The sequence below is a fragment of the Apteryx rowi genome, unplaced genomic scaffold (assembly GCF_003343035.1).
Source record: "Apteryx rowi isolate R43461 unplaced genomic scaffold, aptRow1 scaffold_197, whole genome shotgun sequence".
Taxonomy (NCBI): Eukaryota; Metazoa; Chordata; class Aves; order Apterygiformes; family Apterygidae; genus Apteryx; species Apteryx rowi.
Genome location: NW_020448274.1, coordinates 996,667 through 1,140,845, shown reverse-complemented (window position 1 = coordinate 1,140,845; position 144,179 = coordinate 996,667). Strand labels below are relative to the sequence as shown.

At 38.0% G+C, this 144,179-nt stretch overlaps 1 protein-coding gene across 1 annotated transcript; it reads right to left on the bottom strand.

Moving 5' to 3' along the window:
* Positions 1–22,584: 22,584 nt before the first annotated feature.
* Positions 22,585–84,205, bottom strand: FGF10 (fibroblast growth factor 10). The gene is made up of 3 exons (XM_026062985.1): positions 83,630–84,205; positions 26,779–26,882; positions 22,585–22,852 (listed from the first exon to the last, which is right to left on the bottom strand). The coding sequence occupies exons 1-3, from the start codon at positions 83,964–83,966 to the stop codon at positions 22,655–22,657; spliced, it is 639 nt and encodes a 212-aa protein (XP_025918770.1). The 5' UTR covers positions 83,967–84,205; the 3' UTR covers positions 22,585–22,654.
* Between the last annotated feature and the right edge of the window lie 59,974 nt (positions 84,206–144,179).

Here is a 144,179-nt window from a genome sequence, read left to right as displayed (position 1 = left end):
GCCTGCCCTTTAATATTGACCCACTTTTTAAGAAAACAGGCATATTATTTCATAGTTTATATAGATCAGAATAAACCCAAAGTATTACTGTCTAGACAGCGCTTCATTTAAAACATTTAGCCATGGTTAACAGCTATATATTCTTCAGATAAGAGACTTTGTTATTCATATACTTCTTTGTTTATATTTTTAGGCAAATTAAAAGCAACATTTGACTATAAATACTTTCTATACTAATTTAATGCTACAATGCTGTTTTATTGCACTAAAATCGACTACAGTGTTTGGGATTTGTTCTTCCATTCCTTTATGGACTGGCCAAATCCTTCAGAAGGGTGGATCATCCAATGTAAACTGATTTCAGTGGTACTCTTTTTTAGTTTTTATGGATTGAAGAATAGCCATAAGAATATGGACTCCAGTCTTCTATCATCTGTGTCTCTTGTGGGTCAGTTGACACTTTTACAGGGAGCGGGTATGAAGGCCATACCTAAGTAGGTAGAAAGAAAGAGGAAACTCCATTTTTAAAGCAAAGAGTAGCCAGGGAATGGAGTGTCCTTTGGTGCATCTGTTTTTTTGGTGCTAAACGACTGTATGATCTGATTTGGTCTTGATCCACTACAGTTCAGCAATGTTCTCCTCAGTTTGTACGACACACTGCAGCTTCATTGGGATTGCTGTGAGGCATTTGCACGTGACAGCCCATCAATGACTGCTTTGTGAGCAAATCTGTAAAGGGGAGTAGGTAGAGAAGTAAGCAGTCAGAATTAATTTGGTTGCAGTAAGGACTAAGATAAGATCAAAAGGGAGGAGATGGGGATCTTTGAATAAAAGTTTTTTGAATAAAAGTAAAGAAAATCTTGAAAAATGAGAATAAGAACTGGATGTACTTAAACAGCCTAAAGTGATGTGGCAGGAGGGGAGAAGTAGGAAAACCATGGAAGTGGGAAATAGATACAAGGAAACATTTTATAGAGGTCATTATTGTCTGCCAAACAATCCTGCTGATTTCTACTGGAAAGTGAGCCTTTGGATAGGAACACCCAAAATGGTGAAGAAAACTGGGACAAACTGGGAAGAGTGAGAAAAGAAGAGAAATATGAAGGCAAGCAAACAAATCAAATAGCCCATTCTCAAAGTGCAGAATAAAACGGGCTGTAAAACCTGATAGGAATGTAAAAAAAATCAGCCAAGAGTCAGAGACTCTTTTCCATTCAGATAACTGAGACAAGTCCCACAAGCTTTAATGGGATTCTAATATATTTGCCTTTGGAAGCACTGAAACAGTGTGGAAGTTCTGGGCATGAACACACCAATGCAAAGCGAAGTAGTGCCTCTTTATAACCTGAGTTATTCCCCACTTGGTAAAGACACTCAGTTTTTGTTTCCTACTTCCTTTGCACTCACCTCTATTGAATTGTGTCTTACTGATTTCAAATAATTTCTCCAGTTATCACGTTCAAATTGAATTTTAATCCTGTCCTCTGYATCATTGCCTGTATCCCTGTCCCTCAAGAACTGGGGTGTGTGGAGAAGTCTCTGAGATTTGAAGTGTATTTTGTAATGCAGTTTTCAGGTCATTAATAAAAAAATACATAGTAACAAGCTCAGGACATACCCCTTGTGTGACCTCACTAGAAATATCCTTTCTGCTTGACAGTGAAAGAGTGGTAAATACTCTTGAGCAATATTTTTGAGTGAGTATAATGTATCTGTAGTGTACAATGTCAATATAGCTATTTCACCCTGACTGTATTTCTTTAGTTTGCAACTGAGAATGTCATGTAGGAGTATGTCAAAAAACTCAGAAAGCCAAGGTTTATCAAATCTACTGTGCTTCCACTATCCAAYAGGTCACTTGTCAAGCATGAAATTTGTCACTTGTGGAGTCTGGTAATACTTTCACTGTTTCCCCTATAAATCCTTACTTTCAGGGAATTATAATGTGATTGTAAAAATATTTTTCCAGTCTGACACTTAGGTATTCAATTCCACAGCTCATTTGTTTTCCTAATATTTGAGAAACCCATTTGGTTCTTTGTCAAATTACAGTAGTGCAAGTGCAAAAAACAAATAAAACTAAAAAAAGGAAGTTACTGCTTTCAGATGTTCTTCCACACTTCTCTAACTCAAACATTGCTTTGTTTTTTAAAATGAAATTTTGCAAGCCCTTCCAATCCACCCTTTAGTGGTTGCGGACCAGTAGTTTTGGCTACTCAGGGAAATAAACATTTTAAAATAACTTAACGCATCATTTTGGAAAAACTGCTCCTGCACATGTTTAGCCACAACTTACTCAACCAAAAATGTCAGACAGTTTTAAAATTGGAACATGTGGAAGTTGCACTGACACATATAAAAATAAGCCACAACAAGGGTGCACTTCAGCAGATTGGTGGTGTAGTTCTTGGATTTGCTGTGAGCCTGGAGACCAAAGGCTGAGAGACTTCAGTATCTTCAGAAGTGGTTTAATAGCACACTGCTGTACATCTTGACATGATTAATTGGTCTTAAGTGCAGCTTGCTGCTAACATATTTCATTCAACTCTTCTGGAGTTTCATTTACTGCATTTTTTCACTGTGAAAAATAATGACCAGTAGAATAATGAGAGAAAAATTACCTGTGTTTTTGAATACATTCTCTCATTTTTAACCATTCTTCTTCTCAGCCTTCTTGGACTATTCAGACCCGTTTTGATTAATTCCATTCACCCCAAAAAGTTGGGCTGTTCTCCCAGTAGTAATTTGAGATGCAGCAACTATTATCAGTAAAAAAATCAACAACCAGTTTGGGATATTGAGGAGATTTACTTTAGCTTTTGCTTGTGTAGATTTAACTATCTATTAATGCTCACTCTTATGATGGTTTTTATATATTTCAGTGTAATTTCCACATGTTACAGATTTGAAACTGCTTTATATTTAAGGCTCTGCAAATGCTTCAGGTAGATTTAACTTGCTGCAAATTCACATGTCATATGACTCTTCCCAGGCAGAACAGAACTGCTCTTGCCTGTCTGTTTTTGAGGCTACACATATGAAGTAGTAGGATCAAGATCTTAGTTTTCACAATAGCTATATGGTTAAAAATGCCTTGAGTAAGAATATCCAAAGTATGGACATATCAGAGGCTTCTCATTCTCTTTATACTCAGTTAAAGAATTGTAAATTTTACTGAGAGGCCGTATAAATTGTTCCTATAAAATGTTTCACACAGAAACTGTAAAGTGATTGAATTATACCTCAGGCTTGGTTTTAATGATTTGTTGTTTGATTTTGTACAGTAACACAGACATGGCCTGTGTCCAAAGAATATCTATCACTATTACTTATCTGTGATTTTGCTAGAAAACTAAGGGTGAGATTTTTCTCACCTACTCACTTAGTCTTAGTGACTCCCTCTGATGGTCAATAAAAAGAGATTGTTGCCCTTGGAGGGGGACTCTTACTGTCCTAAAATAGAAATACCTAAATTTGTACATTGACTAAAGAGTCACCTTTTAGATGGCTGAAGATAAGTCAAATGAACCTTGGCCAATTTTTATAAATATATGTATATAATCTGAACTAGCAGGTTAAAAAATATACTTCAGGAAAGAATTTCCTAACTAGCATACTTTTTATTTAATTAACATGTAGAAAAAAAAAAGCTATATTGTTTCTGAAGAGGAAGTGGAAACCACAAATATATCTACTTAATGAGATAGAACCATGTTAAAGGATCAAAGTAAAGTATAACTATTTACATCTTTGCGGTTTGACAGACTGTCCATTTTAATTAAAGTAAGATAAAACCACAGCATTACAGTATCATTCCAACAAAGGAGGATACCATTCTTCCAGATGTCATAAACAAATGTCAGACTGGCTAATATCATTTCATATGGGAAGGATCAATATTTGCATCCTTTAGATGACTTTTTGTAGGTGGGAACATCTTTAATAGACTAGAATAATCGGGTAATTTACAGCCTTCCCTTTTTACCATTTTCATATTTAGCTGAAAATGATAGAAAAATTTCCAGAAGTTCTTTTAACTTCTCCAAAGGCCTTTGAATCAGACCCTAGACTAGCCTGTTTCAGACTGTCAGGGAGTACAAAGTACATTGGCATGCTACAATGTAGGCAGTATTTACAAATTTTGGAAGGTGTTTGCTGTCCTAAAACTTCTCCTTTATGTTGATATGTACAATTACTCCTGCACAAGCTCCTGTCACTTGTGCTAAAGCAGCAGATTACTGTTTAGTTAGTTAGTTAGTTTAGACCATGTTAAGCTAGTTTTTCATTTCTTGTTAGAACATTTTTTCAGGATGTGAAATAAATGGAATATGGTTTCTGCATATAAGTTTGATCAATATTGGGTTGGTAGGGGTAAATTAGAGTAGAAGAGGTGTGCCACTGAGTAGAAAATAAGAAGGTTTGACCATCAGATCATTTATTTTTCCAAAGAACATTCAGCACAGCATTTATAGCAGTTTCATGTTAGGAGGTAGTATCAATGGGCCACCAACACAGACATCATACTGTTAGGATCTCTTTACCCTGTCTCTCTTTTTATAGGGCTTCTTTCCATCACTGGTCTTRTTTCCAGATTGAGATATTCTGCAGTCCAGCAGAAAATCCTCTAACTTTAGTGTTGTTTAAAACTTACAAACCCAAAGCCAACATGGTAAATAAATTGGAATTACATCTGTCTGGAGTTATTTTTTAGATGTCTCAAATGAAACCATTTTCCATATAGTTATTAATTGGAAATGATTTAAAACTAAACAAAGAGCATGAACAAGGAAGAATAATTGTATTAGCAAAATTAGAAACAACATCTTGAAATCGTATTCTACGATGTAACGTCTGTGTCCCTGAAAACTATTCCCTAAAAGTAACTACAGTAAATAAGTGCTTTGTGCCTTTGTGTTCTTTGTGATATGTTTAAGAATTCAGGGGTACCATAATTAAGTGCCACTTGCCAATATTTTCCAGCATTGTGTAGAGTTAACTGCACATATAAAGCATATTGTCTCCTGCTGCTGACTTTTTATTGTCCTATGTCTGTAGTAAATGCTGGACTGGTGTGCTTAAGGATATAATTTTGTGCAGGAAACCACAATAAGGTCTGGGAATAATTGCAACAAAACATCAATATTAAAAGATAGAATTTTGCAAAAATCATTTGGCATTTTTATCAAAAGGATTTCTCTAAATACAGTAATTCTAATGATCACCTCATGTATAAAGATAAATTCTAGTAAGAGTAATTGACATTTAATGTTGCCACACACCAAAACAGTTATATAAGGCTTAATCAAGGCATGACGTTACCTTGTCATCTGGTTCAACACTCAGCTAGAAAACCATTTTGTTACAGTATTTTATAATCCTTCTAGCCACAAACAGTTCAGCTTTAAAGAATATGTGTTAGATATGGAATTCAGCTCAGTCTTCCACTGATGGAAATCTTTTCTTGAGAACAGTTGTCAGCCCTGGACATCTAATCAAGGCATGAGTGAATGGAAATGCCTTCCATTTTAGATTGTTCCAGTGGAGAAAGTTGCTTTATTCAGAAGACTTCTTCTTGATATGAAGTGGAAGGCTGCCCTAACCTCCCTGACCCTTGCCATTTTGCACAAAGTTCTCTTTGATTTTTTTTTCTTTTCTTTGAGAGGGAGAAGAATTGATTTATGGTTCCAGCATTTCACAGACAATTCAAACCAAGTCCACAGCAACAGAACAAGCAGTGCTGTAATCCATACAGCATGTGCCATCTGTAGAGGATGTAATTGCAATAGTATTATAACCTCTTCTCTGTGGGCCAAACATGTGGAACATTCTCTAGAAGTTATGTTTGGCTGAAAATGTTTAATGTTGTGGTATTTTGAGTTGGGATGCACACCCAGTAACAATGTACTGTTCCTAAGCATTGAACAACTATCAAACACAGCTTTAAAGAGGGGCTTGTAAAACACAAGGGCTTATAAAACCCATACAGACCCACTTGAGGTCAGATTGGAGGAGCTGTATTTTAAAGCTTTGGTATCAGATTCATGAATTATGCTTAACTGTATAGTTTTACTAATCTGGTCTTGACCTGAGCACTTAAATCATACCAGTTGGTCCAGCTGGACCAAAGAAATAAAAAATGAGCAGCTACTTGCTTTCTGATGTGTAAAGTATCTAACTATTTTGGTGGTAATGGAGTAGAAGATGCCCATGAGTGCTTTTTGCTATCAAAATGCAGGGATAAACTTAGAGAAGTCATACTTTTTAATAACAACACCTTAATTGCTACTTCCACGGGAGCTTCTACCAGGATTATGGACATTTTGTGGAAGAAAGTGGCACATGCTAAAGACAGTCCTTTTCCTAAAGAGCTTAAAGTCTTAAGATGGCCTACCTTTAGCCATATGAAAGTTAGCATCTAGTCTAAGCTGGGGACCTAGGCTTCTTTTATAGCCAATGAGGAGACAACTAACTTCTCATGACACCCATTTCAGGCTGAGAGAATTTTCTGAAGAACTTAGTGTTAACCCATGTAGTGTTAACCTCCTGCTACTCTTGGGAGCCCTATCAACATCACTGTAGTACATGATTCTGTCTGAGGCAGGAGGAAAAGTCTGCAATATGGGAAGAACAGATTACAACAAGAAATACTTACATTTCTTATGTAGACCTGCTTTCCAGTCTGCACTTTCAAGAGAAATCCTGACAATTTGGCATTTGATTCTCTAAGAAGTGTCAGATTGTTTGATGTGTATGAGAATAAATCAGAACAGAACTGAACATGTATTTTTCTACTTCCTTGGCAGATGGTCTGACCTCCACTTTAGTCTAAGCAGTAAGTCAATCAACAAATGGGCCATAGGTGAATCTAAAGGTGTTGTAGAGTTTTTATACTATCCAAGGGCAGCTAAATAGTACTAAGTACCAGAAGCAAATATTTACAGCCAGTTGTCCTTCTCCTTTCTAGTGGGACTAAGCTTCTGCCAGATAAATTAGAAGTACTTAGTGCTTGATGTGATGGACAGTGAGAAGGGGTTTTGTCACACAACGGTGGATGAACCTCTAAAAGGGACGCATCACCCTTTGACAAGGGACTTGCCAAGGGTCTGAGAAATAAACACTGTTCTGACAAACAGAGAAAGTAAACCGTTAGCTCTGCCAGTTGTATATTGTGAAAGAAAGTGCTGGAAGCATCCATGTCTTTTTGTAGATCTGGTTTTGTTGATGTCACATCAGTTGGCTGGATCCTCAGCCCCTCTGAGCACCTCACCCAGAAGAACACCATACTTAGGAGGAAGCTCAAACCTGAGGTGGGGAGTCCTGATAAGAGATACAACACATACAGTTTAGGGAAGCTTGACATAAAAAAAGAAAGTGCCTAAGAATTTCAGCAGCAGCCAAATGAAGGTTGTCAGATTGCAAATTTTGATTTTTGATTCATCTATCATCTGCCACAGACCTACTTTGGAATCTATATTTAGGCATTTTTATTTATATCTGGCCCTACATGTCTTGCCAAGGTCACATATTACCCCTCTGACAGCTGAGATTTGAGGTCAGAATTCCAGTCCACTGCCTTACCCACAAGATTATCTTTACTCTTAAACACTAGAGACATCTTTTGAAAAGTTTGGTCTGTGGTTAAGATTGCAAACAGATCTTCTGTCTTCTCCAGTAAACATTCCAAAGAGAGATAGCTTTTGGTTTGAGGTGACACGAGGATCTAGCACTCAGCAACTGGCCTTCAAAAGTGAAGCACAAGGCTGTAATAACAGATTTAGGATGGGTTTTCTCCTGTTCTCCCCAGATTAGGCTGTAGAGAGAATTTCATTCTGTCAGAGCCAAATGAAATAGAAGCTGCATATTATTTAACCTCCTTTCCTCATTTTAGATTCTTTAGCTGCTCAGTGCTCTGGCTAAAGCAACTTTAAACAGTTTGACTCTAAGAACATACTGAAAAACAGTTGAAAAAGAGACTTGTTTGAGGTCCTCAAGTTCAGCAATAAGTAACTGCGAAATGACTAGTTAATCTGCAAAGTCAGGTCCTGTTTGGTCACATCAGGGCACCTACCTCAGGATCTGTTTCAGCATCAAGCAGGTTTCAGTGAGGCACTGTTTATATTCAGCAGCCTGCTCTTAGAATGCACTGTAGTGTTTCTGGTCTCAAAGATCAGCTAATCTACATGCTGCTCCTTTACCATCAAGCACTATCCAATGTATTTTAAAGATCTAGCTGACTTCCAATCCCTACTGGTCCCTGTACCATGAGTATCACAGAAGGCTATACTATTACTGGTTACAAGGAGAGGGGGGTTCCCATTGTTAAAGGTAGGAATAAATGCCAGTTTCCACTGAGACCTGTGCTGGGGTCTAGCTGACATCTTCTTAAATGATCTGGAAAAGATGGAAGAGAAACAGTATCAGGATAGAAAATCATGAATGACTTTGAGAAGAGTAATTAAACTATTTCTTATCATACAATAACTAGGTAGCACACAGAGGACAATATTAGGCTTATGATTTAAAATATGAAAAGATTACTTTTCACTACACTTAATGAAATTGTGGAAATCAATGTCATGCAGTGCTTGGATGCCAAGCATACAGGTGGATGCAAAAAGTTATTAAACGAATTCAAGAAAGGTAGATTTGTCAAGAGCTGTTAAACATGATGATACAGCTACCCCCCACCCCTATTTCCCCAGGTCAGGAAGTTCCTAAACTGCAGTTCTAAAAAACTGCATATCAAGGAGGTCTGATTAGCTGGAGAAGGGGCAGAGGGGCAAGGTGACACAGATTGAATCATCACTTTATACTTGAAATTACTGTTCTTTGATGAGATTGATATGGAGTTACTTGCTGGAGTTTTGAGTCCTGTGATCTGCATTTCCTTATTAAAGATAAGAGCAACCAGGGGTGCACTGTTGAGCTTTACAGGGTACATTTCATTCATGGGCTGCATCCTGACCACTCCTGTCCTAAGGCAGGGAGGAGAAGCAAAAAACTATAGGCCTTTATGGTGCTGAACTGAATTAACTAGCTGCTGCTGAACTGAATTAACTAGCTGCTCATAACTTTAACAGATGTTCCTGGGTTTTTTTTTGTGTTACATAATGTTGGGGGTAATTGTCAGAAAATGGCATGTTACTGAAGACAGGATAACGAATTATTTTCAGACACTAAAAACATGATGCCAGGGATGTGAAGGATTGCTTTAGATAATTATAGATGCAGTTAGCTGTTGGTTAGACCCTCAGGATGATGAGCTAATCCTAGTCCGCACATGTTTGAGTAAACTAACTAAACTAAACTCTTGCCTCTTGCCTCTATGGGGTTTATGAGAAAACCCAGGCAATTTATATTGACTCCCACTTTCTGGATCTCAAGAAACAAACCTGTTACTAAATTCTTAGAGCAGGAGTAGGAGCTGGTAGATAGTGGTAGATAGTAAGGGTGAAAGGCAGAGAAATGAGATTCTGTTTATGAGTTCTGGAACTCGACTAGAATTATCAGAGTCCGGGTTAGTATTTATCTGCAGTGACTGGATGCTTTCCATGCAGTCCTCTCTGCCATTCTCAAGCAAACTAGGGTCTCAGTGAAATTGCTATAAAGTGAGGTCACAGCTGGTAGAAAACTGTCATTCACTGTCAAGATTACATGAATGCATGTATGGGCTGAGCAAGAACTGGCTTGGCAAACACAGGAAAAAAGTTGGGGACACAGATACAAGTGGATGTTCATTTATAAAAAAGGCAAAAGTCATTCCAGAAAGTTATTAAAAGTAGCATCACCTGTAAGAGTTTGGATGTGATTACTTCATGCCACCTGGTATTTGTGAGGACTTTGGAGGAAAGGACACATTTTCTGAAAGATATAGAAACAGGAGATAACTTATCATGAATGATAAGTGTGATAAGCAGTTTAGAAAATATGACCTCCAAAGGAAGTATGAAAGAATTTAGTTTGTTTAGTCTGGAAAAGAGAAGAATGAAGAAGGGGTATGATAACAACCTTCAAATGCATAAAAAGTTATTACAAAGAAGATGATGACCAGTTGTTTTCCTCCCTGCAGAAGGTAGAACAAGAATTAATCAGCTTAATTTGTAGCAAGGGTACATTAGATATTAGAACAAACTTTCTCATCAAAAGGATAGTTCAATACCAAAGTAGACTACTTAGGGAAGCAATAGAATTTCCATAATTAGAGGTGTTAAAACTGTCAGATAAACTTCTGTCAGGGATGGTCTTGGTAATTTATTCTCCCTTAGACAATAGAGCTGGAATAGAAAACTCCTTGATCTTTTTTAGATCTCCATCTCTCTGATAAAGAAAAGTAATAGGAACTAGGCAAACAGAAAATGAACTGCAACTTTTCATAGAGATTGAGAAATTCATCACTTGGTAGTTTTTCTGAAAGCTGCAAAATTTTGTACATGACATTATTAAAGATTATAAACAATAAGAACAGCATGGAGTTTCTTATTTATTATGAGTTAATACAGCAAATCATGGGCTTAATGATTAGATGAATGGTTTTCAGCCCATTTGCAGATTCAGTGGAAATGGAGATGCAAACCTATGTTCAGCACGTTAGGCATATTGATGATAGTTTTGTTTTCTTAATGCTTTAGACTCTTTGGCAGCCATCCACACACAGCACATTCAAAATTATTGGATTAAATTATATTCCTTACACATACAAAATTGTAATTCTATGCATACAAAATTGTAATTCTTATCAAAAAGGCATGTGGGATATCTTGAGGATATATAAGCATTATATAATTCCAGCTGCAGGATTTGCGAACTAGAGAATTAAAGCTTAGTAATAGCTAATAGGCCTCAAAGAGAATTTAGATTTTCTGAAGTAAATTAGATTTTTTTTTAATAAGATAAGTTTGAAAGGTAAAAGTAACTGTCTAGATATACTAAGTTTTATAAACATTCCATTTAGCATCATATCATACCATACCATACCATACCATACCATACTGCAGTTATCAAAATCAACACTGTGAAATAGCAATAAAACATGTTACATGATTTACCAATTGGCAAAAAGTAGCAATCAGCAGACAAAAACAACTGAATAGAGGGCTTAGACAGGTATTCCAGAAATATTCATGTTAGGGCTGATGCTGTACAGAATTTTAATCAATGATCTGGAAATAAACATAAGTGTCTTGCATATCCATATAAACTAAGTTCATAAAAAGCATTTTGTGGCAAAAAATGGACTAATCTCATCCTCAGACTTATAAATAAGAATGATAAAACTAGAAAGTCTTGTTTTGCTTGTGCATAGTAGGATACTGTAAACAGTACAGATGCTGATAAGCAAAAAGAGTCTTGAAAGTAATCAGAGGAGAAGGGCTGTACATTATGCTGAACAACCTAAAAATTTCTGTCTTTTTAGCTATTCAGAAAGGTTGAGAGTGACTTGATTCCAGTCATTTACAGAAAGTAAAACACTGGCTATGACTGCCTTTTAACTGGAAAAAGGTATAATTGAAACTGAAGATTAGCATTAAAGCTAGACATATAGAATGTAAATAAAGTACATAACTGAAACAAAATTGGACTCTCTATCTCTCTGAGGACTCCTGTCAAGACAAGATCTGTTTCAAGAAGGTATGCTTTAGTGAAAAACAAATTACGCTGTAATCAGCTACAAACTTATTGAGCTAAATATAGCTATGATTGAGGATTCTTCCAAAGAATGAACTCTGATGTTGAGTTACATGAGAAAAGCTGCAAAAGTGAAAAGCTTCTTTCCTAATGGATTTTTGAAAGTGTGTTCAATGACAGAGATCTGGTTTACCACGCAGGCTAACCTGGCTTGCTGTTCCCATCGGTAGTGCCTGGCTTGGCACGTGCTCCATATCGTGTGCCTGGGGAGACACAACGTGCTGCACGGGCCCAGCCAATGCTGTGGCTACGTACAGTACTGGCTATGTGCCTCTGCAGGGAAGAATAAGAGTGAGAGTATCTTGTTCAGTTCTACCAAGGTGGCAAGAAATCTGTTGTGGATTTCATGCTCAATAGAAAAAAGGCAGGAAATGGCACAAGATTTCTATGTATTGCAATAGTACTGCCAGCTGTCCCCTGTTTAATTAGGGCCGTCCTAGTTATATGGTGCTGTTTTAAGTGTAATCTGGCTCAAGTTAAGAAAATATTCCATATTTACTTAAAACACAATAATGTTACCAGCAAAATGTTTACAACACAGAGTATCTGGGAGGGACTGAAACAAACAAAAATCACATTTAATTTAATAATTAGAACCAAATAGCAGCTTGCTTCTAGGACTGGGTTTGAAGAAAATTTGAACTTCTCCCCCAGGCTCAGGCAGTGCCCAAAATTTAAAATGAACCTTTTCTGTGAGGTTCTGCAAAGTTAATTTAACTCCTTCTTCCCAATACTCTTTATTTCCTCTCCTGTGCTTCCTGGTTTAGCCAAGTTTAAGTTCTTCTGTTGCTTTTGTGATATGATGTCTGTACTTGCCCAGTGGTTTCTTGCAGTGATCCCCTATGCATGAAACCCCACTTATATCACCTTGCTGGATTTAGGGTGTGCCTTCCAAGTAAAGTTTAAGGCTCTATTTTTACTCTACAAGGTTGACATGAGACCTTTCACTCTCATRTGATATCATAGCTCTGAGCTAGCATTTTGTTTAAAAAAGAAGTGACTAGAGGTAAATCATTTTCAACCAAAGATCTGTGTCTCCAGATCTATCACCCTCCCTTTCCTCCAGCTCTTAGTCTGACACAGTCGATCATTACTGTTATGAACAACATTGATCCCAGTGGCAGGGGTCATCTTTTCCTCCTCTGAAATATATGTAGTATTTTCTTCTAAAGCCCAGCTGTATTTTCATGATTGCTATGGTTTTCTCAGTGATTTTATTTTCTAAGTTAAAATAATCAAGTTCTATATAGAAACAGTATTTGAAGATGGTAAATATCAGTTTATTTCTAATACCTTCCTGACCTTATTAAATGAGAAAGATGTATCGTGTTCTGAGAAGAGCATCATGATTATGCACTTTGAACACTATGTCGTTTTGCTGTTTGCCCCGGATGCCAGTTGTGTTGTGTCCTTCATTAAGAATATTAAGGACACTGTTGCTAGGATCATTCTACTCTCATAGGGCTTTGCATCCTTTCAATCTCATTCTGTCTCTGACCACCCTTGAAGAAGAGGGGCCCACTGAGGCTTTCCCTGATATGCCTTATATGTTTTACCGGTCTCGTGATACTAGCAGTGGTAGTTGCCTCTCCCTTCAGTAAGTCTGTGTTTTCTTTCATGTTCCTTCCATTGGACTGTGGAAAAAATTCCTCCACAGCTGCTACTTTATTTTCTTAAAGTCCACCTCTTCAGTAAGGACCGCAGCCCCATCCTTTCCCTTATAGGTTAGAGGTATGCATAGCAATATTTAGATTTCCATGATAACAGACTTTGATCTGTTTCTCTTTCTTTGTCATATTCTACCCCATCAGAAAAGTGGGTTGTAATCATATTGGAGTAGAAACATGTCTTCTCTCTTACCTTTCTATTTGGCACCCAGAACAATAGAGTTCTGATAACAGCAGCAGCTAAAGCTAACAACTGTACTTTTGCTATGAATAGTATGACTTTGAGATGCAAGGCTCTGTAGTATAGATTTATAAGAGCTGTGAACTTTAGAGATGGGCATATCCTTCATGGAGGCTGATTAAGCTAACTTCCTACCTAAGAAGAAAGTAACAGCAGATAATAACATCAGTGCTCTTATGGGGTGAAAAAATTGAAAACAGCATAATGAGCTTTGCAAGGAACTGTCAGTGCTATATGTGTGTGGTATTTATGACTATAGGGTAAAAATATTTTTCCATGTTTTATATGTTACTATTGAATCAATTTACGAAAGTGGAGTTTGGGATGTGCAGCACACTATATTTTCTGATATATCCATGCCTTGTTAGATGTACAACAATTAACCGAAAAAATAATTTTTCCCTCTTCTCTCTATATTTTAATTATTCTGAACCCCTGCTACACTTGCATAGAGTCTAAGCAGTAACAGAATAGTCATAATCATTGGATATTTCCCTCTTTCTTACAAGTGTCCTTTTTTTCAGGGCTTGTGTAAAATGGTGTTACTGAGTATGAGAAGAAGAAACTGTGAGTGGCTGAACTGTCCCCAGTATAAGCAGGGAGCTGTATATGATGCAGGGTCAGTCTATCACTTGATCAACTACCACACATTTTAAAAATGAACAAAAGAAAATAAACATGAAATGAGCTCTAGAAATGATTAAGCTGCAATCAGATCAAAGACTTGCTTTATATAGAACAAACTGATTTACTGGTTAATTTATATTGCAGTTAGTGATAGCTGAAATGAGTAAAGGTTCTTGGACAGTATCCACTAGTCAACAGATATTAGGACATAGCACATTTTGAGGAGGAGTGGGTTAATGGAGACGTTTATTTGCTGCTGCATTATCCTTTCAAGGACCACTGAAAATATAGCAACTATCTCTGAAAATTATCTGTTGTTTTTGTGCAAGTTACCAAATGTCAAAGGGAGATGGATATTGACCTTTGCATATCATAACTGCCAGGGTCAGTCTCATTTCCTGCAATCAGTGTGCAGTGGGAGCTTGGGTCAGATCCAGATTGCATCTCTCTGTGATGGTTAGCAAAAAAAGAACAAAATATCATCTGTCTGAAATTTCCCATCTGAGTTTGTCCTCTGCTGAAAAAATTTACACTTAGGATGCTTTTAGTCACTCTAATTTTTTTTAGTAAGAAATATTTTAGCTGCTTATGTTTCTTTCCTGTTTGGCACTACAAACACACGTGTAAAGTAATTATGGAGGACTGGATGCCTCTGGGGATTTTTAATAGGATTTCTTCATGTTACTGTCTTGAGCTTGACCCTATTTGTAATAATTGAAAGTTACTACTGCTGTTGATTGCCTAATATTTTATATAGATTCAGTCAATGGCTTCACAGAAACATAGAAAATAGCACTGTGAGGGACCTTGGAAAAGAGCTAGTCCATCCTCCTGTCAGTGACAGAATCAACTGCCTAAACCATTCCCAGTGGCTAACACATCCTTACATCTCTGAAAGGAGATTTTAGAATCTTCCTAATCAATTTACTTCAGTGCCTTCAGTGTTAGGAAGGTTTTTCCAAATATTTAATTTTACATTTTGCTTGCTACAGTTCAAACTTTTTTTTCTTGTCCTGTCTGTGGTGAAAATAGGGAGCAAAGTATTCCTTTCCTACTTGCAGAATCCTTTTACGTATCTCAGAACGGTTGCCACGGCTCCCCTCAAGTCCTGAGCATTCCTCAACATAACAGAGTAGTCCAAACCTACCAAAGTGGGTTTGGTAGGTACCAGGTGCCAAAATCAACACTAGGAGTTTTGACTGGTCTCAACAGATTTGAAGTACTAATCTAATGGTTCTGGGAACTGAACAGCTTCCTTAGCAATAGGGGTTCTACCGCAAAGTTAGATGAGGTATAGGTGTAAAGGGCAGTATGGAAATGCTGCCATATGATGGTTACAAGCACTGTGGCTTTTGAGAAGAGCTCATCTCTAGGATTATCAATACAGGATTATTTTGCAGAACTTATTACTGGATACCTCTTTTATTGCAGTTTTAGTAACATAAAATTTTAGAGAAGAAATGTTTAAATATTTCTAGCATGGTGTCATACTTTTTTATATGTGCTGTAAATAGGGATAAGAGTCTACTATTCCAGGCAGTGTCTTGATTTTCTTGGACACAGAAATTACATGTGGAGTGGATGCTGAGGCTCTGGCTTTCTGGGGTATGCTGTATGTACCACATCTATGTTTCACAAATGACTTATGTAGTTGCAGTCAGCCTGAATGGTACCAGACATACCCAGCAACTGCAGTACTGCTAACGTACTGATCTGCATAAGAGCAGTGACTAGGTGGGTATTTTTGGAAGTCTGGAAGCAGGAATTACTGAATATGAGAACAGCCATATTGTGCCTGACTAAAAACTATCCTCTAAAATGTTGTATCCCCAACAGTGAGCAAAAAAGTTTGGCAAGAGGGAAGAGCAGAAGAATGGAGCAATTTTATATTTCCCTAGAGTACTGTTCTAGACTCCAGCACTGAGAAGCTCAAGGGCTTTCTGGGCCAAAATTGGTGTCTTGTATTAATAGACCTCAGTTGACAAGCTCAGACAACTGTCTGAAGCTCTCTAAGTCCCTTTTGGCAAAAAAAAATGTCAAGTTTGGGGAAAAATATAATGTGTGTGAGGCTTAGCCTCATGCAAAATACCTGTCACATAAGTATTGAAAAGTAGTCTGTTTTCTTACATCGGGTCTTTGTGTCATAGGCAATTTTCAGCAGTGGTAATGCTATGCAATCTTCCACATGACGTTTCTCATATGATATTTTTTCGCATGTGAACTTCAATCCTTAGGACTTGGTGCTAGAAAGCTCATGCTGTTTTCCATTTCAAGTATAATGAGAACAAACTACATTAGTGTTAGAACTCTGACAAGATGTCCTGGACAAACGTTGCAAGACTGAGGGGAAAAAGATCACATTATTGCCACAGGTGACTTAAAAAGTCAGTAGCCATCTTCTTTGACTGTAAACAGAATTTGCTGCATKTTCTACATCCCTACACATAGTCAGAGTCAAGTTTGCTGTGACTTTAAGAAGAGGAGAATGGTTAAGACACTGGAGCAGTCAGAAGACAGAGGGGCCTTCCTTTGCTTCTGGATAGCTGATTTCCGCAGCCTGGAGGCCCAGGCATTCATTTACAGCTTGATGATGGCTTTCAGTACGAATATAGGCTGAACGTTGCTGCAGGATTCTGTATCAAAGCACTTCAACTGCCCTGTCACTGCACCTTCCCACTGCACCTCCCAATCACTGCAGAAATGTAATAATTATGTCTATCAGCAAGACTTTCTCTCACACTGTATCGTTCATCTCTGAGCATTTAACAAACAATCAGTTAAATAAATGAATGAATTAAATCTTATCTGTCTCTGTCAAGCAAAGGCTGCAGTACTCATTTAATAGGATAAGCAGGGCCATATCTCCTCTTTTAAAGCTGGAATCTATTTAGCAAAGTGTAATCCATATTTAAGTGAACATATGCTGCATCAGTAGCACTCAGTAAGTCAAACTGGCTGACCGCAAAGAAGACACAGAGACTGACCCTTCTTTAACAAGATTGCTGATATCTCTATTCTATTTCATCACTGAAATAAGATCCAGTGAAAGACCAGCATAGGCCATGTACTAGCTACCAGCTGAGAAAAGCAGTCAAGATTGTAAAGAGCAATAATAACATCATATCCTTTCCTTCTGTCCCCTTCTCCTTGGGTGAACCTTGAAAAGGAAAAGCAGAAGCATAATACATTTTAATTATTTGGAATATTTCTTGTGCATGGTGGTTGTTATAAGAGCAAAGCTATCATCAGAATGCACATTTAGCTTTTGAACCTATATTTGTATGCTTAATATTAAATATATGCATAGTTTCAGAGGAGCCAATGGTTATAAAAGCATGATACCATCAATGGGTCTATGAATCCCATTCTATATGGAATCAAAAATATGAGTTGTATGTTTGTGGCAGTAATGACAGCATAGTGCAGTCATCAGCCATGCAAGCTGCCTCAGTGAACCATTTATGAATCTTGTTGTTTGGGGCATATCTACATGCAAAAGAAGGAAGAATTAATAGAAAATTGTCATACAAATACTGGACAAGAAATATACTGCAAATAGGTAGTAGGGTAAGAGTAAGCTGAAAACTATATTTTTCAAAAAAGATTAAATGAAGAGTTTATAGAGCTGGGGAAAAGCAAAACTGCATTTTCACTTTTTTAGTCCAAATTTTAAAATGTATCACATGAGTACCTATGCTATGATTTTTATTTATTTCTTGGGACTGCCATATTTCTTCCCACTCAGGCACATCTCACTGAATAAAGCAAGTTTCTGCATATTGTATACTGAATGGAATCTGTTTTTCATATTTACGGCTAGATAAAAAGTGCAGACTCAGGTGTAGACCTGCATCTGGCCTTTTCCCAGACTTTTATGAAAACTTTTAACAGAAGAAATGGTTAAAGAAGTTAATTTAGCAATTAGTACAACAGTTCCATCATCAAAAAAAAAAAATCATATAACATCATTAAAAGCAAGCCACTGAATAGTTTGGATGGCAAAATAGTATATCTGGAGCTTGGATGAATGGCTATGCTGTACTTTACATTTCAACAGTAATAAAGAACTTGCACTATCTTGATTCTTCATTTACTACTTTATCTTGAGATRAATATAGATTCTGAGTTTTGATGTAGATATAGACTCTGTTTTCTTTCTCTTTGTAGTCTATTATCTAAATACTATCAGTGCTCTACATATTTAGCACAGAATTGTACCCTGAGGTACTCCATGTGCTTTTCTTCAAGTATCGTGATGGTCAGAGCCTTGTGTTTGGACAATGGAAGGATCCAGCATGCATTTCTTATGTCATCACCAGCATATCCATTTATTCAATTGCATGAGTTAGTATTTTCCATTAGTGACACCAGTGTATACAACTTCATTAAAGGTTCTGGTGAGGAATTTCAGGAGTCCAAATTCTCCTCATTTATACTGCGGCAACCTGGAGTGCTGCAGTATAAATGTGCTCCCTAATTGATTAGTTGAGGCTCAGTTGAGGTTCCCCTAATTTGCCTTTCACAGTCACATATCCCCTTTACGTTGCTGAGGTGGGCAAAGGACATACTACATTTTTTGTTCTGGGATGACTGAATGTAAAGACCTCAATCAGGTATCTGTGATTCACTGTGCTTCATTAGAAACTGACAGTTCCAAATGGTTGATACCAAAACTCATTCCCCCAAAGTTCCCAGATTGTTAAAAATGAGGTTCAACTATTCTGAGGGAGTAAACGCAACTATAAACAATAATATGATAGGTCAAAAACCAATTTTTTTTCATATTCCATTTCTTGCCTATAATGCAATAGGAAACAGGCAATTTTTTGTTTAGCTGTTATTGGCAGTTGCACTGAAATTGTTTCAGCTAATGAGCTTTTTCTGAAAACACTGTCAGTAATCATACCCTGACTAGGTTCAGCATAAAACATGTATTTGTGTGTTATGTTTTACTTTTCCTTCTCCAATGTAATAAGAAATTGTGCCCCACAATCTAACTTAAGTAAATAATGACACTTGATACTTCAAAGTATGCGATGTCTTCCTGCATTAGTTCCAGGATCACTCCTTGAAGCAGTTACGATTGATTGTGTGAATAGAGACAATCAGTTTCAGAAGAGGCCTGAATTACAAATTTGTGCTCATACACTGATATTTTTGTATTACTAAAGCTTACTAACCTTTAGTGAACTTTATAACCTGAAACGTCTTGAACAAAGTCTTATTTAAAATGCAACTATTTATCTAAAGTTTACTCAAAAATGTGAGTACATGTTCTTCTTCCTAAAGCCCTTCATTCTTTCATCAAGTGTGCTTGTTTTAAATTCATTGCTTTTTCCACTGTATAAACTAGGTGGACCTGAATACTTATGGGAAGAATCTAAAGCATTTGGTTGTTATTAGAGTGGAGATAGCTGACTCACACATGTAAAAAATTAAAGAAACTCTACAAATGTTCAAGTGATTTTTGTTTTGTTTTGGGGCTATACAGCACCAAACCACATCCTGTAGTACAACAGATCTTTTCCATTTTTATTTTTGTTGTGCAGTATTTATATAATACTTAATAAAACAAACAAGGAGAATATTCTCTATTCCCAGCATTTTATTATTTTTATTTAAATATAACATACTATACATTGTTGCTCAGTGATTTTGTTTCCCTTTTCTTTTTTAAATCCCTCCCCCTGTTTTCCTTTTGCTCAGGAGTCTCTTCTGCTGAGGGTGACAGAAAACAGAGCTTATGGTTTAGGATCTGTGATACTCTGGATAGACTGTTTGCAGTTCGCTCCCACCACAGTGGGTATTACAGTATGTCTGTCAATCATGCAGGAATTATCAATTTCTTCAAGGATTTTTTATTTTGGTTAATTCTCAGAAACTGCTATTCATGTCGCAAATGGCTCCTCACATTTTCCATTTTCAGCCTCTGAGCAGCACAGTGTTTTCAGTCCTGAAACTGAATCAATCATGTTTATGACCAAGCAATCTAGGTAGTTCTGTCAAAAGAGAACCTCATTTGTACCCTAAGTGTTCTTAAAGTGGTCATCCAATACTATGTTTGCCCAAGCAAACATTAAATGTTCACTGTGGGTGGTCCACTATGTCTTGTCATTTTTAATTATCAGTTACAAATTTTAAACAACAGAAACTCCCTTTTATTATGGTAGTTAGGTTTTGCTAATCATCTGCAATTACACTTAAAATCTGAAATTCTTACTTCCCTTTTTTGAAAAATCTCATTTGTTAAGAAGCAAGCTGGAGAGAAAGTCCATGAAATATAATGTTAGCTATCAGCTAAAATGTTGTGTCTCAAATGACTTTCTGGTTTTAAAACAGTTGACTTTATTTAAGGACAGGAAATACAATCTGATCATATTGTATTTTATGGGAAAGCTATTTTTTTGCTTTTTTTAAACAGCTAATATTTAAATAACAGATTAAGATTGAAGTGCTGGTTAAACATTGACTTAAATAAGTTATAGAAGATCCCAACAACACCAGCCTTTATAGAGGTTAAACATTCTCAAAAAGACACATTAAGCAAGGCTCTCCTTTGTACCAAAATACAGTTTCCAAACAATAAAAATAAAATCAACTTTTTCACAACAAGAAATATTGAAGATAAAACTGCAGCATCAATATAATCTCATAGTTATCACTTAAAGTATTTAGAACAAAATAATATTATACTACTTTTGTTTCTTACTACAGACACTGCAAAGGCTTATTTATTTATTTAGTGGAATACAATGTGAAGGCAGTGGTACAAATTGGTTGATGTACTGTTTTCTATTTACCTGCTCTAACAAAATGAATCTCAATATGGTTACATTGATGAGCTATCCAGAGCTCTCTAAAGTTACAGAGTAAAGCAAAACATAAAATAAACCTTATGTACCTTTAATTGAACAGACTTCATATTATGCTTAACTTTATTATACTGCACTTGCTCAAGTTAAGCCATGGGACTAGTAACACTTCATAACAATGTGCTGGATATTACGTATTTGAGCCTTCAGTTACTATGATGGATATGAAAGGCATGCTAAAGCTGGACACCAGCATGGCTTTTTGGTTGGCTCTCATATATAATATACATGTGAGTAATAATCTCTGATAAATGCATGAGAATGATTTTGGATCCTATCCCTCAGTCCTTATTTAGGTATTGCTCCCACTATATGCTGGTGACTCTACAAGCTCGTAACAAGGACAAATGAGTGTATTAACTGACTAAGGAATACAGGACTGTGTTGCCTTCTCACTTACCTTTTGGAGGCCAAATTTTACACTTGGGCATTATGTCCTGCTTAATTCTAACATTTGCAATTTCAGTGATTTTAACAGGGCTGTGCATATCTAGGTTCTAGCCCAATGCTTGCTGCAAAATCTCTCACTGATTGCAGTGGATTAGATCTTAGTTCCAAACTAAAATCAAAGGCAGGTGGATATACACACAGATGCATTGATACCCAAGTACAGATGTGGCCCCTTCTCTCAATTTCAAAACAGCAGAAAGACCCTTTGAACAAAGTATTTCTTGAAGTTTGTTCTTGAGTGCTGAAACCCTCTCCAACATAGAGACACCCAATACTATAAATCCAAGCACTGCTTGTTTGGTCTTTTTGCTTAAGTGCAAGACAGTTTAGGAAAAAAATGGATTATACACATTAAATCCTGCCTTTAAAGCCTTGTCCATTACCTATTCTCAGAGTACTTACGAGGTTTTGACATTTTAGCCTATCAACCTCATGTGAAGTACTGAGAAAAAGGGAAAATAACACAGAAGCAAATGAGGAAAACATTTCAAATCAAAAAGATATTTAACATCCTATTAAATAAATAACTTAGAGAGAAATCAAAAGGAATGAAGTTAGAACATACAAGCAAACCATACTATTCGTTTTGTTAGAATAGTTTTACACTACTTTGCTTATATTCCTTAATCCTATCCATTCTTCCACAAGGCTTCTCCAGAAACGTCTTTATTTGTGCATATGATCCAAGTGATTCCAGTAAATGCTTGCGTGTCTAACTGTTCATTGGATCATTAGGCTTGAATGAGCAATTAAGGTCTTTGATATGAGTTAGTATTCCATAAATAACTTCCCCCCCGAAGATCATTCAACAGATTGTCTCTCGTCCCTTAAGTTCTATCACAGAGATAAAAAAAAAAACATTGTTCACACTGGCAATAGCTTCCATCCCATTTGATCCAGCTTGTATCTTGACTATAAGATATGATACCAAACTAATTAAAAGTATTTCATGTGTCAGCAGTGAGTACAAAACCTTCAAAGGCTTCCCCTGCTCTCTTTTCAAACAAGCAGATGTCCGCACTATTTCTTTGCATTTATTCTTCAGGAAGATTACCAAATATTGTTGACAAAGAGCCTTTGGTTCAACTGCATCGATAAAACAGTTCCTTCATCTATGACATTACTACCATTGGAAGAAAGTGAGCTGAAGTGTTTTTCCTTCTTGTTTTCTGTCCTCTCTTTGTGGCTCCCCGTCCATTCAAGGCTACAAACATTTGCCTTCCATTGTGCTTCCAATTTAAGGATGCATATGTGTTATATCCATTTTCTTCTATTCTTTCCTTCAATTTGCAATCACTGTTAAACTCTTTCTGTTAAAAGAGGGAAACAAATACACAAAATCAGAATATAAACAATGTTTCAGAGTTACAGCATACTAAAGTTAAATAGCTTCTAAAAATGTTTTGAACGATTTCAAATGTTTTATATAAGATATCCTTTTAGGATTCTACAAGGAATTTACAAAAATATTTCACTGTGTCCATAGCATTTAAAGCAACATCAGTTAGACTGCAAAAAATGTAATCAATGAAAGATATAATCAATTATGCAATATATAATTAAAGTAATAGAATGATATAATTCACTGTCACTTGAAATGAAACTCCTCTGTGTTGGAATATGGCAGCAATRTTAAAACAAACTCTCAGTCATAAAGTCAAAGTATGAGGTAGCAATCTTGGAATCGTTCATCATATTTCAGCTCTAACAAATACAACCCTTAAATATCTTGAACCAGATTATTAATACCATATGTTAAATAAGTCTGCATGGCATGGGCCTACTTCTTATTTAAAGTAAGATCCTTTACACCACAGTGGCTGTGAAAAAGGACCTTTTGAATGGGTGCAAGTCACTGTTGTGCTGTTCTTATAATGGTTGCGAGGCCTTTTTACTTTGCTGACCTCAAAAGGGCCTTAGCCTAAAAAAGGAATCATATATGACTGTGTCTTTTTGAGAAAATCTTCACAGTAATCTTATAAGCAATTTTGTTTACGGTACCGAGGATTAAGTTTTTCTATTTTTTCAAGAGAATCAGTTGTCAGTTTATTAGGAAGGATATAAAATACAAGCATGTAGGAGGCTTATTGGAAAAACTTTCTTTTTCTATGGTGTTAAATACGATTATACAGATCTGCATCTCTATAATGAAGACAAAAATGCTTGTTTTCACAAATAATTCCTACCTGTGAAAGAACCAGTTTGATTAAGTTACTTGTATTTCATTTAGAAAGCCTTTGAAAGTAGGACATTTTCAACTATTTAAATAACTACCAAAAATTAGCATTTCTGCTGTTCCTGAATTTCAGAAAACAAGAAGTTATTTCACAGCTCACAGACAGAAGCATGTCAGAGTCTCAGAGTGTAGTCTACCTAAGTACTTGAGTATTTTTAAGATGTCTACCATGAAGACAATAGAAATGTGTGTCTAAATAATAAAATATTTTTTCATGCTGCAGATAAGAATTTCAGGGGTATTTTATCTTTGATGATGATCAAAGTCTTTAGATACTCAGCTAATAAAGATAATAGAAAGTATCCATATTAATAATATGAACGTTGTTCAGCTGACTGGCATTGTTTTAAAGTGGAACATGGAGGACAATAAGAATCTTAAAAATATATCTTCACTGCCTATTCATTTAAACTAGAATTTTTAAACTACTTAATGTTCAATACTTCAGCACAATAAGAATTTTCAGGTCGATAATTAATGTTTTACTTAGTTGCTGTTAAGACCACAGAACACATTTTCTTAACACAATTGCACATATCATTCAAGCTCAATTTGACTCCCAACATCCTCTTTAGTTTTGGAATTAGTAATCAGTTGAAAAGTGAATGTTGGGAGAAACACTGTGACGAGAAGATGCTCTCCAAAATGACTCTTAATACTCCCTGCATTCATAAAGCTACATATAGGTCATTTAACTTTACTTGCTTTAATATGCCACCTTCTGTGTCAGGGTATTAAGAAGGCAGGTGACCATCAGCCAAAGTTCTAAACCACAGTAATTTCTCCTATCTGCTTAACACTTTGTTGAAGAAATCAAACAGTGAGTCTTCCTTTGCTCCCTCATGCTAACCAAAGTCAGTCAAACGGCAATATATTTGATAAACATAGAAGCAGTATTACTTGACTTGTTTTCCCAGATGCAGAATCATACTGGAATCCAAACTTTTATCTCTAGATGATACACAGAGAACAGATGATGTTGTGATGTGGTTAAGTCTCACTGGCAAGGGTCTGAGCATCAGCCCAGGACTGCTTTGCTCATTTCAAACAAATTTTAGTATATTCCAGCACCAGCATGTATTGTACACATGCTTAAGAGTGTTTTTAAAATTTTTATTGGTTCTGCTTTTCATATCCATCTGCAAGCTGCCACACTGTAGCAGTATGAGTCTAACTGCAAGTCTTGGGAGGATGGTAAAAATAATAAAAAGCATTCTCAAAATCTCTGAAGTATTATGGAATAGGTTTTGATAAGTCATTATGTTGTGATTTTATGATGTGAATATTGAAAAATTATCTCAGCTGGAATTTAAAAAAAGGCTTTCCACATTCGTATCCCCCTGTCAACACCATTCCTAATACACTGTGAATTACTGAATCTTATGACAGCAGTTTCCACCTATCGTACATGAAAGCTGCCTTGCCTTCTTTTGGGTATAGAGTTGGGATGAACTTCCACAACACCAGCACTGGCAAACAACTTGGATAGAAAAACTTGTCTTAGACTTTAGGACAGATAGTCACAAATGACGAGGTTAAACATTGCTAATTGAGACACATGAATTTACTATGGCGATTTAGGCTAACAGCTTCACATATGTCCAGGAGCATATGCACAATCAATGAATGGGGCTTAGTGGTAACTTACAGTACTTTGACAGCTGGTCAGTATACCCTTATCCCTCTCAGTGATGCACGACTGAGCACTGATCGTCCTGCTTTTCTGTCCAGTGTAATTTTAGAAATTAAAATCACATTTAGGAGGAATTAAGAAAGGCTTCTCTGTTCCAGTCTTTCTTTCCTTAATGCAATTCCTTAACATGACTCGGGTGTTTAGAAGGTTAGAAGTAACCTTATGAATGATAAATGACTAGCCACAGTACAGATGAGGGAAAACAAAGTTTATATAGTTTATATGAAATAACCCACCCAGTATAAATGCTTCCTTAAGAAAAAGGACTAAATGACTTCAACCCACTTGAGTCTCAGTTGATTCAGTCTCAGTGGTGAGTCTGGTAGTCTCAGACTGGCAATGCTTCATCATTTTCAGCATAGGTAGGCTTAGCTGCACTGCCTGAGATTAAACCCTGTGACAATACCTATCCATGAAGTGCTCCCATTAAGGCCTGTAGATGTTCTGAACACTGAGTAATCTGAAGACTGGCTCATAATCTTTGTAGATGACTTGAATAAGTTTAGATTTATGTGGGTTCAAACTCATTGGAACTGGCAAAAGTTGCAAAACTATAAGTCAAACCACATGTAATACCAGACCAATCTGGTGTCCATGCCATCATGTGCATGTGTGAGTATAAGATGGAGTTCAGTAGTCTGATTTACTAGATCATGTTCCTTGCTATTAAAAATATTTGGATGGCTACTGTGTTTTTTACTAAAAAGATCAGTAAAACTAAACTTACACCAATACACATACAGTATATATGGATAGTTTTCAAATGATACCCAAATTCTGCTCAATTGTAAGTTTACATGCCTGCTGATATAAAACTCTGTTTTCCTGTACTCCCTGTAATCCTACATATTAATTAGTATAGTTAATTTAAAGCTGGCTACTCTGGAAATCTCTGTGCTCTCAGTTTGAGAATTTGGTGTGTCTGCTCCATCAGCTAAAGTTTCCACGTTTTGAGGTACTCCTCATCCCCCCCCAAATGTGGCTGTACTGCCGAAGAAGAGGGAAAAATAGCCCTAAAGAGTACATTTGGTAGGTCCTTTCCCATTGGCCACTACTTAATAGGAGACCTGCCTGGAGCAGTCATCATGACAAATACCAGCAGCTGCTTTGGTATGATAGGAGCCTAATGAACAAGGGGGGTTTGTGGAGAGGGGGGCTGCTGGTTCACCAGAGGATGAAATTTTGATGAACAGCTAATTTCAGCTCTAATTAGTAGCAATACACAGATAAGTGAGCTTTTCAGTAGGTAAGAGAGGGAACTGTGTTGACTACTACAAACCATTTTGAAGGGAAAAAAAAGTACTTACAGAGCCATAGACTTTTCCTTTTTTGTTCATGGCTAAATAATAGTTGCTTTTAATGGACTTAACTGCCACAACTCCAATTTCCACAGATGTTATCTCCAATATGCCTAAAAAATAAAAATTGAGATATTTAATCACTTCATTAAAGGATTTTTTCACCATAGAAAAAGAGCAATAAACCTGAAAAATACTAAACTTCTAATAAACTGACCAAAAAACTTTAGCAACATTCTTCTGCAAAACATTGCAAGAATATACACAAACATTGTTTCAATTAACATGTTTCCCTTGCTAACCCTGCATTTTAAACCCCATAAATACTGAAACAGCTCCATTCTTCTTAGCATAGATTTTACTAAAATTTATCAGAAGAGACATCTGAACCACAGCATTAAATTAAATCTATAGCATATGTCAATAGAATGTTAGATTTACCCCAGTCTTCAAAACCAGTGGTAAACTATTTATTCCTTGTAGGACATTTAGATAAACTAAATCTCTTGGCTGTGTTGTACTGATAAATTCATTTTTGGCAAGTGTGTTGACATTTTGGGATTTAGTAAGACTAACCCTAACGGCCACATTATCTTTGTCTTTCAGATATCAGAAACATTTTGCTCTGTTTGTAATAAATATGATTAAGTTTTTTTCTTTAAAACAAACTCTTTCTGGGATACTGGATGGCTCAAGGGGCCAGTAATGGGAGACAGAGCTTTTCATCTCTGTATTTTCAGTCCGAGTGCATACTGCTTTGGGAGCAGTGGAAGTCACGACCACTTATATAGTGACTTTAGAGATCCCTTTTCAGTTATTAGTAGAGTAACTGGATGGCTATGTTGTTTGGGCACCATATTTTAATCTAGGATAAATACAGCTCCAACCAAATAACTTCTAAAATGGTTTATCCAGATAGGATGCCTGGCTCTAACTTTTCTCCTGATGTTAAAGTTGTAGTAGTCAAAACAATAGCCCATCTAACCCAGTGGTCACACAGTTGCTACCACTGGAGAAATTACAAGAGAGGTAGAACTTGTGAAAAATTTTAGAGAAAAACACCCTAGACCAGGCCAGCAAATAATATGAGGAACAGATCAGCTGGAACAGTGATAAATTGCCAACAACTTAAAAAAAAAAAAAAAAAAGGTACCCATGCTAATTTACTTCCAAATATGTGCTATGCCTTTTGTCTTCCTTGATTTTCTGCAGGAGCATTCAATCATGCCCTAAAGTATTTGTGGTCAAAATCAAGCACAGTTAAGTGGAGTGCCTTAAGTTAAGTAGATTACAAGCTATTGGAGGGTGACAATGTGGTGTGAACACTATCACAGCACCCCCTTCTTTTTGTGTGACTGGCATGTTTTTTCCCTTTTCCATGCTAAAAAATGATGAGAAGAATTCAGTCAATTCCTTCTACATAACATTAATTGCTGTAATCCCAACTGTGACACTAGTAAAACTAGGCTGAGTCCCTCTCTAACAYAATAGCAACCAAAAAAATCTGATACTGGCATTACATGGAGCATTATTAATTGTTTTATGTGGAAATGGATTAAACGGAGTTATATTTTGTCATATTATCCCTGTAACAATAATGCTATATTAGACCAATTCAATTGAATAATACACTTGTGAAATTTTTGACTGTCGCTGAAGTAGAACATAATGATATGAAACTGTTGCTGAATTAACCCTTTTTGTATGTCTTGCACTTGAATGATCTTGATATACTGCTTTTCAATACAATACCTAAGTCAACGCAACATAAGTATTTGTATAATTCGTGAAAATACAGCAGACTTTTCTGATATACTTTGGTCACAATCTCACACTCCATTATATCCTTAACAGGCCAGCTGAGAGGAGGTCRTGAGGAGAAGTGTTATTGCATTTACATTATATACCGCAGGAATTAGTCTGGTTATAACCAGTTGTGCTGTTTTACTGGAGCCAAATGTAGCTGAATTCTTCAGAACTATTATCAGTTTGATCTCATCACCAATGATCATGGATATATTTTCACTGTTTCCTGTATTTGGAATTGTAGTTGAAAAACGTTACATAACTTTCAGAGATAAGTATGCAAATTCTAACCTCTGCAGTCTTTTGGGGGAGAGGGGGATTTCAATTGATGTTTTTATTTCAAATGAATGTAATACTCTTGATCTATTACCCCTTGGGTGCAAGGGATCTAATCTGGTACTTATCTACCCTGCTGCTATCTATAAACCCCGAGACTTTACTGGAGTTACATGCTTGTTACAAGCACCAAACTAGCTTTTGTCTAGATTGCAAATTATTTGGCATTATTTATAGATTTCACTCTGGAGGAGATTCGCTCATGAGTTTGACAGAAATCTAGTGAAGGCAATGGGAATCTTTTTACTGGTGTCAGTGATGCAGGCACAAATTCCAGAGTTTAGAATGAGAGCACCAACTCATTTGACATGGATCTACAAGCAGAAGTCATAACGTCTTTCCAGAACTTTGAACCAGACTGGATTTAAATCAAGTGTCTTTGATGTAAGGGTGAAAATATGTTTCCCTTACTCTTGAGTCATTAAATTCGCCACGAAAATATAGAAAATAAATTGAGGCCTACACTAAGAAGCTCAAAACTGTAAATAGTGTTTTCACCATCTAATGAAACTGACTTCTTCGAGGGCAGAAGAAATTATCCTGTATTTACCTAAAGTTTATGTAGTAGAGCCATGGGCCATGATTGGACTTACTGCTGCAATAAGAATAATAGATAATTTCCATGGGCTCTGAGGATAAGACTCTAAATTAAAGTACTTTCATATTCTTCAAGTGCTATAGGCTTGAAGATAAAGGCTTATACATAATCACAGACCATACATCTGAAAGGATGCCAGGAGATCATSAAGTCTACTCCACTGCCTGAGTTAGGGTAACTATTCTTGACAGATAGTTGTTCTTAGGGACTTTCAAAAATTGAGATTCTACAACCTCCCAGGTACCCTATTCCACTATCTACCATAGAAAGATTTTCCTAACATCTAAGCTAAATGGACTTGCTGTAATTTTGAGCCCCTTAACTCTTGTTTTAACCATAACTGACATGACAAAGAGATTATTTTTCTCTGCAGAAACCTTTTACATGGTCAAGAACTATTATCACATGTACCTACCAACTTTTTCTCTTTAAATAAACCCAGTTTTTCAAAGCTTTCCTTAAAGCTTTCAGATTTTCTAGGCTTTTGAACACTCCTGTTCTTTGTCCCCGCAACATGGCCATAATACTCTTATCAAAGCCTTATCAGTGTTGAAACAGGAAGGAACATTTCATATTTCCTACAGATGATATATGCATACTCATACATTTATGCATAGACTTATGAATATTTCATTTCTTCACAATAATGGGATAATATTGATTTGTGATCCATCACCCTGGGATGCTTGAAAGAAATGTAAGCAACCATTCCTCATCCTCTATTTGTGAAGTTGATTACTCCTAGTTAAATTTCATACTCTGCACATGCTCCAGCTGAGTGTCCTCTTATTTTTTTTTAAAATCATTTCACTAATTTGTCAAGGTGAATTTGATCTCTTATTCAGTCTTCAAAATACTTGCAACTATTCCAAGTTTGATATTGTCTGCAACTTTTATAACCATACTTTCTATTTTTTCGTCCAAGTTAATAGAGAATTATTCATTAGAAGATACCTCAGAGACCTTTGCGAAACTTGATGCCTCTGTTCAATTGGCAGCAAAAAACTGATAATTCCTGCATATGGCTTTCCATACTGTAGCATTTTCACTTGGATTTTGCTTGCTTATCTTGGTTAAGAGAATATCATTAGAGAAATTAGTTTCAAAAATCTTCCCAAAATCTATGATATCTGCTGCTTCTCTCTTATCCATGAAGATTTTTATCCCGTTGCAGATGAAAATAAGGTTGGTGTGCTATTCCTTATCTTTGATAAATTCATCCGGTTGCTAATTTCCTAGGCAGGTGCTTATAAACATATTTAAAAATTACTTTTCCCATATTTTTTCCAAAAATTCAAGACAGACTGACTTGTCTCTAGTTCTTTGTTTTTCCCCTTTTTAAAGATAGGCATTACATTTACTGCTTCCTCAGTCACCTGAGGAGTCATGCTTTCCTCAAATTTTCAGAATGAATCTCTAGAGACTTGGTCAACCCACTCTGTACTGAGACTAAATTTTATCAGGTAAAAAAAGGTAAATCATCCAACTAATTTTCATCTTGTTCTTTTTCTATTCTACGTTAGCTCCTCTTTGGAGCTTGTGTTACTTCTCTCTGAAGAATGAAGCATAAAAGACATGTCAAACTTTGTCTCTCTCAGCATCACCTGTTTCTTTCCTTCTTTTGAGTATCGACCACTTTGTCCTTGCTCTTCTGTTTACATTAATGTACTGATAAAATGCTATCTTGTATTTTCCTTGTATGTGATTTTATGCCATGGCTTGAGCTCTGGCATTTTAATGGCTTAAGATTCATCAATTCAACAAAATGTGTAAAGAAAATAATTTCCAAGGAATAATTTGACTTGTAATTAGGCTTGATAATGAGCAGTACAAAAAATTAATATTCTGCAGTGGGGAAATTCTCATTAGTAGTTGTTCTTTTCTGGTTCCATGTTCTTTAGAAACTTGGAGAGGATAATAAAATAATAATAAAAAACCAAAAAGACTGTGGCATCCATTATGGTTTTAAAACTGATAGCACACTATTATTTTACAGTCATAACTCTGTAAACTTCAACAATTACAGCTAATCCTCTTTGACCACATCCACTGTATAAGCATGTTTTTCAATACCCAAGCCATTTCCAACTCATTATAATTAGAAACATTTTAAATATCAACTTGAGATGTGCCCTGTAGCCATGCATGTGTTCTCTTTACAGGTCCCAAAGGCTAGAAACATATTCCCCATAGAAACCAAATATATTTAACTTAAATAAACTGTATTTTTATAGTTTATAAAAGTGATCATTATGTAAATGACAAGGCAACAGAAAACTGACTGGCTGTCTTGCTTCACACAGAGGGACTGTAAAAAATAAATGTAAAAAATTGCTCTTACATAATTCTGTACGCTATTTCCAAATGTCTTAGGTTGTTATACATATGATGGTAATCTGAAGCAAATAAATTTACAGAAAATCCTGGAACTTGTGTGAAATTATGTCAAGCAATTTTTTAGAAAACAGACAACTTGACAGAGTATCAGATATTTTATCAAGACACTRCTGCAATGGATCCAAACATGCCCTGCAATAAGAACCACTTGATGCTGGGACCAAATTCAACTTCTTTGCATTGTGAGACAGCGACCCATTCTTCTGTAGCTGTCATTTGTATAATGAGTTACTAGAATGCACTTTAAATGTCTGAAACCCTAGACTTAATGTAGAGGAACAGGACCACTTCCCATCTTCCTCCTCCATTCTGAGCCTTCTGCTTTCAGAGATGATCCCATAGACGTGGCAATCCCTCCCTCCCTTGCCTTTTCTTCTGCCTGCAGAAATGCTGCAGATGAGGCGTGAGTTCAGTTGGATGGAATATGATGATGACTGAGAGCTTCTGAAACTTTTCCCAAATGGTGACAAGAAGCTGCTGGGCCTGCAAAGGCAGCTGCTACCCTTAGATAATTGGAGAAGGAGAATTTAGGTAACATTCTTCCAAGCTAAGTTTTCAGAACTTTGATTTTTTTACCCTCTAGTGAGCTTCTTTGGAGGGGTTCCTTTGACTGCTAGCAGCTTGGGTCAAATACAGTTGGTGATAACACATAACATTACGGATCTGATAGTTCAAAAAGCTGCTCTTAATAGATGGCTTAAAAAGGGGGTGGTCTGACGAAGTGAGAAGATGATTGGTTGGATATTGTCATGAAAGGGAAGAAAGAAGTACTAAGGAATATGATGCCACCGAGTCTGTTGCCTCTCTGCTTCATCATTTACATCTCTACAAAGCAAGTCAAAAACATCCTGAAACTGGAAGGAATACTGCTATTCCGCTTTTTAATTTGTTTTGCCTAAAAATTGCTGACAAGATAGAGGAAGGTGGTGGTGTAGAAGACAGAACAAACATAGGAAACTGAAACTGAGGTGAGGAAGACTTGCCTTTTGGAAGCATTTTTAATAAATCAAAGCAGTTTCACTGATCTATAGTCTTATTGATTTTGAGGTAGTCTTTGTAAGGCAACTTAAGACACAGATCTCACAACAAAATTTTTTCCCTACTTCCAGACATCCAGTAAAGCCCATGATGCCCTAATTATGGACAGATATCCCAAATAAGAACCATCCTGAACCACAACCTGAGCTTTGACTTAAATTTAAAGCTTTATGTAAAGTTGAAATCTGTTCAGTGCTTTTTATTTTCATTATTATTTAATATTTGCCCAGACCTCCACCCTTTCTGCTCTAAATCAGAAGTGAAAGTACTGGACTAACACAAACAAAGCTGTTAATGTGTCATATTTAGATCAACTATGTCCAAAACATGAATGTCCCATGAGCTTTCCAGTCCAATTCCCACATCTGATGCATTTGGATAAGCCTGAGATAAGTATCCAAACTTCTGGAAGGCTGTGGGAACAGGACCTCTGAGCCTTCCTGCATTAGTACAGTATCAACACAAGAAATTTACATGGGGCATAAAGACCATATAAAAGACTAAATTATTAGATCCCTTTCTCAAACCCATGGAGGGAGTAAAGGGAAATAAGCYGCTTCTCTTTTCCTTATCTCTTGCTTTTATGACTTCAGTTTTAGAGCAGAGCAAGGACCACTCAACCAACACTCCTCGGCAGACAAAGTACATGGAAAGGTGGCAGCAGTACTATACATGAGAGGAGATAACCTTATTAGTGATGCAATGGCCAGAGTAGTGGGTTAGCAAAGGAGGAGTTTAAGTACAGAAACGGTAGGAAGCAATTTAGGCTACTGTACATCCTAACATGTAACTGAAGCAGTTAATTCAGGAGCACAGCTAGCCTACATTTTCCCTCTAGTCAGTGGAGAGAGACAGACATCTCCATACAACAGTTTTGAACACCACCAGTACTTCTTTCAAATACCCAAAGTTAGGTGGGATAATCTTATGCAGGGAGCGACTCTGAGGACACGTCTATACTCTCAGTTGAGTTCAAAACTGTCTTCAAAGACAGACTTGTCCATCATTTGCATCACTCACATGTAAGCATTTTTTCAGATTTAGCCTAAGCGCTGGAACTCCCTTGAAGGAGAGAATAAATACATTTATTTCCTTCACATGGATTTAATTCATGCACTGGAGATGGGATGGCCACAGATAGAGCCAACTGTACCTAGTTCTGTTAATCAGAGCTCAGCTTTCTTGAGCTCCATGATTTGAGCCAAGATATGAAGGGGTACAGTTAGCTATATGAATGTTGATGGAAAATATAAGGATCTGAAAATCTCAGCATGCCTTATCCCAACATTGCAGGATTAGGTGCCTTGTGGAAAAGACACAGTGAGAGTGTCAGAATTCATTATGTGAATTTTTATTGGGATAGAGGAGTTATAACTGACAATTTATACTGAACTAAGGCATGGTAGCCATTCACGTGCCAAAAGTGAAAAAGGAAACCAAACAACCACCTCACACCTGGTATATATAATTAAATACAGGGTTTTAGTTACCTGATTTGTTAGCTCTGGTGACAAAGATGGCTTAAGGAGTTTCAGCCTTCCCTCCCTTCCCCTAGATACTTATTCTGTGCTGTCTCTGTGCTGAAGTTCACCAACCCTTCAAATATAACTGTTTGTGGAGCAGCACTATAAACAAAATCATTGGAATGATCTGGCTTGGAAATAACTCTCAATAGAAAACAAATCAACCTAAAATCCGAAGGACTAAACAATCCAAGTTTTTGCAGTCATTCCTAGTAGTATATGTTTTCTAGACCTTCTATTGCTCTCTTTATGGACTATTTCCARTTGGCTAATTTTTTTGAAGTGAGGTGCCCAAGACTGGACCGGTATTCTAACTAAGGCCTGATGGGTACTGAATAGAGCAGAAAGATTACTTCATGTGTTTATAAGGAAACTTGGATCCCAGTCCAAATCCTAATCGAAACTTGGCAGCTCATATATATTTCCATTTAGCAGACAGGACCATGCATTCAGGGTTTCTGACAAATCTTAATTTTCTAGGTCTCCACAGAAATACACAGGAGAGTATAGAGCTTATAAGAGATCAGTAGAGCTCAGTAAATTTTTCCAGAGGTGTATGGAGCTACCTGTTTGTAACCTGGGTGGAATCCTGAGTTGTCTTTCACATTCATGATCATTATGTTCACCCCCTGCAATTTATCATTTGTATGAGTTTCAAAATGAATACGAGAGCAAATTGAAAATAACTGGCTGGAGTTRAGGCTGTGCCATTTATTGCCTATCCTAACACACAATGAAAGGATAACACATAGGCAGTAGCACTGCAGAATAAACAGTCAAAGGGCATGGGGACTGCTAGGAGAAGTACCTGTCCATCATCTGCAATCTCAGGAAAGACAGGCCTTCACTGCTGCGACGGGGCAGTCTGGAGGACTATAGGGTTGTCAGAAGTTCCTGGCAGATGTGGTATATACATTTGCAAATGAGGCCCAAATTAGAATTAAGTGGAGTCAATTGCCAAAGAGGCACTAACAGGTATGAGCAGACTGAAGGGAGCTTCAGTGCTACAGTAGTCAGAGTATGTACAAACAGGTGAAAAAAAGCATCCTTATGGGATGATGTATGGAAGTTATATGACTTATGAAACTCAGTGTGCTGCAGATAGCCTCTGCTGCTTGTCTCTCAACAGTCTTTATCCAAATGACAGGTCTGTTGTCTCCTGCAAATATCTGACACATACTGTAGCTGTTGTCCTGGCTAGGGCTGCTCAACTGCATGTCAAAATGGGACAAGAGTTTCATTCAGCAGTTCTGTTTAATTTTGGGCCTCATTTATTCTTATGATGAAGACTTATTCTTATCTCAACTTGAGTCCCTATTCTGTAAAACAACAGGACTGCAAAAATACAGTCGCTCATTTGCTAGTCTCAAATACTTGTCATATTGTGGAAGGTGGGAGTCAGGGGGAGACTCACTGCGCCACAAAGCCGGGAATGTGCACTGCGCTGCCTGTGCCAGCTAGGTCCTTTGGTAAAGCTGTGTGAGCAAAAGACCTAGGCAAAGGCTGCAGACTGAAACAGGGACTGCCACTGCAGGCAGAGCACATCTGTTTTATCTGCCAGTAACTCACTCTAGGTATAAGGGCCAGTATGCTTTCAGATTTGTTTGTTAAAGAAAACTAAATTCCCCACCTGTTCAAAATAGATTTCAAAATTTTAAGTAAAATGTTCTTATGTCATAATTTAATTACTTAACAAAAGTTGGAAGGTTTGAAACAGATTTTGAAAACATCAAGATAAAAAGTTTTCAGTTAAAAACCCTCCTCTTGTGCCAATTAATGGCAACTAGTGATAGATAAACTCCAGACTGGAAACTGACAAGTAATGCAGGAGAAACGAATCACGAAATCATAGATATAAAAAGCCAAGATTTCCAGATATTATCTAGTCTTGTACATAGGATACCTAGACTAGGTACAGTTCCTGGCACTATCCTGCTACTACTGTTTTTCTCTGGAAAGGGTGTGAAATTATTTTCCATGCAATCAGAAACTTGCCAAATACACTGTCCACCACATCAATTAATTGTTGGTTCTAATGGTTTTTGTCTGTCTTTGCCTCACACAGGAAAAAGGAATCCATGGTATTTTAAAATATGGGATCCACATGTTTATAATGCAGACTAACTACCACTGGACAGCTATAAGGACCACTCTTCTTCACATAATTATCCTAGCTGGCAGTTACTCATCAGCACTTGCAGCATTTTTCTTCTACAATGGCACAACTATTCCCACTATTGCTCAGTCATAACAATTTTTTTTAAGGAAACTTCATAATGATTGTGGGCACAGAATGAATATTTCTGAAGTGTAGATTAAGGCAGCTTTACAGTAAGGGTACTCAATATTAAGAAAATGACTGCAAACAGTATTTCTGTTATTTATCCTTTGTAGCGTTCTCCCCCACCCTCCAAATGCCCATTTTCTTGACTAACCTGGATGTGATCAAATAAAAGGCAGATGTTTTTGATTCTGATACTCCTTTATTTACATTGTTTGGGACAATGTTGTATATGATTTAAGATGACCAGTCATAGATTGTGAGTAGTTAATAACCCTGGTGGGTGCCTTGCAAACAAACTACTGTCTAAACTTTTTCAGACAAAATATTTATTGAAAGAGACAATTAATATTGGCACTTGTTATTGGATAATCTTGGAGTAAATAAAAAGACAAAGTGAGTGGAGTAAGAAATTCTTTGTGAGTTGTTACTACATAAAGATGTTAAGGCCAACAGTTTAGTAACTGGAAAGAAAAAGATGACCTCTGATTATCAGTTCATCTCTTTCCCCTTCATTCCTTTTTTTCTCCACCACAAATAATTCTATGTATTATTTAATTCATTCTATGTTATAATCTATCAAAAAGAAACCATTCAATAACTGCATGTATTATTCTTGTTATACTGTCATGTGATCAGCTTCTCATTTTTTTAATTCTAGATTTGTACTTTGTCATACATATCATGTATGCTTTCTTCATCATCAAAGGTATGCAGAAACACTAAAGCAAGTAACAAGGTCTGTACTCTTGCACACAGATGTAAACTATTGCCTGCTATAGTGTGAGCACCTGATGTATGTCTTTCACAGTGTTTTCATCTTTAATACTTGACTGTCTCCTAACCTGGCTGGACCTGGTATCTTCAGTTTTCTATTACAAACAGTTTTTTTTAAACTCTGATGAGCAGTGATAAGTGCTGTCTTCTTAAACATTCATTCAACACCTCATCAAAAAGCAGGATGACAAAATCGTCAATCTTGCACAGAAACTTAAAAGGCTGATCTGCAGAGCACAATCACTTCACACCCTTCTGCTTTCATTATCCCCAAGTCTCCTTCTTTATTGTTTCCCATCTTGCCTGCTAACACCCTCAGATAGCAGCTAACAAGCATGTTTTGCACACAGGATTATATGATCTAATTGCACATGCTTGTGCCTCATGTGTTGTCCTTTTATTACAAACTCTGATTCCCTAGTCTGGGTTCCTGAAGTCTTTTCTTTTTTCTCCCTTTGCTTGAAATATATGATCCTTTTGCACAATACTCACAAAACTATGCTTGGGACACAGTTAAAGGACAATATGACAAAGAAGGTTTCATACATTCTTTCCACCTTTTCTACTCAATCTTCCATATTTAAAATGGGGCTTCTGCTCACTGAAGTCCAACAGCAAGAAATCCTAATCAACCAACCAAACCTAGTCAACCACTTCAACTTAAAGTGAGTGTAATCTCTGTTGTGATCCCAGCAGAAGCCTTGTTAGGGAATATGCAGAGGGCTGGCTTGTATAGAACCTTCTCTCTTCTCTATCTACTTTTATGTCAAAATCAGTGATACCTTCACTTAGGCTACTGTCCAACACTGCACAAGGCATCTGTCCCCAAGGCCGGTTGGTGAAAACTGGCTTACARTCATATTCACACCTTGTAGGATGGGCTGGTGCATCCATACCTAGCTCTCGGTTCGATTTTCTTCTGATTATTATCCCTACAGACTTTACCCCTCATTTTTCAGTTCTAAGTGTCTGACACATTGCAAAGACTGTGTGGCAGCCCACCAGTGTGCTGTCTGTATAGTCTCATGCCAAGGGCACAGGGACATCCTCTTGTAGGGCATGGCATGAAGGTGTGTAAGGCAAAAGAACCAATCCTGGCTTGCCCTTTGCAGTGCCTCCCAGGAGTGGTGTCTGGAGTGAACTATCCCCAGAATTTTGTGGAGGTTTCATCTCAGAAGGAAATAGATTGTGCCAAAAGAAGCTAAGAGTGAACTAACATATGTGCAGTGTGAATGATCAGCAGTGCGGGATCCAAAAGTCATTTGACAGTGCAGAYTTAGCCTTAGACAACTATGGAGTTGAGTGGTTGAAGAACAGAGCTGTCATGTTTCTGTCTGGGATTTTGCATGTTGAGACAGACAGTTGACATGTTTGCATGTTGAGACTCCTGAGAAATTTCAGAGCTACAGTGCATGTGCTGCACATGCAGTCTGTGCACATACAATAAATTTAAAACTTTCTATGCACAGTGACTTACTGCTTGTGTATGAACCAACTCTGTAACTATATCAGCTTTATGCTACCCATGTTGTGTAGCTGATGTACAGATGGCAATAAATAAACAAATAACAGGTTAAAAATAGGGAACAAAAGTAATTTCTCAGGAAAGTAATCAATATAGTTCTGGAGGTGTCTGCGTTCAACATATCCATTAATGATCCACATAAATGGGTAAATACTGACATGACAAAGCCTGCTGATTATACTAAACGATTCAGGGCAGTAAATCTGAAAGGGAACTGGGAAGAACTGCAGAAGAATCTCAGGATACCAGCTGACAGGGCAGTAAAATACTAGATGAAATTCAATGTAGATGAATGTGAAGTGATGCATACGGGGAAGAGTAATGTTAATTTTATAAACATGGAATGGCCTATGGCCTAGCTATCCCTTCTCGGTCTTATAATAAATAGTCCTATGAAAACTTCAGGCCACTACTAAGCAGTGGTTAAAAAAGCAATATGAAAGTTATGAATGTACAGGAAAGGAAAAATATTTAAATCCATCTGTGCTTGCACTTTGAACACCATGTGCTGCCCTAGTCTCTCATATCAAAAAGGACAGAGTAGAACTGGAAAAGCTTCAGGAAAGGGCAATGTGCCTGATCAAAAATAAGGAATAGCTATATTTTGAGGAATGAGTAAAATCGACAGCTTTTCAGGGTGGAACAGAAATGACTTGGGGAAGGGAAAATCTATAAAATTGTGGGCAACCTTGAGAAAATGAAGAAGGAACAACTATGCATTGTGTCTCAAGTGAAATTATTGGGCAAGATGTATACAATGAAAGATTTTTTTTCACSTTCTGCTTGTTAGATTGCAGGTGGGATATTGTGGCTATCAGTTTACACAGATTGAAAAGCAACCAGAACAATTAATGCAAAAATATCTTCCTAGGACAAGTAAATAAAGAGATCCCATCATTAGTCTCTGAATTGCATGCTGATGGATGCTAGGAAAGTATAATAGGGAGTTATCACTATATGCTTGTTCYGTTCTCCTCTGTAGGCTTCTGCTACTGCTACTGTAAGAGATGGGAAACCAGAGTAGACAGACCTTTAGCCGGAAGCAGTGGGGCTGCCCTTTAATTCTTAGTTATACATCCTCTCACATAGGGAAATAGGAGAAAGCAGACAAAAAGCCAACATGGCTTTGTCAAGAGCAAATTCTGTCAAATCTAATTTCCTTTTATGACAGTGTAACAGGTCATATGATGAGCCTGTAAGTAGGCTTTTGACAATGTATCACATTATATTTTCATAAATACACTAAGTTCATAGAAAACTGTATTCTAAGTGGGATGGAAACTGGCTAGAAAACTATATTTAGAGAATTATTCTTAACGATTCACTGCCAAAATGGAATGAGGTATTGAGGAAATGCAAATACAGAATGGAGAAGAACGAGATATCTGTTCTGCAGAAAACCCTCTATGGGCTTAATGGACCACAATCTGGGCTTCAGTCAACAGTATGTAAAGCAAACATCATCTTAACACGTCTAAACATGAATATAGCCTGTGAGACACATAAGAAGATCCTTCCATTTCATCCAGTGCTTGGAAGGCCTCAGCTAGGCTCTATGCTCAGTTTTGAGTACTGTATTTCAAGAGGTATCTAAAGAAGAGCAACTAGCATGGCCATAGGTCTAGAAAACAAGGTTTGTAAAGGAAAATTAAATAAATTAGTATTGTTTATCTTAAAAAGAGGTGATCAGGAAGAGAAGGCATATCAGTAACTTTCAAATACTTGAAAAGTAATTGCAAAGAGGAGAGAAATATTCCATACTCCTTGTCCATGCAAGAGAGAATAGAAATAATGGGCTTAACAGCACAAAAGAGTAAGAGAGGGTATTAGGGAAAGATTTTAACAAGGATGGTGAAGGGGACGGACCACATGATATCTTAAGACTTCTTTCAGCCCTATAAAACTGTGGTTCTACATAACTAGAAGTTAATCAAATGCGTCTGAAAATCTTGGACTTGCTGTAGTACAGCACTATTTCATACAGTACTTGCATAGGAAGTCCAACAGTTCCAGAAAAATGTATGGACTTTCAGCCTCTCTGAGAGCTGAACTCCCATCTGTACTTCATACAAGACTTACAAATGTATAGGGCTCCTTTCACAAAGCAGACTCAGAGATAGCAAGTGTTCTACATGACAAACTTGGAACTACTTCTGAAAATATGATTCTCAATGTTCATGYTCCTCTGCCCACCTCTGGTGAATTATTTTCTTTCTCATCATCATTTTTGTGGTCTGCCTCTTCTTCTCTCAAACCAGCATTGTAATCTCCCTCCTCTATCCTTCTGGTAGCCACCAAGAAAACAGCTTGATAGAAAAAGAGTAAGTTGAAACATGCGACTAAGAATCACAGTGGCTGCCTTTAAACTGTCAGTCTATTTATTTACTTTATTCATTTTGCTGTTTTGAAATCTGTGTGTGCCAAGACCACACTCTGGGAACTCCTTGCTGTGTATAAAATAACACAATAATCAACAGTTACAAGATACTGCTAAATCTATTGTCATGCATCTGCACAATCATAATTCACTTCCATGGCACTATAAAGCAATCGGACTGCCTGATCCCACTCAGTCCCACCAGTCATGTTGTCAAGTGTCTATGAAAAAATGAGAGCCCCTGAAGTAAGCAGAGGCTTACTAATCTCTGATTAAAAAAAGGAGAGAGGAGAACTCTGTATCAGCATAGAAATTATATTGCCAATATTTCCTTCTTTACGACAACAAAGCAACACTAATATATTACAGAAACTATTTTCAAGTTATTAGTAATTTTCATGTTCCTTATGTTTCATGTACATACTGAACAACAGCTTGTACTCTGTAGAGCCTTTAGTAAGACAGAGAGGAAGAAATCCTGGTTTGACAGTTTTCTAGTATCAAAATAGAATAGTTCTGATGATACAAGAAATTCTAACAATTTGACCCAAGGATCTCAAAGCTGTCAGTGCCACTACTGCAAATGTCAGCTTACAAGACCCAGTGCACACTGCCCTCAACAAGCACTTGGAGTTTTCTAGATGATCTTAACTTTTGAATATCAGTCTCTGATTTCCATCATAACAATTCCAGTGTGACATATAAAAGAGAGATTCATGACCACATTCCCAAATTGAGGCAGTTCCCAAACACAGTCAAGCAGATTGTAAGATTCCAAGGACTGACCTAGGTTTATCTAAAATCTGTCCTTCCTCCTTAAACTCCATTTCTACAGGATATGTCAGGCCAGTCTGTAATTGACCAGACTGGCACAATTCTCTGCTGGTTCACTGTTAGTTCTTTGAAAATATCTCAAATCCAATGCTCAGAAATAGAAAAATTTCATGAGCAGTATGATCTAATTGATGAAGCCTCATCTCTTCTTCTTAGTTAACAGATGTCATTTGTAGAGGTGGTAAACAGTGCTGTACCATAATATACTGTAAACATCAGTTGATACTTCAGCAATTCCTCATTGTTGTGCTGCTTCTAACCAAATACACAAAACTGAAAATTAACAGAAAGAATTCTTACAGATCTGTGGCCTGTGGTGGATTAAATCTAGCATTTTTCCTAGCACAGGAACTAATAATTTGTCTCTCTTCTGCTTGCTTGCCTATTATCTCATAACTGCCAGAGCTTAGTTTACATGACATCTCCAAGTCATTCATTATCAAACCTGAATGAAAATTTCCAGCAGATGTAAAAGGAGAAGACAACTAGCATGAATGCATAAACCTTGCTTCCTTAAGAAATCTGGCTAAGAAATAACAACTGGGCTAAAGCAAATCCCTGGYGGATTTGTTACAGGACGACTCTGTAATGTCTTCCTACTCAACCCTCATAAAATATTTCTTAGAGTGTACTTTAAAAAAAGACTATTACCTGTTTACTGTTAACATACATACTCCTGAATGCCATTTCCTTTATATACTTACTACATGTATATGAATATATTAGTGTAGAATATGTTTATATACATATTGTAATATATTAGTATACCCTGAAGGAGTGTGATCCTCAATCTGGGAAGGTCAGGTAACAGCCAGTAGGATCATTTTTACAAGCCAGTAAATCTCACTGCTTTAAGGAACTGATAATTTTGCAGTAGTCACTCTGAGTTCAGCTTCAGTGTTTTATCCAGATAGGCCACAAAGTTTATTAAGAACAAACTTTCCTAATTGATCTTAACTGATTTGATATCAATCTCTGATTTCCACCATAATAATTCAAGTGTTGTGGAACATATAAAGGATTTCCAGATCCTTTTTTGATTCATGAAACCATACAATAATTTAGGTTGGAAAAGGCCTTTGGAGGTCATCTGGTCCAAACCCCCTGTTCAACAGGGACAGTTTCAAAGTTCCATTAAGGTGCTCAGTTTCTTCTTTTCGGTGTCTATGTCATCTTTCATGCAGCTATTCCAGAAAAGAGCGAAGTGAATTCCACGACTGAGGATCCTTAGAATCCATCTTCATCAATAATCTCTTCCAAAACTGAATCTGCCATGTGCAAACTGAAACCAGTGGAAATCACAGGATAGAACTGGCATCAGATTCAGAATCTGGTCCTGATTCCACTGTAAATGAATTAGCAGCATTAAGCTTGGAGAAGATCACGGACTTTTGACAAGAAGGTGGCTAATGGGGCACTGTAAAACATATGCAAGAAGACAGTGACAGCTGATTCTGATTTCTCTTCCAACATGTGGATTAGGTTACATCCACACAAGCACTAAGCTTTCATCTCAAACAGTTGTGAAGGTGAAGGCTTCTGGGGGTCTCATTCTCTAATTTTGCCTGACTTAGAATTCACTTAACTTAGACTAACACACATAGGAAGTCAAGTTCTGTTAGCTGTTCCACCTTTCACCTTACCACACATCTGGGAAATATTCAGTTCAAGATCATAACCTTGCATTTTGGCATTAGCTACCTAAAAAAAACATTAAGATATCACCAACAATTTGCCTTTGACTGGGAAAATTAGAAGCATATTTGAGATGTAAACACTGTTGTGGCACTAATATTGCTGGTAATGATTAAAGGCCACTACTTTTACTATAATGGAATAAACCAAAAGTGACAGTCTTAGTCCATGCCCATTTTAAGTTAAAACAAGATAAGGAAATCCCAGTGGGTTATATCATATTATGAAAGAGAGGAAAAGCTGGGAATATTTAGATGAGTATTTTCAATGAGGTCTACAAATGAAAAGCAGTATGTGTAAAGTACTGTAACAAATTTGTGGTTACGCAGCAGAAGTAGGGATAGGACCCAGATCTTCCTGCTGTAACAGGCCCCTCTATCACTTGAACTTAACAAGAATTGTCTTTAACTGTAAACAGGCTAGACCTATGCATACCCTAGAGTCTATGCTGTAGAGGGCAGCATTCATTAACCAATTTATTTCATATTCATTAGCCAATTTCTTAGGTCATCATCACCATCATTATTGTTTTATTTCAAGAAAAAATATTGGAAGTTAGATATTGGTACATATAGGAGTTTAAGGGGGCCTTAAACTTTAAGGAGCTGGGGCTATCCACTTGCAGGAACGGGGAGATTCCAAACTTCCTTTCCCCTTCCACTTTCAAATCAGTCTTTAGATCTCAGATCCAAGGTTGGGCCTATGATAGGAAGAATTTGCTGTTACAGTCATACTGGCAAACCTTACTCACTTCCAGAATTTGAAAATCATTGCTCCTCACAAAAGTGATATACATATCTCCACTTATGTATGAAGGTACTACTAAATGTAGGTAACTCTCTAAAAGGGTAAATATAAAGACAAAGAAGCCATCGGCAAATATCACACCCCAAAAAGGAGGTAGAGGGAGAAGGAGGAACACAACCTGCAAAATCCAAGGGACATGCCATTTTCACAGTCTCCTTCCCAAAGTATACTTATTTTTAAATTGATTTATGGAACTTTTGATAAATTACCAGATTTAACTAGGCAATCAGTACATGCTTTGTTAAACTTTAATATCAAAAGTTAGTGTGTTTGCCATTTCAAGATAAAGTGGGCCCAATTCTGCCATCTTTACCCATCAAGATTCTCCTTCATCCTCACTGTGTTGCTTTGCCTGGATCTACAGAATAAAACAGCGTTATATTGTAAACTGACAAAAAAAAGCAAATCTACAATTAGTTCTAGGTGCATATGGCTAAAATAGTGAATACTGACTAACATTTAAAGTAACCTTGGCATTCATTTCTTTCAAACAACCAGCTGATTGAAATACAGTTTTTTGAACATCTGTGACAATAAAATTCAAAGTGGTACATATGTATGATGTGCAGAAACAAMATGTAAAATTGCATATGTAGGTACTGGAGGTAGGAATTCAAATGCAAGAGAGGAAGAAAAAATACCGCAGTGTAAACTGAGAACAGCTCTTCTGAAATCCTTGGAATCCACTAGTGCTTATGAATACAGACACTTCAGTAACAGCACTTACCAGAACAACTAAAACAATGCTGTAAAGGTTTTGAGGCAGTACAAAGAATTTTAAAAAAGGAACCATGATTTGTCATCTTAGAACAGCTAAGAATCTGAGAAAGCAGCACTGTGTGTGTGATGAATTCCTAAGCAGGCTAGGAGATTGCATTGATTTATCTAAATCATTTGATTTGAATATAACACCTTCAGAGGCTGCCTCTGCAGATAAGGTCAGAATTTCCTTAATTTCCTTTTGCAGACCCTCTCTCTATTCCATCCCACTCGACTCCATGCCCTTCCTTTCTCTGCCTTTTTTCTGATTTTCTTTTCTAAGAAGAGGGACTGCTCTTCCTCAATTACTCTTTCCACTTAGCCTACTTAACACTTTCACTACTTAACAAAACTGTATCTGATCAAAAAACCCCTAAACAAATATGATGTTTATGGCCATCACATTGTTCACAGGAACTGTCTCCTCTTTTGTATTTGTACAGTGCTTAGCATAATGGATTAGCATCAGAGATTTCTAGGTGCTGCCACAATGCAGATAATTGCAGATCATTTTGCTAGAGATTATTGCTTAAGTAAGCTATAAAATTGATACTATTGCAATTTAAATGCTCAGCTAAGCACTAATATTCCAATTCGATACATAGGATAAGTAAAATGCAAAGGATTTATCTCAAAGCCACACTGTTTTGAGAAACAGTACATTGGTGGCAATTCCTGCTGGATAGTTCCTGGGCATTAACCTCTGGACTTCACAGGCTTCCTGCATTCTCCGTTTGCTGTGAGACGCTCTGGAGATCGCTCAGCAGGGTGCTTCAGCCCTGTGGCTTCACTGCTGCTGGTGCTCAGGCTAGCTAGTTTGAAGCTAGTTTGAACAGCTCTGGAACACTGTGGAGAAGAACTACGTTGTCTCTTCTCCAGAATAAATGCCACCCATTCTGTTTGAGTCTTTCTGCTTCTCTGGGCTTAGTCATTCTCCCGCATTATTGTACCCTATCTTTATGAGGTCCACTGGTTTGGGTGACCACTGATCTTTCCATTTTCATTCCTGTGTTACTGTGACTTCAGGTGGTATTTATAAACTGGTATGTGCTTGTAAAGACCTGCCATGTAAAGACATGTCCTTTTACTTAGAAGCAACCCAAAAAACAAATGACTTGGAGGTTCAACAGCAAAATCAAACTGTTAGAAGTCAAATCTTTATCTAAGTTTGAACCTTCAAATATCTACATTCATTTTGTTCATAACATTAAAGTATGCATAGAAAAACACAGAGTTCTTTCATATGTATATTTGTGTATAAATATACCACCATATACATGTACATTACTATATTTGTGATGTAAAAATATAGATGTAACCATGTCAATGTTAGCTACTGAAATACAGTTCATGAAGACTTTTATAAATATTTCACACATAATTTAGAAAAGTAGTCCTAAAATCAGATGTATATACAACTGCCTGTGAAGTCCCTGATATATTTYGCATCAGAAGCCAAATCATTACATAGCTAGCAGATTTTTCATGTTTTCAAATTATTTTGAACACTTATAAAGGACACTAGTTAGTAATGAATATTTCTGATACTCAAAATGACAAAGAAAAAGAAAAGTTACAGCATCACCCATGCAGACGAAATTATAGTGACCTCTTCTAAATACTTCATGTAGTCAAGGGCACAGGGTGAATTTGCTTCTCTTAAAATTTGATATATTTCAGCACAGGCGAGAGGCACCATTCATCTTCCCTTCTCATATTTCTACCCACAAGACAGATGTCAATGTTGTCTAATGGATAGATCTGGTCTAAGCTACTTCCCATCTGGAGGCAGGCCAAACAAAAGAAATAACAGCTAGAACTAGAGGAGGGTGCCTTTTAAAAAGTATTTGAAGCTTTTCACTAATTATGATTATCTTTTCAGCTCAGCTACGTTTATTCAACTTTGAGCAAATAACCATGAAAAAGATGTTTTGTTATTGGTAGAATAGATAACACATATGCTTACATCCATATATCCCTGAAGATACTAATATCTATTTACAATAAGCTAATTAATTAATATTAGGCTCATTAATACAGGTTTGTATCATTCTCCACGCTACAGAAATTTTCTTCATCAGCTATCCCAATGCATGATTTTTCAATAATCTCATCACTAAGCAGAAACATCATCAAGTGACATAAATAGAGAATAAATAATGAAAACTGAATTTGAGAGACTACATTGCTGCTTCAGCACAGGGCTGAAATGTGTTCATGTAGCACGTTCACAGACTTACTGCAGATACATCACAAGTGCATCATCAAAAATTGGTCTGTACATGGACACTTCATTAATAAAAAAGAGATCACAATGAAACATTTGGCTGGCTTTGCTGAAAAGGAATTGTGAAATGTAATTATGAAATGTAGTGTCCGAAAATGGGTGTACGAAATAGCTGGAGTTTATAGTTTTTTCTTCCTGTGAGCCATATTCAGGGCTGGCAAATACAGTGGTGACAGCACTTTTCATAGATGTATGTCTGCTGTAGCTAAGTTTCAAGTTTGCTCTCTTACTTCTTCACTTAAAATATATTCTCTTTAGAGTCTGGAAGTCTTGCCAACACTGGAAACAATCTACTGCCCCAAAAAAGGCTCAGGTCCCTTAAAACATTATGAATAATAAAGATCAGAGCTTAGTGGATATTGCAGAATTAGTAGTAGATATTACAGTACACAAGGACATTTACAGCTCATCATACAACCTTGCCGTTTTCACTGCAGCGATATTTCGTTTTCAGTAGAGTTGGTAAGTGAGAAATGCACAGTGACACTTAGGACTGGCATGAATTTGCAAAGTTCACTTCTGTGCTAGCTCTGCTCCCATTAAAGTTCCCTGCTGAATTTCTTTCAGCCTTTCGCCCCCTACGTTTATAATAGTTTTGTCAGCGTCCATTTATCGAAGGCTTGGCCTTGAAGGACTCACTGCATGTATCAGGCGCTAAGTAACTTTTGAAGGGTGGTTTATAGTCACCCTATTTTGCTCTGCCAGTTTACGGGCTAAGCACACCATCAGTAACAAGAAGCAGATGCCGTTTTTCACTGATATAAGACAGGGACTCCCAGCTCCAGCTCACCTTATTGCCATATCTTGTCTCTGTGCAAGTTCAAAATGCTGTGGACTAAAGATGGGAGCAGCTGCCTCTCAGATACAGCTTTATAAAGAATTTGCTATGTGACATTCAAATATATTCAAGCTACTTGGACATCCATGGCATATACTGTGGATCTTTTAGATATATAAACAGATAGTCTTTTGATTTCAGTGGGTTATACAAAAATCTGAATAAAATATTGGCTTAGAATCATGGAATTTGCTTAAATAATGTTACAGCACTTGCCATTATTAAGAGCATACACCACTTGTCTAGGTTTTATAGGTGGAAACATACAAATCTGTAGCACTTTAACACTGATTATTTTTTAATTAAAACAAACCTAATTTAAATATCTGCTTTATTTTTCATTTCACAAATATTTAATGAGAAAGTTCAGCTGTATGACAACATATACTAAGGCTGACACTAAAATCATGCAAATTAAATGAAGCAGTACATTTGCTAATGCATGCTACTGAATGCTAATGATGTCAAACTACTGAAATAGTAAAGGATATTAATGAAACACCTTGCATCAGAGTTTGAACAGAGAAAATGACTTCATTGTGATTTATTCAACTTATTCATGTCAGCAACTCATTCATTCAAAGCTAAGAAGCATTTGGGATTTTGAAAGAAAGTAACATTTGTAAAAGGAAGAAATCAGTAGTTAAAAATAAGGTGTCATAAGATGAGATCTACTACTTTTAAAAACCTAAAGGGAATGGCAACCAGAAACAATCAGTGCAGTTCACTAACCGCAGACAGTATACTTCTTTTGCTTAATAAATTAGTTCAGACTAAATGCAAAGCATATTTTGACAAATTACTCTCTATGTATCCAACATATTTAATGTAATTTAACTAACAAAACAATGTTAAATTGTTGTTTTTGAATTTTCTTAGTTACATGCTAATTTCTTTCCAAATGTGGCTTGACAAAAGCCATATGTAAATGATTAGCTTGTAAATAACTAACTTATCATCCACCATTTTCTAGCAAAATTGAAGAGGAAAAATTAAGAATTTGAATAATTGTTCATTAAATCATATAACTACACATACAAAAATCTACAGATGCTTTGTGGTTAGCAAAGAAGTGTTAAACAGTACCAAACAGTGAAAATCAACAAAACAGCTAAGAAAATGCAAAATAATTGCTTTTAAATTAATTTTTTCTGTTGGATGCTTTAAATCATGATAAGGTTAAGTGGGGAAGTGAAGCTGAGTTAAGCTATTTTATATGTCAAGCAACCACATCATATACCCTGTTCAAAAACTGATAAGCCTTTAACACCAGCTTAAATTTTTGTTGAAAGTGCATTTCAAAAATCTCCCTTACCGTATGGTTTAAAAACTTAAATTCCAGTCTAAATTTTTAAGGGATCAGTTTTTACCTGTTTGCTTCTGTATCACTGCTCTCAGTGTAAGCAGGCATCTGGTCTCTTTCCATATGTAGGGTTACTGCTCTTAATCTTCCTGCTTAGATATATTAACAGAGAACACTTACATCCTCTTTCAGTCTTTCTTTTGCTTGGTTAAACAAGTCAGGTTTTTTCAGTCTCCCTGGTAAAACTTGTGGCTCTCCATTACAGAACTATCCAAAGATTCTTGTCTGCACCAGCTCCCCTTCCAAATTTTTTTAATGAGACTTGTACATTTTATTCCAGATTATGTCTTAAAAGTCCTTTGTACAATGAATCACAATTTCTCCTCCTCTACAGGAAATATCTAACATAGAGTACTGGAGACTTGCATTTATAGTTTTCATGGCAGCATCACAATAGCAATTCTTATTCATTCTGTGATGAGGGTGTACATTGAAATCCTTCTTTCCGGATGATTTACAGTTGCCCTCATAATGTATATTCTCATTATTAGTCTATATGGGTATATCTTGCTCTTTATACTATTAAATTTCTTCCCACCTCTCCACTCATCAATCTTATCAAATGTTTCCATATACTACTACTGCTTTATATTAACAAGACTTCCCAATGTCACACCACCAAATTTAATTTGTTTTGYTGTCCAAGTTACTACTGAAAGTATTGAAAATATACCAACTCTACCAAAGTCCAGCTAGATAAATGAGATCTAATCTATTTTCCTTGTCCAGAAGAAACAATCATCAAGGAAAGATACCAGATTACCCTGACATGATGCCCCTTTGGAAAATCCATGTCGAATGTTATCCCATTTTCCATTTATTTCCATTCATTTAGAACTAATGTTGAAGAAGAGAATAATTACATCCTATGATTTTTAGATAATCTGATTTTAATTGTGTGGATGGAGCAAAAAGGAAATATTTGATGGGAAAGAGCAAAAGAGCCTGATCACTAAGAGCACTGTCCCTCCACCTGAATCACTAATAGACCCCAAGACTGCTGAATTTTTCTGCCTGTTAATGGCCAGTGGTGAAGCATCCCATTCCTTTTTAATGCCACTCAGTAAGGAGTAGTAATGGACCAGTGCGGCCAACTGCCATGGGACAGAAATCTGTGTTACTGATCGAAATGTTTCATCTTATGAGAACTGCTCTCACGATACCCCTTTTTGCTAAAACCTTTTTTTTTAATACCTTATTGTCCTTTGAAAAATGTCTCACCAAGTGGTGTTTATGTGAAAAAATGCTTGAATCCAGCTCTTCCAAAAAAGAGTTTATATGTCCTAATCAAACAGCACGGCACTGTAAAGAATCACAGTCTGTGCTCATTTATGGACAGATTGAAGAGAAATTACAACCTTGCTCTCTTCATGCAATTGCAAGGAGTGAATGCACATACAAGTAGGGGATGAGTATAGTAAGGGAAAAATAAGACAAAATGATTGCTCTTAACTTGTAAAAGTGCTTAAGGTGAAATTAATATACACATTCACAGAAGGCTCTGAACATAGGAGTGAATTATAACAGACCTTTGAGTATAACAGTATCTGTACATGGTGTTGTACAAACCATCAAAAGCACGTGCCTTGCTACTTTGCAATGACAAGAAGAGTTTTCCTAGCATCGAAAGCTTGTGCTGTGTGTATGTATAGGTGTGTGTGTGTGTATTAAGAGACTAGGGTATTATTAATTATATCTAATTATTTCTTTTTAAATGTAAAGATAAGAAAACCAATTATTTATTTAGTATTTCCATTTAGCTGCTGTTGCACTCCCAGATCTCACTCAGGATCTAATGTCGCATTTTGCAGAGTGCTCTGTTCACTCTCATTATTGAAATGACTCTTCTTGGTCTCAAGGGTTTCCACCCTAAACGTGTATTGATAAGATGCAACAAATAGCAAAGTGAGCCCCAGTTAACATTGTGATAGTGTGATGAGGTCAATTAGCAACAGTTTTCTGTGTATGTTGTGATATGTGAATTGGAAGCAGAGACTGGTATAATGGTTTTTACAGACTTTTAAAAAGCAAAGCTCTTCTCCTAGGTGAGAAGGAGCAGATGAGAGATAGCAATAGCAGTTGGAAAAGTTGCAGTAATGGTCAATAAAGACTAACAAGGCTAGCAAAGCCCAAATAAAGCTTTCTGGAGATAAAAGTCTTCAGAATTCCTATCAATGGACTTTATTCAATGAGTCATAGCTTTGTACTAAGACTATTTCTTTGTGCAGATAAAAATACTCTAAAGATAAGTTCTGGGCATAATAATGCCTGCGTAAGAAAAATGAGTTGGAAATTGTTTGAGGGAAGATTGGTGGGAGATGAGAGCAATCACAGTGAGATCATCTCCAGATGTCAAAGAGACCTGAATCTTTGAGGGCAGCCACGTGTCCAGTAAGGCCCTTTGAGACAAAACTGTGTTCAGAATAAGATGCTGTCAAGGAGGAGTTCAAAGTCATGTTGAAATTGCTATCCAGGATCATTTTTCAGGAGGATACATGCTTGTCTCTGAGGCAAAGGAAGAAATTTGATCCTTTGTCATCCATCCTAAGCATACAATAATTTTTATGGATCATTAAAGTTTGGAAACACAGAATGGGAATCTTGTAGAGTACTCTGGGAAGCAGGAACATAACAATCTCTGGCCTTTCCAACCTTTTTATCTAAGCTAAAACACATTTTAATTCTTAGCTCTACTTCTAACAAATATTCTGCCAAGATAGCCATGTTAGAAGTTGATTTGTCTGGAGCTGCAGTTAAACCCGATTCAAAAACTCCCCTTAAAAGTTAAGGTAGAGAGTAGCTCTGGAAGACAAGCAGCTTAAAAATAAAATAGAAAAATCAACTGTATGTTTGACAGGGTGTTCCTTCTCATAAAGGTTACAGCTAGGCACAGAGAGGTACCTGTTGTATAACACTACATTTTAACAAGTTAGGGACTGACCTCTCTTTTACAAAAGAATCTACATATGAGAAATGAAATTCTTGTGTTGAAATTAACTGTTGTTATCCTCCAATTGTGAACCAAAAGTGCAGTCCAAGTAGTCTAAGAAAACAATGTATCTTTTATTTAAGATTCATTAGGGACCAGATTTAAAGTTTGCTGGAGTCAGTGGAAACACTTCCATTAACTTTAGTCTGGGCCCTTTAATTGCACATATCTCAGTGAAGTCCATTTCCTCACAACTCAAACTCAACTCTCAATCAGAATAAATATTATGTTATCACAGTCTGAAAATATACACACAATGCAGAAAACTTCAGTAAAATAAAACACACCAAAATTCCATGTTAATGCCAGATATGGCCAACAGTTGTTTTTTATCAATCTACAATGAAGGATGGATTTTTCTTCAAAAAAACAATAGTTATAATCACTCTATCAACAACTCTCAGCAAACATATGTAAGAGGGCATCTCCTATTTGACCTTTTAAAGGGAAATATTTGAATACCAAAATCAAAATAACAAAAATACTACCAAGCCTTTCCTGCTCTTAAAGACAAACAAAAACTCATGTAATTCAGCAAAACAAAAGGATCAAATCCTCATYTACTTAAAATCAAAGCTGCTCCACTGAAATCAATACATTATCCTCTTTCACCCCTCAATAAGGTCTTATTCTGTGTACTCATACTGATTATTTGGGCAGTATACAAGCTTTTAATTAGTTTCTCAGACATTGGGTTGTTTGGATTTTGTGGGCAGGATGATAGGTAAAGGCATTGGTGTCACATAACAGCCTAGTGAGGTTTTGGTTTCTGGATCTTCAGTGGTTTAGTGACTTTCAAACGGGGATGTTCAGAGCTTTTGTCACCCACTGAACACTTGCTGGTAGTCCACAAAGAAGTAATGCCCAGAAAATGTTTTTCTTCTCTGTCTCTATCTGTAACAACAAATTAAGAGGCAACATAAAATTACAAAAAAGATGTCAGCAATTCCAACGGAGCTATGGCACCCAAGAATCTGCTCCAAATTACTGTTAGTTTGTATACTGCAATGCTATTGCTGTGACTGCATAAAATAAAATGCCACTGTAAGACAAAAAAGTGAAGGTTTGGCCTGCTGCAAATGAGGTGATCTCTCTACTAAGATCTGTTTCATACCAGGAAGACCTTTGGGAATGTCCCTGTCACTGATGTCTACGTAAGGCAGTATTTTTTGAAGAGAGTATTTTGTACGAGATGAAGTTCGTATGGCATTCTTAACACTTGCAGACTGTGAAAGCTAGTTCAAATTTCCCTTCGAAGTGCCATTCTTTTTCAGAAATCAGTGGTTTACATTTCAGTGCAATACAACCCATACTCCTGGCCCTGCTCCCAGTGAAGTCAATGGCAAAACTACTGCTGATTTGAAGGAGAGCAACATCAACTCCTGCAATTCCAGCTGCTGCTTTCTTACTCTGGTGTAATACAATGAACAGATGCACAAAATCCCCTGAGGATACTGACTTTGTCTTTGTCAGAAAATCAACATTTGCCAACTTAGGAAAGAAAATGAAAGCCATATATTTTGTATCTATCATATATTATGTATCACTGATAAGAGTTTGCATCACAGTGCCATGGGAAGCTAATTTTGATTTTGATTCTAAAGAAAGAGTTTGTCTTGGATTTAAGCAAGAGTTCTTTTGTGCTTTCCACTGAAGGAACAAGAGGGTAAATCAGAACTATGCAAACTGTTCGAAGTCAAAGAAACTTGTTCTCTTTTAAGGTTTATTCTGAGAGCTTTCCTTCTAAAGGAGAGTGACTAACAAGTATTCAAATATTAACTAATATTAGCTTTCTGTCTCCTTTGTCATCAATGCTGTGGTTTCTAATCTACTGACACTAAGATATTCACGCAAATGAGAGGCCAGGGCCCTTTCTAGTGCTTTTCAGTGCTCAGTTCCCTCAGTTCAGTCTCATTCTCTGAGTCTGCACCAAGACAGTCTGTCTCCTCTCATCCCTTTCACCCAACTCAGCAAATGTGCCCGGAGCACAGCTTGCTCCAGAACACCTTCCTGTTGTTCTACTCAATCTTCTCTCAAAATACAGGTAAAACTAGACATGGAAACTTTTTGTGATAATTCACCCGGGAATGAATGTCTCATTTTGTAATGTGAAGATCCTTACAATAATTACAAGAAATCCTGAAATCCCTAGTTGGATGACAGTTCCTCACATCCCCTCTTCCTGCCCCTTTTTTGCTCTCTGCTCCCTAAGACACAAGTGAAAGGCTTCTGGAGTTCAGTCAATGCTTTGTTAAGTGCTTGTACAGCACCTGGCAAAACAAGCCTTGTAGTACTGGAATCCAACTCCTTAATACAAAATAAATAAATAAATAAATAAAGAAATAAAAATTAAAAAAAATCACCAAACGACTAGCAACAATGAAAGAACAGCTTGACATCTTTTAGGTGAACTTTTAAAGATATTCAATACTTCTTTTTATGAGAAGACTAAATCAGGATAATTTTATTACARAAGAGAACCTATCTGGGGTCCCTAGCTTGCAAAAGTATTAAAAATTTAGGGCAATTTTTCTTTTGATTGCAGCAGTGCAAAACCAAACTCTTACCGCGTGTTTTATTAGGGAAAAGGAAGTCTCATTCACTACGCACTTGTTTACATACACACTTGCGCATAGTTTTAATTCACAGCTTTGATTATTCTAATGGTTGGAAATGTAGGGATAACCTRCTGACTTGAACCAAAGTAAAAGGAATTATGAATTCTGAATTCAACTGATTGACTTGCTTTAGTGCATATTTGTAACTGGCCCTATTTATTTGCCTTTTTTCTGAAACAGTATCCATCAGAGAAAGATGAGTGGCACTATATGAATGGCAATGTTTATCACTTCCTTACAGAGTTTAGACTTAAATAATACTCCCTCTTTTTTTGTTTGCACTTTCGTTATGCTAGGCAGTAGCGTTTATGAAATAATAAAACGTGGTAAGATGCCAGTTTAGGTCCACCTACAAGGTAGATAGATGACCATGTAATTTTAAACAGTTAAAAATACTTTGAAAGTATTCCTGAAATTAAAAACAAAAACCCCAACTTGAGCCAGATCATATAAACTAGCATGCCGTTGTGAGGTTTTTGCATGGACACCCACACCACTAACAGGTTTCACATATCTTTATATAGTTTTGTTAAAAACTTCTGCTTTAGAAGCATTTTGGTCTGCAGGGAGGAAGCCTCCAATAAGCTTCATGAAATGAAGGACAGCTTTTTAGATGGTACTGCCTAAAGTCTACTTAGGCGCCATGGGAATGATGGGAACGGGGTAGCGCCACTCTATGCACTTGACAAGAGAAGAAAACATGATTGGTGGCTGTCTCCAGCTACAACATTTGCCATTGTACCAGGCCTTAATGGAAGCCCTCAGTAGGCATAAAAGCCTTTCACACCTTAAGTCTCATTTTGAGAACTCCCAAGTGGGGATAGGATATGTATATCATGCTTTATTCTTTCCCTTCTCCCCACCCACCCCCCTGCCCCCATTATAACAAGAACAATATTTCCTCAAAGTAAGAGAATACGTGGTATTTTGCCAGAAAACTACTTCTAACTAAGCTAAGATCCATATCTACTGGACTGGGACCAAAAGACTTTTCAACCCCTTGGAGCATATTAATAACAAAAGGCAGGTACACAGCTCAAATTCCTGGATTCATACTCCCAAGCTACCAGGGCAAGATGTGGGACACTCAGTCTGGTTCAGACCAATCTCTATAAACTGGAAGACACTTTCAAACTGATATTTATCAATTTCAGGGTGACCCTGCTGCTCTCATAGTTTTGTGCCACGAGTTTCTGAAGAGTTCAGACTTCAGAGATGACAAAGATGCTGAATGTTGACTGCTGTCTGCCCCGTGCTGTGTACACAGAGCCCTGCAGTGCTCTCATCTACAGGAGTCAGCCAGAGGACTCTGCTTTTTTTGGTTCTTTGCTTTCTGCATGGCTGAGGTTTTCAACCCTCAGAAAGTCACCAATTTGCCTCCAGGCGGGAGTTTGTAATGAAAGTCTTGGTGCCAGGATTTTGTACATTCTATTCTGCCTCTAGTCAGGATGAGGAAACCTTTAAAAGTAATTATCCAATTTTAAAGACAAAAAGTAACAAATGGGTATCCAAGAAGCTGCAAGGCTCAATATAGGCTATTTCCTCATACAGTTAATACTGGCCTACACACACCAGGCCTAAGTTGAGTGGTGATTATGACTGAAAACTCTGCAGTGCAAAAGAGAAATAAAGCTGTATTGAGGAAAACTGCTGTTGTGGGAAACCTGCCCTCTCCACATTACCACCCACAAAGCCATATGAGGATTCCATGGATAAATATGTGTCTGCTAGCAAGAGCTGAGTGAGAAACTGTCTCTCTAGCCCAGGAAATATTTCAAGATTACAAAAGTGTTCTCATTCTGCACCATGTAGGCTGACCAAGCCACTGCTACCACTGGAAATCAGATGGGTGGGCATATTTGTGCTCAAAGTAAAATATGTTACAAAGCAAAACAGATAGTGACAAGATATGTTTCAAAATCAACAGCGTTGGGAAAAAAATTGGATTTTCTTACCACTGGAGTCTGAGAGCAAACTGAGAATAGGAAAAATCTAATCAGAGCCCTGTTAGCATGGCAAGAATAATGTACAGGAGAATGGACAAAGCCCAGAAGAGCTGCAACGCACTTCCCCTTTCTGTTTTCAATGGTGAATTCTTTAGTGTGATAGGATCTGGTCACTGGACAGTTTAAGACAAGGGTGAGGAAACCCTTAGTACATAGCCCAGATCCAGACCACCAAAATCAAGCTGGTGGCCTGCTCCCTGCTGCCTTCTTTTTTGATGGCCCTGTGACAGGAGAAATCCTGTCACAACAAAAAGCAACTGTTCCTAACACATGATCTTGATCAAATCATAGATCTAACTCCATTCCCATGGCAAAGGGATTGCAATGTGAAGTCCTTCAGTGCCCCTGTACTTTTGACTCACTGTAACCAAAAGTCTTCACAATGGATTGACAACCACATTAACAGACTGCCCATGAAGTATTTGATACTGCATTCTAGCAAATACCCTTCATAGAAAAATTTCACTTACAACCTACAAAATCTACAACTAGATAAAACTCAAAACTTAGAGATACTGAAAAACAATTAAAATATTCCCCTAGCATGAAGACAGCATTCAGACTGACAGGAGAAATGTAAGTTTTCTATAAGAGTTCCACAAGACTACTAGGTGTGAGAAGCAAATTCTCTTGACATCTGGCATAATCCTATGACTTTTCATGGATAGCCTTAGGAAGTTTAGGAGGACAACAGGGGGAGAACATAAACATAGAACGATGCTAACCGCAGTGATGATAGCAGGTGAATTTTTGCATTTTTAAATGGTCATTAATGGCAAAAGCCTGAAACTAAGAACATTGCATAGGAAAAAAAAAAGATGGCTTCACTTACCACACTATTAGTCCAGCTAATAATCAAGTTTATTTCTCACACAGACATTAAGCTGATTGTGTGATCCTGCCCCATCACACGCAAAGCCCTACAAGACTTTTRTTGCTTCCTGTGCTTCCAGAACATTAATTAGCTTATGTTGCTACAGCCTTGAATATGTAAAATATAAGTGCTAAATATTCTTCTGTTCAACAGGGTGATTAGTATTACATTTAACTTTACAGCTTTGATACGTTGAATAAAATACATGTAAAATTCAGGATAAAGAAGTTTTCTTTCTTTTTTAAGATGAGGAAGTGCGCAGTGCTTGCTCTGTATTTCTCTGGCACCCTTTGTACAGAACAAAACAATCCTTGCTCCGTAGCCTCTTTATCTGTAAAGAGGCAGAACAGATTGACAGTCTTCTCCAAGGCCATAAGACACCTTGGAATGCTGTGTTTGATGGCAATGCTGCAACATCGTCTCAACTAAATGTTCCTCCTGTGTATATAGGAAAGACGCCATCAAAGCACACTGATGAACTTGAGTACCCCACAGTGTCTGATGTATACAATGCAAATACTTTAGTAGCAGTGAAACATTGTCCAGCTGTCTTTTCTAAGCTTTCAATCCAGTTTAGCAGGAAGCCAAACGGTCCTAGGCTGTTACATAAATTTGGTGACATATGAAAGAACTGGTGTGCTCAGTTGGACAGACAGGTTTTGCATGGGAATATGTCGTATTAGGAAAGTTATAAAGCAGCTGGAGATTTAATACAGAATCTGTGATGGATAAAATCCAGGGCTACTGGCTCTGCTACTGCCTCCCCTTAGTCACACCATCTCTACTCAACCAACACATGCAACATATTAACAATCCAATAATTAGTACACATTCCAGTCTGCTACTTAAAACTTCACTCCCAGATGCTGCTTTGGTCTGATCTCAATTTTATTACCTTTGATGATTCCCTGCACTTCGTAATACCAGGCTCCATTGCTATTCATTAGATGCAAGAGTGGTTAGGCAGACACTAGCTGAAGCCAGGTTTCTAACAGGAATGTCCTTGCTCTTATTTCATGTGGCTAACTTCTGTAAATTATTGTAAGTCTTTGCTCCAAATCCCCTGCAATATGTGTTAATGCATTTGTGAATCTAGGCAAAACAACTGCAGCCATAAGAACAATCATGCAGCTAGATAATAAGCCAAAGGTTAGTTAAGAAAAACAAAAAAAGCTGTTTTGCAGCAAACCACCTTAAGTAAGGTAATATCTGTTGTTTGACCTATTCTTTCTTTAATTACATGTATATGCACACACACAGGCACACACACACATACCCACACACTCTTTCTAATTCTTTTGGTTTCATTACACCCATAACACTGCAAGACACCTAATACTCTTCTACAGCTGGGCAGTCAGACCTGATCATCTTGTATAAATGAAGAACTAAGAAAATACTCATGAGAAGTATGTCAACAATGACATTTTTGTTTATAATTTTAAGCAACCAGATCACTCATCTCTTATCTTATTGCTCTTGTCCTTGTCTCGCCTTTCTTATCTACTCCTAACTATTTTGTTGCAATATATATGAGCAGAGTGAAATTATTTGGCATATCTTTCTGGACAGCAGCTATAAATGCTTGAATGTGTGAAAAACTACGCCCATTTGGACACTATCAGTGGATACCCAGAGGCTTAGCTTCCAGTGTGAAAGATTTTAAAGTTCTTTTAATTTAAAGTAAATACAAAAGGTAAGATTTCATACAAACACAAGCAGTCAAGATTTTGCTTGAAYAGATCTAAACTAAATAATGCTTTAAAACATCCTTACCTGCCTCCATGCTTAGTGCTACAGCAAAATATGCTAAGTGAAAGGGAAAAAAACATTATCTAGTCTGCAACAACTGGAAATATTCACTGCAAAGCCAGAAATCGTGAAGCTTACCAGATGTTGACTTTAATGAACTTTTTAGGACTGAGCAAGCATTTATACAAATCATTCAAGAGGGAACAGGGCTGGTATTCTTGTTTATGTGGAAATCTTACCAAAACTTGAATGTTCATTTTAAATTTGCATTCAGTGAAACCCAAAATAAAAAGCTAATGCAAACAGGCAGTATACAATATCACAGGAAACAGTTACATGAGCCCTTTACAACTGCAACTCTTGATTTCCAGATGGCTTTCTTTGAAACTGGCTAAAATGCAGTGGATGTTGTCTACCTTGACTTCAGCAAGGCTTTTGACACTGTCTCCCATAACATCCTCATGGACAAGCTCAGGAAGTGTGGGCTAGATGAGTGGACAGTGAGGTGGATTGAGAACTGGCTGAATGGCAGAGCTCAGAGGGTTGTGATCAGCGGCACAGAGTCTAATTGGAGGCCTATAGCTAGCGGTGTCCCCCAGGGGTCAGTACTGGGTCCAGTCTTGTTCAACTTCTTCATCAATGACCTGGATGAGGGACAGAGTGCACCCTTAGCTAGTTTGCTGACGATACAAAACTGGGAGGAGTGGCGGATACACCAGAGGGCTGTGCTGCCATTCAGAGAGACCTGGACAGGCTGGAGAGSTGGGCGGAGAGGAACCTCATGAAGTTCAGCAAAGGCAAGCGCAGGGTCCTGCACCTAGGGAGGAATAACCCCGTGCACCAGTACAGGTTGGGGGCTGACCTGCTGGAAAGCAGCTCTGCCGAGAAGGACCTGGGAGTGCTGGTGGACACCAAGTTAACYATKAGGCAGCAATGTGCCCTTGTGGCCAAGAAGGCCAATGGTATCCTGGGCTGYATCAGGAAGAGTGTTGCCAGCAGGTCGAGGGAGGTGATCCTGCCCCTCTACTCAGCCCTGGTGAGGCCACATCTGGAGTACTGTGTCCAGTTCTGGACTCCCCAGTACAAGAGCGATGCGGCACTACTGGAGCGAGTCCAGCGAAGGGCTACAAAGATGATTAGGGGACTGGAGCATCTCTCTTATGAGGAAAGGCTGAGAGAGCTGGGCCTGTTTAGCCTGGAGAAGAGAAGTCTGAGAGGAGATCTTATCAATGTGTACAAGTATCTGAAGGGAGGGTGTCGAGAGGATGGGACCAGACTCTTTTCAGTGGTGCCCAGTGATAGGACGAGAGGCAACAGGCAGAGACTGAAACTCAGGAGGTTCTGTCTGAACACAAGGAAAAACTTCTTCACTGTGAGGGCGACAGAGCACTGGAATAGGTTGCCCAGAGAGACTGTGGAGYCTCCATCCTTGGAGGTATTCAAAAGACATCTGGACAGAGTCCTGGGCAACATGCTGTAGGCGACCCTGCATGAGCAGGGGGTTTGGACTAGGTGATCTCCAGAGGTCCCTTCCAACCTCAACCATTCTGTGAAATGCATTGTCTTCTTAAATTTTGACATACTTTCTATTTTTGTAGAAGAGAGAGTTTAATTTTACCTTCAAACCTCAAAGACATTGCTAGCTACAGTTCCAGTCTGGCCTTCCCTTTTTCTGATATGTTATTTAGAAAGCTGTTGTCTATCATTGCACAATCAATATGAATGTAATAATGGTGCAATGATTTCACTTCTGTTASCCGTGATGAGTAATTTTTCAACATGGACATTTCACATCATGTTCTGTTTCAAGATATATCTTACAGTACCCTATTACTGATGGGATGGGATAAACAAACAAAAACAAGTTAGTCAAATTCCTTAGATTGGACAATGAATAATTAAGTGTTAGCATCCAGGAAGGGTGTCAAACCAAACAAGGGACGAATGGAGCTTGTTTACCACACTCTTAATCAAAAAACTACTTATGAAACATATGCCTGGTCATCTTGATAATGGAAAAATAACAACAAACATAACTCATAATAGCTGGGGTGTGCAGATTTTGTCCAACTGAAAGTGCTTTGGCAACTTGCAAGGAGACCAAAGCTGATCCTGCAAACTCTTCCATAGTCATGAGAATTATCCAAGTAACCCTAATAGGGCTGTGATATAAATAATGATGACCCTTTAAATTGTACATGTACTCTAACTTACACAACATGGAAAAGGCTGCACTCATTTGGAGGACCAAGATCTCATTTGACAGAAGACAATGTGTGCATTGATTTCCATGGGTCAGCTTGTACCACTGAATACTTTTATTTTGTAACATGCACTGTGTGCTAAGACCCTTTTCTCAGTACATTGTTCTCCTGGGACCAGCAACTTTCTCACCTGTATAAAAGGGAAGATGGCTACACAGATTATYGCCTACAGAGATTAATAGCTCCACTGTAGACGGTTCTGTTATAAAGCAAACTCTTTCCAAGTTGTCTTCATAGAAGAGCCAGCCATCAAATAGCAGCTAATTGCTATTTACAGGCATTATTATATCAACAACAGCTTAGTCTGTTTCAGTTAATATGTAGAATTCAGCTCTCCTTCCACCCACTCTCCCCATGAACAAAATTAAATATAAACTCAGTTTAATACCACTCTGCCAAAATTTAATAATTTCATTAACTGGACTACCTAACACTCTTTTATTACACAACACACTAGATGATATAAACAAAATTTTTGGCATATGTGTATTTTAATTCAAAAACTGAGTTGGACAGCACAATACAACATTTGGCAAATGATAATCTTATCTTGGCTTTTGTAGTAATAATGTCTAAACAAAAGTAGACATTTACTGGCAACAGCAAACAGCAGAACTCGTGGCTTTTCCTTTTCACAATTCACAGTATCATGCTGGCATTTGTTATACATTTCTAAGCACATTTTGACAGCTAAAAATGTCCCACATCATATCTCAATGTAATGGCTGCTTTACATTATATTTTTGTATCTAATCCACTTAAAAAAAAATGATGATCCAATTATTTTTGGTACAAAAGAATTCCTTAGAAATTCTGGTAATTAAATCTAGCAACCTTGAGAATTCCTTGAGTGTCCTATGATTTTTTTTGCTGTGATCTCATATAGGCAAATTCAAGACAGCTCCCATGCAAGCAATGTCCAAGTTGCTTCAAGCATACAAGCCATATCAAACAGATTTAAAAGATTATTGAGCTGCTGCTCTGAAGAAGCAGGAATGAGGTGAGACAGAAGTGAATTGCCACACTTTAAGCTCACTGGCTGACCTTCCAACCCTTCCCCAAGTTGTTCCTCAATACTCCAAAGCATAAAGCTGCCTCTTCTTTTTAAGAAAAAAGAATAAAGAAATTGGTGTAAGAATGTAAGAAAACACCTTAAAAAGAGACGGAGTAATATATTAGAGGGAAGCAGGTACTTGCACATTCATTTCTCTGTCTTATTCAGGAGATAACTGATTTCACTGCAGTTTGGATTGAAATAAAACAATCTTAAATGAGATATGATTTTTCTGAGAATTGCCCTTTTTGTCTGAAAAGCTCACACTTCCRTTTTTAAATTGACACCTAAAATGATTCTATTCAAAAGTCAACAATGATGTATCAGTGTCTTCACACTGCACTCTTAACACTTTTTGTTTGATCAGCTTTAATATTTTCCCTATATAAATTAGTTCCTGGGTTGATGTGAAATTTTCATGGAACAACAGAGAATAAGTGATCTTTAAACTAGTGAAATGCGATTACAGAACCTCAAAAATTGTTGATAAACACAAGATGTGCAGGTGTTCTACCAAAATTAATTCAAACTATTGAAAAAAAAGATTAGGCACTTCAAATAAAAAGAAAGCTTTTGGAAAGCTATTTAGGTGCTAAATATTTTGAGGATATGTAGGAATCTTTTCCCATGTACATATGAAAGAAATACCACACACAGTATGTGGAGCTGACCAACAAACTTACTTGAATGCAAAACTGACTCATCCAAAGTACACAGCTGTGTGTGAGAGCTTCAAAATCCCAGCACATAGTGCAGGGGATGGGCAACTGCAGCTCTGCTTTGCTAATGATAGCTTCTGCCAGATTGTTTATGTAGTGTGCTGAGAGTGGCAACTGATGTGGATAGTACTGGAAACTTTCAGGCATAATTAACCTTTGTAGCCTCTTAATGCAGTTTCACCTATAATCCACAGTTCCATATCAGAGAAGAGCAAAGAGCTCGTTCAGGCCCAATTGCAACATTTCACAGAGAAGTCACTGATTAAAGCCAGACATACAGGCAATAAAAGAAAAGAAAAACAGAAAAAAAAATTGTCATGTGGTGCCTATTATCTCCATATATCAGCTGCAACGGTCCACACTTCTATGACATCTTGAAGCATCAGGGGAGTGCTAAGAATAGCTTTGGTTGATATATCTATCTTAGAATGTCAGGAACAAGTGAAATTATACCTAATGGCTTCAGGAAACACTATATTGAAAAGATCTGTCACAATATGAAAAAAAAACATCAACACATCCTCCTCACCCCTCCTCAACACAGAAGCAAGAGACCAATATGGATTATATCAAATGCAAATACACAGAAACATAAAGCACACTGTTTCCTAAAGGGATGTTTTGAATACAAATGTGTGTGTACCACAGAAAACAGACAACTTCATGAAATAAAGTCCTGGTTCCTCAGCTTGCATTGTATCCAGAACAAATGTCAGTTTGTTTGCTACTCCTGAAAAAAGCGAGGAGAGGCAATGCTTTGGGAGGGAGTAAACAAGCCTACCTCCTGATGTTTAGCCTAAAACCACTGACAATAATAGGAGATGAAGCTAAGTAAGTGAAGGTACAGCTCTGCCTGTTCCCTTCCACATGTGTGACACAAACAAGCACCTGTGCACTGATTTCTACATGGAAAGCAACAGGTGTGTGTGAGCATTAAGACATTACTTGTATCCCTCCTAATTCTCTGGTGTTTCTATTCAATAATCTGTTATAGGTGATACTCTCAGGGATGAAAGCTACCGAAGGACTGGCTTAAATTGCCTGTTCCTTCAGTTGTATGGACATGAGTGCAGCGAGCCCCAAGGAGTAACTTAGGCATTTCACAGGAGGTCAAACTGCTTGCTGGACCAAAGCCTTGCACACAGGCCTGTGTGAAACACAGCATACTCATTCTCTGTATTTAGCATAAGGTCAATGAAGAGCCTGATTATTCTGGCAAAGAATACTACAACTCTCTTCTGAGCATTTATCTCCTTACTCTCTAATTCCTTTCTTATTTTGAAATTAGTAGCTATATATAGAATTTGCATGGGAGTTTTCTGACCAAACATTATTTCATCCAAAAATATCACTAAATTCATTTCATTTTTCCCATAGAAAGAATAAGTTTCAACCTAATTTTCAATTTAATATTCTAGAAATTATAATAAAATAATTATTACTCTTCTAAAAGAAAAATGGAAATGAAAAAATGAGAAGAAATGAATAAAAATAAAAAAAAAAGAAAAACAGAAACATTTTATTTCTAATTTAAGCTTACTATAGTAAAAACTATTTCAATATTGGCAGTTTTCATGATATATTTCTAAATGATTTCAACAAAATGCCATGCTTAATCTAAACTGACATTATTTTGGACTTTAATTTTGAAAAAAATGTTTGTTTTAATATTCCATATTCACTCAGAATGGAAAATGCTTTGGCATTTCAACATCTTTCAGAAAGTGGGAAAAATGAGTTCCTTCCTAAAAACAGCCATAAACCAATACACTAATTTCAAATTTAGGGAGAAGCCTCATATGGCACATCAATGAGAATAATACATTATGTGATAAATTGTTTCAGTTCACCTTTGTCTACATCAGCTGTCTTCTGACCATCACTCTTCACAGAGTACTTCTACCATTCCAGCCCTCTGAGCTGTTAAATATACTGCAAACAAGTTCCATTTCCATAGCCCACATTTCCTTTAATTATTGGGCAGTAGGCAGCCTTTACCAAGTGACAGATGTAGGGTTTGCTTGCAGGGGTTGTTGGTTTTGGCARTCTCACAATTCTTCTTATGAGGTATTTCCTTCAGAGGTGGGAAATTATTATTGTCAGCACTGAGCACTGAGGGCAGAACCTCACCTGGAACACGATGTGCAATTTTGCTTATGTATGTTTGAGACCAGCCGTACAGAAGTGGTCTAGAAAGACAGGAGAGTGAAAGCCTTATCTTACAAGAGAAGGTCATGCCTACACAGAACCACCCAGAGCTGGAAAATCCAGAAAAAATGCTTTAAAATAAACTGCCCCAGGAGAGATACTAACTTGAGTTTGGAAAAGAAGACAGCTACGTTTACAGGGTGCTGCACACAAATGAATATGCTCCACCAAAACACATAGCTTAGTGGCCTGTGAAGATGTAGCTATATTGCTGCTTCCTGGCCAGAACCAGCAGGAAGCTGGTGGGGCTAGGTCTCAGCACACTGTTCTTGGTTCAGCGATGAACTTGGCATATTAAGCTTAGCAGAGGAAAAACAGAGATATTACTGCTCCCCATGTGTACTTTGTGGAGGTGAATGGTGGGACAGTGAAAGACACTGTTAGCATAAAAACGGGAGGAGTACCACTGGCTATGCATGTATTTTGACCGAAAATGAGAAGTGTTTGTAGCCCTTAGAGCAGTGAGATTCTGGAACAGCCCTGAGCTAAGGAGTAATATTAGCAGGACCTGCCTTGTATTAATTAAACTTGATAAATTTCTGAAACAAATCTGCATGATACGAGCACTTGTGATAACAGGGGCTAGACTAGGATTTGCAGGAGGTTTCCTCCTGTGCCTTAACACATTTTTAATTCATCGAGATGCACTAATTAATGAATGCCCACAGCTAGGCTGTGCACACAGCAGGACTCCCCAGTCACTGCAAGCCACACAGCAACACTGACTGCTTTCTGATCCTAGGACATGTGGCCTGCCTGACCACTTTTAAAGTGATCCACCAAAAGTTGATGTAATAAAAGAAGCTAGAGAAAGAAGAGCAGAGAATGTTTTGGTACCATAAATTCATTGGTTACATATTGTAGGGCTTTGAGGGACTTCCCTGTTCTAGATCAAGAGCAACAAACCACTCCCTAACTACAACTCTGGATATTTGTAGGTGGGAGAGGCCATTTGGAAGGCACCTATCTTATGGATGAGGGAGCAATCTGGAAGTAAATATGGTAAGATGTTGTTGATAATATGTGTAGACTGTTGTTTCATGGAAACTGTCTGCTGAAGTTATCCACTAGGAATGGTTCCAGTATTAGGAGTTTAGCTTTGAAGTTCATGCAGAGAAAGAGAAGACAGAGGTTCTAAGGTAGTTGCAGGGCACAAAAGATGAGCTTATCGTGTGAATTCAGAGTGTTCCTGCCTCCCCACTGGTTATTCTGAAGTTTTCACTACAAAGAATTCTTTTTTAATTTCCTTTTCCTCTTTATCACATGACTGACCTTTTCCTTTGGCTACTTCAGCTGTTTGTAAAGCTGACATCTGCAACCTTTTCCAGGATTGGCACAACCCATAAAATCAACTGGTATTTTCTCCTGGACTAGGTTCTAAGGTGGTATTATTACTTTTATAAGGTGCTGAAATGATATTCTTGATTGAAATTGAAATCACAGTGTGAAAAAATTGGCTACTTTATATTGCCAATTTGAAAGAAATATGAGGAATGCATAACTGAGACCCTGGACTGTTGCACTTATGTATAGGGCCAAAACTCTGTCCTCTCTGTTCAAAGAGACTGAAATCCGGTAATTTTATATCAAGCAGCACTCCTCTTAGCAGAGTTACTCTTTTTTCTTCTACAACATCCTGCATCCCTGTTATGAATCACAATTAAGGAAGAAAAATATTCTATACAAGCCAGTCATTATGTGATTTCACGTCCTACTTCTGTCAAGGGCAGTACCAGATATTTCAGAGAATGGAATGATAAAGTTTGTTGTGAAATTTTCCCTACCTAGACCTTAGATATGGTCTGATCACAGTGTCCCTAGAAACTTTTAGGTCTGGATTGCTAAGAAATCCAGAAATTCAAAAATCACTGATTTCAGCAGGAATGAAGACATCCTTTCCTGTGCTGGCAGAAAAGCCTCCTGTCTCCAGCTGCTCATCACTGTCCCCAGATGGAGCTAAGCTGCTCTCCAAACACTCCTGTGTACACTTGCTTTAGATAAAATCAGCCAGGATGGTTGAGAGCTTGTCTTTAAGCCAGTAAAACTAAGCTGGGTGACTTTGCCTGAGGGAAATTATGGAATGCTCACATGAACTGATGAGATACGGTAATCTCTAGCAGGGGAGTTACAAAAATTTGCTGGAGGACTTCTCTTCCACCAGCACACCTGCTTCTAGTAGAGGCTGTCCATAGCCTTAGATTTCTAGGTGTTTTTGTAAATAACCACTTGAATCCCCTGATCTCAATAGTCTCTCCATTTTTGTTTTTGATTTCAGACCTGTTTCTCCTGTCTTTCTAAATCTTTTCTTCCTGAGTGAATACCTTTTCCTTCTCTCCTAAACACTAACTCTTCCATAAAAGCTTAAAAAGGGGAGAAGGAAGCAATTAATATTACAAATTCAGAATCCATCTGCCAAATGTGCTGGTTTTCAGATTGTGCACTCTCTAAAGCACAGATTCTCTCCTGCTAGTGACCAGTGGTGAATACATTAGCAGCACTTAAAAAAACCCTGTCCTTCATGATAAAACAAACTCAGTTCCATCATATTCTTCCCAAGGATAGCTGATGGGTTACCAACAGCTCCTGGCTTTGCTTTTCTCCTTATCAAGAACAATTCATTTTCAAACATTGTAAATTTTCTTGTCTCCGCTGGTTCAAGGGTGTTACAAACAGGATCCACCGTCCATACTGTTGTCTTCCATACTTCTGTCATTTAGGTAGAATTGGCTACTGCCTATTTTCAATCACTTCCRTAAACTTTTCTTCTACTTTCTGTATCCTTAMCTTGCGGTAAAGTTCAATTTAATCTGTCATACATGTATGTCTATGCAGGAGACATACTCTGCCATATAAACTATGCAGAATAACACCTTACACTTCAATTCTCATTTCTACTGAAAACATGAATGTCATTGCTTGTACTATGAACAACAAAATAGGGAACGGAGAAGATTCATCAAGGATTTTCAAAAACTAATCACTGGGATTTATGTGGAATAAGGCTGAATAAAGGTAAAAGATAAAATCCAGGTCTTTAAATTCTCTTCCTTAGTTACTCTTTCGGAAAAAGGGGAAATAACACAGCCATCTTTTGAGGCTTAGTCAGCTAATGTTTGTAGAGATGAGAGAGTCCAACACAGAACAGCAAACAAACAGGAAAGCTAAAAGATCTATAGTATGGTATTTCCAGATTTTCTTTAACAAGTGAATATTTTGCCTACTTGTTAGATATCTTTCATTTTTACTGCACCTGGGGAACTTTTTACCCCTACCCGTCAAAAGTAAACATTCAGTTATTGATCCAAGTACAGAAGTATCAATATTGTAAAACAGTCTGTTGGCCTAACACAGGACTTTGTGGCACTCTCTTGTTATAAAGACCTCTTATCCAGTTGAAAAGGTCACCTTACCATATCAGTTATTTTTGTTTAGAGGTATTTTAACTTTTTGCTCCTAATGGAAGCCAATTAGAATAATGAGGGCAAGAGGTTAGACATACATCTGGTCTCTCTATTTAACATAGAGGTTTATCTTTTGCACATTGCTGACAATAATTTGGAAAGGGGGGCACAACGGAAGAGAAGAACGCTTCCCCACTCTAACACTTGCATATTTTTCTGTTATGAAGATGGCAGCCTCCATTTCTCACTTGACATATGAAATAGGTCAGCCATAAAAACCTGTGTTTTTTAGCTTTGCGTTTAATTGTTGGAGCCAAGAAAAGGAGGTGAAGAAATAAGACAGATCTTACTTGGGCTGACACTGTTTAAAAACTGTGCTATGGCAGGCATGGCTCTCATTATATTTAAGTGAATTAGTCTGTTTCCTTTAAAAAAAGAAGGGGGGAAAAGGAGGAGAGATTAACAAGCCACCAAGGGCCTGCTGTAAGATTTTGACACAAAAAAAACCACCAAAACCCCCTCCTACAAGGTCATGTTAACTAGAATTCTTTAGCAAGGTATTTATTGGAACAGGAGAATGAGATAAATTCTTCAACTGATTAAACTTTGGGATTATTACTAGATATCCAGAAGTCTCTGCAACATTTGTCATCCTTTGCTGGGTGGAGAAAAGCATATGCTATGGTCCTTTGTAAGGCATGAATTGAATGGACTCAAATAACAGAATAATATTACAGATTTCTACTTATTCTCAAGACAGTTTATATAACAAGAGGTTTTATATCATAAGCTTGATCGAGAAAACTCTCAGAGAGGTGCTTACAGCAATAACTACACAAGGATTACACCTGAAAACACAAGCATGCTCATCAGTTGTTAGGGCCTTTACATATTCTTTGGAAATTTCATTTTATACGAGGAACATTGGTTGCATCATCGTGCTATCTCTTTGAGCATTACCAGTACATTTCTTTGAGTGTGTAACAGGAGTTCTGCAYGCAGAACTGCCGGAGCTTGGGACGCAAAACACATCTATAAACGAAGAGGTTACATGTAGTTCGATGCATTCAACAGACTGACTACTGTGAAAGGCACAAAGTGTGATCCAATTGGTGGTCTTACAAGGAAATGGTTCTTATAACGATTAGATGTCAGGCACTGGGGGAAAGAAAGAATCTGAAACTATAATTACAAAACATTTAGTTGAAAAGCCAACACAGAAATATTACTCAAATAGCAAAAATATGTTCCCATCCCCATTACGCACTTAATGAAAAATGTCTAGCAACCTCAGCTACAACATCCTGTATTAACCACAAGGTAACAGAGAGTAGTGAGATGTTCTTATATACTGATTTTCTGCTCATCATTAAAAGATATTTTTTGARTCTGCATTGGCATGTGAGCACAGGTATTCACACATTTCACACCTGTGGCTCCCTTTTCAAGGACTTTAAACTGTGATTAAGGTTTGGAGGTCTTTGGATAAGAGAGCTGAGCTAGCACTTCATCAGCAGAGCAGCGATTTTTTTGTTGCATTATTGAATTAAATAATTCAGACAGCACTAAAGATCTTTCTGAATATAAGCACAATGGGGTTATTTATTTATTTGAATCATTTGGGGCACAGGAGTTATTGCAATTCAATCTGTATTGAAAAGCTGGATGAGGCTTTGTTATGCCCATAGTACACTGAAAACAAAAAGGTTACATCTTCCTGACCCTTATGGTCTATTGTGTACATTTATAAAATCGGCAAAACCAAAAGGGGAAGAATTCCACAGAAAGATTATTATAGATATTTTACAATAGTGCTTGTCTCCAAATCCACATCTTTGCAAAATGTTTCCTGTTTCATAAGCAGAATCAGCTGCAAGCAGAGTCCACAAATRCATGTGTGGCAGAACTGAAGGAATAAAGCAAGCATGGTGAATTTTGAGCAAATCTGGATAATGCTTTGAGGAATTATTTGGTGTGTGGTCTGAGGCAAGAAGCCGCAGAGAGGCGGAAGTTAATCTTATGTACTCCCCAGCTGCAGATATGTCTTTTTCAGAGCAGACTGCAGCAGGAGACACAGAAGAAATGACCAAGAGACCAGATTAATACCACATGAGCCAAGTGTCAGCCTCATTATATGTGTTTTCGCTAAAGTTGAAAAGACTTTAACTTGGATGGCTGTCATTTCAAAGAGAAGTTGTGACATGTAAAAGTAACTGCAATAAATTAAACTGAAAGAATAATGCCTGTGACACCAAAGGGGAGGTACCAAGAATGAAAAAATGGTAGGAAAAGAAACAAAAAACAAACAAATAATTCCAGTAGCTTAACTCCAACACATACACAGCATTTCAGGGAAGTGAAGGCAGTCCCAAAAATGTATAATGGTGCCAAACGCTAAAAATATTAGGCAGAGATCATGCTCAAATTCCTGTAAATGAAAGGCCTAAAGGTTAAGCGAGGAAAGTGAAATGTTGTCTACGTTTTAACTATTTTAATAATCATCATGGAAATGATACAGATTCTTGACACAAAACATCCTAATGTTCAGGCCTTTTAAGTAAAATCAAGTTTGACATCTCTCGTGTTTATAATGGTCATAGAGCACAGCCAGATCTAGAGTTCAGCTTGACAGAGAGACAGAGCCAATTTGCACCTACACCCATACTGTTTGGTCAGGATGTACTTTCTGCATTATGCTATGCAAAAAATTTGTTGAATAATCTTGACAGAGTGCTTGCAAGGGAAGCTGTAGAATGCCTTTTTCTGTAGAACCATAAGTTTTTGCTGGTTAAAGGGCAAACACCTAAGTCTGTTGGAGTTAACAAGGAGCTATCTCTCCCCATAAAGAGGGCAAAACTGCCCTCACTATTCCTTATATCCAAACCTTACTGTAAAAAGAGAATTATTACCTTCCTGGTGGGCTTTTTTCTGGCACTCATCACAGTGTTACTGGCATGTTTCACAAATAATTTGTTTTCATAACACCCTTGCTAATGTAGGAAGTATTAATATCCTGATTTTATACACAGCAAGGAGCCAAAGAGAGATTAGAGTCAAATACATTTATAAATTTTGGGGTACAGTGGATAACAAACATATATAGGACCTGATATTTCACAATACCTAATACTTTATGGCACTTCATATACTCAAAGTTTAGTTCCCACAGACTATCCTTGTGCCAAATTGTTCAGTCTTCTTCCCTCTCCCTCTGAAGTAGGCAGATTCTTCCTCTGTGTTGCTAGACCATCAGCAGGAGGAGCACTGAGGACACAAAAAAGCTTGCCCCCCAATCCTTTTACGCTCTGGGTATCTTCTTCACAGCTTATCTGTGATGAAGGACATGACCATTTATTTCTCCACATTCCCAGGTTATTTATTATTCCAGCCCTTATGCATTTCAGCCTGTTTTGATCAAAAATTCCATCATAGTCTTTCAGAGCCTTTTTAAAGTTTAATTAAAAAATGCTTCTACAAAAAATGCCAGTGTTGGACCTTTTCTTTCCCAACCCATTTAGTTGCAACCTTGAAGCAGTAGCTGTTCTGTAGGGTATAGCATTTAGCTAAAATGCATTTCCTCATCCAAAGCACTATAGTAAAGTATTTTACACACTGCATTTACTAATAGTAATCTTTGTGTCTTCCATACAGTGATCTTAAAATGTTTTTAGTAATGTCAGTGGGTTCAGTTCTTGTAGTTGCTTAATACACAATTATTACCAGCCTCGAAGCAAATGACAATCAGTGTTCTTGATTGGTGTATGTCATATGGGGGAAGAAAGTACCAAAGTACCACCACAGGTCAATATACAACTCTTACATAGTCTAAATGCCACAGGATGTATAGGACTGGGTTCTGATTCCCACTCCTCCGAACATTTGGGCACAGGAAACTCTGAGAGAAATGTCCCATTTCTCTACATAATGCCCAGAGCAGAGATTTTTGTCTGTATTCTCCCCCTGACACCATCCTACAGTATTTCCACAGTATATTGCCAATAGGAAACATCATCGTTGCCAGGATAGATAGACTGCCAGTCTGCATGATCTCAGCATCACCCTCCATCTTCCTTGGCCTAGGAGCAGGGCTACCCACAAAGCAAAACCCAGAGGAAGTAGCAAAACTGCTTGAATTCAACCCACTTCTGGGGCTCAGAAAGGGCATCATTTGCACCTCCCACTGCTAACTTCAGTAAATCCGGGTTTGGCTGCTTAAGTGGTTTAAACCATGCATTGCCCCAAGAAGTGAGTAATTGCTTGTGTGGACTCATGGCTCTATGGAAGCAGAGGTGATGCTTTTCTGTGAATCAGTCTAAGAGAGAGACTTGAACAGGAAATATTACTGTTCACAATATTCAGCATACTTCCAAAATATGTGCTTTTATGCAGTGTCTTCACCTATAAGCAAAAAAAGCTGAAACAATTTATCATTTCCTTCCATATCTTATATGCTACTCATTGCCAAACTACTTCTGTGAAAACCCATGTAAACTGACAGTTTAAAGAGCTTGCAATGGTTTTCATGCCTGGTTGCACCTCAGAACATCCAGTGAAACTCAGCTCGTGCTAACTTTGTGCTCCAATTTACACACAGTTGTGTCTTAGCCCAGTCCCTGGCCAAATAGTCTACTGTGACCCAGATTCTCCAGTAAGGTAGCACCAAAACCACACATGCATCTCTTGAGTAAGGAAGCTACCTTTTCAGCATATAAACAGCCAGCTGAGCATCCAGACCTAGACCTTGAAGCAGAGTAGCAAAAAGTGGCCATAGCTCAGCTTAGCTCTGCTGCTTCTTTTCATATTACTGTCAGTTTTGCAGCCCTGGATTCTCAGTGAGTACACAATATAATTAATTTCTGTATCATAATTATAAGCATTTAATACATTCTGTTAACGCATTAACGCATTCTGACAAAGGAAAGGTGTCCCGTTATCAGAACGTGAGCCATGTGCACCATTCTGTTTTCCCTAAGACACAGGAGAAAAATGCAGTGAAAATAGATGAGGATGAACTTCAGGGGAAGGTTTTTGTTACTTTTCTCACTTCCAAAAGACAGGTGCCACAAGTACCACAATACGGATGAGAGAGGTACTGCCAGATCAACATGATTTACAGTTTTAATGTTTACCTCCATGGAAGCCATGGTGGGGGAGAATAAGTATCTGGGAAATACACAGGGAGCAAATTTTGTTTTGTCAAAGTCTTGTTTCAGTGAACATTAGGAGCTTTGACAGCATGATCTAAAATTCTCACATAATCACTTAATCATCTTAGTAGCCCTCCGCTGGACTCGCTCCAGTAGCTCCATGTCTCTCTTGCACTGGGGAGCCCAGAACTGGACACAGTACTCCAGATGCAGCCTCACCAGGGCTGAGTAGAGGGGAATGTTTTGCAAAAACATATGAAAATGAGGCACTAAAACTGCAGTCTTATGAAATCCACTTCATATTAAAGTAATGAAGCCATCCTGTATTCTATTCTAGAGCGTATATTCCCTCTCTCACTATAATAACAAACAATTTTTGAATATATGAGCTTGTAACTATATAACTGCTTCAAATCTTAAAGATAAGCTTACAAAATATGACATATTTGATAACAATAACTATCAATCATAAAAAATACCCTATTCCACCCCCAAATGATTAAAACATTTAGAAGTCTGGGTTATCTTGATGTGCTTCAGGTGTAGGGTTTTTCTTTTTTTTTTTCCATAACAGATTTACCAGATAGTATTAGCACAGTGAAAAAAAAAAAAAATTTGCTTGTCGCTGCTTTACGTAGCTTATTACTTCCAAAGGCAAGTGTGCCCACCTTTCAGCTTGCAAGTAGTCAGCACCGACTTTGACAAGAGGAACAAAGCAAGTTATTAAGTCTCTTGGAGAGCAAGATAAACCAAAGAGGAGACTCACAGAACATGGTCTGAGAACCCTCTATAGAACGGGGTCAGACAAGCTACAAGGAAGCTGGGACGGGGGGACATGGACGACTTCCTATCCCAACACCGATTACATACTTCTAGGCAAAATTGATATGTACCTTAATGAGTCTGTGGCTTCATAGATTCAGGCTGTGACCAAACTGAGGATACAGTCAGATGAGACAGAATAATTCAATGTCACTAGCAGTTCACTGCTGCCAAAATGGGTAGGCCATGCTTCCCCTCTCACCACTTCCCTCCCACTTGTGACACATGCTGCCCCTATTTCTTTCTTGTCATCCTTTCTAGTGTTGCTCTGGCACTCGTCACACTTCCCGTCCCCTTCCTCTAATGCGGTATCACTCCTTCATTCCCAGCCCCTGCTTAGCACCATGCCTTAATTCCAATTAAGCAACATCCTGAATGCTTCCAAAATGCTTCAGCAGCCTTTCCCCAACTCCCACTTACACTGACTACAGCTGCACAGATGTGCAGTAGGAACCTAAAAGAAAGCTTATATTTCCTTTATTTCTATGCTATCTTTTGAACCTCTAATATCAGTAGCAGAAGGAGGAAGAGCAACTGGACTCCTTGGGCCCCCCATTTTCACCTCTGCTCCCCATGTAGAAGGAGTCGGGAACTGCAAAACCAAGCAAGTCTATTGTCCTTCACATATGTTTTTAACCATGAAAGAAGTAGGCACCATATTGCTTTACTAAATCAAGGTTTATGAAAGATCTGATCTTTGTTTTTATATAAAATTCATRAGCATTCATGATTCTAGTATCCGTAGCCTTTTCCTCTCTTGCACAACATCAGAAACTGTGGAAGGGGGGAGGGAGAAAAGGAATGAAACTTTTTGCTCTAAGTTTCAACATTTCCTTTTTCTTGAAAGTCAGCCTCAATGAGTGTGAAAATTCCTCTTTAACTGTAGAAGATATACACTACTGACAGATTATTTAGAGGTAAATGTGAAAGGGGACAGGCTAATAATTCTTTAGGCTARCTATAAAATAGGAGAATGCTTTACAGCTGACACTGTGAGTATATCAACCCAGTAATTGGATGCACGTGTTAGTAGCAGTAAAAAGGCACTGTCCAGTTGTCCACCTTACATGGGAATCTACTTTGAGTGTATTCTATGATTTACTGTTGCAATTAGAACTGAATGTTCAAAGAAAGAACACAAGTGACCTAATTTAAAAGCAAAGAGTGCCTTTAAAGCCATTATTTAGCGTGTGACCTGGCTCACTCGTAACCATTTCTTTCCCCTGCAACTTCCCTTTGTTGCACTGTACTCATGAAGTAGCACGATCAGTTTTAATAATCCATTCAGCTAATGAATTCAGTTTTAATAACCATCCAATGATTAAAGAGCAAGTCACTTCCTCCTCAGCCCTCCCCTTGAAGATTTTGATTTTCTTCATAAACACAGAGAGCTTTCCCAGGCTGACTTTTTCAAAATGTCATCTAACAGTGTTTCCTGCCTCATTTTTACTATGTTGTAACTAACAGAGATGTTTTACAACAAGTTGGCACTTGCAACAAAAGCAATACATACTGTTAATAAAGGATCTTTCCAGTTCACAGAACTAATGGTCCTAAGTACCATCAACTACTTTTTTGTGTTCAAAGCAGCTGAAGAATGAAAGGTTGTCAGATATTAAAATATTGCATCAAAATAAGTTGTTGAAGCAAAAGAGGGAAAATCTGTTTGGTAAGTGCATATAGTTGGACTAGTGGTACTAGTATACATACCAGTCAAGAAACGTTCATGTGCTCACGTTACTAAATGCATCCTCCATCTCTGATCTGATAATTTGGCTTTCTTAGCCTGAAGCAAGCAAAGCTTACTTTTCCATGCAGTCTTATCAAGCTGACACTGGTTGTTAATGCTGATAAATGTTGGAACTATCTCTTTGTAGTTGTGCTGTTTAAAGTGGCAAAGAGATCACTAGAAGATAAAACCTAGAATATTAGGATAAAGTATTTCAGTTTCTTATGGCAGCTGTAAGAAATGGTCGCAAGTGTTCAATATATGCAAAGGCAGCAAGTATGCAGTATGTGCAAACTGCAATTTCAACTCAGTGCTATTTTGGGGAGGAAAGGACTGTAATAGCTTGATTCACAAAGCTCTTCAGAAAACTGAGAAAACAGACTAACAAAAACTGTCCATAAAGAGAGCATTATAACAAATCCCATGTTGACTGAATTGTTTCTCTGCTTTGTTGACACTATTTCTATCATCCCAAGTATTAAGTTTATGAATAAAAATACATTATTGTTTACAAAGATGTTTTTCCTATTAAGAACCCTCCTTGCGTGGTCGTATCATTCACTCAGAGAAGGAGTCAGGAATCCTCCATGAGAGGGGATGTTGTGCTATTCATACAGGTGCCTGCTGTTTTTAGCTTGAGACACGCAAGTTAACAAGATTTGCTCATAGCAGGGCTTTTCCTTTTCCAAAATGAAAGGCTCTGTTGAAGAAATGAGAACTCCCCTATTGCAGAATCTGATCTAATTCCCATTTGAAGTGAAAAGGCCCCTATTCACACACACAGCTCCAAGACATCTGAAAGTCATCTTAAAGTACCTTATTTCAAAACAGAGGATCTTATCCTACAACTGAATGCATCCAAGATGTTTCAAAACCGTAAGCACATTGTGCAGCGCTCACTCAGCTATCGCCAGCTTCGATGGCAGCCTTGACCAAGCCAATACCTGAGAATCATCCTGGTGTAACAGCAGCACGGCATCCACAAGCTTGTATGCCACTCGGTCTTGTTCTTCTGAGGTTTTAAGAAGAACAAACCTTCAAATGTCCCTAACTTTCTTTTTTGCAAGTGGTTATAAGTTAGATTTATGAAGACAAAAAGACTTCTTACAGCTGTGTATTTTAAACAGATTTATGACAAGGCTACAGTATCAGCACACAGGGTCCGTGAGGCAGGAATGCAGTAAGGGTAACAGGAGATTGTCATGTAGACATTAAATAGTACAATTCTTTCCACGTTCATAAATCCCATGTGCCTGAGGTGTACACTGCTGGTTATAAATTATGTAACTGAGTTCTGGAGAAAAAAAACAAAACCCCAAGACTAAAAGTGAGAAACCATCTACATAAGAACATATACACTTCCTATTAAACCCCCAAGATTCAAATTACTTCACTGGAACAGTGTTATTTCCTATTTAAGTCTTTTTAATTGGTAACAAATTATAACAGATTGCTATAGAGAGTAAAACAGTGAAACACATATGCCTAGTAAGCAGTCTTTAGAAAAATGTGAAGACAAGTCTCATAGTAATTTACAAACACCAGCTCTTGAAGAGTTGATAACCCCAAAGAGCCAATTGAAAAAGAGTTCAAGAGCAAGAGAACCTATTTTACCAAATATTCCAATCTATTTGAATCTGTGTATCTGAGGTTAACATAGCTATCAAGCTTTATGATTTTATTACACCCGAGAACATTGTTTATAGGTATGAAGTCAGTCCCAGGAAATAACTTCTGAATAGGTGAGAACTGTGATAAGGAGACAGTTAAATCTATACGCTAATGATGCAGACTGTTTGTGACTTGGGACTTTGCTTATGTTCAAAAACTGAGTATCAAACTGCTCATACTTAATCAGGACACTGCCTTTTAATGCTATTTTATGTATACAAACCAACATGCAAACGTATTTACATGTAATGTATATATGCGCACACTTAAAACCCTCAATAGTACTATTTGTTGTTTCTAGCAATTAGAGCAATTAGAATCGTTTGGGCTTCGGAATTTAGACTAGAAACTTTCTTGCTATGATTCACTGTGTTGCTAATCTGATCCCACACTCACTAAAGCAAAACCAAGGRCTACCAGGGGCTTCAGCAGATTCTAAAGCTGTATATTAAAGATATTTGTGTACTCAGGGGAAAAGCCTGGAATAGGTTAGCTTGTGAAGAGTAGCTAATTATTTCATGCTAGCTACCCCAGTGAACACTCTTATTCTGCATTGACAGTACCTTTGTACTGTTTGGATTAATCCACTCTGGATGTTCTGAAAGCCAATTAATAGCCTCTTGGCTGGTGTAAGCCCCTGCAGCTTTGCTGGACCTAAATGAGCTCATACAGCTGAGGATCCAGCCCCTTCTTGTCCACCTACTTTTAGCAGAGGTGACACCAGACAGTGGCTGTGCCGCCATCTAGTGTGGGTTTTGCATAGCACTGCAAGCAGAGCTTGGTCCAAAGCCTGTAAGAATCACCCCATTAATTCTTCCCACTAACATCCAGTCTCATATTGACATAGACTCCACGCCATAAAGAGGTACCTAATTAATGGCCTGATCCTGCAATCCTTGCTCAGGCAGAACTCCTGCTACAGACTGCAGGTTAGGTGCTGTTAATTAAGCATTACGTATTGTATCACCATTTCTCTTCTGTAACTATATTTAAAGTCCATGTACTCATAGCACTGTTAACGGTTGCCTTACAATTCAACTACAAATGTATGTTGACAGAATAACTCTCAAAAATAAGTTCAAGTTGTTGTGAACCAGCTTATCATATATCACATAGCCCAAACCATACTGTCCATTAAACCCAAAGAGACTCACTAACTTCAGAAAAGTTTTCTGGGTGCAAGTAAGGTCAGAATCTGCACGCATGCAGTTTTTTCTCCATTTTTGCATACGGTGAAAGCTCCTCTTGGTCATCTCAAATGTCAAGTTATAGCTAATGCTTTTATAATTAATCTTTGGAGGTTTTTTGGTTTTGTTTTTCCCTGTAAGTACTTGAGTCACCAGAAAGCAGTACAGCTGTCCTTCTTCACATATACAAATGGACCTATCAAGAACGGGGGCAAGGGACTTCACAGCTTTGGTGCTGAGGTACGAGCTAATACTGAGTGGTTGCATTTCAAGGACAAAACTCTGTATGTAAGGAATAATAAAACAAAACCTAAACTGTCTAGCATACATCTAGTGACAGATGCTCTCCAGCTCTACTAAATGATGCAAGTTCCCCAGCGTTCTGACAGGACGGTCAGAAGCCACCTCTGCTCCCCTTATCCTATAGGTAGAGAAAGGCTGATGTAATAGTTCCATGCAATCAAGTTGGAAAACATCTGCCAAAGTAAACTTTTATTTAGTGCACGCTATACAATATTTACAGAGCAAATCTATGAATGCTGCATGAGCCATTTTAAAGGCTAGGGACTAAATTGTGTTTTCTGAATGTTTATTCTGTCTTTCTCCAACTGTTCCCCTTACTTGACAGTGCTTAACTGGCAGCCAGCCATGAAAGCTGTTGTCTGATTACACAACATATCATGATCTTACAGCCTTACAGATAAGGTTTTACTGCAGCATAAATGTATTTTAAACATTATCATATGAGAAAAGAAAATTAATCCCTATATTAGAATATTTCAAACAAAGTCTTATGTGTCAATAGTCATTATTATGTGTTTAGAAAAGTGTGGTTTTGAAAGAGGAACTTATATTAGAGATTAAATAGTCTTTAATGTTAAAGAGGCTACAATTTAGTGGGCTGGCTGGCTAACCCTTTATGCATGGCAGAAATTTGTTCGCATGTAATTACACATTTTAGAATATCTTAATGATACCACATATTTGCATGGAATCAGTCTAGCTGGGGATTATGGCAGCATTCTGATCAAAGAGCTACATGTGAAGTTACCAAAAGCATAGATTTTTCGAATCACTTGCAACATTTTGACACAGACACCCTTGAAATTAAGAGGCAGTAACAGCACTCAAATGGTCTCAGCCTATGTGCTTTTATAGAGAACACAATTCACACCACAAATTATAATGAATATTAAAGAAGAACATATAACTGTTTGACCTTTCTTCTGCTAGCAAAGTCCTAATTGTTTGCATTTTAAAGATGTTATACACTGTGCCTGATTTAGTGATGTAGTGATCAGTAGATACTCTGCAGATGTGAAAATAACCATGACATCGTCAAGAACGCCAATTCTCTTTCTGATGCACTGACTAGAAAACTAGGAGAAGGAACCATATCCTATAGTTAGGGGGAGTTGTTCTTGAGTGCGGACTGACAGATTGGGCCTTGAAAGACATATATGTGCATCTCAGTTTATTCCACCTCCTCATGGCAAGATCCTGCAGGAACTCATGCTTGTATGCAGCTTTACTTACTGAACCATTCTACTGGCTAAGTGGCGCTGCTCAGATGAGTAGTTACTTATCTGGATACCCTGTTGTAGGATCGGCCCCTTATATCCTTTTCTGCAGCAATATTGTGAACTGAATGGCTTGCTGTTTTCAGAGATCATACAGAGCTTTCAGAATCCCATTTTAGGGGAATCACACTATCCTGCTCTATAAACAAAAGTAATGCAAGACATACAGTGCAAAGACCTAGTTAAACACAAATTCATCAAAACGAAGCCTTCATCATAGCTCTGTTTTTCAAGAAAATGGCTTTCTATGAAATATAAAAGCAAGGTGGTAAGATTCAGCTGCTTTGACATCTAAAGCCTTTATAAACATTAAGTGCATGATAAAGTATGAAGTTGCAAGGTGGAGCAAGTGAAATAGTGACATACGATACAGCAGCCCTCTCCTCCCTGTTTGTTAAGTGTGTATTATGGGTGTTTAATAGAAATACAGGGGAATTAACGGTAATGTTTATCATACAGCATGGCAACCTGGTAAAGTATTCCATACTTTACACATCAGCTAGTAAGGGGGGGGTACTTACATCTCTTTAATTTAACAGCAGATTTATCCCTAGGTTTATCTGGATTTACAAAAAACAGCCCAAGAACCAACAGAGCTGTTCTCCACCAGTGAAACAAGTAAGAAAGCTTACTCAAACACTTGCAGAACAGAGCTTACTTTTCCACCATGCTGCTATAGCGGGATGCAGTCACTTAAGAGTTACAATGCAATATATCGTGATTTACTACAGTTACTTCAATTTGAGATTGCACAGGCAAGAAAACCAAATACAGGTTACATTTCTAGCACTGACAGCCAAAAATACATTACCAGAAGCCTACTATTACTAGAAGCCTAATTAGTAGTACAAAAAAAGCTCGAAACTACAGCCATGGAAACGGCCTTATGACTTTTACTTTGAAATTATTTCTTAAAAAAAAAAAAAAAAAAAAAGACAATGAAATGTGTGTGAGGTCTGCGCGAATCCAGCCCCAGATGTTTACAATGGAGTGAGTAGTAGTATAGCGGCGCTGCAACCCGAGAGCTCCGCGGCGGCGGGGCGCAGCACATACGCCCGGGACGCGGCAGGCACGAGCATCGCGTTACCGCGCACCGGCTCCCAGCGCCCGCCGGCGCCCGCGGCCGCGCCCGCGGGAACCCCACGGCGCACATCAAGCCCGGGAGCAAGCCCGGCGCAAAGCGAAGCGCGCTTTTCTAGGGCTCGGGGAGGAGGGAGCGCAGAGCTGCTCAGAGAGAAGAGCGTGTGCGTGGGGGAAGCCGATGCATTGTTTTAATATAGCGTTCTCATCAAGGCACTTTAATGACAGGGGATAATTATTTTCAGATTCGGGAGACAATGCCCCCCCCCACACACACACACGCTCCGCGCCACATCCTTACAAATCTTTCTAATCCGCTTTTCTGCCAGGCAAAGAAACAAACCGTGCTCGGCGAAGCCATTTGCAAAACAAATATACGCGGAGCGATGTGCAGATGCGGGGAGCCGCGTCAGAGAGGCCCCCCCCCCCCCCGCCTGCTGCCCTCTGCCGCTGCCCGGCGCGGGGCTCGGGCGGCGGCGGGGGCTCGGGCTGCGGCGCGGCGGCAGAGCCGTACTTACTGAAGGGGCAGTTCTCCTTCTTGGTGCCGCTGACCTTGCCGTTCTTCTCGATCTTGAGAAAGTACTTGTTGTAAGAGTAGAGCTTCCTCTTGCGCACGTCTCCTTGGAGGTGATTGTAGCTCCGCACGTGTCTCCCCGCACTGGAAGGAGAGGAGAAGGACGAGGGGAAGGAGGAGGAGGATGAAGAAGAAGAGTTGGTGGCCTCCGGGGACAGCATGTCCTGGCCGAGGTCATGGCAGGTGACAGGCACAGAAGACACCAAGAAGAGCAGCAGCAAGCAGCAACAAGGCAGGTGGGAAAAGGCTGAGGCACCATTTGTCAGTATCCATTTGCACATTGTACTGAAACTCTGGGCGCTGGAAAATGTCTTATCAAAAGAAACATACTGGAAGGGTAAAACCTGGTAAAAGGCAAGTGGAGAGCCGGTGGTTGCTGCTTCTGGTTAGATCCCTCTGAGCTCTGATCTGGCCTGAAGTAAGTGCACCAACATCCATAACTCAGGGGACAAATCGCCTCAGAAGTTGCTGCCTTTTAATCCTGCGAGTCCTCCCTCAGAAAAAAGAGCTGTTGGTTTTTTTGGGGGGGTTGCTGTGGTTAATCCTCTTTCCTTTTTCTCTTCCCCACCCCACCCCCCCCCCACATACACACACACTCCCCAACCTGGTTTGAGACTTCCCAGTAGTTATTTTGTTCTCTTCCTCACTCCTTTCTTCACCATCTTAGATGCAGAAAGGTCTGAAAAATAGATGACAGCAAAGTGAACAACAATAACAACAACAACAATGACCAGCAGAAAGGGGTGCTGTAAGGGATTTTTCACACGCACCCCTTTACACACMCATGCACTCACACTTTGTGGCTTTGCACCTTCTTCTGATCCCCACCCCCTTGCTTTTTTGCAAATCCCAAACCAGTTGCACAACTCGTCCTTTCTCACTGACAACCCCAGAGGAGGCAGTTTCTTTGTTTTGCTTTGAATTCTCCAGAACAGTATTAAAAAAAAAAAGAAAAAATCCAGAGAGCGAGAGAGGAGAAAGAAAGAAAGAGAGAGAGAGGGGAAAAATCCCAACTTGTCTCCCCCCCTTCCTTTCCTCTCCCTCCCCCTTGGTTGTAAACAGGTTGGAAGCTGTAGCCTAAATGTCAGCGATTACAAGTCAGAGGTGGGATGTGCCTCTGGTGGTCAACCCTTATTTGCAGGGGGTCAAGCAGCGGTGGGACATCTGAAACCCTTTTGCAGTTGGCGTGAGCAAATGCCTGCTGCGGAGGGAGCCCCAGGAGCTGCCCTGGCTTCCTCCCGGGCGGCGGCGGCGGCGGCGGCGGCGGCGGCAGCGGCAGCAGCAGCAGCAGCCGCCGCCTTCAGCTCGCTGCTAATTGCTCCTAAAACGTCCTTCTCCTCTGAGCGCTGGCCACCAGCATGGCTTGGAGACTCATGCTTTACTAATTTCCCTGTCTTCCCGGCTGAACCAATCCCCTCTAGGGAGGCCTTACACACACACACACACACACACACACACGCCAAAGAAACTTGTTTTCTAGCGCAGGATTTTATTTTATTTTTTTGGCAGTGAAGTGCTTGAGAAAGCCACCTGGAGCTTGTTGCCTGCTAGACCTCCCCCTCCCCCCTGCTGGAGGAGGGGTTGGGTGGAGAGGTTGGAAAGAAGTATATACTACAGGCAGACCCTGGAAAAGCAGATTWTATGCTGGTCAGAGAGAGTAAAAAGGGAACAGACATAATTAGCTCCTTTTCCTTCTTCTTTGCCAGCTTCCATGGAGGTCTTTCTCCCTCCTTTAATGAATCACTGATTTCCCGCTTCCGTTGCTGAAATAAAAAGTTCACACTTTAGCCTGCTCTTCCTTTTAAGCCTCTCAAGATTTATTGTGTCTCTTTCCCCACCCTCACCCTCCTTGTCTCGAATGAAATCAGGGCCCTAAATGACCATTTTCTAATTGCTAACATGAGTCATTTACTGAATCAGCATCTGACTTCAAAGCAAAGGGGGCTTTATTAGGATTGCAAAGGTTTCCCCATAAAATCTGTCTGAATGTTTTGCTGTCTTTTTTTTTAACTAATGCAGTTTCCTTTGCCAGAAAGAAACAAATCTTCTATTTTCAAGGCTATTTTAAAACGATTTTTCAAGCTATTATTTTTGTGGAGGGGGATATGTTGTTGGTTTTTCCTTTGATTCCATCTCGCCTATTAGATCTGTCATTTCACATACTGAATGTTACGACAGATTCATATTTCCATCCCGGCACTGAACTGTCAACTTAGCCAGTAGTCAACAGACATCTTCCATATGATGTACTATGTTTTAACACCATAATAAGGGATCTGGGACTGACAGGATATGGGCAGCATACGAGACATTCAATTTGGGTCAGTACTTGGTATTGTAAAATAACTGGATAGGAATGCGAGTAGATGGAACACTCGCTGGGAGAATGGAGTCGCGGAGAACCGAAGTGATGCAGAAACCAAATGAGTTACTGAATAGGTAAAACCAGAACATTTCGAAAGAGACACAGTTTAATAATGCAGATCAGTGGAATGCAATGGAAAACCACCTATGCAATTACATTTGCCATTTGGAGTCAATCTTAATTTAAACAACAGAATATGCAGAAAAGGACAAATAGTTCTAAAATTAGGCTGATTCATTAGATTAGGATGTTAAATACATTGTTAACTTCACAACAGAAATTAGAAATGATTTTCTCCAGTTATGGTGTTTATTCTGGAAAGAGTCGGCTCTTAAATTTATGTGTTCAGCTTCTGGGGGTGACATTTAAACAGCCTTAAAAATGAAACCATTTAATGTTAGAATCAATATGTTTTATGATGTTGTTTATGGTACTTCAGAGTATTTATTCTGCATGTATTTGTACTGAGTGCAAAGCATTTCAGAAAAAATTTTGGTGAATCTGATTTAGGCTTTCCTTTTGTGGCAAGTAATAAAAAAAAGAAATAAAAACAAAATGAAAAGCAAAAGCCTACTCTGTGGTGAATGCCGGACAGCTTACGTGTGTGTCTACAAAGCTAATTTCATTGTTTGCTTGCTGTCTAGGTCATGAAGGGTACAACGTAAGATTTCTGAAACTCAGGTTCTTTCGATTCCAACATCTTAAACCATAAATAATTACAAAATGTCTTAAATTTATACATTTGAAGAAACCTTTTGTGTTTGCTCTTTTTCCTGTCAAATGTTGGATAATACAGTAAACTGACATTTTAGGTTCTCTGTAGTGGCAAGAGAAAATAGCAGTGAGAGCTCAGATATATTTAACCCCTACTGCTTAAAAAGAAAAAATGCCTACTTGAATTTACTTTTCTCGAAGAGTTCTGTTTAGACCTATTTTTAGCTTGTGGTTGGTTGTATGAGCTAAGAACAAAAACTAGATCTCCAGAATTTCATATTAAATCTGGTTCTGGCAGGTGCAATAATCAGTGCAGTACTTAAAGCTACTATGACACACAGAGTCCTTTTCTATCCCGTGTGATGACAGGGAGGGCATTTACAAAACAGAGTCCAAATGAAAAGCTGACATAGCTTTTTAGATTATATCTCATTCTTTTTTCTACTTTCTGTATAGCCTTTCTTTTATAGCACAGTTGAATCCCTAAATACCCCACTACTTTGTATTGTTAGGTCACCTCTTAGGTTAGCCTGAGAAAGCCTGAGAAAAGTTCCACAGGAAAGATGCACTATTTAACGGAATTCAATCTGTCCCAATAGATTTGAATCACCAACATAAATGTATGAATGTAGATTATATCTCTGTAATGAGGCCTGAATCATTCTCAGTTACTTCAAAGGACTGAAATTCAACCTTCCTTTTTAGCAGCAACAATCAGACCTTAATGGGTTCCTTTATTAATTGTTCCATTGCTAAGTTTGAAAAGCAACTACCTTCAGTACAGGTCCTAGACCAGAAATGGTACCTGCTGCTTCTAAAACAGTGTTTYTGTTTTGCCTCTTACTGCTCTAAGATTTTGTAAGAGGCTTCTTTCACTGCGGTCTTATAAATGCTGAATAACACTGACCCACGCACAATGAAATAAACAAAACCCTTTCTGAAAAATGTGCAAAGAGTCGAGAATATATTTTAAGGATTCTTTGGGGGCTCTTTGCTTTCCAAAGAATGTTCAGGGAAATGAATTGCTTAGGTAAGTTTTAATGAAAAATAGTCCAAACAAAATAGTTTTCCGATATAAGCAATTGCTTATATCATATTTTTGTCATTTGATCAGCAAGGAGGGATTTTCTGTTTTCTTTTCCTTGATAAGTAGATGACTTGAATCAGAGGAGTATTTCAAGGCAGTCGGAATAGATTTTGCCCTGTATGATTTCCCTTAGGCAAAGCATTATCTTTTCTGGTGTTGTAAATAAGTTCTGTCTGCGCCTTTGAGTGTTAATATAATCAGCTCACTCTCAGATGTCACCAGCCGCTCAGTTTGGATTGCTAGATAGTAATCATGACCATTTGCTGCTTACAGTATGATCAGAGATGCACATGCGTCTTCCGGTCATGGGACCCACTTCTGTTCTTATTCAAGGTGTTGGGAAATTTGCCAGTGATTTGATTGAGAGCGACTTGGGCCAGGAATGTCACTGTCACAGAAGCACAGCTGCCAGAACGGAGGCAAGGGATGCTAGGTGACAGTGATGCCTTGGATGCCTCCATCTATATGTCGGTTACAAAGTGCAGAATTTGGCAGTGTTGTAAAACACTAATCTCCGTTACAAAGAGAAGGCGGTATGGCACATAACGTCCACAAATACCAGCCAGCAAGGACACAAGCCATGCAACTGAAGATGAAATGCTGCTTGCTGAAATTTCTACACTCTGCAGTTCATGCCAATGAACAGTAGGGACTGAAAGCCATTGAGTTTTATCTGAATTAAGTATGGCTTAAGTTTGAAAAACTTCTTTACACTGGTTTTCTTTTGAGTAATCTGCAAAATCACCACCACTGTATTTGTCTATTACCTTTTCATTGACCTTCAAGTCATTTAAAAAAAGTCCAAATACTGTTATTATTCTCATTTTACATATAGAACAAGGTATAAAATAAGCCCTTAAGTCATCAAAGATCAAGACTGAAGGAGGTGAAACTCATTCTTATGCTATATAAACCTGGAATAAGACATATAAAGCCAGAGTACTATTTTAGTGGCCTGTAATGGGATTTAGTAGTGTGTGAAACATGTTCCTAGGCTCCTCTGTGCACATTCCTTTCAAACTAACCGTGCAGAACTGGAAAAGAACTCAAGTATTTTGATTTTCATGGTCACTCCAGCAGACCAGCTCTACCCTTTAAAAAACAGTTTAGCAGAGGTTAATAAAATGCTTGTTTCAACATTTGTTTTTTTATTTCAAAACCACTTGCATTTCTATGTCAGACATAACAACAGACACGTGCAAAACAATTCTGAAATAAACAAAATTTAATTTGGCCAGACCTTGCTCCACCCTGCCTGCAGATCTGCTAGTGAGAATGGCTGAGTGCCTTGCCCAGGGAGAGATGAGTGAAGTGTTTTTTACACTCTGGAAGAATAAAGGTTTGGCTGGGTTACTACTGCCACTGGAGATAAATAATGATTACCTGGCATATATTGTGTTTTATGTTTTCCTTTTAAGGAACAAACTCAAAGTATTGCAGCTCTTAGGACTATGCAGATCGTCTTCTTGTGAACAGACATTTATATTGTGAAGCTAGGCAGGATTTAGTCACCAGGACTTGCCCCATTACTTAGATTAGTAGTACATGTTTCTTTGTCATGGATGTACTGGCAAAGCTGTTTGAATGCTGCACTTCGAACAGACAATTAATAAAATTGTTTATTCTTCTTAAAATGCTAATTATGTCTATTCTCTTAGAATATGTTTATGGATATGCTATGTCTGGAAAGAAATTACAAAAAGATTTGTAAATAATATATTTATGCCAAATTTGAAAATAGCTGTGTGATTTTTGTTTGATAAATAGAGCTATTTAAAAAAAGAAAAAGAAATTGGTAAAAAAAATGCTTTCTACAGAGGTCAGCTAGCAGAGACTACAGACCCCCAGACATTGAACTGGAGTCCCATAAATAGCTTTGTGCATGGGTTAGATTCTGACAATGTTTAGTAATGGTCTGCTGGCAGCCAGTTTTGCATACTCTGCAGCACAAAAATAATTAAAAGGCAATATTTTCTAGGAGAGGATCTGTTTTTCTTTCTCATTTCATACAGAACAGCCATGAATACAGGTCACTTAAATACCTTCTACTAATATGAGCACTTGAGAATAAAACCGACAGAAACTGCCAGGAAGGAGCAGAAGTCAGCCAGGTCATTTCAGGATTCCTTTTTTCTCATCCAATCTCATCTAAGCTACACTTTTCACAGAGAAACCTATCAGGGCTGTGAGGGGAATACTTGTGTGATACTCTGATATACATCTCCCTCCACATAAGCCAATACACATGTGGGTTTTCTTTGAAATGGATAATGCTGATGCCTTCAGCCACTGAAGCTCTATGTGAATTTGTTCTCCTTTCACTCATGGGATTCTCTCACACTGTCTTGAGAACTCAACTGATTTGGTGGATCTAATCTTGAGCTATCATTTGAAATGAGCTTGTGTGCCATGCTAATACTTGAAAAAGACAAACTGACCCCTTCAGACAGAAAGCGCGATGGCGGCGAATTCTTTTATTTTCCCCTCATACTGGTTATTCTAACTGTTTATAACTTCTGAAGCGCCACTGTAAACATTTTCTCTAATCATTCCCAGGAATCAAATCTTCGCTGAAACAAGGAGTTGCCTCATTTGTGACATCAAAGCTCCTGTTCCCTGGGCGAAGCGTTTTCAGAAGTAGAGATAATTTGGTACTTAAACATATAAAATTATCTCTGTATCTTTGGATTGTATCTATTAATTTGTTGGGGAAAGTGTTTGCAATGGGGTGCAACTCAGTCAAAACCAGAACAGTTATGCAAGCTTTTTTATAAATGGGAGTGCATACCCTGAAAGGTGCTAACTATCCAGTACTCTTTCTGGATCCAACCAAGATCCCTTTTACAAAAGCAACAAAGCCAAACCAAAAATCTGCAGCTCTGCTATGCTCCATCCTTCTTGAGTGCTACTGGAAGGGAGCGAAGAAGTCACTTCTAGACATTACTCGTGGAGCTATTTGAAACCGAGCTGACAGCTAGGAACATCACCCCAATAGCTGAACATGCTTGCCTCACCACAGGCAACCAGAGGAGCCAGCTGGGCTCCCTCCGAGCTAGTTAATAGCTCACACATTGCAGGGGGAGCTCATGCATTGCCTCTTCTTTGTCGCTTAATTTGCAGCAGTCACTAGGATTACTTCTGTGAGTAAGCACCTCTCAGCGAGAGCAGGGGTAATGGAATCGAGCCCTTTGCAGGCTACGAAATGCGCACGGGAGCCGGTAAGCAACGGACAGCTCCCTATGGTGCCTGTGCCGAGCGCGCACCACGGAAGTCCCTGCAAGGCAGCCTGGGCACCTGTCAGCCTTCTTCTGTACACTCATAAGCCTGGAGATATGTAGCAGGTTATGTCTCAGTATAACACATTCTAGTCGTGTCTCTACAGAAGTGCTGTGCAGGGTTGACTACCACCTTTCCAAAGACTTTAACCATACCTTTTTGCATGTATATAAGACAAATATGTCTCATGAAAGATACCTTGAAGAAAAAAAAGTGAATGGACTCTTGAAATATGTGCGTTTTTTTGTTTTTCCTAAGTACTTCATGGCTTAGAGCAGACTAGTACCCTTAATATCATTACTAAGAACATCATGACTCAGATATAACTGCTCACCTAGATACAGACTTCATATTATTTAGTCCTGAATTTCAGGAAGAAAAAGTAAGGCTCTACTGCTGTGCTAGGCTCTCTATCAAAGACCAAGTTCCTCAAAGAGAGCTTATTGTGGAGTTGTGATCTTTTTGAAGACGATTTTGATATGTTGGAAGGTATTCTCCAGCAGCTGATTATGGTTTTGGAAATGCAGCTTAATTAGATTTATATTTATTAGCAGATTGTTTAGCTTTTTATTAGATCAAAACACAAAGACAAAGAATAACAATATGGTATCTTCTTTCAAGCATTATTTAAAATGTTTACAGCATGTTAAAGATTTAAGCAACTCTCTGAAGTGCAGTCATCCATTCTCCTAGGTTTAAAGACATTATTTTTCTTTACAGCATATAGGTAACATCTGACCACACAGATACCCATAACTGCAGATTTTAACCACCTTGCCAGTCACTGATGATAATAATTAATTCCTAAATGACAGATTCCCTAAAATTGACATCACTTTTGATGTACCCTAAAAGAAAGGAACTTTGGAAATGATGGGCATTGTTTTTTGCATACCAGTAATTGGTAAAAATAACTCTCTTRGATATTTCTAAATATTAAAAAAACTGCTGCAGGCAGTTTTCCAGCCTCTTCAGTGCAGCTCAGCAGTATGTAGCCCCTAAACCAGGCAGAAATCTGCCAAACCAAGAGATGTTACTGACCACAACAAGCAGTAGAATCCTGCCTATATGGTATAAGTTCATTCTGAGCATTTTTCAAAAACAAAAGAGCATCTTGCACCCAAAAAAGGGAGAGAGGAGTGAGAAAAAGGAGAGGCACCTCTATTTCTTTTTCTCTGACTGCTCTATGATGCTGCCCTGCCTCTGGTGTATTCCTTCCAGCCCTGAATCACAAAGTTATCCATTTCACATGATGACTGGAAAAAGAATATCATCTWGGAGCCTTTTTTGTGCATCTGAATGATAGAAATATAAACAGCAAAGAGCACGTTACTTAGTCATGCTAAGTGTTGACTGTCATCTGTGGAAAAGCAGTATTTAATACAAAATGCCATCTAAGCAGAGGGGAGCATTCGGGAAGGCTGAGTAGAAAAGTCAACCTACCATACCCACAAATGATGCTGGGATAAAGACATTTGCTTAGTTTTTGAGGCATTCAACACTAAGGCTTTTATTATAGATCTTCATTATGTCTTCCGAAGTTACATGGCTCTATTGTACAAATGATTTAATAAAACAGTGGTGACCCTTGCCTCAGCCTGCTCCATGTCAGCTTGACTTGCTGCTTGTGTCAGGCATACACCAAAAGGTAGCAAAACCCTTCAAGTAATTAACAGTAATTTTATTATATATTTATTTAGTTATTAATGTGGCAAAAAATTGCTCCCTCCAGAAAGCTCTAGTCAGCATGCGAGTCAGCTAATTAGATTCATAGTCACTGAATAGTGATTACCCAGAAAAATTTAAAAAGCATTTACAAATAATATATTAACACAGACCATACAATGATGTTAACAAGCAGTTCTTCTGGTCCTGGTTCCCTATGATATGCATTCAAATTTTGTCAACAAATTACATCACCAGATAAGCCACCACAAGTCAGCCCTCTTTCCTGTCATTGCTGAAAGGAAGAAAATTAAGGCTTTGAGCTGTTATGGGGTTGGGTTAAAGCTCTTCTTCTCTACAGTTTGCAATAAAAGGTCCTCTTCCAGAAGTCTAAAACTAGGACCTTGTGTACTGCTCCACTGGACAATTTCCTCCTTGGTGGCTTTCAGAAGAAGCATCCTTCAATTCTCTTGCCATTGCTTGGGATCCTCAAGTGGGAGCTAGGAAGAATCCGTACCTCCTCCAAAATGGAAGCTTTTCCTCCAAGATCTATTCAGGTATGCACAGTTTTGTGGGCATGAAAATGGCCCATCTATTCCCCACCCCGAGGAGCACCCACAGGTTAGAACCTCTAGTGCTAGAGAGATGGGTGAAGGATAGCTGGTGTGTCCTCTCCCCAGTTTTGGGGGCAATGGCTGACATGTATAGATCTGCTTTCTGAACACTGAACAGATCTGGGGTGGAGTGACCTGGCCCAAGCTGATACTGAATCAATCRATATCAGCTATTGTTTAACTGGAAAAAGTATTGTCCTCTACAACAGGAGCCAATGTGCAAGTCTCAAATCTATAAAGGGATGATTACTGAGGTTATGAACGTCAGGGAAATAAACAGAAGTCAAGTCATGCAATCATAATGTGTTCTGCTAAGTAAAATGACATAGAAAACAGTGTCCATAAATCAGACCCTCTAATCTATTAGAAGTCTTTGAACAAAACTGGGCTTGGCCCTGCAAAACACTGAGCCCTTTGCCAGTAAACCAATTTATTAAGCACCTAAATATTCCAATAAATTTCAGTATGATCATATATATGTTTAAATCTAARTGTGTGTACTTACTCTTAGGGCAGGATTATTCATCCTTGCCTACTTAGACCTTCAACTGGCTTTAAAAAAAGTTCCTCAGGTGTGGAATTCATATTATAGAAACCTGGCTATCAGGAGTGAGATTATCAAGACTTTTATGGGATTAAAAACTACTGAAAAGGTGGGAAGAAAAACTATGTTTGCATGGCATATTTTCAAATCTGAAAGGTGCTAGCATTTTCACAACCTGAAGGAATGGTACCAAGATAGCCCTTACATATCTTCCCAGGAGAAGATCATTATTAAGGAACCAATGTTTGCTGCTGTTGATGATCATTACAAGGAACTGGTAGGTTTTATGATCTTCATGGAAAGTTTTAAAAGCAAGTTAGAAAGACATTATTTGGGTTGTTCTAGGTGGAAATGATCTGGTGTAGGGATCAGCTTAGATGGTCACTGAATTCCTTTTCTATGGTTTTCATGATTTTGAACAAACCAAATGAATCTTAATTAAGAACTTAACAAAAAGTACTTTGTTTCTAAGTGACATCTCCTGCAAAACTACAGCATGAGCTAGAACAGTGCAAGCTCTCTCAAACTTTCACAATAACTTGTTTTCCATTTCTTTTTAGGAGGATCTTTTCTCTCTAAAACTCTAATCCTGTAAAACTTAGAGAATAAACAGGACTCAAATTTCCGTTGATTCTGGGCAGCTGACTTCAACAGATTCTATGTGGTTTTCCTGTGCTGACCAAATTGCAGAAAATACATCAGGGCGTGGCAATTCTAGAAATTCCCTGGAAATTCCCAGTGACTAAGGAAGACAGTAATTAATGCTCATTTAGTGCGTGTTGATTTTTTAGTCCTGCCTATAGTTTTTCCATTTTAGCATATTTGTCATATGTACACATCCACTAAGAGCTTGACTTTGAAATTTATTTTACCTTGTGCACTGAATACCTGTTGGTACCACTGTTTGATCACAACTGAGTGAAATTCAATASCATAGTAGCAAAAGGCTTCCGCTTCTATTCCTAATCCTTGATTTTTTTAGCTATGCTATGCATTCATATAGTGGTGTTTGCTGTTTTTTTTTTTTTAAAAAAAAGAATGTTAGCAATTCATTAAATTCTGGGATMCAAATTTCTCCTAGATTAAAAATGTCATTTGCTTTAAATACGTTTCCCCCCTCCCCCCCCATAATAATTGCTGGATGATTTTGATTCAGAAGGACAAGTGAACAACATTTAAAGTCTTCAAGACTTACTATTGCATTACTGTAACATATGAATAACTTTTGCTTGTTAAATGAACATTTGTAACCAATTAGTTTGAAGAATGCATCCTTGCAGCTGAGAAAAGAGGACTTCTGCAAATACCCCTTGTTCTGGTGCCTTGGTCTGCTATGGCAGCAGCAAGTAGGAGCTTTTTCTGCTTGGCTCACCAAGGTATTTAGCTGGGGATGACTGTAACAGAGACTAGGCAGTCTAGGTTCCTTTTATTCCTCTGGTGCTTAGAAGAAGAGATCTTTGGCTGGTGATATTATCAACCCTTATAGAAAGGAAAAAGAAAAGTCAGGAGAGGCTATCTGACTCTGAGAGGCTTCTGTCATAATGCTGTTTACTCACTACTCTTATTCAAGGCTAAATTAAAAATCTGGGTCCTGTAAATGGTCCTAGACCAATTCTGCAGCCTGTTTACTCAAAGAACTCCTGCTGGCTTTAAAAGTGTGTCAAAAAGGGAAATGTTCCATCAGTTTCAAATAGCCTTTTCTTTGTCTTTTATTGAGCTAGCTTTTTTGGTATTTTCTGCTTAGTTAAAAGATGTGAAAAGCAGGGAACTATACCAAGAATCATATCCTCAAAGAGTTGGCATTCAAACAAGTAATTCAGTAATAAAAAACTTAGGAAGTTTTAATTTATACTGCTACAAATACTGACTGAATCAATTTCTGGAAATGTGTGAGAGCACACACACACGTGCCCACACACACACACAAACACGAAAGATTTTTTGCAACATTCTTGAAATTAGCTGTAATAAATATGATAGCAAGTTAAGAACCTGAACTTCTAGTCATGGCCAGTGTTTTACTTGTATCATAATAGTTACTAGTTATGCCTTATGTGACTGTCAGAATGTCCTTTCTTACTGATACATCTAAGACATCTAAAACATTCTTCCTTTGAATTGAAGAAAGAAGCAGAATTGAGGAAATCATCAGAACTGAATCACTGCCAGAACTGCCAAAAATTGCTGGGTGTCTGGAGACAGCACCATGTGTATGGGTGAGCTACTGACTGTTTCTGTGCAATATGACTACCATGAACATTTGTTCATAATAATGRATTTGGGCACTGTCATGTTCATTATCACAGTCCCTAAATGTCATATGCTCCTCTAGAAAAAGCTATAGCATGCTGAGTTTCACCTGTTGTCTGTATACCTACAGCAAAACATTCTGACTTGAATATGACTCTCGTGGACTCTTATGTGCTTTTTCCATACTAGAGGAAGATGCCTTCTTCGCCTTTGAATTTATAGACACGTCAGGTAAATCTTCTTTTGTCAAACGAAGAAGGAATCAGTACAGTGAAACAGAGATGAAAACACAAGTGGTGATCCCCTTTCATCCACAAGTTCTTGCTAATGTGATGGAACTTTTTGATTCAAATCCCTCTGCCTGAAGAGGATTTAGGTCCACATCTCTAGTCCAGAAAAGTGCTTGAGCCACTAGGGAATGCATATTATGAGAATCACCTCCTGTTTTCCTCTTACTCAAATCTTTTGAAGCTTTTCTACTTTTACTGGACTGTTGTGCAAAAACCACCAACTGTAACACTGTAGCTTAGGGTTAAAAGCATCCCTTTTAAAATAAAGATCTGGGCTCAAGTTGGTGCTCCATGTCTGCTTATGTATTTTATGACTGCCTAATGCAGCAGTTCAGGCACTGAAATTCAAGTCTCTTTTTTCACAGGTACGATTGTTAACACTCACTGGATTGAATCCCTTATGGAGATGAGTAGACTGAGATTCAGGGTTCCAGCATGATGTGCTCACACCATGAAATACAGTATGCACTGAGCTGTTGTGTTGCTTGGTTCTGGCTAGTTTTAGGACCTTTTGTACATATTAGAAATTGCTATGTAGATGCCAGTGCAGCTTTGTTGAGGACTGAAACACCTATGAACTTTAAGCACTGAGCAAAGATTTTCAAAAATTCAGTGGATTAGGTGCATAAGTGTGCCTTAAATCCAGTTTTGGATACATCAAATTGCCCTGGGATAATACTATCTGCCCAGAGGTAGTGCTGTGGTATAAATTATATCTCACATGCCCTTATTGCCTTTGAAAAGGATAAGATCACAATAAAATACGTAACCAATACAATTTAACTAAGAGAGCATTATCATTAGATAACAAAATGCTTTACAGAGGAAATTCATTTTGCAAACTAGGAAACATAGGCTATGCAAGTGACCTGCCCAAGGCAAGGCAGCAGGCCAGTGACAGAGTTAAGAGCCCAGTCTCSAGGCTCCTAGTCTGCTCCTGCATATATGCAACAAATTGTTTCTGCCCATACAGTGTCAATTTACTTTGGATTGTAAAATAGCTGACAAAATAGGACCTACTTTGCTCATCTCATGTAGTTTTAAATTTTAAGAATTAATCCATTGATTTTTCTTCTCTATTTCTCAATTATAGCTTGGCTTTCTTTTTAAATTACTACCAGCTTTGTAACTTGGTAGCTTTGTACATGGTAGGCATTCTTGAAAATACGGAATAAAATTTACATCCGCTATTGATAAAGATTGTTTTCTTATAATCCTTTCATAAACGTTAAAGTGAGGAATAACTATTACGGTTATCATATCCAACTTGCTTTCTAACATATGCCACAGAAAGCTCCTCTTTCCCATATCCATCTTCCACATGATTCCTGCAGCTAGTCCAATAACTTCTGGTTAAGAGCAGGTTTCCAGAAGTGGAAATTCCAACAGTGGATGCTAGTCAGCACTGTGAGGAAGAACAAGCCAGGAGAATGACATCCACTGGCTTGTGGACTGGAAATTCACAAATCTATACCATAGCCTTACTCAAAAAAATCAAATTGAAACAATAAAAAGACACTTCAGTTACATATAAGTGAAGTAGTTGGTGCCTAAGTACAGAACGCTTATTTTTGGATGAAATATTGAAGAAACTGCCATATTTTATTTTCTGCTTTTACAGTATTTTTGAGATTTTAAACTTTTCCACCAGCTAAAAAGAACAAAAACTCAGCTTAATTTGTGTTCATAACCAACAGATGCATTCAAAAATAGTTTTTCCTCTCTCTCTTTCCTGTTTGTGCTATGGTAAATTCACTTTTAGTTCCGAAGAAAGGAAAATGAATCCTGTGCCAGCCAAGTTTTTCTTCATTAAAGCTAAAAATAGCAGAACTGATTCTATTGTAGTTTATGTCTTGGAGTAGCAAGGCTGTGGAAAATATTAGTGTAATATAAAATAAGGGTGGACATTTCACTGGACTTTGTATTAGTCAGAATGGAATGGAAGAAGACGACGCTGCAGTGAATCAGGTCTTACAGTGCCAAGTTTTTCATATGCTATTTCCTTCAGTAAAACACACTTGCTTCATTTTTGTGGAAAGAAAGGAAAGAAAAAAAGTGGACTTGTCTAGGCATATGGTTGTTCTAGAAGTTTTAGACGTTAGATTTGTTTTTTGTTTTTTCTTTCTGTGAAAACCTTAGGAAATTTCTGAGTAACTAAGACAAGACCAAACTGCCAGTTTGTCTTGACTTAAAGTTTCTTACAGATGTAAGATTAAATGTCAGAAAATATTAGAGATAAACAGAATATTTCAAGAAAAAAGCACTCYGTATTCATTCTGTAGTAATGCTTTTGGCTGCCATATCCCAACATGTCTCATGTAGGTGCTGTCATCATAAGCTTCATGATTCCATGTTCCAAAATTCCTGATCCAAGGCCTGTGACAGCTGCTGGAAAAAGGTCTCTATTAATATCAGTTTTCCAGCTTGGGTTAACACTGTTAATTTGAAGTTGTGTACAAGTGTTTGCAAGAGTAGTGACCAGACTGTTGTTACTCCTTGCAGTAACGTAACTCTGTTGGTGAGTATTGACATCCTTCCGTGCCAATCTCAAGCTTGCACAGAGTCTCCACTGTATGGCTGGCCTGCCATCCTGTAGGCCAAGGTCCCCTGTAGCTGTAAGAACAGTAGCCACAGAGAAGGCATTGACAGGGAACCTGAAAGATTTGGAAAGGAATGTGCTGTGAAGAATGGCTATTTTTACCCTCCTTCTCTCTTGTGGGTAGCTGATGACAGATCAACTACCAAGCACTTTCGTAGAGGGGAAGAATCTTTCTTGCTTGCAGATTGTCCAAGACCTTACAATATGCTAAATGTTGCATAGCCATATATTAAATGATGGGTCTTGTCCCACAGAGGCCAGTCTAAAATCTACATTTCCTGTGTGGATGACGCAAACAATCTTCCTTTAACTACTATCTTTGACCTCCATTAAAAAAAAAAGACTTAAGTTGCTTGGAACAGATTTATCCCTGAATCAATATCATGGCCAAATGGTCTGCTCTGCATATCTTTTATGTAGGACTGTTTTAAACAAACCCAAGACTACACTAAAGGGCAGCACTGTTAGGACAGCATCGATAAATCATTGGAGAGATTCAAGACACCAGAGGATGGGAGCACCACRGTATAGCAGCCCCCCAGTTCTATTTCTCTCACTACTGGATCTGTGCTGACAGCCTCAGAAACACTTTTTATTACTTGTTTGAAATACTGCCTGACTCTCTTGGCCGTGCTGGTACAGCTTGGGTCAGAAGAGCCATGCAAGCTTGACTGTTTCATTCTAGGAAAGTAGCAGAGGTCATTGTGCACCTACATGAAGCCTTTGGCTGTGACACTGGTATCACTTTTGTCCTGAAGAGTTCCTTAAAGCACCTGTTGTAATTGATGGCTTGTATGTTTTCTTTTATACTTCTCTTTGGATAGCAAGCAGAATTGTTCTAGCCTCTGAAACCTGATTTAAAATATACTAAATCTATTTCTTTACTAAATTTGTTCTTAACAATATACCTTAAGTCACAAAGTATTCCATAAAAACAGATTCATCTAGAACTGATTGGCTGCGTCAGTTTTAAGAAGACACCTTTAGCTGAATGGCTACTGCTCACCACACAGACACAGATTTCCTTTCAAGTTTCTTTTCCTTTAAAATCCAGCTTTAACATGAAGGGGCAGTCAGTTTGCCTTGTTGTAGCAGACTAGCCCAAGTGGGATTTCCTACTTAAAGAGACTGTTTTTTCTTTCCAAACAAACAAATAACTAGACAGTACCAACACAAAAGCCAGTTGAAAAACATCACATGCATGAAGCTTACTGAGTGACTATAAGTCTCTTTTGATCTTTCAGCATGGACCTCTGAACCCAACAAAATAAACAACCCAGATTATATCCTAATTGCTCCTAGCAAGCAGAGCTGCAACACCTGGGTGTGTGGTTTTTCTTTATAAATTAAAGGTCAAGCTAGCCCCTCCTCCGTTTGGGAAAACATCCTGTGCCTATGCTTTCAATGGCCTTAGGCAGCTAATCAGCTTTGTGCCAGTGGGTTAGTTGTGTGGGGTGTCTGGTCTGAATGTACTTTTTTCCCCCTCCTTTTGGTTGGGAATTTTATTCTCTGCTGCTGGTTTCCTTTGGAAATGTTCCTATTCTTTAAGCATTAAAGGGGCAATTTTTAACAAATAGGAGCACTCTTGTATCAAGTTCTGAACTTCTGCAGGGATATGTTGAGTCTTCTGAATAAACTGATGTAATCTGCACAAATAGCTATACTAGCAGTATTAAGGTGTCTTGGCTACCTCTGTCTATAACCAGAGACTCACCCAGTGAGGATGAATTCCCAGTCACACCAGCTTGCTGTAACAGAAGAAAAATAAGAAGGGAAAATAAAAGTTTCTTAATTAGAACGCAGCAAAAAGGTAAGATATGAACTTGCATTTAAACAGAAAGTTGAAAAGAGAAGAATGTGAAAGAAAAAATTCTCTGGTCTACCAAGCTTATAGTGTTTCCTTTTTAGCAAGCCTGAAACAAGCAACTGGAGACAGAAAGGAGCTCTGTAAAATGTCTGCCATGTCTCCATTCCCAGTTTTCTTTTAGACTCTCCTTCAAAGTGTGTGTTGTTCCTTTCTATTGATAGGTCCAAAATTAGGGTGATTGTGCTGGAAAATGCTACCATTTGTGTATTTCTTTACAAGTGTGCAAACTTTTTATCAGGCTAAAGTGTTGTTGATGCTTTGCTTTTCTAGTTTTCTATGTAAACTTTCAAATCTCTTTGAAAGTATTGCAGGTATGATATATTTTAAAAAATAACTTTTTACAGGGAAGTATCATTTCACACTAGGAAAAAGTGTTTCAGGGAAATACACAATTAATTATGGTGTTACCAACAAACAGTCCAAGTCCTGATACAGAAAATAAGAATTTCATAGATATGTATTTAGTGTTTGTATCTAACACAACTGGATGCTGTGCCATAGTTGAAGCTCACAAGCTGTATGCAATATCAGCTGAAGTGAGTAGATGATAATAAAGTGATGTTTTTATTAGTAAAAGGCACTTGTTCYCTGAAAAAGAATTGCTTAAATAAGTAAATATCTAGATGCAGTATTTTTATACTGAGGCTGCTAACAGAATGATGGTTTTGTGATATAGTTACAGGTCATTTTAGAATGGCTGCTGAACAGTTATTTTGGCATAACTTGGTTGACTTTTTTTTCCTAGGTCAGATTCAGAATGTTGTATTGAACTGTCTCTTAATTGGTTTGTTTAGCGCATGTTCTCTGCAAAAAAAAAATTCAGTAGTAGTGCGTCACAGACTGGTCGCACTGACTATCTGAGCTGGGTGGCTGGGCATCTACACTCACTGGGTTAATTTCATTCCAGAGGTATCTGATTAAATCTTCACATGCTGTTTCTGTTCTATCCCAAGAAAACACCTTTTTTTCTGAAAAAAACCCAGAGTTTTGTTTTAGGAGCAGAATAATCTGGAGCACTAGAAGCTCTATCTTGAATTTACAGTTGTAATCTCAGGGAATGCTCACACAAAAATGTATAGAAACTGGGGGAAACATAGTGGAAGTTAAAACCTGTTTAAAAGTCACSAAGGGATACATAACTTTCTTCAGTGTAAAAGTTCTTCAGTGGTTTTTAACTGAAAGATTCATAATCTTGTCACCGTGCCTGTGATATACCTCATTTCTGTCTTATGTAATGTAGCAATGATTCTTAACTATGGGGCAAACGTGTGTGCCTATATCTCACTTCTTCTCCTGCAGCTCCTTATGCTACAGTGTCTCCCCATTGCTGTTTGCACTCAAGTTCTTCCTGAAGGCTTGCTCCTAACAATGACGATAATTAATGACTGTGTTTCAAGGCTTCCCAGTACATCCTGTCATTTCAGAGCCTGTCTTCTATACTGTAGGCTCTGAGAGGCARTATTTGTTTTCATGTTTTGTCTTATGCAATGCCAAGAAACTCATTCTGCTCAACAAACAATAAAAGTGGGTGAAATTTTGCTCACTGTTATACTTTTGTAAATCTCGAGCCTTTTAACTCCATATAGAGAGGTGCAAATGAACATATTTCATATTCATTGTTGCACGTCAATATATACCTGTGAAAACAAACAAGTCTATTACATTTCAGAATGGGAAATTCATTTATTAAGCTGTGCAAAGCAGATGTTTCTCTTTACTGCATAAGCAAATATTTTTCCTGTTAATCTAAAGCATTCTACATGGTCTATATTACTTAAGGAAGAAAACTTCTTGCTGTTCCCTCCTCCCATCTTTATCACAGCTTCACACTCTTAATTTATTATAACCCAACATTGGACAAGTAAATGCAATCCTCTTTTCCCCCAGTCTCAGTTCAGCTCTTCTAAAGAATAAAACRTTTTCTCTGACACTTTTATTGTCCAGATGGTTTGTGACGTGTACAAATGTTATATTTGGTAATACACTGATTATCAAAACATGTCCTGTTGCTCACTTGAGGGTTATGACTTGATGCATAGATCTATTACGAAGATTGATAGTCTTCATAAATACTAACCTACCAATTCTGTAAGTGCATGGGGGTTTTGTTGTTGATGGTGTTTTTTTAAAGATGCTAGATGGCACTGCTAGTCCAGGCTTTATTTTGAACAGCTGGGTTTCATAAAGCTAATTCTGCAAGTTACAAAAAGGGCATGTAAGGTATTACTTAAACTTGACAGCTAATGCATTCTGAGAAATATACACTATGGTACATACAATAACGTTTGCACTGTAAGAGAATTCAGGTTTAGGCCTATAAACTCTAGTTGACTGCACTTAAAATTGTTATACAAATATTATTGTGCTTACATTACACCCTGTGTGTTTTGTCTTCATATGCCACCTTGTTTCATAGTTGAAGAGCTATGATAGAATGGAACTTGTTATATATTTTTATTTTTTAATCCAAAATGTTGATCGTGGTACTTCAAATGCTTTTTGAAATTTAAACGTTGGAGATCCAATTATGGAAAAATATTTTATAAATTATTTTACTGGAATCTTCTGTTTCATAAACAGTATGCCACCCATGTTGAAAGACACAAAATAATTATTTTGCAGTTCTGCAAAATATTTAAATATCCCTTTAATCACAGTACTCTCCAGTTTCCCTCATTTACTTTAGCTTCTATTTAATCTAAGGTTCTTTTCTTTTGTAGAATTTAGGGATTTGATGCTGTTATCTGCCAACAGGTGAGGTTTTCATTTTAGAAATATACATTTCTAAATGTATATTTAGATACATAAATGTGTGTACATAAATGTATGAGGGGAGGGGACAAAAAAGAAAGCTTTGCAGTAAAAGACTCCAGTAATGTGGAAAGCTGCTCCTGCCGCGTAAAGATTTGTGACTTGAAAAAGTTTATACAATGTTATTGACTATTCATTCTCTGTTTAGTTAGTATCAAATTCCCTTCTTTTGTTTATTGTGCAGTAAGCTTACAAAGAAACTGCAAATTCTCAGCCTCTTGGGCAGACAGTTGGATCCCGTGTCTAAGGGTTCGGAGCAACCAAACGGAACCTGCACCGTTCTGACCACGGGCTGGGTCACCGGCTGGGGCGTAAAGACTCACCTAAGTAACTCGAGAAATCCCTTCAATCTCCCCTTTTGATTTGCCTTTCACAGGCCAGTACTTTTTATTTCTTCTCATCTGTCTGCTATCATGTTAACAAGCAAAGGAGAATCTCGGCAGTTCATTGACAGCATAATAAAATGGGATTTAGATTTCAGTATCTGAAGAATGGCTTGCTTTTAGGGTTTTAAGCTTTCGTCTCATGCTTGCATTGCCCCAGTGATCAAAAAAAGCCCCAAACCTCACAACATACATCTCTGGCCCTATGAATTGTTCACCTAAGTTGTCCAACTGTGACTGGCAGAACATACAGTGTATAAAGAACTTCAGGCAAAGCACCTCAAATATATTTCATGGTAATATTACAATATTAAACAATGGATATTCTGTGGGGCTCTTCTCAGGTAATTACTGCCATCTAAATAAAACTGAAGATGCAAAATCTAATTCAATACAGTTGAATAGAGAATAGCCCAAATTCATTCCAGACATGAATCAAATGGACTGATGAGGTGAATTTGGCCTTGTGCATCTGCATAGGAAAACTCATACTTCCTTTTGGAAACCCAATGCAAATGTAACCCAAGAATATTGCTTTGAAAATCTGTGCTAGGTGATGCTCTCAGGTGAATATTGTCCTGAATATTTCATGACTGCTGAGAGATGCTTCTTGACAATGTTGTGTTTAGTTCCTAGATGAAAATAAACACTGCTCTGTAAAAGCAAGGCAGAAGTGMGCATTGGTAGAACAATATTATTTATTGTTGATGGAACAATATAGCGTAACACAGTATTGAAATACCTGCAGGTTAATATTACTCTAAAATATATGTAAATTTTTTGATTTTTAAAGCAAGGCTAATCAAAAGCACTAAAATAAACTGCATTATTGCTTTTAAATGATGCTTCTGTATATATTTAAGTTAATTCAAATATCTCTTTTACCTGAGCAAAAGAGTAATGAAAGTTGTATTAATCTGAATGCCAAATACTGTTGTGGCATCTGTATGTGTGGGGAAAGTCCACCTATATAGGTTTTATTCAAAATGGCAGTTCACCAGGTATGCTGGCAACAAATGCAGAGATATCTACTAGGATAAACATTTATGTGTATTAGTTTGTCAGCTGTTCCTAATTCTGCATAATTTAGATGCTGTGAACTGGAGAGGTGTGCATTATGTATCAATAATGTATGTGTGGATTAGTTTCATGTGAGAGAAAGCTGAGTAAATAAAACCACTCTAATGCGCTCTATTTATTATTAATCAGTGCAACAGAATAACTCTTAAAATATCCCAGTGCGCCCTAGACATCAGTAACAGCGAATTTTAAAGACTTGAGACCTATTCTGCACTAAGGTTTTAAGAGATCCCTCTTCAAATAATTGTGATGCTATGTCTAAAAGACTCTAAATAGAATTTGATTTCTTATGAAAATATTTATTCATTTTGCCTATTGTAATTTTAATCCATGTCAGCAAGGAAGAGTTTCAAAGTAGGGCCTCTGCTCTCCAGAGACTCCCATAGCATATTAAGGCACTCACTGAGAATTTCATTGGCTTTCCATATAGGTATAAGGTCTAGCCAGAAGGCTTTCAGTGTAAGATCAGAACCAAAATTGGCAAAGGCTGAACATTTCTTAAGGAAGCTGTATTCTTCTTATCAAACTGGTGCCTGGAAAATAACCTAGAATTCGATATCAGTTCCATATGGAGAGAAACCTCAAAATGGAATCCAAAGCAGCTGAACACAGCACCCAAGCTAGTCCGGGGGAAAGGCAATGAACAAAGATGGTTTAGTTCTGCTTCTGTGGGGCTTATACATTTTATTCAGGATTTCAGAGAGAAATCTTTGATCTTCTCAACTTGGAAACCTCATGGGGTGCCAAGCAGGTAGGATACTTAAGTGTGGTCATCGTTGGGAGGYGGGAGCATGGGCTTGCGCGAAGAGGTAGGTTTGCGGGGGAAGAGGAAGGATGCACTCACTTGCTCCTGCTGAGAGAGGGGAACAGCAGAACAGTACAGAGCCTTGCTTCTCCTTGCTATCTTTCTGTCTTCATGAATTTTGATTTTTCTTATTTGTTTGTTTTAGATGAACAGCTTCAACAAGAGGGTTTGAAATCACTGATTCCTCTAGTTTCTTACCTGTCATAATCATCAGAATAACCAATAGCTGGAGGGCTTAGGCACACCTGGGAATGTGGACTCAAATATCCTTGGGTAGAAAATGATTCTTTCATCATCTGGACATGTGCTCTGATCACTTGGTGAAAAAGGAAAGACAGTTCTTTCAGGCACCTTTTAAATGAAAGGAACCGCTACTGCATTTTATGCAGATCCTGTTTCAGTGGGTGTTCAGTAGATGTGCTTAGAGAATGAGTGCTTGCTATGAGAAATGTGAAGAGTGAACCCAAAGGCAGAGCTCTTCTTTCCTCTCTCCAAGTACCTATGTCTGAGCTAGTTGTCCTATTGGCAATAGTGAGTGGAATCTACACCATATTTTTTCTGAGCAAATCTTAGGACAAGATGGGTTGTGCACTAAACACCATTAACTACAGTGACTTGATCTGCCTGGACCATAGAGAGATTCTTGCTGACAAACTCAGAACTGGGACTTATGTTGTAGACACATGCAATTAGATGGAAGGGTCTTGGTCCCAGAGTTTTGAATCCACATCTGGGGCATGGTTAAGTGGGGAGTAGTATGATGCTGTCAAGAAAGCAGCTCCTCTTAGTCTGCACTGAAGTGGAAATAGGTATTTACAATAATAGTGGCATCTGCAAAGTGTAGGAAGTTGTTGAAGAAGAGCTTTCAGGGCTGTTATTTTGGAATTGAATGCCTAAATTGCTCTCAAACTGGCAGCAGGCACCTAAATACTATTTTTTTTAAACCTGAGCTACTATATAGTTCTGAAAATGAGGTTCCCTGAAACTGGGATTTTGAGATTCAAGATCCACTGACTATATCAAATTTGTTTGACCTAAAATATGAGTATGTAAAAAGCTATCCTATTTCTTTTGAGACTTAAGTCTAATGCTAAAGGCCTGATCTGGCCTGTACTGGAGTTGGAGGGAATATTACCCTTACCTTCAAAAGAAGCAAGATTGGCTTTCATTTGTGTGCACACATAGTAAATCTGAGGTATCAACAAGCCCTTCCTGACACTACAGTACTTTCTAAAAAACTGTTTCATTTCTAACCAAGCTAATTAGTTTCCAAGTGAGTAGGATGCTTTTATACCCTCTTAATATTCGCTCTGCAGTGTGATGGTTGCCTGGGGTCAAAGTGTTTTTGATTAACTATATGTGATAATGAAAACCATGAGAATGACCTTATGCAGAAGTTCTCTCTTTCTGATGTTACATATAAAACTGCGGAAGTCGTACAATATTTAACACAGCCTTTTCTCTCCTCCCGCTCCTTCACCAACCCCCTCCAAGTTGGAGCTTGAGCTAATTATGGAAGTGTTAGAAATGATTGTAGTGTTAGAAATGGTTGTATACTAAGACTTAAGTGTTTTGTTAGGTGTGCCTAAGTGGAGAATTTGACTGTTTTTACTGGGATGAAGAGAAAGCACAGTCTGATAAAGACACAAAACAGCTACAACACTAGCTGCTTTGGTTACTGTGATGCCCTACAGGGTGACTGAGGGTGACACTCAGCTGAGCACATGTATGCTTAGGGTTTGTTAGTGAAGCAAGTGAGATGCCCTGCTCCATTTGCACGTTTATTACTTTTTCAGCTAATGTTGTTGACTGTTGGACCTTTACTACATCCTGAAGCCTATGAAATGGAATATAACTAGCCTGCTGGGACTGAACAAGACAGCCAAATGCTAGGGGTTTAGAAAACATCACTGACTGTCTACTCTGGATTCTGTGTTATGGGCCTCATTTTTCATGTTAATTCCCATTGCAAAAATGCTTTTGGATGATACGGATGATCACTGTGTAAAAACATGCATAGCAGGGTGTAGTCCCTGGTAAAGATCCGAAGGGAACTGATTATTTTCTCACTGAAATGTGCAGGAGTTTTGCAATTTCCTTTAATTAGGGAAGGACTGAGATCCTTAAAAGAAAGAAATGGCCATAATATGCAGGCAAATTTTGCTGTCTCACATGGGTATACATTTGTAATAAGTAAACTGCAATGGAACTCAAGTTTATGTTTTAAAAGTATTTTTAAGGCTACTAAGGTTGTATCAGACTGAAAATCCTCACCTCTTTCTGTGTGTCGCTAGTAGGAGGAGCTCTGTAGACTGTTGGGATTGATGGCAATCTCCTCTTCTGCTCTGTAGTTTAAGTTGTAGCAAGTTGACAAATATTATTCTAGCTTAAACTGGGGAAGGGGGGCAGATGTGATGGCCAGAGAGTCCTTACAATAACACAGAAAGGCTTTGAGAATCAGATGCCTGAAAATAATTGTGGCTCAGATGTTGAAATATGTTATGTAGAGTATTCTTGCTGGATATTGTTATATATTGTGTCAAAAGGATATCATGGTAATGTGGTTTTGGTACCTATGAGAATTTTGCTACMGACTATCACTGAAGCAGAAACCCATATACTACTACCTGGCATATGCTGCATAAAAACATTTGGGCATTTGTAGTTTTTCCTTGCTGCCTATTTTTTTCAGCAGTAGAACTATTCCCAGAGTGGATAAGAGGAATCAAGTATAATTCAGACTTCGTTTGTCTTATGCTCACAAAAATGACCTCCAGCATAAAGCCAGTTTAGATCAAACTGAATCCTGCTGTAGATACTAGATGTGAATATTACAAAGGAAACCTGAACATACTCTAAGCATAAAGCATTGCAAAGCACAAATAATTCTACAGCAGTTGAGACTGGTGTGTATAATCGCACCAGAGCCAAGCTATTACGGCTTTATAAAATGTTACAGTATCAGGCTAAGAACTTGGCTCATTATAGCTATGGGGGAGCTCTTTTGTTGGTGCTTATTCATTAATTAATTTCACATCATTTAGCAAAAATGCAAGCATTTCAGTGCAGGACTTTATATAATTACCCTCTATGTAGCAAAATCAAGAAGGTACTAAATAAAGCTGAAACAACCATTGTCAGCACCAACAAAAGAATAGTGGGTACTACAAATATTAGATAAAACTGGTGCCATCCTTAAAGAATGCTCCCCTCCCCCCCCACGCCCCGTCTCATTAAATCCTGCATCGGAAACCACTAAGTTGTCTGTTCCTTTACAAATGCTGTACTACAAAGGTGCTAAATTGCAGGGATCAAATCAACTCTCCATACATTCAGATTAGTGCTTCTCTGAAGTAAACACTGCCTAAATGTTCAAAGTAAGAGTAGTGGCTTTGAAAAGGTGTTTGGGATAACTGTAATATTAGTTTTTACCACAGCAGTATCCTGATGGCAAACACATCACAGCATGTCAACTTTTGGCAGATATATGCTGGGCCATATTTTGCATCCCTACTGGCTTTAACTGGGATTTCATAGAGTGTAAATCTGGGTAGAATTTGTCCAGTTGTGTCCAAAGAACATTGCTATGAAACTTAATGGGAAATTCAGCAATAATTTTTACCATTGGGAGGAAAAGTATAAGATTATGCCAAATACGACTTGATGCCAATTCTCAATTCACATTTAAATATTAGTAGCCTGATGCTTTAAACCTTTTATTGGTTTAAAAATCAAAAGTAATACTTTGTCAGATGTGAGAAGTATGACTCAATTTTCTACTGGCTAATTGTAAATGGCACAAACCGATACTTTAGGAACATTTGTGACTAATTAAATGTTACTTGTTTGTTTAATTAGATGACCTTTAAATACAAGCCSAAATTATTTTATAAATATTTAGCTTTCCAATAAAGCTATATCCAGATATCAATCTTTTGATAAGAACCATCTGCAACACTTGAACTTTCTGTACATTCAAATCTTTGTAAATTATTCTGTTGCTTTTGTTCTGAAAGCATTGCTTTTTCACCAATGTTGAGATTAATGATGCAACATCTAAATGAGATCCTAACTCTGTGGCACACAACAAATGTTAAGGGCACACTGCTCACATGATTAAAGTCAAGGCCAAACATGGATAACGGCTTTGAATTAGATGACTGCTATAATTCCTTGTAGCTCATATACTCTTTGGAAATGCAGTTATTGCAGTAGCTAGGCAAAAATCACATAGATGATGCACTGATTTAGATTACACTAATGGTGCTTTCTGAATTTGTTTTATATATTAAAATCTGTGTATTCCATGAAAGTGATATTGAAACAAGATAATTATGTTTATAAGGGTAGTAAAATAATACAACTGACTAGAAAGGTTCTGGTCATAGTTTTGCATCTGCCATTAACCAAAGAAACATTCTGTTAGAAGCTACTGAGTTAGAGCAATAAGATGTATATCTTTCAATCACTTATGACACTATTCATTTTATCTTATGCTCTTTCTGTTGACATTCCCTTTAACTATAGCAATGTCATCTGAGCTTAAAAGACGGACTGTTAACAACAGAACTACTTCTTACTGTTTCACCTGTACAAGTTAGATTTAATAAACCAAAATATACCACATGAGATTAAAGGTATGTGTCCTGACAAAAATAAATACAGTTCAGAAGGGTTCTGGTGACTTTTCTGATGTGGTTTGTGTTTCTTGCTGTTAAAGTTTAGGATAAACATCTGTTGTYTGTGTGGATTTTCCTTGAAGGTTTGATGTCAGGTGCACAGGTTAGGACTTAATCCTGCTAACCTTTGCTCAAGTGAACGACATGAGTGATCAGCGGCTACTCACGAGCCAGAATTTTCAGAACTGGGCCCTCTCTGTTTTCTGAATAGCAAACATAAATTGTTTAGCCTCAATAGCTTGTGGCATGCAGTTGCTTCATATATAACTCATGCAAATGATACTTTATGCAAACTATTAAGGTAATTGCTCACGTTAGAAATGGAAGAATTTTTGAAAAAACAAAGCAAAGAAAGCTAAAGAGAGGTATACTGCTTTTTCTCCCTTGGATACTTTTGTTATATTTTTCAGCTATGATAGCTGATATTACGTAAAAATACAAAGGCATTTCAGAAAAAAATCACGGTAATAGTTGTGCCTGTTCATTAGAAATGCATTTTTAGTGTAATATGCAATGTAGATATAGAAATTGCTTTTATAGAGTATGTTTGGAGCTTAATACATCCTCAGCTTTTTTGCTATGGTTTGTATTTCGAGAATCTTGACTTTATCAAAGAAGCCCCTGTGTCAGACTCCCTATGCATATGTTTATCTTCTCCCATTTTTGTCCTTTGTAAGAAGCTTCTGTTTCTGTATTTTTAATCAGAGTAGTTGTTAAAAGGTTGTTGAGGTTGGAGTACCTTTGTAGCAGTCTCTTTAAGCTTTATCTGCTCAGTGGTGGTTTACAAATTCTTACTAATGCAAAATTATGGCACTAATTTCTCTCGGCTTCTCCTGTTGTTTTCCCCTTGCCCTTGGCGCTTGAGCGGGGAGAGGGAACGTTATAAGGGGATGAAAAGCTTTAACATACTCACCCTGCAGGGCAGAGGACACGGAAGATCACAGCTGTCTCTACCTCTTGGATCTGTATCTTATTAATGTCATCAGGCAGTGAATCCTCTGTAGCTGTAGGCTGGACTTTTCCTGCAGTTAACAGGCCTCAGAATGAACTGAAGTTCAGCAAACTTTCTGCAGCTAAGTAAACTCAGCATTACTCAAAAGTTTTCTCCAGAGCCTAGGACGACAACAAATGGGACAGTGTTAGTACAACCACCCCATGGAGCTGTTTGATGTCTGCAAATTGACTGGAGTGCTAAAGTGTGTCATTTGGGGGCTGCCCCTCCTAGAGGGACAGATTCGAGCAGCCTGCGCGCCCCAGAGGTGAGACGCATGCGGTCTCCTAGTGCCCTCTAATTCTCTGCGCTGTCTTACCCGCACCAAGCTCTGCCTTTGCTACCTAGCCTCTTCCCGCTATGTTGCATGTGAGAACAAATTGGAGAACAGTGAAGGGGACTGCTAAGTGCCCTCCCTACAGGATATAAGAAAATAGCCAAACTAGAAAGAGAGAGGGGAGGAAAAAAGAACAAAACAACGCTCAACGCCCCCAGGATTCTGAACTATTTCTTTGTTTCATTTGGCTGTTGTTAAAGAGGGAGCTCCCTTCCATGAACTGTGTTCATGATGAATCCGATACCTTTCTATTGTAATGTATTATACTATTTATAAAGACAATCTAAACCTGGGAATGCAGCTTCAACAAGTATCCTATTATAATAAGCTGAACCTGAAATGCTTGGGAAAATGTAGCTCTAACATCTACACAATTCTATAGTTTTCTCTGTGAAAACTGGTTGTCTGTTATTAGAAAGAGAAGATTTTTCAATAATGTGCAGAATTTCAGAACATCATTGTTAATTAGCCCAATCATATTGCTTGCCTAATGCCAAATGTTTTCAGAATGTCATCAAATTGTCAGTAAGAATGGATGTCAAGAAATAAATGTAAAAAGGCTTCTCTTTTACTGGAGGTCCCCAACTTTGCTRTTTTTAAAAATGTTGGACTACAGTAAGAAGTTGAGCTAAATACCAGAGATTGGTATCCCCAAGGGTATTCTGGGGAGACACAGGAATTAAAAGTGACTACATATGGAAGCATCATCTGAATGTGATACTATATTAAACTACTGCAACATCAAGACACAAAAGAAATCTTGGAAGATCACAAGATAAATTTTTTTCCCCATTGCTACTTTATATTTCTTGGGAAGGGAATCTGCTTATCTATATACATTCTGTTTATCTGTGAAATATGGAAGTGGTAATAAGAGACACTTGGATGCCACTTTTCAGTTAGAGCTGTCAAGATGTTTTATAAGCATGGATAAATATTGCCATAAGCCCTTTCTTCTTCTAGGTGAAACTGAGGCAAACAGAACTCTTGTAGGATGTTACTGGTACAGTTGGCACTGGAATCCAAGTTTCTAGCTTTCAGTCACCCAAAGAAACAGGTATCCTGTCTGAGTGAACTCTTGTTCGTGGATCCTTGAACAGTAGTGATACCAACAGAGAAGGAGAGAAGGAAGGGGTGAAAGAGGCACAGCAAAGGAAGGATCATCTATATAATCTTAAAGCAATCAGGAGATTAGGGAGATAGGGTAGCATGAGGCTGAACTGCCTACAGCACAGGACAAAGGGATTTTAATTTCTCTCATAATAGTACTTCATACAAATCTGTAATCTTTCATCTGAAGGATCTTACAGGACTTTACAAATGAATGCTCCACTGAATGTTTTTGAAGGTTTCTTGAAATTTAATGGGACCAAAATTAGAAAGCTAAAGTATCTTTTAAATGTATGTGAAGGGCTATGTCCACTTGGGTAATAGCAGTATGTGGAGTTTGACTTACGAAGTGAACCACACCACTCAGGCTAGCTGAAATGGCTGTGGGGCTAAGGTAGGCAGAATGTAGCTCGCACGCTGGCTTTGCCAAAGAATGAGTTAACACCACTCTTTGGTCAAACAGTGCAGTGGTATTTAGTGAGGAAGAGTTGCATTTTATTTGAGAAAGAATCCACAGCACAGTTCCACCTAGCACCATATTAGCACATCAATTTGTACTGGCTGGAGGAAAGAATGTGACCTATCCAACAGCCCTGCGCGCCGCAGAATCCTAGGCTGGAAGTCTTCCACCCAAGTTGGCTAGACTTAGCTCTAACATCCTTATGAAATGTCAAAGTCAATCTAAAATGGGGGTAATTTGTGAGTGTTTTTTAATTCCTCCCAGAAAACTGCTCTATTTGAAGTTTGATTTAGCAAAAAGATGGTCAAGGGGGGAAAAAAAAGTTTGGCCTTTGCAATGCAAAAGCCTGTTCAAGGTTTCAGTGGTGGTTTCTGTGGGATGTAGTATTTTGGGACAGATTGTTTTTTGAGACACAACTTCTATAAGGAAAATTAAATAAGGTTTGAAAGTCTGAGTTAAGTTCTGATTTGATATCTCCTGAATCAACCTCAGATACTTCAATGCTTCGGTTTTACTTAGCTAATTTATAATGTTGTTGACTTTTAAGTGCTCTTGGCCTGTTCTGGATCATGAACTTGGAAGTCTTTTAGCCACTAAGTAAAAATTTTCTCCTGGAACTGAAAGCCGCTTTCCTAGGGGGGGGCTTACTGGAATTGGAAGCCAGTTTACTAGAGCTTTCCAGATGTCCCAGCTGTAAGAAAAAATGCATTAGTATATAAAAGTCTACTTTGTGGTTCATAAAGAAATAAACATTTTGCATGTTTTCCATGATATCTTCTGTATCTGTTTCCTGGTACTGGTGTGAGTGCAACAGCAAAGAAAGAGTTTATCTGCCCTCATCAGAAGATAAATCTAAAATGTTTGTTCAACAACAGTTTAAAGATTCCTGTAAAGAATCTAATTCTGATGTCACTGTAACCAGATGAAGTAGGTTTACATAGATATAACGACATGATGTGCTGGTTGAGTAGATTCTTCAAAAGATGTCTGATTCTGGTCTGTGAGATCAGAACATCTCTCTTCTAGACTATCTATGAAAATATTGAATGCAGTGTATTTCTAATTAAAATAAAAATCCCACATTAGAACCAATGAGTCAAGATGGTCAAAACTGGGTTCACAAAGTTAGGCCTTTAATTTCACTTTTTGCTTTTGGGAAAGTTCCAAATAAACGTCCAGGTTCCATTTGTGTTTTTCATAATTGCCCCTTAAAAGTCTAGCTAGGTGGCTCTGTTCACTTCACATTGGTACCTCCGGCTTTGGGTTTATTTCATTTCTTTAGCTTATAGTGTAGATTTGGTCTCAAAGTTGAGGTGGTGTGGGATCCACATGGCTGCAAAATAAATGTTTCTATACAATTACATTTGGACAGATAATAAAATGCTGGAAGGAAGAAATAAACTAATAATAAAGATTGCTAAGAGAGTGGAGGAGAGGCTGTGAGGAACAAATCTTTATAATTAACTTTCACACTTTCTGTGTGAGAAATGAACAAATACTACTGCAGATTATTTCTTCAGCTATTCTGTGGACATGGGGTGTTATCCTTGTGATTTCTTTCAGGGAAGTTTCTTTGGTGACAATACTGTTTGGAAGGGTACAAATGAGATGAACAAAGAGCAGAACAAAAATTGTTTTAATGAAAGGCCAGCAAGCACAGAAGGCTTGCATCTTCTTCCTCTATTTATTGAATATTGAACTTGTTAGATACCAGCCTCCCTACCATATTCAACCCAAGGAAGTTTTCCTCCAGCGATGACATTTTTATCCCTTTTTTTTTCTTTTGCCTGAGGAAAGCTTTCAACCTTTCCTAGTTAACCTCAAGATGGAAAAAGTAAATAGCAAAAGCAGCAGTTGGGGGACGATGGTGCTAAATTTATGCAATGCCTTTATAGAAAGCAGTGAGAGGGCAGAAGTTTAAGACAGAATTTCAAGCCCTTCTTAACTATATTAGTATTATTTGTTTGCTGGATCTGATGATGCAGGAAGCCTTTTTTCAGTTTGTTGTTGGCTATGTACATTTGGCTTTTTCAGTTGTTACCTGTCTTGTGCTAATCTCAGATGTTTCCACTGACTTTGCTAGGAACTTAAAGGCTTGGATTTATATCCTGAATCAGGTCCCTAGAGGCATAGGGTGAATACAGTTCTCAAGCCAATAAAATTTGCTTATGCCTAGTAATTCTGGAAGCCAAAGTCTAAATATGAAAATATGAATGACTAACAAGTACATGTATTAAAAATACTGATCCCATTTATCACTGTCTCTTGTAAACTTGCCTTCAGAAAGACCCTTGACATCTTTGAAGGTAAGACATTGCACAGGCCAAGTGTTAACAGTCACACTAAGACAAGTTCAGCTCTTAGTTCTATCAGCATAAATACGAAGTTATACATTTGCCTTTCAGTAGGCCCTGGGGAGGAACAATGCACATCCACTGAGACTTCAGAATAACTCAAGTTGTTGTTGTTGTTCTTGAAACATTGAAGTGAATGATGAAAATGAGGAAATGAGTGCTGGCAAGAGGTTAGCAAGAGGCAAACACTGTGCAGCCACGTCCATGTAGCTATCCCGCTTCGCCTCCTTCGCTCATGACCTGCAACGCCCTGAACACTCTAGTCCTGGATCTTTGCGGAAAAGCAGTTACAAGCTGTGCCAAACTGTGTGATGCTTTTGTGTGATGCTTTTGTGCTCTGAATACATGTCCTTCGGGGGCTAGGACGAAACCACTGCATTCATTTGCACTTGAGTAAAAACTACATTGTTTTTGCAGTCATTTGGCATCATGTTCAAAAAATATAAGGTCAAATTCAGCTCTAGTGTTGCAACTCAAATGATTTCAATGGCATTTTGCCCACCTACATCAGAGCTGGATTTGGCCCATCATCTGGATCTACTTAGTGAATACTGTGCTAAATGTTCAATGCCTTGCACAGGGTTTTAGTTATGTGCTTACCATTGAATTAAATGGCAATTGTATTCTTAGGATCCTATCCAAATTATGAAACTCTAGGACTGTGAAGGGAACTGTATTTTTCTTGGAGTTTGTGCAGCACCAAGCACACTCGAGCTTAAATTGATATTGTGGTGCTGGGCACACCTATAATACAACTATTAAACATGATAAGATGTCTTATTAGTGCTTCAGTGAAGAGGCTATATTAGCAAATAATGAAAAGATGAAACTTTCTGACATGGGATTACTTTGCTTCTGTTTCAGAATAAGTGATGACTTCATACATTAAACAGAGTGAGTGTATAGTTTTCATAAGCATGATCCTTCTAATTCCTTTAGAGAATATTTGAGGATTTTCCTGTTGCAGGGTAATGCCCAGAAGAAAAAAAAAGTTTGTCTTTTTCCTGCCTGAGAATTCAACTTCATCCTGTTGTTTATATGTCTACATCTTCTTTAATTATTTAAAACAAATAATTTTTAAACTTTTGACTAGATTTATTAGTAAATGAATAGCTGCTATGTTTTGATGATCAGGGGAGCAACACAGTAAGTCAGAAGCCTTTARGAATAGTTTCACTACATGCCACCATGTGTCCAGACAGGAGTGATTTTGGTCATATTTGTTTTTTTTAGACAAATTGAGTATTCAAATACAGGATATTTTTCTTAGAAAATGATTTTGCAAAAATGTTGACTTTCTGTAAATCTCTTAGGACTTGGGAAATACTTTCATTTCCGGTGGTCAAAATGTCTGTCTTTGGCGGGAAAGACTCTCACTTACTCTAGCACCTCTAGTGCTTCACCCATACAACTTCAAAATCTATGTGAAAACAATACTCTGGAATCTTGGAACAAGATATTTCTTTCCAGTGTATCAGACCTAAGATTCTGGTTTCTATGAGTATGAAATCTAGAAGAGAGAGCAGCAAAAAAATTTTAATTCTAGGAAAGGAGTCTAAATTTCTTCTTGCCCTTCTACTCTTTGCTGATATTCTTTCAGATTTGATTAATCCAAGTAACAAAGACGATGGTGTGAAATGATCTATTTGGCATTTAGTTTTAGATTAATCTAATGATTGCTTTCACGTAGTTGCAATTTGTCTGCCCTTTCCTGTTCTAAATTAATCAAGGATGTCCATGACACTTATCTTCTGGGATATTGTTTCATGAGGTAGCTCTAAGTATATGTGAAATCCCTTCAGTACGCAGTGTAGAGTCTTGCCTGCCCCCCTGCCCAGCAATTCGGTATTTTATGGGGTGTGTGAGCAGTAAGAGCAAACTCAGGGAAATAAGGATGTGATGATCCCAGTAGGGGTGAATTCTACACCTGTTATACATGCAGAATACTGCTTAATCATGGGAAAATGATGCTCTAATGTCAATGGGACTATGTATGGAAAAGGCCAACTCAACATGAGGAAGGCTTCTTAGAGTCTGAACCAAAGTAAATGAAGTAGAAATAAAAATACATAAAATGGGCATTGGATTGTGGCAGTGAATTCACTGGCATCTGAAGTTAAAATCCATGATTAAGGCTGCTCTTTTGAGGACAGTTATTTGAAATTGTGCTCTTGATTGACATATGGTTAAGAATAGTGAGGCTGACCAAGAATCAGTCAGTGAGAAAACAGAACAAGGATACTGGGTTTACTGTAGCTTGTGTTTCAAAGTTAATGGCAGGAGATCAAAAGCTGTGAGGCAGCTGCAAGGAAAAGATCTAGAGGATAGCTTGGAGGAGAGGAACCAAAAAAGCAAGAAGCAATTTTAACTACACTTCTCAATATATGCTAGTATATTCCTTAAAATAACGGTAAGCTTGATCCCTAATGCACACATAGTTCAACATATCTAACAGCTTTCCCAACAGCTGGCTTGTAGCAAAATATTTAATATATTTTGTTTCTGGTTATAATTAAAATGGCACCTGAAGACTGAGGTTAACACTCACTGAGGACAGCTTTAATTTTGTGGAATGCCTTTGGATTTACAAGTGAGCAGTAAGTGATCTAGCCCAAGTCTTTGGGAATGGAAAAAATTCTCAAGTAGTTAGGTGACTTCAGTTGTCTATATAAAATAGAAGAGGTAGGATTTGGTAGGAACTAGAAGATCCTAATGCTATCCAAATATTTGTTCCCAATTTAGAGTTCACATCTTAACATTCATGAACAGTATGCAAGTTTAAAGGAATGCAATGTGTACCCGTGCTGCTGGGCGGAGAGCAGGTTGCAGCTCCAGTTATAGAACTGATCATTAGAAAAGGCTAGAGAATATCTACAAGACTGGAGGAAATTCATAGGTTTAAAAGTACTCACATACAGTTTTGATGAGTGGGCAATGGCACTGAAGTACTGAGTAATTGAGTGACTTTTGACAGAGGAAGAGCAAAAAAAGGATTTGAGCTGATGAAGAAAGGACTCTTATGAACTAGATTGTATTAAATTTTCAAACTGATCGTAGACACTTGCAGCTTCTGTAAGGGAAATTACTTTTATGCAATGCTAAAAGTTGCTGTGGGATTTGCACTTGCATAAATTGAGCTTGATTGGTGCAGAGTTTGAAGGCTGTAAATTAAACTCTTAAAGTCTTAGTGAAGACTATAAATGCTAGAATATAAAAATAACATTTGTTTTCTTTGCTAGGGCTCTATTATCTGTTACTCTCCCTGAGCTTATTTTTGCAATTCTGCTTTCTTGTGCCTTAATAAAAAGGCACTGATAATTATCAGAGTTCTCTTCAGGTGGCTGTCATCGAAGAGTGTTTTTTATATCTCTGCCCTCAGCACATTATTTCTGAATATAAGGYAGTTGTGAGCTATAAGTAAAGACACTAGAAACCCAAAAGAAATAGAACTGTGTGCCCATCCACAAAGCAGAAAATGCACAGCTCTTGATTAGAAAAAATTGCCAGGAAAAAAATTCCATACTTAGTCCTTCTTGGAGAGAGCCTAGCCCAGTAATTAAGAAACTAAACAGCTTATTCTTCTTGTACAAAAACCAAGAGCTCATTCCTTTGTCATTCTTCAGGACCTGGTGCAGAGATTTAACAAACATCCCAGAACAATGAAGAAGGAATTTGGAACTATCCCAGCATTTTTCTATGACTAATAAGAGATGGATGGCTTGTGGAGGAGAAATTGTTCAGGACTTTAGTGATCTGCTTGCAGCTGATAGATATGGCTAAAAATTGCTGATAATCTCAATCAAAGAACAAGCAATAGTCTCTGGCAGAACTTCAGTGGCAGACTAACACAAGCTATTTGGATGTCAAGAGTTTCAACAGAAACAAAACTTCTGTAGATAATTCTCATTAATTTAAAGGGAAAGATGGTAGAGAATGGGTTGTAATCAGAAGTCCAGGCATCAATATCTAGCAGTCTTTGCACTGCCATCTTTTATAGTATTTATTTTTTCTCTTCAGATGGGGTAGAAAGAGAGGAAATTCTGCCTGTACTACTGGGATGCTTGTCATGTTCTAATGAATAATTTCATATCAATAAGCAAGCACTACAGTATGTGGCTGGAGTAGTAGAGCAGATAGAGATTTCTGGCTTGAATATCCAGAGGACTCATAAGTGGATGAGAAGATAACTTCTGAGATTGCTGTGGTATAATGCTCTGGATCTATTACCCCTGACTGGTACTCTACAGCTGTTTAAGTGAACACCAAATCTGTTTTGCACACTGGTTTCATATAGGCCTATATTTACATTTATCAGATGTTATTTATCTGCAAAGCATGACTGGCTGTTTTATATTGTGCTCACCCCTGCCTCCTTCCCCCCCCCCCAAAAAAAAAAAAAAAAAAAAGATATTTGGGAAGAATCCAAAGCACAATGAATAATAACAGTGATAATGATTGAAAGGGAGTATAAGCCCCACAGAAACTTCTCTGCTAGAAAGACTGAAGAATCATAGCAATTAAGGCATATGCAGTTGCATTTTTAGTAATCACTTTCAATTTCTGGGCAAAATTATTACTGGATTTTTAAGATACTTAATTTGCTTTGCAGATATCTGCACTAACATAGCCTGTAATGAGAAGCTTAGAAGAGAAAAAAAAAACTTTGTCTGCGAATTCTGTGGGAATAAAATTACAGATCTTCCTGGCCCTTACCTTGCAGAAATTTACTCACCTGGGCAGCAGACTATAGGATTGTTTTACAACTTGTTTTGAACAAATAACATTTTACATATATCTCCCCCAACTGGTCTTCCATCATCTATTTTACTAGATGGCTTTTTCAAAACATGTTTTTTCCTGTTTTGTGCTGGTTCTGTAAATGAACTGGAAGTCTTATATCTTTCTCCTTTCTCACCACCTTCCTCCAGCAAACCCCAACCTGTCAAAGACAGGTCCCCACTGCCAAGGTCCTGCTTTCTCATTGCACGTTCCCAAGCTGGGACCCAGTTGCACATTCAGACTCACCTTCCTTGCCAGTGCCATTGTATCCTTAAGCCTACATACCGCAGTTTGACTCCCTTCTTCTCGTTGTAGGCTGCCGTGTCTTGGCCTGGCTCCTGTGTGCTGAGCCAGAAAAGCAGGTCCCAGCAGTGGTTGTATTCCTGCAGCATGGACTGCAAATTGCAGGCTGGAAAGAGGGCCTGCTCTGTGCCACAGCAGTTGCCTCAGTGTGGGTCACCTGAAACTGCTTGTGTAGAAGTGCTTTAACTCAGGTCATCCCCTCTGTCTGGGGAACTCTGCAACTTCTGCTCAGCAAACTGGTTTGGAAAACTGTTCCAAAATCTTTTCTCATGCTAAGGTTTTAGTAGCTACTGGCCCATACAGAAGAATACCTCTCAGGTCTAGAGCAAAAGGGTTGATTGTTTCAGTGTATGAAATGCATATTGAAAGTAAGAATAGGCTGTACCATAAACAGACCCATTCATGACACTACAGTAATATTCATACTTTCCTGAATAATTAATTACTTGGTTTTATTATAAATTCAAAACACTGTGGYATATAAACAATGCTATAACCTTGTAAGTGACTTTTTAAGTAAAGACTAGTTGAAGGATACATTCTAATAAGGAAAGTACTACTATAACTGGTTCATATTTAAAAATTTTGATTGTACTGCTAATAGTTATACTAACACTGAAGTTGTGTGGCCAGGAGCAACATTCTTTTCCCCAAATATCTCTTCTACTGATGTGTGTTATAATGTAAACACAGTTATTTTCTTTCTTCTGGCTTGAAATTGAATTAGCCTTGCTGCTTCCCATTGTGGCAGGGACATAGGGAAAGTCCTGTTCCTTCCTGTGGAAAGTGATTTCAGAGCTAGATATATCACTTGACATTTCTTAAAATTGCTTTCTCTGTTCCAAAGCAACTTAATTTACAGCTTTCTATATTTACAATGTTTCATAAAAAGAAATTGTGTTTGGCTTTGTTGAATGAAAGCTGAACAGCCTGAAATGAGGCATCTTCAAAGTAACACGAGTCTTTTGCAAATACTTCAGAAAATTAAATAAAATAATCATAATCAAATGTTGCTCAACTGTATCTGGATTCTACAAGCTAAACTCTGATCAGAGTACACAAGCAAAATGCTGCAAAAGCTAGCATGGGTTTACTGGTGTTCATTCTTCTGGGCCAAAAGCTTAGATTCTGATTCCAGCTAGAACCCCTCCAAGAGCTTTATGAACAAATTTTATCAAAACTGCTTTTGATACTATGTTAGATTTTCAGAAGCAAACCAAACACAGCTTTCTCTTAAAACTTTCGCTTGTTTAAAACCTGAATGCAAAGCCCCACAAATCTGTAAGACATAACCAGAGGTATCTCAGACTTGGAAAGGTGATTGAAGTGCCTCATGGGCATTCACGCCTATTGCTCAGCTTTGTGCTGCTGCTTTATTTTAGGCAGAACTCCTCTGTTAGTTTTATTTCTCATAATGTACTGCTTCTCATCACTGAGGAATCTCTGTCTCTTGAGAAAAATAGAGGGCAAAGGGAAGACAAGTACACATATTGAAAACTTACAGGTTTCAAAAAGATTTCGGTAGTGGTATTTCTGCTGCAAACTCTATTGTCAGAAAGAGATTCACTTTTCATGAATGTTCTTTTGGGAAAACAATGTCTGCTACTTCTGTAATCCCTTCCTGACAGGAGTGTGTTATCTTCTGAGTTCATCTTTGCTCATCTTTGTCATTGGACTATGCTGATTTTGTGTGTGTGGACACACATGATACAAGGAGAGTTGTTTTTGCACATCAGCATTCTTTTTCTTCCTTCTGTTTTTCTGCGTAAGGCATCATGGAGGTTTTCCTGTGTGCCTGAAGCTTCATCCAAAGGGAATGGAGTATGCCATCTTTGTCAGCATCCTGGACTAGACTAAAGGACAGTACAGTCCCTTATTTCTTACATCTTGCAATAGGAACTCTCACTAAAGAGGAGCTTTCAAGTATCAATATGCTGCTAGTTTCCTATCTGGGAAACTACAAGGAGTTTCTGATCTACTGATCCTTTCCTGGATGCAATGGTACATGTAAGTCAGGGATAAGTTGTATTTTTTACAGCCTTGACTTTGAGCGTAGTAGAGTGCAGAGCTGCAGAAAGCCAGCAGGTGGCTCCATGTGCAAACTTCTCTGTACTTTTGAATTGCTGCATCTTCTAGGATGAAGCTGCTTTAGTTCACTAATCCTACACTTCTGCCTGGGTTGGCTGATGGTTCTTTCCACTCAGTTTTCACCATCCTTGGACCCTGCTACCGCAAGTCAGTCTGCACAAGAAGAAGGGAGATTCAGACATGACTCTAAATAAACACTGTTGGAAGAATAGCTTTCAGGTCTGTCCCAAGAAAAAACAGCATGGAACATGTGGATAAGAAATGTCTCTTCTATGTAAGACCTACATAATCAAAATTACTCCTTCTCTCTTGGCTCACTGACTCCTGTGGGGCTACTCATTGGAGTTAGGCAAGTAGAGTTTTGCCCATATGAAATTTGAGTCTTAATGATCTACTTTGGATTCAAAATTATTTCAGTCCATCTGAGTGTATTTACAGTTCCAACTAATTCTTTGCAGGTTCTTTAAACCACATTATGTAATGTGTGTTTTTACTTTTATTGCTCTTCCTGAAACTCTAATGTTCCTGTTAATGCTGTTCTGAAAATAAAACATCTATGTAACAAGACTATCATATTTTACATTTTTGGGACAGTTTCAAATGTAAAAAGCATGTGAAGGTGAATTGCATAATGGAATGAAGAATGCAGACCTTCCTCATTGTCCTCTTGGGAAAATAATAATCATAATGCCTAATCCAAAGCCAGCTGAAGTGACCTTGCAAAGGGAAGGGGAAGCCTTTCTGTTGGCTACAGATCCATTGTGTTCTCTACTTGAATAGTTTGAAAGCTGATTGCTTTCATCAGCATCACTTTGCAATGCTTATTGAAATCCTGGAATCCTCTATGTTATAAATACATGCACAGGGATGTAAAGTTTCTTTTGGTATGCCAATAAATTCCTGAGAAAATAAATAAAAATACTGGTTTTGGAATAGTGTGCCCTAGAGAAGACACTTAGAATCTTTCGAAAGGCTTAGGTTGGTTTAGTGAATTTGAACTAGGATCCCAGGAACAGCCTGAAAGAACTTCATTAACAAACATGTCAACAGTGGCATAAAGTTAGACTCCAGGAATCGACTGAATTTTGCATAGGATTATGTGATCTGCCAAAATGAATCAGGCCAGTGGCCGCCTAGTCTATTATATTTTTTTAATCTTTGTTCTTGGTCATTTCTTTAGAGAATAGAAAATTATTAGGATTTTTTTGTGGCTGGTTTTTAGGGGTCAGTGCTAAGGGTACCAAAGAAAAATAAAATAAAAAGGAACAGAATAAGCCAGCAACAGCTTGCAGACATGCACACAAGCCTCTCCATCGCCAGGACATCTTATGGTTTTCTAGTTAATTTTTTGGCTGGTGCAGGAAGATAGTACACGCTTTGGTTTTTGAAGTAATACACAAAACTTCTATGAAAATCATCAAAATAATCAGAGAGCACGAAAATGCATGTGATTTTTTAAATAAAATAATAATTGGATCATCTTACAGATTTTCTTGAATCCCTGTTGTTCGGTGGTTAACCTATCCACATGCAACTAAGAGAAAATTTGCTTAACAAATTTATTGTCCGGAATTATTTCAGCACAGTTTGTATTCAAAACCTCCTGGTGAGTGCTTGTATATAGGTTTGTCCATTTACTCTTCCACAGAAAATGAGCTGTTGCAGCTCCTGACCACAACATTTTGGCTCTCTACATCAAATTGCTGCTGAGCCTGTTGCAGACTGTAGTTCAGGACCTATCATGTCAGCCATGTAGGTAGTCATGAGACCTCTGGGGTCTTTGTTTTTTGTATTTACAGAGTATAGCTGAACCTAATCGACTATGATTTAACACTTTGGTTTAATTATAGATAGAACTAGAATCTTTATAAGTTCAAAGAAAATCTATTTGTTGCTAAAATGTGACTTCCCATGCTTCTGTGGGTTACTTCTCAGGGTCAATCAAATCCAGAGTCCTCTCTAGTCATTTTACAGTTCCTCTGAGCTAGGTTCTACTGATTATTGAAGAAATGGGATACTGCAGTCCTGGGAAAAATAGCTTTCATAAAAAGTAGAAAAACCTGCATTCTTTCCTCAAAAAATGATTTGCCACTGCTGGGTCTCTTCAGTACTCTCCCCCCCCCCCCCCCCCAATTTGGAGCGATAGGCCCCCAAAGGATATCTATAGAATAGTCTGGGAATTAAGATTTCTGTTTTTCTGCCTGGTGTTCCCAGCTTCTCTTCTTCCAAGGGTCCCTTTGAATCCTATCTCACTCCCAGGCCCAGCAGAGGGACTGATCCTTTTATTCAGTTTTTCTAAAATCTCTGCACCTGCTTGAATTTCATCCTTCCTTTCTTTAGACACACTGTCTAAAGACAGTATTCTGGTTGTGTGTGCGCATGGCAAAGGAAAGATAAGATAATAACGTACACTTGCCTATTGGGTTCAATTTTAACTAGTTGGACCCATTGGCAATGAAGCCAAGGCATACAGAAACAGTCAAAGTACAAACTATCTAGGGAATCCAAGTACATGCCTTGGTTAACACATGGTAAAGATTATACCACTGTGCTTCTGCTGTCTAAGTATATGTAGAAGTCATATCTCCAAGTCTAATAAAATTCTTGAATCCATTTCACTTTATCAGCCTGAACATCTTGGAGACTCCTTTTTACTGCTTAGAGTGAAAATACTAATTGATTTAAAGCTGATTAAAATGTATAGCCGTTCTTTTTTTGAAAGKGAAAGCGTACCATAACACCACAGTAGCCAACTCCTGCATTTCTCATCCAGGTGAAAGACTTGTGAACTTTAGCAGTGCTTTGTCTGAATAAAGGTTAAGCAAGGTTTGCTGGAAGCACTGCCAAGTAGATTACATGCTATTTTTGTTTGCTCCTGCATAGTATAGTTTGAGTAGAGTTTTCTTCTCCGTGCTTTTAAGTTCTAAGAAGGAATAAATAGTCCTTTGCTTTTAATAAAGATAGAGACCTATGATTAAATCATCCCTCAGGAACATCCCAGACTGAAATTTTTTGAATTACATTAAAAACTCCATGTAGAAGTGAGACTTTATATAGTGAAGGAGTTACTATAGTGACATTACAGCAGGGAGTTACTATTTCTCCTCTGAATGCAGAGGTATATGCCTAGATACACCTGCTTGAAAGGCCTGCACAAGAAGACCACAAACAAGTGATTAAACTTGAGATGTCTCATGCAATACATGCTAGTGCTTTTTGTTGTAAAACTAAAGGAAATCTGAGTCATTGCAATCTTAGAATGTAATGCCAGACAAATGAGAACCAGACCACAAACAATGAAGCCAAGTACCTCATTATAGAGTGAGTAATGTGAACAACTTACATAAACTATGGCTGAAACTCAGAATTTAGCAGAAGACCATCACCCTTGATTGCATCAAGGACAATTAGAAGCTCTTTAGTCTGCAAGTTGTCCATCAGGAAAAAAAAAATCTCATCAGTCTAAGTCATACTCTTTAAGGAAGGCAATTTTTCATTTTGATTTAATTATTTTCCTTTATCTTACCTTTCTTCCTGTGCTATGAATTGCCTTTCATTTACCCACTCTCTTCCCAAAAATGGAGAAATAGTTGCGTATTTGTCTTCACCTCATCTGCATTCCCAGCAAGTTTTTTTCAGCCCAGGATCTTTCGTGGAATCTTCTGTCTCTCTGAAGACCTTTCTTGTCTTACTAACAACACACTTTCATGGAATCATTTTAAGGTTCCTCTCTTTTTGCTCCATTGGCTTAAAAGTAATCCAGGTGATCCTAACAGTCTCTTAAAAAAATTTCATTATCAGTAGCTGTAAGGTCCATAGGGCTTGTGTTAACTTTGTTTTCACTCTTCATTTAAAGAAGATAAAAAAGATTTATCAACCAGCTCTTGTTGATGCCAGTTAACATCATCATTAGGCTTTTGCTATCTGCAGTGGATGAAGTCATTCACTAAGAAGCACCATTTATAGGATGCACAGCCACATAATGAAATAAACCACAGATTATCAAAGGCTTTAACAGTTTTAGAAGACTCTGGATGAGACCGAAGAGAGAAGAGGCATCAAAATGAGAACAAAACTTAAGTCCTCCAAGACAATGTTGTAACATTTCTAGTGTGTTGTCACACAGCCACATTAAGAAACTCTCACTTCTCTTTAAGTTGCCTCAGAAAGACCATGGAAATTCTCTGGTGGCAGAAGGTAGCAGACACTGAAGTCCTACTAAGAACAAACGCACCAGGGATTTCTCTAATGTACATTTGAAGTGGTTGGCCATGTGATCTAAATGCGTGGAGGCAGACTATCCCTTAAGACATTTTATGATGAAGTGAAGTGTGGTAAACAGTATTGTGGGAGTCAGCTTAAGGGTTATAAAGATTTTCTAGAGATAATCCTAAAAATGTGAAAAGTTCACTGATTTATGAGCTCATGATGCTCTTAAGAACAACAAAAAATGGCAAAGATGATTTACAGTGGTGTAAATACATTTGAAACAACTAGTGTCTAGCTAGCTGAGGAAAAGAAAGCCCACATTTTTTTTTTAAGAAAGAGCTACACTAAATTAAATCTGACAATTGTGTGGTGAAAACATTCCTTGGATTTCGTAATTGTAGGAGAACTCCTCATCAGAATTAATGTAGAGAGGAATTTGTTTGCTGCCATCATGGATAATAAGCAGAACAGAACAAATAGTCTCTAATCTGTTGCTAGCTCAACTCCTTACAGCCTGTTTTTCAATTTTCCAACTACCATCTTAAATACCTTAAGAAAGAGCAAAAAATCTGCTCCCGCTTCTGAACTGTCTTCCTTAACAGAGTTTGTCATAATAGGCACCACAGCACTAGAGTGGGAGAGGAGAGAGAGGGATTTGTTGGCTGCCACTAAAGAGGTATTTGGTGGAAATGACATGTTTTTGCAGACTCGCTGCAGCAGCTATTTTTCTCTAATGTCCTTGACACCTGCTTTATTGTAGTGTTACTACTCGATTTCAGATATGAGAGGGGAGTTTGGAACCCCCTGGCTTATTCTTTGACATAAAGCAGAAGCCCTTATCTAGCTCAGGAAGCCTGCAGTCCCCCTGGAAGGAAAAGCCCGATGCTTCTAACTATTCTGCTCCAATAGGCAGGCATGTTGACGATGAGCTTAGAAGCTAAAATGGTATATATGTGTATGGTAGCTACTGACATGTTTGTGAAACCGTCTCATGAAACAGTAGCAATGCTTCTCTAGGTTATGTCATCTGCTTGATGTTAATACTAACTTGGCTGAAGGATGCTAGAATGAAAGACTTGTGCTACTTCACATGAGCTCTTGCCTAAACGTGTCTTGATAAGTCCTGCTAGAAAAAAAAAGAAGCTAAAGCAACTGCTCCAATCAATTTTGACAAGCTAGGCATTTGGCCGCCTTCTGCAGCTGGTACACAACATCTGGTACAGCATGTTTTCTTAGGATTACCACAGAGAGAAGGTTTGATACCATTGCTTCATCTCCCTGGGTTCTAGACATAATACAAAGTGAAATATTAAAAAATAGATAACTAAACCTATCAATTTTTTAAAGTTGAGGTAGCAAAGTATTTTATTTTATACATGACTGTTCCTTGAACTACTTGAAGAGCTAAATGTTCTTTCAGATCCGACACACTCAAATGAACTTTGAGTTTAAATTAAAATTCCAACGAAAAGATTTCATTATGTCAATTCTGATTTCTCTAATTTTCTAAAATTAGAGACCTATAAAATTTTCTAGTTTAATTGTCCATCACTGTTCCCAGGATGGATAGCTCAGGGCTACTTCTCCAATTCAGCTATAAATGCAATACTGGAAACTAATAGCTATGGTAACTTTGTGAGCCAACATCATGAATTTTCCTGGATATTCAATAACCTGAACTCCTTATCCTTTGAAGTGTTCCTTGTCATTGGTGTGCTGCAAAGAGCTAATGAGAATCGAAACACCTACCAGGGGACCGCTGTACTCTGAATAGACACAAAAGGCTTCTGAATTGGCTAAACTAAAAAAGGAAAATTGAGTCTTGACTTAGTCAACAATAATAAGATGTACCAACATTTTTGCTCACTGTTGTTTTTTTTTTAATATACATTGGCTTTCATCATACCTTGTTTTGATCATTGTGTCTGTATCATTTCAGTGTCATTGATACTAGGCCTGTGCACAGCTGGATTCCAAGAAATATAAATAGGTTCTAGATCAGGCACAGGCACACAAACTTCCTGTCCAATCAAGCCAAAGCAGAGCCAGAAGGTTGATTTGACAGGAAGTTTGTGTGCCCATGCACACAATAGGTCTAGAACCTATTTATATTTCTAGGAATCTAACTCATCGGGGGCTAACTGAGCCCTATGTTATTAATAGATTAGAGATCCAATGTTACAGTCTCCCATAATAACATAAATTTGCAGAAGTATTTGTCTGAAATAACACTGATCATTGTTTATGTCCAAATCTAATCTAAAAGAATTCACAGAGATTTCCGACATTAATCCCAATAAATTTGCAGTATCCTTCATCATCAGAAACTGATTTTGACCCAGTTAGATTTTGTTTTATTTGTATTAACTCTTATTTCTTCACAGCGTCTGTCGTTACTAGTGTACAGTTTGGCACCTTCATCCTTATGTTTGTCTGTTCCTCTAAATCCTGCACCTATGTTTCAGTTACAATAGCTGCTTGTTACTTCTGCTCTCTCTGGTTTCATATCCCGTACTAGTAGCTCTTCATCCGTTTTTCTCCCAGGTTCCTTGTATTCACATACTAAAGGTTTCGGTTGTTTTGTTATAAATCATGCCTAAATTTCCTGAGAGCAAGTACTCCGATCTCAGTAACTGACTAACTGAATGTATCCCACACTTACTTGTTGTATACAAAGTTGGCTTCTAGCTTTGAGTTAACAAAAATAGTTTTTTGTCCCTCTCTCCAAATACCATCAGGACTTATATTTATATTATTTGCTCTGGAAACATAGCACAAAATCAAATAACATTTTAAGAGTATAGACAGGCCTATGACTAAATAATTTCAGTAGGAATAAAATTCTAGTGTTACTCAACATTTTTATTGAAATAAAATGGGATTACTCCTTTTTCTGCAAATTAAAATTAGAGCTGGATTGAGAAATGGCCAAGTTTTTTTGTCCCAAGTCATAAAAAATCTCCAAAATTCTTCTTTATCTGTGGAACTGAAATTCCATTAAAGACTTTTTTGCCAAAATGAAATATAAGTGCTATTCTGTATTTGCTGTCTTTGTGCCCTACAGCTGAATCAGGAAGCCTGGACATCTTGGTTTAGTGGCAGCAGGCGAGGCCAGGAAGCTCTGGTGTGAAGCGACTAAACTGAAACCTCGGTGCCTCACTCTGAGGCCTGCAGCCTCTGAAATGCTCCAGACTCACAGATACTGGAAGCCATGGTATCCTGGCACCTTCCAGGTCCACCCCAAGATGGAAAGAACTATTTGCAAAGTCAGAATTGGTGCTTTTTTTAAAAAGAAAATTTTCTGCCTGAAAAAAATCCTGAAAGAAAATTCCAAAACAGCTCCAATAAAAATCCCTTCAGAAATTTTCCTCTACTATTGGAAGTCTTAAGCCTACACTATTTGTGAAAACAGTTCAAATCCGTCACTTTAGGACTCAGCTTGGGTAATAGGGACAGTTTAACAGGCGTCAGTTGAAGGTTTTCATCCTGATAAGGCCTGAAAGCATTTCCACTTCTTTGGACCGCCTCCCTCTCCGAGCCATTACATTCCAGAGGCTATTGCAGACAGCTGGTGAAAATTTAGGTAGCTCTGCTAATCTACCCCAAATATCATTGTATGATTGGACTTTATTTATTCCAGTGATGTGCTAGGAGGAGTCACTGAAGTAGACTTCTAGGTTCATTGGAAAAGGAATGGACCTGAATGTTCAGCAGGGATCTCTGCACAAAGTTAGTTATGGTTTTGTTTTGTTGGTGGAATAACATATATGAAGGTCAAGCTGCAAACTGCGGTACAGTGCTCAAAACCAATAGTGTTATGTCCTGAATCTGTATTATCTAGCTGTGCAAGAAATTATTAGATAGTTAACAGTGATTGTGAAGTCCTGACCACTGGCAATGTCTGTCTGCCTGAAAGATTTAAAGGCCACATAAATGGTTTTAAAGCTGCAGTTTCATAATTATATTCATATTCTTAATTAAAATATTGTAATAAATACAGTTACAATTGTTTAAAATGATACCATGATATTTACCTAGACACTGAATTACCCTTTCACTCCTCAGTTGCCAAACAATAGTGTGATGGAAGACAATTCATAAAATATTTTCTAAAAGTTGGGCAGATCTTCAGTTAAAAGAGGTGAAAAACTGCTTCTGCACTTAATTACAAGGAATATAATTTATATTTCAGCATATCCTACTATGTATTTTTAATGATGCTAAGTAACAAAGAATAATAAATGATGTTCTACCTAGTACAAGTTATTCCTTATAAGCAGGAGTTTATCCCTTTATAAGTTTAGCACTTTATAAGCAGGAAACCCTAATGGTGTTTAATCCATCCATTAAATGCCTACCTGTGAAACAGCACACACTTGTCCACCTTCAGTAGTTCTAAATATATTATTGCCAAACAAATAATTTTATAAACAATGTTGTAATTTAAAATATATGATATGCTGATGTAAAAACATATAAAATTTATATTCTATAAAATATTTTTACAATATGTATATTTATAAACACATCTATAAATCTTCAATATTTATATTTTATAAAATAGTTATGGAACAATGTCATTAAAATATGATATTCATTTTTCAAAATGATATTAATATGAAGTTCTTTCAGACACATATGGAAAGTATGCAATTAATAGACAGATACAAACTTAACAGACGTGATGCAAAAAAATTGCCTAACACCATCATATGTTTATCTTCTATTCATCAATCTCCTCAAAACCTTCTAATGAAAAACTTGATGTTTATAGGTGAATCTTGTCACTTCCAGGAGTCTGCAAAGATCAGCCTTCTCATGAAAAACACCRTACTACCTCTTGTGTCTGTTTTGAATTTAGCTGTGAGACGGAACAGGTTGCATCAGCAGCTGTGTTGACCATAGCTGTGGTGGCTATTCTGTGAGGAGATGGTTGCCAGATCCAAAATCATTTGGTATTGGGTTGTTTTCTGACATTGATATGTATAAGTGAACAAGGGGTGATGAGGAAATCAGCCTGCTGTGTCCCATGGAGGTGTGTTCAGGAGGCGTGGATCGCAGATATGGCAAGGCAGGATGAGAAAAGAAGGGCTGGCATTGCTCACTTGATGCTTGCTCACAGAGGAAATACGTACTTGAGTGACTCCTCTTCAGCAGGGTGACCGGTGAAGTTGATCACTGGCAATGACTTGCAGCCGAGAAAGAAAGGTGAGGGAATGGCACTGGTCTTCCTCTCCTGCTTCCAGAGGAAGACGGGTAGCAGAGATGCCTTTGAGAGGGAAGAGCTTGTGCTCCAACTATAGCTTGTACACCAAAGGCTGCGCTCAGCCACTAAGAAGCTGTAGTTCATAAGTAACAGGAGAGAGCATTTGCAAAAACTAATGTGTTCCTGCAAACTCATTAAAATTAATTTGTTAAAATCTACTCTGAAAGAGCAAAATGATACCTTTCTGATTTATTGTTGCTCCTGCTTCTGCTCTTTAGGGACTCCTGGTCTAACTTCATATTGCTTTTCCACCAAGGCCAGCCAACACAGCAACATGTATCTTTGTCATTTAACCCAAACATAACGTGAGAATGTGAACAGAAACCTTCATTTCTAGSAGGGGGTTGAACAACTGAGTGATATTTTTGCTCTCCAGAGACACATTTTTGGCCACTCTGGATCACTGTCCAGAAACAATGAACCCTGTTGTGAATCTGATGTTGGTTTGGCCAGTTTTATTTGCCTTCATGGTCATAACAGGTTAGGACAAGTGTATTAAGCAGGAGTTAAAAAGAATTAATCTGTTCCTTGGCAGACATTCCTACATGTGTTTAGTTAGACTCAGATTTGAGGCTTTGGCATAAACTAATGAAAAAGGAAGGAGTGCAGGAAAAACTCAGGTTAATGACCAAGTTCTCTCGGGTAATCATCCAGTGGTTACAAGATATGCCAGGTTTAGCAATAGGCAATTCTGCAAATAAGATACTTTAATATAAGCTTTTTTATATCAGTTTTTCCTGTTTACTAAAGTTCTGGATTTCTGATAAATCAAATGATTGTACTTGAGACAATTGCTTATAATGAGCCAACTCTGTTGAAATAAAGTGCTTTTGAAATTTCCTCTTGTTTTCACTAGGGATTTCTGTTGTAAAAATTGGTTATGATATGACTTTAGAAAACTTTGTATGGGAGGGAATTTGGAGGCAGAACATTATTTTTTGTCAAAATAGCAATTTGAGATGGAATTCTGGCAGAGGCAGTTATATTATGAATATTTCCAGTATATCCAGAATAACCAATTGCATTATCTTACATTATACTTTTTGCATAGTGGTAAAAGCTATATTTTTGGGGTGAAAAATTGGAACTGCTATAATTCTTTGTTTTCATATGTCTATTACTTAAAATGGGATGAAGCTTTCCATAGTAGTATCTCAGCTAAAGGAAAGCTAAAGGAAGTTCATCACTTTTCATATCAGGCATAAAGGGGTAGGGATATATCCTTCCAATAAAAAATTGTATTTTTAATGGAGTAACCAACCATTTGCTAGATATACTAAAATACTAAGTGAGTAAAGATTATAAAACTGTTTGAGTATCATTAGTGGGATACTTATCTGATTCCAGCGCCTTTGTGATCACAGGAATGGAAAATCTCCATTTCGTCTCACCCAGCCTGACACTGGCTGGTGTCTCAGAATTTTCTGGGCAAGTGTAATGATGTCATTGAAACGAAGGGGAGAAATCATCCTGAACATCTTGAACATCCAAGACAGGTAAAAACCGATTATGAAAACCTCTTCCACACCAACCACAATGACAGCCTGACAGCAAACTTTTTTTCCTTCTAACTGTAAAGTACATCTATGACAACATTAGTGAAAGTTTACTGGATTGACCCTGAACTTCGTAATGTTTTAGACCTGCCCACCTCCTTGACGTCTGAAATTCAGAACCTCACTCTAATGCTGTGGCTGAAACAATTTAACACTTCCCTTCTTTTCCTTCTGTCCCTAGCTGCATATTCCTTCTTCCACTCCCTTACACTAGCTGAACGTTAAATATATGGACCAACTCCAAAAACATTAGAAGTCTCTATCTGCAGCATAGACTAATTTTACTGCAAGAAGCATAATTTTAATTTTGTAGCTTAACATTGTTCTGTATTTCATATCCTGTATTCTTATTTATGTTGCATGTGTTATTTGTGCGTTATCTGGAGCCCACCAAAAATTAGTCGTAAGAGTTGACAGCTTGTCTTGCAAGACCTCATTCCTATAATTTTCTTCTGTTTCTGTTGTGTTTTTTCTCCACTGGGGTAGATGCAGAAACACACTGATGGAAAACTGAGGGTGAAACTGGGCCTTTAAAATTCCATGTATTTGTTGGGGGGGGGGAAGACATGCTTCTTTATTAATAAGCATTTTATCTTCTCATTATTTAAAAAGCTCTAACAAGGACATACTTTTTAAAAACAAGTGATTAGAGTTTTGGACTCTCGCCAATTTATATTGGAGAGAGAGAGAGTACTGCAGAATACGTTTCCAAAACACTGGCACTAGGGAGTCCTGAGGCAATTGTATATTTAAAATACTCCCTTTCCTTCTGCCCTCCACTTGCTTTCTTGCTGAACAAGCTAGTTTTAACTTTTCAAGACTTTTCAGAAAACATTACTAAGAATGCAACTTCATTACTATAGTACAAAAAGCCATGATAAGTAGATGTTAATGGTTCCCAATCAGCTTTCAAATAGGAATAACATATGGATTCTTCCTGTATATCTGTTCTGAATAATTTTAAACCACTGGAGGAACAAGGTAAATCAGGCCATGCTGGACAACCACACAAACCAAAGCTAGCCAGTTGAAAGCTCCCTTGGGCATATCTATTTTGCGCTGATTACACAGAGGACATTGTAAATATATATTAAAAATAATAGCAAAACACCCCATAAAAATAGAATTTGTAGTACTGTGGATAACCTAGAAAACAAGATTTAGTAGCAATAGGTCTGCAGGGTGTACGGACTCCCCTCCTGTCAGAAAGCAGTGCTGGGAGGAACAAGAGACCTTGTCTTGCCACCCGAGACAGGATCTGCTTCCTTCCCAGAGGCATTTGTCTGATCTGCTCTTACAAGCTGGTGTTGAAGCCTCTAGGGAATATATTCTGTAACTATCCTTACTGCGAGAAAGTGCTTCCTAACATATAACCTCAAATTCCTTGATGCAATTTTACCCTGTTGTTCATTCTGGCTACCAGAAACTGTGTTCCTTTCTTTTTCTATCACCTTTCACATAATACTTACGCTTTTGTACAGTTGCACACTCATTGCTCTCTAATTGCAGCTAAAACTATTATTTACTGACAGCTAATGAAACCCACAAGGCAGCTCAGAGATTACTTGAGTATTGCCAAATTAGCTAAAAGATTAGTTTGCAATGGATCACAGTAAAGTTGACTTAAGCATTTTTTCTGAGGAGGGGAGGAGAAGCTACAGTGAACTTAGGGGACTCTCCTAGAGAGCTGCGAAGAGGGTTATGTTACATATGGCTGACAGGGTAGATCTCAGACCCTGAAGGGGAAGGGTCTGAGTGATTTCTGAAAACCACATGGAGCTTAGATGCATCTCTGCACTTGTGCACCCTGTGAGCAAGTGAGTGAGAAGGCCCAGAAGCACCTGGAAACGGGGTATGAGACTTACCTAATGGGCTCAGCGACCCTGCACCCCAAAATGGACAACTTCAGCAGTGTGCAAACGTTCTGTCAGGTTGCAGGGCCTTCATGAGAAACACAGCAGTTAGAGCGAAGGGAGGAGGGGGCAAGAAGTTCGTAAATGTAGCTGCTACAGCATATCCCAGGAGTGGGCAAGGAGGACTAGGCAGCAGAAATGTGTTTCCGAGGAGAAGGAGGTGACAGCTGTGGGGAGAGTAGGGCAGGTGTCTAACAGGCTGGGGATGGAGCAGTGCTGAGGTGGCTTTGACCAGGGGAATGAAGGGCACTGTAGTGAACAGGATGGAGAAAACTCAAAGCCCCCAGAAGATGTTGAGTTTCTGTTGCCTCTTAGTGGGCACCCGGGTATGGGAGACAGCTAACAGCTGAGAGTTTAGCTCAGCACGTCCCTCATCTGGGTCTGTTCCATGTGTGACCACAGAGAAACCTCTGGGCTTCCTTCTGCAGAGTCATCCCCTGGCCTCCTTGGACACCTCTTCTCAGCTGCATCTTCTGTCCAACTCCAGGTGGCTTCCTGGCACTGCTCTGCATGGGCATATGCCCAAGGGCTTTGTCCTTGCAGGCTTGAAAATAACTGCCTAGACAATTTTCATATTGGTGACAGGAGATGTAGGTCATATCTGGGTAGGGTGGGAAAACCCCAATGAGATCAACAGCATTTATTATGCACCTCGCACCACTTGTTCCAATTAGCTCTTACAAAATCCTATATAAGGTGAAGTTCTGTACGGTCTGTGTCTCTTCCCTGCTCATTCTCTCCTTTTGGATCAAAGTCATGCCATATCAGTTATTAACAGTGGGAAACTTTACATGGAAGTTACCCTATGCTTTTCATTTTGAGTGTTGTGGTTTAAAAAAGGAATGAAGAGGAAATATTTGCACATTTAGGAGTGTTTTAGTTTTTTCTATGATTTATTTAATATTTTGGGAACCTTGCCAGAACATACAGGAAAAGAAATACATGTGCAAGAAGCATGTAGTGTAGTAAAGGCAAATAAATCCATGAGACAAATACTTTCTTTCCCAAAACACTATGAAATCTTGGTTAAGATCTGGGCACTTGTGATCTGTCAAAGCCACACTTGAGAAACATTAGTATGTATGACCAGTGCTTGTCTATTGAATCACAGTGACTCTGGCAGGCATGATCATAGATGTATTTTACATGGCTAAACTATCTGCTAATAGAAACACCTGAAAACATCTTCTGTTTCCAGACAGAATTTACATTAAATGATAATGAAGTTTTGATTTATATCAAAATGAGGTGTTGGTTTGAAAAATACAAAAGGACAACAAGCTGACAGGTTGTCCAAATGCTTTTCAATTTTTGTGGTTATAAGAAAAGGAAATAATCACCGAGATTATCCAGTTAGAACAGAAAAGAGTGAGAAAATGAATACAAGAAAAGAGATGTTCTTGATTATTGTGTAAAAAGTAGCAGTTTCTCAGAGGTCTTTGGGATCCTTTCTCTGCAGAAGACAGGATAAATGTGTTTTTGTGTATCTGTTTGCACACAGAGAGCAACCTAAAGCTGCATTTATATGGTGTTTTTCAGGCAGATGTGGGTGATTTTTGCTGGTGCTCTGAGCTGGACAAATGCTCGTTGAACTGAGCACTCTGTTGTGTCTGAACCTTGTCTTCAGAAGACCACGTCTTCTGACTGAACGTCTTGGTGTAATAGAGCATTCTGGTATTTGAGAACCCCTGCTTGTGTGCAGACCTTTCAAACCAGAGGGGGTGCAAACATTTAGTGCTTTTTTCTGAGAGACACCTTGGGGCATGTCCCACCCTTGTTCTAGCCATATCCCTAGGTGGTCGGGGCTCTGATGGAAGGAGAGGTGACAAAATATGTCAGAGAAACATAGTTAATTTTACTGGAATACTTGCAGCTGTCATTTCCAGAACCAGTTAAAACTCCAGGTGAACTTTTGGGGGTGAGTATTCCATATCTTTGTACAATCGCTGATGGTCACAGCTACCTAAACAAACACCTTTTAGAATCATGAGCGATCAGAAYGTGTATTTGTTTAAGAGTTTCAGAAGAAGCAGCATTATATCTCAAAATTCCTAGTCCCCAAGAAAATTGGATCTTCCTAGTGTTCTCCAGTTCTAGATCAGTAGGAGTAAAGCCTTGTTTTAAAATGTGGCCACATATACATGGAAATACCTTTGGGCATTGAGACAAAATGTCTAAGCAAAGTTCTGAATAGCTGAATGTTAGACCAAATGCCTCAAATTAAAGACATGTATATTGGACCTGGACAGTCCTCAGACTGACAGGAATCAGGACCTCATGTTCTAATGGAGAAAGAGCTGCTGATTCTGAGGAAGATACCTCTCATTTATACAATGTCAAGAGTGAAAAAYAGCTAATAACTCTGGCAGCTGGAAGGGATGAAGCAAAAAACTTGATTCCTTCTACGATGTAGTGGACTTTGTGGTACAAGCGAAGCTGGTGTAACTTTAAACATGCTCTAGGTCCCTAGAGGCCATATGGAATCCAGGTGGGAAAGAACTGGGAAGCTGAAAGATATGTTTTCCTCCAGTCATCTTCAGTGCCCTTCTGTGAGGAAAGGATGATGTGCAAAGGTGGGTGTGATAACATGTCTGAGGCCATCACCGTAAGTAACTCTGTCTGCTCTCATGAGTGAAAAATGATTCTGCCCCTTTTTCAGGGATTCTGCAGCTGTTGAAGACTGTTACCTGGCCAGGATATTTTACAGTGTACTTACAGTACACCAGGTTGATTCTTCTTATATCCTCCTCAAAAAGTATTCATATGCTCTTATGCTTATTTGCCCCTGTACTGCTCTTTCTTTAAATTTGACTGAGGATATTCTCAAAGTTACAGCTCTAAACCAAATGAGAGGTACACATTCCAGAGACTCCAACAGAGCCCTAGAAAAGATAATGTTATTGTATACAAATCAAGAGAGGACTGGAGTTCACCATGGGAGTTTTCTGCTATGATTACCATGAAGGCAGAGCAGACATGTTTGTCAGAAAGGTAGGCTCTTGGAAAGTCTGATCTTGTATTTTATATGTAATCAAAAATCCTTTTAAAATCTCACATATGCTCATGCAAATCAGGAATAATTAACCTGCAATTGATGTAGTAGTTCTGCTGTAATTTCATGCAAGGCAGATCATTGTCAGTTCCAAGTTACTGCACATTCTCTTGTTTAAATGTGGGTGTCTCAAGAAGCACAATTTCTCTGAGTGCACCACGTTTGCTTTTACCTTCTCATTTCCAGTGGATTGCAGCTTTTTCAAATGAATTACTTTGGAGCTGCAATTCATGTTTGCTTTTTTTTTTTTTTAATCTAAATATAAATATTAGATTCCCCCAAATTTGAAAAAAAATTCAGCCAAGCTGAGTTATGCTAATATGAAAATATCTCTTATGCCATAGTTCCATATCTGAGAAGGACTCAAGTCACATCATTTGATCCAGATGTGGGTCTAAAACATCCTCAATCCAGACTCAGGAAACACTAAAATTTAAGACTGTTTCCACAGTGTTTACTTGGCCAAGTTGTACACATGTGTTATTTTCTATTCCTGGTTTCCTTATTGAATGGAAACCTTAATGTATCATTTGTTATTTATGGTCTACCATAAAAACTACAGGATACACAATGTGAAGAGTTAAAACTGAGGGAGTTAAAGCTTAATATTTGGCTTTCCTGACTTTTGTGTGCATCTTGCGTTATTCATGGTAGCTTGTATATATTTTCTTATGTAAATTTACTTGCTTTATGGAAATTGTAAGAACTGCAAGGCCGCTTTTGGCTCTCCCAAAGCTGTTACTTTGTTACCTCCTTGTTCGTTTGAAGTGATTTCATGTGTGTTTATGGCACATCCCTCATCTGAATTCTGACCAAATGGTTAAATAAACGGCGATTATTCTAACTGACTAGTATGAAACCTGTTATAAAGAAAAGGGGAGAGCTGTTACCAGTTTAAGCTGTTGCTTGTTTTAAATCTCGAGCTCGATGTTGTAATAGACGGGAAAGGACTTTCACACGCAGTCCTGTTCCTGCTCCGTGCGTTACCGCCTCGCTGTCCGAGCCTGCAAAAGGCGGTTTTGCTTTCTGGGCCGCCGGGACGCAACGCTGTGGCTCCGCTCCCTCCGCCGGCAGCGACCGCCGGCTGCCGCACAGCGCTCGGGTGCCAGGCGAGGAGCCAGCCGGGGCGCCCCGAGGGCCTCCTGCCGCCGCCTCCGGCTCTTCCTCGCATCCCAGCCTGGCGAGCTGGTTCCGGCAGACGGGAGAAAGGGAGAGAAAGGCAGAGAGAGAAAGAGAGAACGAAGGAAGGACGGCAAAAAGGATAGAAAGAGTGAAAGAAGGAATCTTTCCCGGTCTAGTGCAAAGGAGGTGGAGGGGTGGGAATGAACAGTGGGTGGAAGAGGCGAGGAAGCAAGACTGCTTCTTTGGCAGTGGTTTACCGTTAGATCAGTTTAGCTGTAACATCAAGCTGCATCCTTAGATAAAAATAGGACAGTTTAAGTTTAGCTCAATGCTAAACCTACAAAAAGGGTGAAAAGTTACTTGTCAGAGGGAAAATAACAATGTGTAGGGAAATGTTAACTTCAAATTACTAAAAGAATCACTAACAGCAATTCAAATATAGATAGGGGTGATATCTTGGAAAGTGTTAGAAAATAGCCCTGTCTTTAGTGTCCATGATTGGATGTGACTTTCTGTGTGAYTAAACTGCAAATGAAATGTCTGCTTTAGATATTTTAATCATTTAATTCATTCATTCCTTTTTTTTTCCTGTTACATTTATCGCTCCAAAACAAAATGAATGTCATTTTATCTATCAGAAAACATCTCCCACTTCATGATTCTATTACATTCCTGTCTCTGAGCATTAATACAAGGTGGATGGAAACCAAAAACCTGAAGGAAGGGGGATAGAAACTGCTAAAAAACTTCTCACTGAAAAAAATATTTCTGCTTTTAAATTGGACTGTTGTTTGGCAGAATTACTGCTTGTCCTTCACTGTCTTGATTGATCCAGTGTAATAGTCTTGAGTTATGGATGCAGTTCTAATATGCAAACTTAATAAAATTAATATATTCTGCCTCCTTCCATGACTCCATTTCTGTTTCTTTCCTCATCACTTCCCTTGTTTTCTCCCCTTTCCTTGGGGAGAAGCAAAAGAGACTGACCTTACCTATCTGTATCCATTGGCATTTGTTCTTTCCTCCTCTGGCTCCCCTTGTTGCCATCCCATAGCTCCTTTCCTATGCATCTAGCTGTCAGTTCTCTTTCCGATGTAAACTGAAATTAAAATGAGTAAGGTGTTACCAAAGCAGAATATGGACTGTAGAGAAGAGAAAATGAAAGCTGGCAGGAATGAAATCAAGTGCTGTGAAAAACAGACATAAATTATAGCACTGTTGCAACACTTCTTATGTTATACAGTGATTTATGTTGTTTTTCTGGTTTTATGTTCTGCCCAATGCAATGCAAAGCATATTGCCRACAGATACCTATTTTGCTGTTATTTTAAGCAGGCCTAAGATTTGTATCCTCTTAAAGTTCATGTAGCTACATTACACCAGTACTGCAGGAATGGAAAAGAGATCTCATGGAGGATGGCTCTTTAGCGAGCTTTCCTAGAAACTTTTCTGGGACTCTTCTAGACTACATACTCCACAGGTATGCCTGGAAATCAAGTGGGTGACAAGCTACGTGAGTAGGCAGCCAAAAATGATGCTCAGGCTAGTCTATACAGGGAAAAAGAAAGGATGAATCAACCAAAGCTAATGCGTGAAATGCCAATGTAGTGGGTCTGCTCTTTAATGGTCACCTCTAAAGTTGAGGAGCTTTAATTCTTTGTGAATAGGATTAGTTTATATTGAAATAAAATCGCAAAACCTCTGAATGTGACAGTTCAAAGGCAACGGGAGTTTAATGCACTTGGGCATTAAATTCAGAACTTTAATCAATTTACCCTGYATTTCTTAAAAGTCCTTGTTTAGACAAGCCCTTTATGATGTTTACTGCATACATGAACAACATGTACCATCCTCAAGTTTTGCCAGGCCTCCGAATTATTAACTAAATTATAATAACTAGTGTTGCATTGGAACATAATGTCATGATTACTTGAACATAATGTCATGATTACTTGTCATGCCAGCTTGGCAAATTACATGGGAAAAAGAGGAAAACACATCCCAATTTTTTTATCTTAAGAAGAGTCTTATGCTTGTCTTTTGCCAAGGCTGACTCACATCAGGTTGGCAACTGTTTTTATTAGTATCTGACAGTTGTCGCTCATTTAGCAGAGTTCATCTTCCCAAACAAACTTGCCTACAGGTTTGGGTTAGCAAGGCTGAAAACAGTGCTTCTTTCTATTCCTATTTTGRAAATGCTGTCCCTACTCAGGTTTATGCAGTAGCCATGGCAAGCAAAGAAATGTGTCCTAAATTTAGAGCAGACTTTTCCTAACATCTTAAATCTAGTATATCAAGAGGGCTAAGTTCATGMCTGATCTAAAATTTTTCCAGGGATATGTACAAAGACTGGATTAGGCTAAGGAAGCAATAATTTTCCTTGAGCCTATGTGTGTATGTGTGMAGGTGTATGTGTACACACATATACATAAAATATATATTAAAAGGGATACTGGATGCTGGTAGCTAAATAGTCATTGATTGCTTTTGCCAAAGCTGTATCAATGAGAATTGCATTTGGCTCTGTATTAAAAATACTTTTGGTAGAGAAAAAATCTGTGAATTGTCTCAGAGAAGAAACCATTGTGTCCCTCAGAGACCCTACATTACTTGTGGAGATTTATGGCAAAGTTAAAAGTAATGGAGAACCAGCAGAGAAGTTCTCTTCTCTGCTATCTAGTCTTTGTTCACCGAAGTTTCAACACTTGCCTATTTTTAATTGTTTCCTATACTCAAAGTTTACAACACATAAAGAGATTACCTCCTCCCTGAAAGCTAAACAATAAACAATTGTGTACACATGCCCATATAACCTAAATAAACCAGAGGCTCTTAGAGATTTCTTTTTAAGAAAACTGGTACTAGATCTCTCAGCATTTCCTCTCTACTCTCAAATCTGCACCAGTCCAAACCCCCATGAATGGCTTGGCTTAGGAGGGGCTTATTACAGGTTTTTTGTTTGTTCCAAATCAGCTTAGGTTAAAAGAGAAGAAAGAATGACCACATGACCTTTAAAAATGGCATAATAACATTATGTCTCCATGTTTCTCAGCACTGGATTTTTTTGCCTAGTAGGAGAAACAGAAATGATTTGACAAAGGGCCATGTTGTGTATGAATTTAATAACTGATATACAGGTTTAAAGCAATATTTCAGATGGTGTCTCTGAAGTATATTGCACTTCACTGAAGAATCTATTTATACTAACTGGACACTTCTGCAAGCAAAAGCTGACTTTCTGTAAGAAGGTGTATTYCTAAAACCACCTAGCAGCAAGTTGTAGCTACCTCTACTTATATCAGACATACTCATTACTCTGGAACCATTTATAGCTTTAAAGGTAGACAGGAGAGGAAATCAAGRTCCTAGGAACCTGGATGTCACAAACAAAGCAATGAAAAATAAAATAAATTTAAACAGAAGGGTATTGAAATAATCCAGAGTGCATTCAGCTGCTCTCATTCGTGGTTAGGTCAGATGACAAGGAATTGGTCTTTCTCAAGAAATAATAGTTTGACTTCAACCTACTTCACTTGATCCCATTCTGCATTCTAGAAGGAAATGATAAAGGTAAGCAAAAAAATAATTTGAAATTATAGATTGGCCTTGTGGGATATCTGATATGATGCTTAATTTAACAAAAGTTAYTTTCAGATGTTTAAAATCTGAATATCTTTTACTGTTTCACATACTAAGGAACTGATGCAGCTCCTGTAACAATGGTCAGCTGTCTAGAGGCGGCAGAGAGAATTTCCTGTATGTGTGTAGCACTCACGATGGAAGGAGACTTTCCAATTTCCATTGGAAGTTGTAAGAAGCAGAAACATAAGTGAGAGTTCTTTATTCCATGGTGGATTTAATGTGAACTACAGTCATATTCTCTCCTGTTTYAGACCTTACTCTTCATAGGTAGACTGGATATACA

Excerpts from the sequence above, each read along its gene's own strand:
- FGF10 (XM_026062985.1), bottom strand. The coding sequence starts at position 83,966 with ATGTGCAAATGGATACTGACAAATGGTGCCTCAGCCTTTTCCCACCTG. Across the intron at positions 26,883-83,629 it reads GAAGGAGAACTGCCCCTTCA|GCATATTGGAGATAACATCT; the intron begins GTAAGTACGGCT and ends TTTATTTTTTAG. Across the intron at positions 22,853-26,778 it reads AAGGAAAAGTCTATGGCTCT|AAAGAGTTTAACAGTGATTG; the intron begins GTAAGTACTTTT and ends CTCTTTTAACAG.